At 44.0% G+C, this 144,179-nt stretch overlaps 1 protein-coding gene and 1 pseudogene across 1 annotated transcript; both read right to left on the reverse strand.

Annotated features, from left to right (window-relative positions):
* Positions 1-59,127: 59,127 nt before the first annotated feature.
* traf4a (tnf receptor-associated factor 4a) lies at positions 59,128-109,838 on the reverse strand. Its single transcript, XM_020508045.2, has 7 exons — positions 109,234-109,838; positions 69,488-69,539; positions 65,945-66,049; positions 65,550-65,711; positions 62,254-62,415; positions 61,206-61,361; positions 59,128-60,454 (listed from the first exon to the last, which is right to left on the reverse strand). The coding sequence occupies exons 1-7, from the start codon at positions 109,374-109,376 to the stop codon at positions 59,822-59,824; spliced, it is 1,413 nt and encodes a 470-aa protein (XP_020363634.1). The 5' UTR covers positions 109,377-109,838; the 3' UTR covers positions 59,128-59,821.
* A 7,550-nt stretch (positions 109,839-117,388) lies between these two features.
* On the reverse strand, positions 117,389-121,145 carry LOC109909429 (serine/threonine-protein kinase Nek8-like; annotated as a pseudogene).
* Between the last annotated feature and the right edge of the window lie 23,034 nt (positions 121,146-144,179).

Raw genomic sequence — 144,179 nt, forward strand, 5'->3', positions numbered from 1 at the left:
GAGGAGATGACAACCCTCACCAGTGTTTTATACCTGAGGAGATGACAACCCTCACCAGTGTTTTATACCTGAGGAGATGACAACCCTCACCAGTGTTTTATACCTGAGGAGATGACAACCCTCACCAGTGTTTTCTTCATGAGGAGATGACAACCCTCACCAGTGTTTTATACCTGAGGAGATGACAACCCTCACCAGTGTTTTATACCTGAGGAGATGACAACCCTCACCAGTGTTTTATACCTGAGGAGATGACAACCCTCACCAGTGTTTTATACCTGAGGAGATGACAACCCTCACCAGTGTTTTATACCTGAGGAGATGACAACCCTCACCAGTGTTTTATACCTGAGGAGATGACAACCCTCACCAGTGTTTTATACCTGAGGAGATGACAACCCTCACCAGTGTTTTATACCTGAGGAGATGACAACCCTCACCAGTGTTTTATACCTGAGGAGATGACAACCCTCACCAGTGTTTTATACCTGAGGAGATGACAACCCTCACCAGTGTTTTATACCTGAGGAGATGACAACCCTCACCAGTGTTTTATACCTGAGGAGATGACAACCCTCACCAGTGTTTTATACCTGAGGAGATGACAACCCTCACCAGTGTTTTATACCTGAGGAGATGACAACCCTCACCAGTGTTTTATACCTGAGGAGATGACAACCCTCACCAGTGTTTTATACCTGAGGAGATGACAACCCTCACCAGTGTTTTATACCTGAGGAGATGACAACCCTCACCAGTGTTTTATACCTGAGGAGATGACAACCCTCACCAGTGTTTTATACCTGAGGAGATGACAACCCTCACCAGTGTTTTATACCTGAGGAGATGACAACCCTCACCAGTGTTTTATTCATGAGGAGATGACAACCCTCACCAGTGTTTTATTCATGAGGAGATGACAACCCTCACCAGTGTTTTATTCATGAGGAGATGACAACCCTCACCAGTGTTTTATTCCTGAGGAGATGACAACCCTCACCAGTGTTTTATACCTGAGGAGATGACAACCCTCACCAGTGTTTTATACCTGAGGAGATGACAACCCTCACCAGTGTTTTATTCCTGAGGAGATGACAACCCTCACCAGTGTTTTATTCTGAGGAGATGACAACCCTCACCAGTGTTTTATACCTGAGGAGATGACAACCCTCACCAGTGTTTTATACCTGAGGAGATGACAACCCTCACCAGTGTTTTATACCTGAGGAGATGACAACCCTCACCAGTGTTTTATACCTGAGGAGATGACAACCCTCACCAGTGTTTTATACCTGAGGAGATGACAACCCTCACCAGTGTTTTATTCATGAGGAGATGACAACCCTCACCAGTGTTTTATTCATGAGGAGATGACAACCCTCACCAGTGTTTTATACCTGAGGAGATGACAACCCTCACCAGTGTTTTATACCTGAGGAGATGACAACCCTCACCAGTGTTTTATACCTGAGGAGATGACAACCCTCACCAGTGTTTTCTTCATGAGGAGATGACAACCCTCACCAGTGTTTTATACCTGAGGAGATGACAACCCTCACCAGTGTTTTATACCTGAGGAGATGACAACCCTCACCAGTGTTTTATACCTGAGGAGATGACAACCCTCACCAGTGTTTTCTTCATGAGGAGATGACAACCCTCACCAGTGTTTTATACCTGAGGAGATGACAACCCTCACCAGTGTTTTATACCTGAGGAGATGACAACCCTCACCAGTGTTTTATACCTGAGGAGATGACAACCCTCACCAGTGTTTTATACCTGAGGAGATGACAACCCTCACCAGTGTTTTATACCTGAGGAGATGACAACCCTCACCAGTGTTTTATACCTGAGGAGATGACAACCCTCACCAGTGTTTTATACCTGAGGAGATGACAACCCTCACCAGTGTTTTATACCTGAGGAGATGACAACCCTCACCAGTGTTTTATACCTGAGGAGATGACAACCCTCACCAGTGTTTTATACCTGAGGAGATGACAACCCTCACCAGTGTTTTATACCTGAGGAGATGACAACCCTCACCAGTGTTTTATTCATGAGGAGATGACAACCCTCACCAGTGTTTTATACCTGAGGAGATGACAACCCTCACCAGTGTTTTATACCTGAGGAGATGACAACCCTCACCAGTGTTTTCTTCCTGAGGAGATGACAACCCTCACCAGTGTTTTATACCTGAGGAGATGACAACCCTCACCAGTGTTTTATACCTGAGGAGATGACAACCCTCACCAGTGTTTTATACCTGAGGAGATGACAACCCTCACCAGTGTTTTATACCTGAGGAGATGACAACCCTCACCAGTGTTTTATACCTGAGGAGATGACAACCCTCACCAGTGTTTTATACCTGAGGAGATGACAACCCTCACCAGTGTTTTATACCTGAGGAGATGACAACCCTCACCAGTGTTTTATACCTGAGGAGATGACAACCCTCACCAGTGTTTTATACCTGAGGAGATGACAACCCTCACCAGTGTTTTATACCTGAGGAGATGACAACCCTCACCAGTGTTTTCTCTTGAGGAGATGACAACCCTCACCAGTGTTTTATACCTGAGGAGATGACAACCCTCACCAGTGTTTTATACCTGAGGAGATGACAACCCTCACCAGTGTTTTATACCTGAGGAGATGACAACCCTCACCAGTGTTTTATATTGATGAGGATGACAACCCTCACCAGTGTTTTATACCTGAGGAGATGACAACCCTCACCAGTGTTTTATACCTGAGGAGATGACAACCCTCACCAGTGTTTTCTTCATGAGGAGATGACAACCCTCACCAGTGTTTTATACCTGAGGAGATGACAACCCTCACCAGTGTTTTATACCTGAGGAGATGACAACCCTCACCAGTGTTTTATACCTGAGGAGATGACAACCCTCACCAGTGTTTTCTTCATGAGGAGATGACAACCCTCACCAGTGTTTTATACCTGAGGAGATGACAACCCTCACCAGTGTTTTATTCCTGAGGAGATGACAACCCTCACCAGTGTTTTATACCTGAGGAGATGACAACCCTCACCAGTGTTTTATACCTGAGGAGATGACAACCCTCACCAGTGTTTTATACCTGAGGAGATGACAACCCTCACCAGTGTTTTATACCTGAGGAGATGACAACCCTCACCAGTGTTTTATACCTGAGGAGATGACAACCCTCACCAGTGTTTTATTCCTGAGGAGATGACAACCCTCACCAGTGTTTTATACCTGAGGAGATGACAACCCTCACCAGTGTTTTATACCTGAGGAGATGACAACCCTCACCAGTGTTTTATACCTGAGGAGATGACAACCCTCACCAGTGTTTTATACCTGAGGAGATGACAACCCTCACCAGTGTTTTATACCTGAGGAGATGACAACCCTCACCAGTGTTTTATACCTGAGGAGATGACAACCCTCACCAGTGTTTTATACCTGAGGAGATGACAACCCTCACCAGTGTTTTTACCTGAGGAGATGACAACCCTCACCAGTGTTTTATACCTGAGGAGATGACAACCCTCACCAGTGTTTTATACCTGAGGAGATGACAACCCTCACCAGTGTTTTATATTGATGAGGAGATGACAACCCTCACCAGTGTTTTATACCTGAGGAGATGACAACCCTCACCAGTGTTTTATACCTGAGGAGATGACAACCCTCACCAGTGTTTTATACCTGAGGAGATGACAACCCTCACCAGTGTTTTATTCATGAGGAGATGACAACCCTCACCAGTGTTTTATTCATGAGGAGATGACAACCCTCACCAGTGTTTTATTCCTGAGGAGATGACAACCCTCACCAGTGTTTTATACCTGAGGAGATGACAACCCTCACCAGTGTTTTATACCTGAGGAGATGACAACCCTCACCAGTGTTTTATTCCTGAGGAGATGACAACCCTCACCAGTGTTTTATTCTGAGGAGATGACAACCCTCACCAGTGTTTTATACCTGAGGAGATGACAACCCTCACCAGTGTTTTATACCTGAGGAGATGACAACCCTCACCAGTGTTTTATTCTGAGGAGATGACAACCCTCACCAGTGTTTTATACCTGAGGAGATGACAACCCTCACCAGTGTTTTATACCTGAGGAGATGACAACCCTCACCAGTGTTTTATACCTGAGGAGATGACAACCCTCACCAGTGTTTTATTCATGAGGAGATGACAACCCTCACCAGTGTTTTATACCTGAGGAGATGACAACCCTCACCAGTGTTTTATACCTGAGGAGATGACAACCCTCACCAGTGTTTTATACCTGAGGAGATGACAACCCTCACCAGTGTTTTATTCCTGAGGAGATGACAACCCTCACCAGTGTTTTATACCTGAGGAGATGACAACCCTCACCAGTGTTTTATACCTGAGGAGATGACAACCCTCACCAGTGTTTTATACCTGAGGAGATGACAACCCTCACCAGTGTTTTATACCTGAGGAGATGACAACCCTCACCAGTGTTTTATACCTGAGGAGATGACAACCCTCACCAGTGTTTTATACCTGAGGAGATGACAACCCTCACCAGTGTTTTATTCATGAGGAGATGACAACCCTCACCAGTGTTTTATACCTGAGGAGATGACAACCCTCACCAGTGTTTTATACCTGAGGAGATGACAACCCTCACCAGTGTTTTTACCTGAGGAGATGACAACCCTCACCAGTGTTTTATTCATGAGGAGATGACAACCCTCACCAGTGTTTTATACCTGAGGAGATGACAACCCTCACCAGTGTTTTATACCTGAGGAGATGACAACCCTCACCAGTGTTTTATACCTGAGGAGATGACAACCCTCACCAGTGTTTTATACCTGAGGAGATGACAACCCTCACCAGTGTTTTATACCTGAGGAGATGACAACCCTCACCAGTGTTTTCTTCATGAGGAGATGACAACCCTCACCAGTGTTTTATACCTGAGGAGATGACAACCCTCACCAGTGTTTTATACCTGAGGAGATGACAACCCTCACCAGTGTTTTATACCTGAGGAGATGACAACCCTCACCAGTGTTTTCTCGTGAGGAGATGACAACCCTCACCAGTGTTTTATACCTGAGGAGATGACAACCCTCACCAGTGTTTTATCCTGAGGAGATGACAACCCTCACCAGTGTTTTATACCTGAGGAGATGACAACCCTCACCAGTGTTTTATACCTGAGGAGATGACAACCCTCACCAGTGTTTTATTCTGAGGAGATGACAACCCTCACCAGTGTTTTATACCTGAGGAGATGACAACCCTCACCAGTGTTTTATACCTGAGGAGATGACAACCCTCACCAGTGTTTTATACCTGAGGAGATGACAACCCTCACCAGTGTTTTATTATTGATGAGGAGATGACAACCCTCACCAGTGTTTTATACCTGAGGAGATGACAACCCTCACCAGTGTTTTATACCTGAGGAGATGACAACCCTCACCAGTGTTTTCTTCATGAGGAGATGACAACCCTCACCAGTGTTTTATACCTGAGGAGATGACAACCCTCACCAGTGTTTTATACCTGAGGAGATGACAACCCTCACCAGTGTTTTCTTCCTGAGGAGATGACAACCCTCACCAGTGTTTTATTCCTGAGGAGATGACAACCCTCACCAGTGTTTTATACCTGAGGAGATGAACAACCCTCACCAGTGTTTTATTCAGGAGGAGATGACAACCCTCACCAGTGTTTTTATACTGAGGAGATGACAACCCTCACCAGTGTTTTATACCGAGGAGATGACAACCCTCCACCAGTGTTTTATACCTGAGGAGATGACAAACCTCACCAGTGTTTTATACCTGGGGAGATGACAACCCTCCACCAGTGTTTTATACCTGAGGAGATGACAACCCTCACCAGTGTTTTCTTCATGAGGAGATGACAACCCTCACCAGTGTTTTATACCTGAGGAGATGACACCCTCACCAGTGTTTTATCACCTGAGGAGATGACCACCCTCACCAGATGTTTTACACCTGAGAGATGGCCACCCTCACCAGTGTTTTTTACTGAGGAGATGACAACCCTCACCAGTTGTTTTCTTCATGAGGAAGATGACAACCCTCACCAGTGTTTTATACCTGAGGAGATGACAACCCTCACCGTGTTTTATACCTGAGGAGATGACAACCCTCACCAGTGTTTTATACCTGAGGAGATGACAACCCTCACCAGTGTTTTATACCTGAGGAGATGACAAACCCTCACCAGTGTTTTATACCTGAGGAGATGACAACCCTCACCAGGTTTTCTTCATGAGGAGATGACAACCTCACCAGTGTTTTATTCATGAGGAGATGACAAACCCTCACCAGTGTTTATACCTGAGGAGATGAACAACCCTCACCAGTGTTTTATTCATGAGGAGATGACAACCCTCACCAGTGTTTTCTCGTGAGGAGATGACAACCTCACAGTGTTTATACCTGAGGAGATGACACCCCACCAGTGTTTCTTCATGAGGAGATGACAACCCTCACCAGTGTTTTACACCTGAGGAGATGACAACCCTCACCAGTGTTTTATACCTGATGAGATGACAACCCTCACCAGTGTTTTCTTCTTGAGGAGATGACAACCCTCACCAGTGTTTTATACCTGAGGAGATGACAACCCTCACTAGTGTTTATACCTGAGGAGATGACAACCCTCACCAGTGTTTATACCTGAGGAGATGACAACCCTCACCAGTGTTTTATTATTGATGAGGAGTTGACAACCCTCACCAGTGTTTTATACCTGAGGAGATGACAACCCTCACCAGTGGTTTATACCTGAGGAGATGACAACCCTCACCAGTGTTTTCTTCATGAGGAGATGACAACCCTCACCAGTGTTTTATACCTGAGGAGATGACAACCCTCACCAGTGTTTTATACCTGATGACATGACAACCCTCACCAGTGTTTTCTTCGTGAGGAGATGACAACCCTCTCCAGTGTTTTATTCAGGAGGAGATGACAACCTCACCAGTGTTTTATACCTGAGGAGATGACAACCCTCACCAGTGTTTTATACCTGAGGAGATGACAACCTTCACCAGTGTTTTCTTCATGAGGAGATGACAACCCTCACCAGTGTTTTATACCTGAGGAGATGACAACCCTCACCAGTGTTTTATACCTGAGGAGATGACAACCCTCACCAGTGTTTTATACCTGAGGAGATGACAACCCTCACCAGTGTTTCTTCATGAGGAGATGGACAACCCTCACCAGTGTTTTATACCTGAGGAGATGACAACCCTCACCAGTGTTTTATACCTGAGGAGATGACAACCCTCACCAGTGTTTTATACCTGATGACATGACAACCCTCACCAGTGTTTCTTCGTGAGGAGATGGACAACCCTCACCAGTGTTTTATTCAGGAGGAGATGACAACCCTCACCAGTGTTTTATACCTGAGGAGATGACAACCCTCACCAGTGTTTTATACCCGAGGAGATGACAACCCTCACCAGTGTTTTATACCTGAGGAGATGACAACCCTCACCAGTGTTTTATACCTGGGGAGATGACAACCCTCACCAGTGTTTTATACCTGAGGAGATGACAACCCTCACCAGTGTTTTCTTCATGAGGAGATGACAACCCTCACCAGTGTTTTATACCTGAGGAGATGACAACCCTCACCAGTGTTTTATACCTGAGGAGATGACCACCCTCACCAGTGTTTTATACCTGAGGAGATGACAACCCTCACCAGTGTTTTCTTCATGAGGAGATGACAACCCTCACCAGTGTTTTATACCTGAGGAGATGACAACCCTCACCAGTGTTTTATACCTGAGGAGATGACAACCCTCACCAGTGTTTTATACCTGAGGAGATGACAACCCTCACCAGTGTTTTATACCTGAGGAGATGACAACCCTCACCAGTGTTTTATACCTGAGGAGATGACAACCCTCACCAGTGTTTTCTTCATGAGGAGATGACAACCCTCACCAGTGTTTTATTCATGAGGAGATGACAACCCTCACCAGTGTTTTATACCTGAGGAGATGACAACCCTCACCAGTGTTTTATTCATGAGGAGATGACAACCCTCACCAGTGTTTTCTCGTGAGGAGATGACAACCCTCACCAGTGTTTTATACCTGAGGAGATGACAACCCTCACCAGTGTTTTCTTCATGAGGAGATGACAACCCTCACCAGTGTTTTACACCTGAGGAGATGACAACCCTCACCAGTGTTTTATACCTGATGAGATGACAACCCTCACCAGTGTTTTCTTCTTGAGGAGATGACAACCCTCACCAGTGTTTTATACCTGAGGAGATGACAACCCTCACTAGTGTTTTATACCTGAGGAGATGACAACCCTCACCAGTGTTTTATACCTGAGGAGATGACAACCCTCACCAGTGTTTTATTATTGATGAGGAGTTGACAACCCTCACCAGTGTTTTATACCTGAGGAGATGACAACCCTCACCAGTGGTTTATACCTGAGGAGATGACAACCTCACCAGTGTTTTCTTCATGACGAGATGACAACCTCACCAGTGTTTATACCTGAGGAGATGACAACCCTCAACAGTGTTTTATACCTGAGGAGATGACAACCCTCACCAGTGTTTTATACCTGATGAGATGACAACCCTCACCAGTGTTTTCTTCTTGAGGAGATGACAACCCTCACCAGTGTTTTATACCTGAGGAGATGACAACCCTCACTGGTGTTTTATACCTGAGGAGATGACAACCCTCACCAGTGTTTTATACCTGAGGAGATGACAACCCTCACCAGTGTTTTATTATTGATGAGGAGTTGACAAACCCTCACCAGTGTTTTATACCTGAGGAGATGACAACCCTCACCAGTGGTTTATACCTGAGGAGATGACAACCCTCACCAGTGTTTTCTTCATGAGGAGATGACAACCCTCACCAGTGTTTTATACCTGAGGAGATGACAACCCTCACCAGTGTTTTATACCTGAGGAGATGACAACCCTCACCAGTGTTTTATTCATGAGGAGATGACAACCCTCACCAGTGTTTTCTTCATGAGGAGATGACAACCCTCACCAGTGTTTTATACCTGAGGAGATGACAACCCTCACCAGTGTTTTATTCATGAGGAATGACAACCCTCACCAGTGTTTTACACCTGAGGAGATGACAACCCTCACCAGTGTTTTCTTCATGAGGAGATGACAACCCTCACCAGTGTTTTATACCTGAGGAGATGACAACCCTCAACAGTGTTTTATACCTGAGGAGATGACAACCCTCACCAGTGTTTTATACCTGATGAGATGACAACCCTCACCAGTGTTTTCTTCTTGAGGAGATGACAACCCTCACCAGTGTTTTATACCTGAGGAGATGACAACCCTCACTAGTGTTTTATACCTGAGGAGTTGACAACCCTCACCAGTGTTTTATACCCGAGGAGATGACAACCCTCACCAGTGTTTTATACCTGAGGAGATGACAACCCTCACCAGTGTTTTATTCAGGAGGAGATGACAACCCTCACCAGTGTTTTATACCTGAGGGGATGACAACCCTCACCAGTGTTTTATACCTGATGACATGACAACCCTCACCAGTGTTTTCTTCGTGAGGAGATTACAACCCTAACCAGTGTTTTATTCAGGAGGAGATGACAACCCTCACCAGTGTTTTATACCTGAGGAGATGACAACCCTCACCAGTGTTTTATTATTGATGAGGAGATGACAACCCTCACCAGTGTTTTATACCTGAGGAGATGACAACCCTCACCAGTGTTTTATACCCGAGGAGATGACAACCCTCACCAGTGTTTTATACCTGAGGAGATGACAACCCTCACCAGTGTTTTATTCATGAGGAGATGACAACCCTCACCAGTGTTTTATTCATGAGGAGATGACAACCCTCACCAGTGTTTTATTCAGGAGGAGATGACAACCCTCACCAGTGTTTTATACCTGAGGAGATGACAACCCTCACCAGTGTTTTATACCTGATGACATGACAACCCTCACCAGTGTTTTCTTCGTGAGGAGATGACAACCCTCTCCAGTGTTTTATTCAGGAGGAGATGACAACCCTCACCAGTGTTTTATACCTGAGGAGATGACAACCCTCACCAGTGTTTTATACCTGAGGAGATGACAACCTTCACCAGTGTTTTCTTCATGAGGAGATGACAACCCTCACCAGTGTTTTATACCTGAGGAGATGACAACCCTCACCAGTGTTTTATACCTGAGGAGATGACAACCCTCACCAGTGTTTTATACCTGAGGAGATGACAACCCTCACCAGTGTTTTCTTCATGAGGAGATGACAACCCTCACCAGTGTTTTATACCTGAGGAGATGACAACCCTCACCAGTGTTTTATACCTGAGGAGATGACAACCCTCACCAGTGTTTTATACCTGATGACATGACAACCCTCACCAGTGTTTTCTTCGTGAGGAGATGACAACCCTCACCAGTGTTTTATTCAGGAGGAGATGACAACCCTCACCAGTGTTTTATACCTGAGGAGATGACAACCCTCACCAGTGTTTTATACCCGAGGAGATGACAACCCTCACCAGTGTTTTATACCTGAGGAGATGACAACCCTCACCAGTGTTTTATACCTGGGGAGATGACAACCCTCACCAGTGTTTTATACCTGAGGAGATGACAACCCTCACCAGTGTTTTCTTCATGAGGAGATGACAACCCTCACCAGTGTTTTATACCTGAGGAGATGACAACCCTCACCAGTGTTTTATACCTGAGGAGATGACCACCCTCACCAGTGTTTTTTACCTGAGGAGATGACAACCCTCACCAGTGTTTTCTTCATGAGGAGATGACAACCCTCACCAGTGTTTTATACCTGAGGAGATGACAACCCTCACCAGTGTTTTATACCTGAGGAGATGACAACCCTCACCAGTGTTTTATACCTGAGGAGATGACAACCCTCACCAGTGTTTTATACCTGAGGAGATGACAACCCTCACCAGTGTTTATACCTGAGGAGATGACAACCCTCACCAGTGTTTTCTTCATGAGGAGATGACAACCCTCACCAGTGTTTTATTCATGAGGAGATGACAACCCTCACCAGTGTTTTATACCTGAGGAGATGACAACCCTCACCAGTGTTTTATTCATGAGGAGATGACAACCCTCACCAGTGTTTTCTCGTGAGGAGATGACAACCCTCACCAGTGTTTTATACCTGAGGAGATGACAACCCTCACCAGTGTTTTCTTCATGAGGAGATGACAACCCTCACCAGTGTTTTACACCTGAGGAGATGACAACCCTCACCAGTGTTTTATACCTGATGAGATGACAACCCTCACCAGTGTTTTCTTCTTGAGGAGATGACAACCCTCACCAGTGTTTTATACCTGAGGAGATGACAACCCTCACTAGTGTTTTATACCTGAGGAGATGACAACCCTCACCAGTGTTTTATACCTGAGGAGATGACAACCCTCACCAGTGTTTTATTATTGATGAGGAGTTGACAACCCTCACCAGTGTTTTATACCTGAGGAGATGACAACCCTCACCAGTGGTTTATACCTGAGGAGATGACAACCCTCACCAGTGTTTTCTTCATGACGAGATGACAACCCTCACCAGTGTTTTATACCTGAGGAGATGACAACCCTCAACAGTGTTTTATACCTGAGGAGATGACAACCCTCACCAGTGTTTTATACCTGATGAGATGACAACCCTCACCAGTGTTTTCTTCTTGAGGAGATGACAACCCTCACCAGTGTTTTATACCTGAGGAGATGACAACCCCTCACTGGTGTTTTATACCTGAGGAGATGACAACCCTCACCAGTGTTTTATACCTGAGGAGATGACAACCCTCACCAGTGTTTTATTATTGATGAGGAGTTGACAACCCTCACCAGTGTTTTATACCTGAGGAGATGACAACCCTCACCAGTGGTTTATACCTGAGGAGATGACAACCCTCACCAGTGTTTTCCTTCATGAGGAGATGACAACCCTCACCAGTGTTTTATACCTGAGGAGATGACAACCCTCACCAGTGTTTTATACCTGAGGAGATGACAACCCTCACCAGTGTTTTATTCATGAGGAGATGACAACCCTCAAACCAGTGTTTTCTTCATGAGGAGATGACAACCCCTCACCAGTGTTTTATACCTGAGGAGATGACAACCCTCACCAGTGTTTATTCATGAGGAGATGACAACCCTCACCAGTGTTTTTACACCTGAGGAGATGACAACCCTCACCAGTGTTTTCTTCATGAGGAGATGACAACCCTCAACCAGTGTTTTATACCTGAGGAGATGACAACCCTCACCAGTGTTTTCTTCCTTGAGGAGATGACAAACCCTCACCAGTGTTTTATACCTGAGGAGATGACAACCCTCACCAGTGTTTTTATACCTGAGGAGATGACCACCCTCACCAGTGTTTTATACCTGAGGAGATGACAACCCTCACCAGTGTTTTCTTCTTGAGGAGATGACAACCCTCACCAGTGTTTTACACCTGAGAGATGAACAACCCTCACCAGTGTTTTATCCTGATGAGATGACACCCTCACCAGTGTTTTCTTCTTGAGGAGATGACAACCCTCACCAGTGTTTTATACTTGATGAGATGACAACACCTCACTAGTGTTTTATACCTGAGGAGATGGACAACCCTCACCAGTGTTTATACCTGAGGAGATGACAACCCTCACCAGTGTTTTCTTCGGATGAGGGGTTGACAACCATCACCAGTGTTTATACCTGAGGAGATGACAAACCCTCCACCGTGTTTTTATACCTGAAGGAGATGACCAACCCTCACCAGTGTTTTATACCTGAGGAGATGACAAACCTACACAGTGTTTTATACCTGAGGAGATGAAACCCTCACCAGTGTTTTCTACATGAGGAGATGACAACCCTCACCAGGTTTTATACATGAGGAGATGACAACCCTCACAGTGTTTTTATACCTGAGGAAGATGACAACCCTCACCAGTGTTTTATAACCTGAGGAGATGACAACCCTCACCGTGTTTATACCTGGGACCACCCTCACCAGTGTCTTTATACCTGCAGGAAGATGACAACCCTCACCAGTGTTTTTCTACATGAGGAGATGACAAACCCTCACCAGTGTTTACACTGGAGGAGATGACAACCCTCACCAGTGTTTTATACCTGAGGAGATGACAACCCTCACCAGTGTTTTATTCATGAGGAGATGACAACCCTCACCAGTGTTTTATACCTGAGGAGATGACAACCCTCACCAGTGTTTTATACCTGAGGAGATGACAACCCTCACCAGTGTTTTATACCTGAGGAGATGACAACCCTCACCAGTGTTTTTATCCTGAGGAGATGACAACCCTCACCAGTGTTTTATACCTGAGGAGATGACAACCCTCACCAGTGTTTTATACCTGAGGAGATGACAACCCTCACCAGTGTTTTATACCTGAGGAGATGACAACCCTCACCAGTGTTTTATACCTGAGGAGATGACAACCCTCACCAGTGTTTTCTTCTTGAGGAGATGACAACCCTCACCAGTGTTTTATACCTGAGGAGATGACAACCCTCACCAGTGTTTTATACCTGAGGAGATGACAACCCTCACCAGTGTTTTATACCTGAGGAGATGACAACCCTCACCAGTGTTTTATATTGATGGAGATGACAACCCTCACCAGTGTTTTATACCTGAGGAGATGACAACCCTCACCAGTGGTTTATACCTGAGGAGATGACAACCCTCACCAGTGTTTTATTCATGAGGAGATGACAACCCTCACCAGTGTTTTATACCTGAGGAGATGACAACCCTCACCAGTGTTTTATACCTGAGGAGATGACAACCCTCACCAGTGTTTTATACCTGAGGAGATGACAACCCTCACCAGTGTTTTATACCTGAGGAGATGACAACCCTCACCAGTGTTTTATACCTGAGGAGATGACAACCCTCACCAGTGTTTTATTCATGAGGAGATGACAACCCTCACCAGTGTTTTATACCTGAGGAGATGACAACCCTCACCAGTGTTTTATTCATGAGGAGATGACAACCCTCACCAGTGTTTTATACCTGAGGAGATGACAACCCTCACCAGTGTTTTTCCTGAGGAGATGACAACCCTCACCAGTGTTTTATACCTGAGGAGATGACAACCCTCACCAGTGTTTTATTCCTGAGGAGATGACAACCCTCACCAGTGTTTTATACCTGAGGAGATGACAACCCTCACCAGTGTTTTATACCTGAGGAGATGACCACCCTCACCAGTGTTTTATACCTGAGGAGATGACAACCCTCACCAGTGTTTTCTTCATGAGGAGATGACAACCCTCACCAGTGTTTTATACCTGAGGAGATGACAACCCTCACCAGTGTTTTATACCTGAGGAGATGACAACCCTCACCAGTGTTTTATTCTTGAGGAGATGACAACCCTCACCAGTGTTTTATACCTGAGGAGATGACAACCCTCACCAGTGTTTTATACCTGAGGAGATGACAACCCTCACCAGTGTTTTATACCTGAGGAGATGACAACCCTCACCAGTGTTTTATTATTGATGAGGAGATGACAACCCTCACCAGTGTTTTATACCTGAGGAGATGACAACCCTCACCAGTGTTTATACCTGAGGAGATGACAACCCTCACCAGTGTTTTCTTCTGAGGAGATGACAACCCTCACCAGTGTTTTATACCTGAGGAGATGACAACCCTCACCAGTGTTTTATACCTGATGAGTGACAACCCTCACCAGTGTTTTCTCTTGAGGAGATGACAACCCTCACCAGTGTTTTATACCTGAGGAGATGGACAACCCTCACTGGTGTTTATACCTGAGGGAATGACAACCCTCACCAGTGTTTTATACCTGAGGAGATGAACAACCCTCACCAGTGTTTTATTATTGATGAGGAGTGACAACCCCTCACCAGTGTTTATACCTGAGGAGATGACAACCCTCACCAGTGGTTATACACTGAGGAGATGACAACCCTCACCAGTGTTTTCTTCATGAGGAGATGACAACCCTCACCAGTGTTTTATACCTGAGGAGATGACAACCCTCACCAGTGTTTTATACCTGAGGAGATGACAACCCTCACCCAGTGTTTTATTCATGAGGGAGATGACAACCCTCACCAGTGTTTTCTTCATGAGGAGATGACAACCCTCACCAGTGTTTATACCTGAGGAGATGGACAACCCTCACCAGTGTTTTATTCATGAGGAGATGACAACCCTCACCAGTGTTTTCTCGTGAGGAGATGACAACCCTCACCAGTGTTTTATACCTGAGGAGATGACAACCCTCACCAGTGTTTTACACCTGAGGAGATGACAACCCCACCAGTGTTTTATACCTGATGAGATGACAACCCTCACCAGTGTTTTCTCTTGAGGAGATGACAACCCTCACCAGTGTTTTATTACCTGAGGAGATGACAACCCTCACTAGTGTTTTATACCTGAGGAGATGACAACCCTCACAGTGTTTTATACCTGAGGAGATGACAACCCTCACCAGTGTTTTATTATTGATGAGGAGTTGACACCCTCACCAGTGTTTTTTATACTGAGGAGATGACAACCCTCACCAGTGGTTTATACCTGAGGAGATGACAACCCTCACCAGTGTTTTCTTCATGAGGAGATGACAACCCTCACCAGTGTTTTATACCTGAGGAGATGACAACCCTCAACAGTGTTTTATACCTGAGGAGATGACAACCCTCACCAGTGTTTTATACCTGATGAGATGACAACCCTCACCAGTGTTTTCTTCTTGAGGAGATGACAACCCTCACCAGTGTTTTATACCTGAGGAGATGACAACCCTCACTAGTGTTTTATACCTGAGGAGATGACAACCCTCACCAGTGTTTTATACCTGAGGAGATGACAACCCTCACCAGTGTTTTATTATTGATGAGGAGTTGACAACCCTCTCCAGTGTTTTATACCTGAGGAGATGACAACCCTCACCAGTGGTTTATACCTGAGGAGATGACAACCCTCACCAGTGTTTTCTTCATGAGGAGATGACAACCCTCACCAGTGTTTTATACCTGAGGAGATGACAACCCTCACCAGTGTTTTATACCTGAGGAGATGACAACCCCTCACAGTGTTTTATTCATGAGGAATGACAACCCTCACCAGTGTTTTATTATTGATGAGGAGATGACAACCCTCACCAGTGTTTATACCTGAGGAGATGACAACCCTCACCAGTGTTTTATACCCGAGGAGATGACAACCCTCACCAGTGTTTTATACCTGAGGAGATGACAACCCTCCCCAGTGTTTTTATACCTGAGGAGATGACAACCCTCACCAGTGTTTTATACCTGAGGAGATGACAACCCTCACCAGTGTTTTATACCTGATGACATGACAACCCTCACCAGTGTTTTATTCAGGAGGAGATGACAACCCTCACCAGTGTTTTATACCTGAGGAGATGACAACCCTCACCAGTGTTTTATACCTGAGGAGATGACAACCCTCACTAATGTTTTCTTCATGAGGAGATAGCAACCCTCACCAGTGTTTTATACCTGAGGAGATGACAACCCTCACTAGTGTTTTATACCTGAGGAGATGACAACCCTCACCAGTGTTTTATACCCGAGGAGATGACAACCCTCACCAGTGTTTATACCTGAGGAGATGACAACCCTCACTAGTGTTTTATACCCGAGGAGATGACAACCCTCACCAGTGTTTTATACCTGAGGAGATGACAACCCTCACCAGTGTTTTATTATTGATGAGGAGATGACAACCCTCACCAGTGTTTATACCTGAGGAGATGACAACCCTCACCAGTGTTTTCTTCATGAGGAGATGACAACCCTCACCAGTGTGTTATACCTGAGGAGATGACAACCCTCACCAGTGTTTTATACCTGAGGAGATGACAACCCTCACCCGTGTTTTATACCTGAGGAGATGACAACCCTCACCAGTGTTTTATTCAGGAGGAGATGACAACCCTCCACCAGTGTTTTATACCTGAGGAGATGACAACCCTCACCAGTGTTTATACCTGAGGAGATGACAACCCTCACAGTGTTTTATTCAGGAGGAGATGACAACCCTCACCAGTGTTTTTTATTCAGGAGGAGATGACAACCCCTCACAGTGTTTTATACCTGAGGAGATGACAACCCTCACCAGTGTTTTATTCATGAGGAGATGACAACCCTCACCCAGTGTTTTATACCTGAGGAGACGACAACCCTCACCAGTGTTTTATACCTGAGGAGATGACAACCCTCACTAGTGTTTTATTCATGAGGAGATGACAACCCTCACCAGTGTTTTATTCATGAGGAGATGACAACCCTCACCAGTGTTTTATTCAGGAGGAGATGACAACCCTCACCAGTGTTTTATACCTGAGGAGATGACAACCCTCACCAGTGTTTTATACCTGAGGAGATGACAACCCTCACCAGTGTTTTATACCCGAGGAGATGACAACCCTCACCAGTGTTTTATACCTGAGGAGATGACAACCCTCACTAGTGTTTTATACCTGAGGAGATGACAACCCTCACTAGTGTTTTATACCCGAGGAGATGACAACCCTCACCAGTGTTTTATACCTGAGGAGATGACAACCCTCACCAGTGTTTTATTATTGATGAGGAGATGACAACCCTCACCAGTGTTTATACCTGAGGAGATGACAACCCTCACCAGTGTTTTATACCTGAGGAGATGACAACCCTCACCAGTGTTTTCTTCATGAGGAGATGACAACCCTCACCAGTGTTTCTTCATGAGGAGATGACAACCCTCACCAGTGTTTTATACCTGAGGAGACGACAACCCTCACCAGTGTTTTATACCTGAGGAGATGACAACCCTCACTAGTGTTTTATTCATGAGGAGATGACAACCCTCACCAGTGTTTTATTCATGAGGAGATGACAACCCTCACCAGTGTTTATTCAGGAGGAGATGACAACCCTCACCAGTGTTTTATACCTGAGGAGATGACAACCCTCACCAGTGTTTTATACCTGAGGAGATGACAACCCTCACCAGTGTTTTATACCCGAGGAGATGACAACCCTCACCAGAGTTTTATACCTGAGGAGATGACAACCCCTCACTAGTGTTTTATACCTGAGGAGATGACAACCCTCACTAGTGTTTTATACCCGAGGAGATGACAACCCTCACCAGTGTTTTATACCTGAGGAGATGACAACCCTCACTAGTGTTTTATACCCGAGGAGATGACAACCCTCACCAGTGTTTTATACCTGAGGAGATGACAACCCTCACTAGTGTTTTATTATTGATGAGGAGATGACAACCCTCACCAGTGTTTTATACCTGAGGAGATGACAACCCTCACCAGTGTTTTCTTCATGAGGAGATGACAACCCTCACCAGTGTTTTATACCTGAGGAGATGACAACCCTCACCAGTGTTTTATACCTGAGGAGATGACAACCCTCACCAGTGTTTTATACCTGAGGAGATGACAACCCTCACCAGTGTTTTATTCATGAGGAGATGACAACCCTCACCAGTGTTTTATACCTGAGGAGACGACAACCCTCACCAGTGTTTTATACCTGAGGAGATGACAACCCTCACTAGTGTTTTATTCATGAGGAGATGACAACCCTCACCAGTGTTTTATTCATGAGGAGATGACAACCCCTCACCAGTGTTTTATTCAGGAGGAGATGACAACCCTCACCAGTGTTTTATACCTGAGGAGATGACAACCCTCACCAGTGTTTTATACCTGAGGAGATGACAACCCTCACCAGTGTTTTATACCCGAGGAGATGACAACCCTCACCAGTGTTTATACCTGAGGAGATGACAACCCTCACTAGTGTTTTATACCTGAGGAGATGACAACCCTCACTAGTGTTTTATACCCGAGGAGATGACAACCCTCACCAGTGTTTTATACCTGAGGAGATGACAACCCTCACCAGTGTTTTATTATTGATGAGGAGATGACAACCCTCACCAGTGTTTATACCTGAGGAGATGACAACCCTCACCAGTGTTTTATACCTGAGGAGATGACAACCCTCACCAGTGTTTTCTTCCATGAGGAGATGACAACCCTCACCAGTGTTTTCTTCATGAGGAGATGACAACCCTCACCAGTGTTTTATACCTGAGGAGATGACAACCCTCACCAGTGTTTTATACCTGAGGAGATGACAACCCTCACCAGTGTTTTATACCTGAGGAGATGACAACCCTCACCAGTGTTTTATTCAGGAGGAGATGACAACCCTCACCAGTGTTTTATACCTGAGGAGATGACAACCCTCACCAGTGTTTTATACCTGAGGAGATGACAACCCTCACTAGTGTTTTATTCAGGAGGAGATGACAACCCTCACCAGTGTTTTATTCAGGAGGAGATGACAACCCTCACCAGTGTTTTATACCTGAGGAGATGACAACCCTCACCAGTGTTTTATTCATGAGGAGATGACAAACCCTCACCAGTGTTTTATACCTGAGGAGACGACAACCCTCACCAGTGTTTTATACCTGAGGAGATGACAACCCTCACTAGTGTTTTATTCATGAGGAGATGACAACCCTCACCAGTGTTTTATACCTGAGGAGATGACAACCCTCACCAGTGTTTTATTCAGGAGGAGATGACAACCCTCACCAGTGTGTTATACCTGAGGAGATGACAACCCTCACCAGTGTTTTATTCATGAGGAGATGACAACCCTCACCAGTGTTTTATACCTGAGGAGATGACAGCCCTCACCAGTGTTTTATACCTGAGGAGATGACAACCCTCACCAGTGTTTTATACCTGCCTGCGTCTGTTGATCAGTTCAAATGGAAGCTGTCTCCTTCTTGTACAAAACATTCAGTTATAAACAAACACTGCTAGCTGATGACATTAGTATAGGAAAAAGCATTTTGGAGGATAAAATGCTGATGCCATGGCCTCCCATAGTTATGAGGCAGTTTGTTACGGATTGTAGCCTACTACTGTTGCATGATGGTTTGTAAAGCTTGCTTTAGGCCACTTAACTGTAAACTTTCTTTCATGTTTATGGCTGGTTTTATTCCATGAACTCAGCTCCACTTTGCCCAAGTGCATGTGAAGTGGTGCGCCATAGAGTGAGGCGGTCGATCAACCCAGAGTCCCCCTAATACACACAGAGAGATTATCAAAGTACTCTCTTCCAGGGCATAGTCAGTCCATGAATCACTGATCATTCATTTAGACTGTAAGTCATTAAAAGAGTGCTGTGGGACCTGTTAGACAATGACTCTGTGGGTCAGAATGGGGGCTTAAAGACCAAACACACTGTGTCAACGAACAGTTAAAAGCTGCTCGTAGCCATTCCTTCGCCTCTGACTAGAACATCGGCCATCATTTTCTGTTAATTTCCAGACGATTCTACATGTTGAATGGCCACTGGTCGTCGACACCCAGATCTCTAACACACCACAGCACGCTGTTTTTAGTAGTTTGTTGGCACGGTATGTTTTGTCCTTATTGGAAGCCTTATAGAAAAACCTGTTCAGTAGTTTTCCCATAATGCTTTGCATGTATGAGCCTGCTTCTGCACAGCAGAGCCTGGATTACCAAGATCCCAGTGCATTCATGACAGGTGGGGATTAGATTATGACTCACAGTGGCATTATCTGCATGCCCCATCCCATCCCATCCTCACAATGACAATGTTCAACATTAGACATCATCCACTGGGATTTATTCATCAGCATACTGGGGCCAGAGCGGGTCAACTCACCCCTGTGACCATGGCTGCATCCCAAATATATTCATGGATAATACAAATATATTCACGGATAATATACAGTTGGCTGGGTTTTCCATGCATTTTCTGTGCATCTGCCGGACAGAACAGCTACGTCTGGAAAGACGAGGGGTGGGGTTGTATGTCTATTTGTCAATAACAGCTAGTAAGCTATGTCTAATTTTATGGAAGTCTCGTGGTATTGCTCGCCTGAAGTAGAGTACCCCATGATAAACTGTAGACCACACTATCTAAAAAGTTTTCATCTATATTTTTCGTAGCCGTCTATTTACCACCAAAAATGCTGACACTAAGATTACACTCAACAAGCTGTATAAGTTCACAAGCAAACAAGAAAATGCTCATCCAGATGCGGCACTTCTAGTGGTCAGGGACTTTAATGCAGGCAAATTTAAATCAATTTTTACCTCATTTCTACCAGCATGTCACATGTGCAACCAGAAGAAAAAAACTAGACCACCTTTTCCATTTGGGACGCAAACTCATCGCTCTGCCATTACATAATTCTAATTCAACATCTGACAGATGTCATAGAATAATCAACAATGTGTCCAGCCAGGCAGGTTCTGTGGGCGGGCGGGGACAACTTGCGACGAGCTGACTGTACATTTTGAAGACCGATGGCCATTCTCCCGGTGTTCTTCATGTTGTCCAAACAGCAGTGCTGCAGCAGCAGGGGGAGGACGGGGGAGAGGGGGTCTGGGGCAGGAGAGCGTTCCCAGGATGGAGGCGTCCTGCTGGGGTGAAAGGTTAGGGCCCTCCCTGCCCGTCTGCCTGGTGGGAGGAGCATTCTGTCCATCTGCAGGCTGAAATCAATCTGCCAACAGGCTGCAGGGCTGTATAGGGAGCTCACGTTACAGATGAGGGCTGCATCCCAAATGGCACCCTTTTCCTTTTATAGTGCACTACCTTTTGACCAGGCCACATAGTGCACTATATAGGAAAAATTGTGTAATTTGAAACACAAATAAGTTCCTCCTGCTATCGTCTCATGTTTACTGTGCAAGCTTTGTGGGTGGTGAGAGAGAGGCCCTTTATACAGAGCTTCCACTCTGTCCCAGTTTGCTGTTTTCTGTTTTTGTCCAGTGGGGCTAAGACAGTACCTGTCTTATTGTATCTGTGTGGGGGGAGTAGTACCTGTCCTATTGTATATGTGTGTGTGTGTGGGGGGGGGGGGGGGGGGGGGGGGTATTACCTGTCCTATTGTATCTGTGTGGGGGGAGTAGTGCCTGTCCTATTGCATCTGTGTGGGGGGAGTAGTGCCTGTCCTATTGTATCTGTGTGGGGGGAGTAGTGCCTGTCCTATTGTATCTGTGTGGGGGGAGTAGTGCCTGTCCTATTGTATCTGTGTGGGGGGAGTAGTACCTGTCCTATTGTATCTGTGTGGGGGGAGTAGTGCCTGTCCTATTGTATCTGTGTGGGGGGAGTAGTTCCTGTCCTGTTGTATCTGTGTGGGGGGAGTAGTAGGGCCGCTGACAGAGGAGAGGAAGGATAGGGGGAGGGGCAGAGGACAGAGCCACCTCCTCTAGCCTTCATCAATCTTTATTCCAGTTGTCACCAGCAGGCTCATAAAGACAGGTCACAACCTCCGCACCCCAGCTCCTTCATCCTCAGCTGTCTGCAGAAAGCCTCGCTGCCTCAGATTTATACCCACTCAAGGCCATTACACCGTTATTGCCCAATCTCTCACTGCCTCTTGACATATTACTTATCGAGTCGATCATCCAGCAGTAACTGAGCACATGGGGGCACTTCTCTTGAGGTTCACTCTCTCTAACCTCGTTTGACCACACAAGTCTATTTCCTCAACCAGCCACTCTCTTTCTTTCTTTCTTTCTCTCGCTCTCTCTCTCTCACATACGTCAGAACTTTGTCTCATCATCACAGAACTGCTATAATCTGCAGCGCCCATGAGAGATTGGTGTATTATGATTACAGTGTGAACATAGATTATCTCTGTGTGAAAAGAGACCGAGCAGGAAGTTGACATGAGAGAGAGAGGGAGAGAAACACATGGAAGGTGGCAGTGACAGTTGAAAGGTCAAGGTATTGCGTTTCCTCCCAAAGTAATTGAAGCTTCCACAATAATAACGATCCTCCCTGACAATTTATCCAGCCTGTTTATGAATCTATAAAAATGCTAATTAATTCAGCTGTGGGTTTGGTAGTAGGCAAAGCTGTAGCTATATTGAAAAGGGCTCAGAGACTGCAGCTGTAGCAGAACATAACATGTTCTCATTCTCTCTCGCTCTACTTACTCCAACATTTTCTATTGAAATGCATAGAAATGTATTGTCTGTTGTATATTGATTGCTGAAATAGCACAGTTTCCAGACAATACTGCTTGTCAAGTTGGCATTGGGAATATAAATGTCTGAGTGAGGAATAAAATTAAACCGTGGGACCTTTAAAATATATACTATGGTGTATTCGAAAAAGCAGTAGTGCAGTAACATAATAGCTAGATTAATCCCCTTTGATTTATCTGTTATAACTTGTGTTCAACCAACCCAAGAAAAGCTATCAAATTTAACACCTGCCTCCCAAAAATATGCAGGGTGATTTAATTGGATGGTTCTGCCCTGCACTGACCCTCATGTCTCTCCACTATATAGTTATGGGGTGGTGGGCATTAACTCTCACTTTCAGGTCGTAAAAACCTGCTATGTTTTACGAGCTGTAAGATGATATCAACGTTATAGCACACCCTGGTATTACTAACTTTGAATTCAGTTCTAAGCAACTATTAATGGCCCATGAACAACACAATTGGTATGGTGGTATCATGCAAGCAACATGGGAGTTTGTTTCTGCCCAGGAAAAATACAGGAACTTTTTCAGCACTTGACAAAACAAACCTCATGATGTATGCAAGCAGCACTTCTTAATCATCAACCCAAGAAATGAAAAACAACTGCCCCCACATCTCACACAGCAAACAAAAGTCCCACACAGACTCATTGTTGCAGAAGAAAGTGTAAGAGAATGAGGGGAGGTAGAAAATAGGCTGACCTCAACCACTGCTTGTCATACTAAAGATAACATTGTCTGAGTCATTCATTACTAAGTCCTGATGTCCCACATCAACCGTATTAGCTCTCTCCGCATCCACACATACACCCTTTCACTGTGACATAGGAGGAGGCGTTGTTAGGAGAAGGGAAGACCTAAAAAGGCAGCCTTAACTTCTTGGCGCACCCATCCCGTTAGAGGGATCATTTTTGTCAACATCCGCTGAATTGCAGAGCACCAAATTCAAATTAAATGACAAAAAATATGAAATCACAAGTGCAATACAGCAAAACACAGTTTAGCTTGTTGTTAATGCACATGGCGTGTCAGATTTCAAAAAGCTTTATAGCGAAAGCAGACCAAGCATTTATGTGAGGACATCTCACTCAGCAGACAAAACATTACAAACAGCTAGCAGCAAAGTAGATTGGTCACGAAAGTCAGAAAAGCAATAAAAATGAATATTTTACCTATGATGATCTTCGGATGTTTGCACTCACGAGACTCCCAGTTACACAATAAATGTTCCTTTTGTTCGATAAAGATTATTTTTCTTTAAACTCACCAGTGTTTTATTCATGAGGAGATGACAACCCTCACCAGTGTTTTACACCTGAGGAGATGACAACCCTCACCAGTGTTTTCTTCATGAGGAGATGACAACCCTCACCAGTGTTTTATACCTGAGGAGATGACAACCCTCACCAGTGTTTTCTTCATGAGGAGATGACAACCCTCACCAGTGTTTTATACCTGAGGAGATGACAACCCTCACCAGTGTTTTATACCTGAGGAGATGACCACCCTCACCAGTGTTTTATACCTGAGGAGATGACAACCCTCACCAGTGTTTTCTTCATGAGGAGATGACAACCCTCACCAGTGTTTTACACCTGAGGAGATGACAACCCTCACCAGTGTTTTATACCTGATGAGATGACAACCCTCACCAGTGTTTTCTTCTTGAGGAGATGACAACCCTCACCAGTGTTTTATACCTGAGGAGATGACAACCCTCACTAGTGTTTTATACCTGAGGAGATGACAACCCTCACCAGTGTTTTATACCTGAGGAGATGACAACCCTCACCAGTGTTTTATTATTGATGAGGAGTTGACAACCCTCACCAGTGTTTTATACCTGAGGAGATGACAACCCTCACCAGTGGTTTATACCTGAGGAGATGACAACCCTCACCAGTGTTTTCTTCATGAGGAGATGACAACCCTCACCAGTGTTTTATACCTGAGGAGATGACAACCCTCACCAGTGTTTTATACCTGAGGAGATGACAACCCTCACCAGTGTTTTATACCTGAGGAGATGACAACCCTCACCAGTGTTTTATACCTGAGGAGATGACAACCCTCACCAGTGTTTTCTTCATGAGGAGATGACAACCCTCACCAGTGTTTTATTCATGAGGAGATGACAACCCTCACCAGTGTTTTATACCTGAGGAGATGACAACCCTCACCAGTGTTTTATACCTGAGGAGATGACAACCCTCACCAGTGTTTTATACCTGAGGAGATGACCACCCTCACCAGTGTTTTATACCTGAGGAGATGACAACCCTCACCAGTGTTTTCTTCATGAGGAGATGACAACCCTCACCAGTGTTTTACACCTGAGGAGATGACAACCCTCACCAGTGTTTTATACCTGATGAGATGACAACCCTCACCAGTGTTTTCTTCTTGAGGAGATGACAACCCTCACCAGTGTTTTATACCTGAGGAGATGACAACCCTCACTAGTGTTTTATACCTGAGGAGATGACAACCCTCACCAGTGTTTTATACCTGAGGAGATGACAACCCTCACCAGTGTTTTATTATTGATGAGGAGTTGACAACCCTCACCAGTGTTTTATACCTGAGGAGATGACAACCCTCACCAGTGGTTTATACCTGAGGAGATGACAACCCTCACCAGTGTTTTCTTCATGAGGAGATGACAACCCTCACCAGTGTTTTATACCTGAGGAGATGACAACCCTCAACAGTGTTTTATACCTGAGGAGATGACAACCCTCACCAGTGTTTTATACCTGATGAGATGACAACCCTCACCAGTGTTTTCTTCTTGAGGAGATGACAACCCTCACCAGTGTTTTATACCTGAGGAGATGACAACCCTCACTGGTGTTTTATACCTGAGGAGATGACAACCCTCACCAGTGTTTTATACCTGAGGAGATGACAACCCTCACCAGTGTTTTATTATTGATGAGGAGTTGACAACCCTCACCAGTGTTTTATACCTGAGGAGATGACAACCCTCACCAGTGGTTTATACCTGAGGAGATGACAACCCTCACCAGTGTTTTCTTCATGAGGAGATGACAACCCTCACCAGTGTTTTATACCTGAGGAGATGACAACCCTCACCAGTGTTTTATACCTGAGGAGATGACAACCCTCACCAGTGTTTTATTCATGAGGAGATGACAACCCTCACCAGTGTTTTCTTCATGAGGAGATGACAACCCTCACCAGTGTTTTATACCTGAGGAGATGACAACCCTCACCAGTGTTTTATTCATGAGGAGATGACAACCCTCACCAGTGTTTTCTCGTGAGGAGATGACAACCCTCACCAGTGTTTTATACCTGAGGAGATGACAACCCTCACCAGTGTTTTACACCTGAGGAGATGACAACCCTCACCAGTGTTTTATACCTGATGAGATGACAACCCTCACCAGTGTTTTCTTCTTGAGGAGATGACAACCCTCACCAGTGTTTTATACCTGAGGAGATGACAACCCTCACTAGTGTTTTATACCTGAGGAGATGACAACCCTCACCAGTGTTTTATACCTGAGGAGATGACAACCCTCACCAGTGTTTTATTATTGATGAGGAGTTGACAACCCTCACCAGTGTTTTATACCTGAGGAGATGACAACCCTCACCAGTGGTTTATACCTGAGGAGATGACAACCCTCACCAGTGTTTTCTTCATGAGGAGATGACAACCCTCACCAGTGTTTTATACCTGAGGAGATGACAACCCTCAACAGTGTTTTATACCTGAGGAGATGACAACCCTCACCAGTGTTTTATACCTGATGAGATGACAACCCTCACCAGTGTTTTCTTCTTGAGGAGATGACAACCCTCACCAGTGTTTTATACCTGAGGAGATGACAACCCTCACTAGTGTTTTATACCTGAGGAGATGACAACCCTCACCAGTGTTTTATACCTGAGGAGATGACAACCCTCACCAGTGTTTTATTATTGATGAGGAGTTGACAACCCTCTCCAGTGTTTTATACCTGAGGAGATGACAACCCTCACCAGTGGTTTATACCTGAGGAGATGACAACCCTCACCAGTGTTTTCTTCATGAGGAGATGACAACCCTCACCAGTGTTTTGTACCTGAGGAGATGACAACCCTCACCAGTGTTTTATACCTGAGGAGATGACAACCCTCACCAGTGTTTTATTCATGAGGAGATGACAACCCTCACCAGTGTTTTATTATTGATGAGGAGATGACAACCCTCACCAGTGTTTTATACCTGAGGAGATGACAACCCTCACCAGTGTTTTATACCCGAGGAGATGACAACCCTCACCAGTGTTTTATACCTGAGGAGATGACAACCCTCCCCAGTGTTTTATACCTGAGGAGATGACAACCCTCACCAGTGTTTTATACCTGAGGAGATGACAACCCTCACCAGTGTTTTATACCTGATGACATGACAACCCTCACCAGTGTTTTATTCAGGAGGAGATGACAACCCTCACCAGTGTTTTATACCTGAGGAGATGACAACCCTCACCAGTGTTTTATACCTGAGGAGATGACAACCCTCACTAATGTTTTCTTCATGAGGAGATAGCAACCCTCACCAGTGTTTTATACCTGAGGAGATGACAACCCTCACTAGTGTTTTATACCTGAGGAGATGACAACCCTCACCAGTGTTTTATACCCGAGGAGATGACAACCCTCACCAGTGTTTTATACCTGAGGAGATGACAACCCTCACTAGTGTTTTATACCCGAGGAGATGACAACCCTCACCAGTGTTTTATACCTGAGGAGATGACAACCCTCACCAGTGTTTTATTATTGATGAGGAGATGACAACCCTCACCAGTGTTTTATACCTGAGGAGATGACAACCCTCACCAGTGTTTTCTTCATGAGGAGATGACAACCCTCACCAGTGTTTTATACCTGAGGAGATGACAACCCTCACCAGTGTTTTATACCTGAGGAGATGACAACCCTCACCAGTGTTTTATACCTGAGGAGATGACAACCCTCACCAGTGTTTTATTCAGGAGGAGATGACAACCCTCACCAGTGTTTTATACCTGAGGAGATGACAACCCTCACCAGTGTTTTATACCTGAGGAGATGACAACCCTCACCAGTGTTTTATTCAGGAGGAGATGACAACCCTCACCAGTGTTTTATTCAGGAGGAGATGACAACCCTCACCAGTGTTTTATACCTGAGGAGATGACAACCCTCACCAGTGTTTTATTCATGAGGAGATGACAACCCTCACCAGTGTTTTATACCTGAGGAGACGACAACCCTCACCAGTGTTTTATACCTGAGGAGATGACAACCCTCACTAGTGTTTTATTCATGAGGAGATGACAACCCTCACCAGTGTTTTATTCATGAGGAGATGACAACCCTCACCAGTGTTTTATTCAGGAGGAGATGACAACCCTCACCAGTGTTTTATACCTGAGGAGATGACAACCCTCACCAGTGTTTTATACCTGAGGAGATGACAACCCTCACCAGTGTTTTATACCCGAGGAGATGACAACCCTCACCAGTGTTTTATACCTGAGGAGATGACAACCCTCACTAGTGTTTTATACCTGAGGAGATGACAACCCTCACTAGTGTTTTATACCCGAGGAGATGACAACCCTCACCAGTGTTTTATACCTGAGGAGATGACAACCCTCACCAGTGTTTTATTATTGATGAGGAGATGACAACCCTCACCAGTGTTTTATACCTGAGGAGATGACAACCCTCACCAGTGTTTTATACCTGAGGAGATGACAACCCTCACCAGTGTTTTCTTCATGAGGAGATGACAACCCTCACCAGTGTTTTCTTCATGAGGAGATGACAACCCTCACCAGTGTTTTATACCTGAGGAGACGACAACCCTCACCAGTGTTTTATACCTGAGGAGATGACAACCCTCACTAGTGTTTTATTCATGAGGAGATGACAACCCTCACCAGTGTTTTATTCATGAGGAGATGACAACCCTCACCAGTGTTTTATTCAGGAGGAGATGACAACCCTCACCAGTGTTTTATACCTGAGGAGATGACAACCCTCACCAGTGTTTTATACCTGAGGAGATGACAACCCTCACCAGTGTTTTATACCCGAGGAGATGACAACCCTCACCAGAGTTTTATACCTGAGGAGATGACAACCCTCACTAGTGTTTTATACCTGAGGAGATGACAACCCTCACTAGTGTTTTATACCCGAGGAGATGACAACCCTCACCAGTGTTTTATACCTGAGGAGATGACAACCCTCACTAGTGTTTTATACCCGAGGAGATGACAACCCTCACCAGTGTTTTATACCTGAGGAGATGACAACCCTCACTAGTGTTTTATTATTGATGAGGAGATGACAACCCTCACCAGTGTTTTATACCTGAGGAGATGACAACCCTCACCAGTGTTTTCTTCATGAGGAGATGACAACCCTCACCAGTGTTTTATACCTGAGGAGATGACAACCCTCACCAGTGTTTTATACCTGAGGAGATGACAACCCTCACCAGTGTTTTATACCTGAGGAGATGACAACCCTCACCAGTGTTTTATTCATGAGGAGATGACAACCCTCACCAGTGTTTTATACCTGAGGAGACGACAACCCTCACCAGTGTTTTATACCTGAGGAGATGACAACCCTCACTAGTGTTTTATTCATGAGGAGATGACAACCCTCACCAGTGTTTTATTCATGAGGAGATGACAACCCTCACCAGTGTTTTATTCAGGAGGAGATGACAACCCTCACCAGTGTTTTATACCTGAGGAGATGACAACCCTCACCAGTGTTTTATACCTGAGGAGATGACAACCCTCACCAGTGTTTTATACCCGAGGAGATGACAACCCTCACCAGTGTTTTATACCTGAGGAGATGACAACCCTCACTAGTGTTTTATACCTGAGGAGATGACAACCCTCACTAGTGTTTTATACCCGAGGAGATGACAACCCTCACCAGTGTTTTATACCTGAGGAGATGACAACCCTCACCAGTGTTTTATTATTGATGAGGAGATGACAACCCTCACCAGTGTTTTATACCTGAGGAGATGACAACCCTCACCAGTGTTTTATACCTGAGGAGATGACAACCCTCACCAGTGTTTTCTTCATGAGGAGATGACAACCCTCACCAGTGTTTTCTTCATGAGGAGATGACAACCCTCACCAGTGTTTTATACCTGAGGAGATGACAACCCTCACCAGTGTTTTATACCTGAGGAGATGACAACCCTCACCAGTGTTTTATACCTGAGGAGATGACAACCCTCACCAGTGTTTTATTCAGGAGGAGATGACAACCCTCACCAGTGTTTTATACCTGAGGAGATGACAACCCTCACCAGTGTTTTATACCTGAGGAGATGACAACCCTCACTAGTGTTTTATTCAGGAGGAGATGACAACCCTCACCAGTGTTTTATTCAGGAGGAGATGACAACCCTCACCAGTGTTTTATACCTGAGGAGATGACAACCCTCACCAGTGTTTTATTCATGAGGAGATGACAACCCTCACCAGTGTTTTATACCTGAGGAGACGACAACCCTCACCAGTGTTTTATACCTGAGGAGATGACAACCCTCACTAGTGTTTTATTCATGAGGAGATGACAACCCTCACCAGTGTTTTATACCTGAGGAGATGACAACCCTCACCAGTGTTTTATTCAGGAGGAGATGACAACCCTCACCAGTGTTTTATACCTGAGGAGATGACAACCCTCACCAGTGTTTTATTCATGAGGAGATGACAACCCTCACCAGTGTTTTATACCTGAGGAGATGACAGCCCTCACCAGTGTTTTATACCTGAGGAGATGACAACCCTCACCAGTGTTTTATACCTGCCTGCGTCTGTTGATCAGTTCAAATGGAAGCTGTCTCCTTCTTGTACAAAACATTCAGTTATAAACAAACACTGCTAGCTGATGACATTAGTATAGGAAAAAGCATTTTGGAGGATAAAATGCTGATGCCATGGCCTCCCATAGTTATGAGGCAGTTTGTTACGGATTGTAGCCTACTACTGTTGCATGATGGTTTGTAAAAGCTTGCTTTAGGCCACTTAACTGTAAACTTTCTTTCATGTTTATGGCTGGTTTTATTCCATGAACTCAGCTCCACTTTGCCCAAGTGCATGTGAAGTGGTGCGCCATAGAGTGAGGCGGTCGATCAACCCAGAGTCCCCCTAATACACACAGAGAGATTATCAAAGTACTCTCTTCCAGGGCATAGTCAGTCCATGAATCACTGATCATTCATTTAGACTGTAAGTCATTAAAAGAGTGCTGTGGGACCTGTTAGACAATGACTCTGTGGGTCAGAATGGGGGCTTAAAGACCAAACACACTGTGTCAACGAACAGTTAAAAGCTGCTCGTAGCCATTCCTTCGCCTCTGACTAGAACATCGGCCATCATTTTCTGTTAATTTCCAGACGATTCTACATGTTGAATGGCCACTGGTCGTCGACACCCAGATCTCTAACACACCACAGCACGCTGTTTTTAGTAGTTTGTTGGCACGGTATGTTTTGTCCTTATTGGAAGCCTTATAGAAAAACCTGTTCAGTAGTTTTCCCATAATGCTTTGCATGTATGAGCCTGCTTCTGCACAGCAGAGCCTGGATTACCAAGATCCCAGTGCATTCATGACAGGTGGGGATTAGATTATGACTCACAGTGGCATTATCTGCATGCCCCATCCCATCCCATCCTCACAATGACAATGTTCAACATTAGACATCATCCACTGGGATTTATTCATCAGCATACTGGGGCCAGAGCGGGTCAACTCACCCCTGTGACCATGGCTGCATCCCAAATATATTCATGGATAATACAAATATATTCACGGATAATATACAGTTGGCTGGGTTTTCCATGCATTTTCTGTGCATCTGCCGGACAGAACAGCTACGTCTGGAAAGACGAGGGGTGGGGTTGTATGTCTATTTGTCAATAACAGCTAGTAAGCTATGTCTAATTTTATGGAAGTCTCGTGGTATTGCTCGCCTGAAGTAGAGTACCCCATGATAAACTGTAGACCACACTATCTAAAAAGTTTTCATCTATATTTTTCGTAGCCGTCTATTTACCACCAAAAATGCTGACACTAAGATTACACTCAACAAGCTGTATAAGTTCACAAGCAAACAAGAAAATGCTCATCCAGATGCGGCACTTCTAGTGGTCAGGGACTTTAATGCAGGCAAATTTAAATCAATTTTTACCTCATTTCTACCAGCATGTCACATGTGCAACCAGAAGAAAAAAACTAGACCACCTTTTCCATTTGGGACGCAAACTCATCGCTCTGCCATTACATAATTCTAATTCAACATCTGACAGATGTCATAGAATAATCAACAATGTGTCCAGCCAGGCAGGTTCTGTGGGCGGGCGGGGACAACTTGCGACGAGCTGACTGTACATTTTGAAGACCGATGGCCATTCTCCCGGTGTTCTTCATGTTGTCCAAACAGCAGTGCTGCAGCAGCAGGGGGAGGACGGGGGAGAGGGGGTCTGGGGCAGGAGAGCGTTCCCAGGATGGAGGCGTCCTGCTGGGGTGAAAGGTTAGGGCCCTCCCTGCCCGTCTGCCTGGTGGGAGGAGCATTCTGTCCATCTGCAGGCTGAAATCAATCTGCCAACAGGCTGCAGGGCTGTATAGGGAGCTCACGTTACAGATGAGGGCTGCATCCCAAATGGCACCCTTTTCCTTTTATAGTGCACTACCTTTTGACCAGGCCACATAGTGCACTATATAGGAAAAATTGTGTAATTTGAAACACAAATAAGTTCCTCCTGCTATCGTCTCATGTTTACTGTGCAAGCTTTGTGGGTGGTGAGAGAGAGGCCCTTTATACAGAGCTTCCACTCTGTCCCAGTTTGCTGTTTTCTGTTTTTGTCCAGTGGGGCTAAGACAGTACCTGTCTTATTGTATCTGTGTGGGGGGAGTAGTACCTGTCCTATTGTATATGTGTGTGTGTGTGTGGGGGGGGGGGGGGGGGGGGGGGGGTATTACCTGTCCTATTGTATCTGTGTGGGGGGAGTAGTGCCTGTCCTATTGCATCTGTGTGGGGGGAGTAGTGCCTGTCCTATTGTATCTGTGTGGGGGGAGTAGTGCCTGTCCTATTGTATCTGTGTGGGGGGAGTAGTGCCTGTCCTATTGTATCTGTGTGGGGGGAGTAGTACCTGTCCTATTGTATCTGTGTGGGGGGAGTAGTGCCTGTCCTATTGTATCTGTGTGGGGGGAGTAGTTCCTGTCCTGTTGTATCTGTGTGGGGGGAGTAGTAGGGCCGCTGACAGAGGAGAGGAAGGATAGGGGGAGGGGCAGAGGACAGAGCCACCTCCTCTAGCCTTCATCAATCTTTATTCCAGTTGTCACCAGCAGGCTCATAAAGACAGGTCACAACCTCCGCACCCCAGCTCCTTCATCCTCAGCTGTCTGCAGAAAGCCTCGCTGCCTCAGATTTATACCCACTCAAGGCCATTACACCGTTATTGCCCAATCTCTCACTGCCTCTTGACATATTACTTATCGAGTCGATCATCCAGCAGTAACTGAGCACATGGGGGCACTTCTCTTGAGGTTCACTCTCTCTAACCTCGTTTGACCACACAAGTCTATTTCCTCAACCAGCCACTCTCTTTCTTTCTTTCTTTCTCTCGCTCTCTCTCTCTCACATACGTCAGAACTTTGTCTCATCATCACAGAACTGCTATAATCTGCAGCGCCCATGAGAGATTGGTGTATTATGATTACAGTGTGAACATAGATTATCTCTGTGTGAAAAGAGACCGAGCAGGAAGTTGACATGAGAGAGAGAGGGAGAGAAACACATGGAAGGTGGCAGTGACAGTTGAAAGGTCAAGGTATTGCGTTTCCTCCCAAAGTAATTGAAGCTTCCACAATAATAACGATCCTCCCTGACAATTTATCCAGCCTGTTTATGAATCTATAAAAATGCTAATTAATTCAGCTGTGGGTTTGGTAGTAGGCAAAGCTGTAGCTATATTGAAAAGGGCTCAGAGACTGCAGCTGTAGCAGAACATAACATGTTCTCATTCTCTCTCGCTCTACTTACTCCAACATTTTCTATTGAAATGCATAGAAATGTATTGTCTGTTGTATATTGATTGCTGAAATAGCACAGTTTCCAGACAATACTGCTTGTCAAGTTGGCATTGGGAATATAAATGTCTGAGTGAGGAATAAAATTAAACCGTGGGACCTTTAAAATATATACTATGGTGTATTCGAAAAAGCAGTAGTGCAGTAACATAATAGCTAGATTAATCCCCTTTGATTTATCTGTTATAACTTGTGTTCAACCAACCCAAGAAAAGCTATCAAATTTAACACCTGCCTCCCAAAAATATGCAGGGTGATTTAATTGGATGGTTCTGCCCTGCACTGACCCTCATGTCTCTCCACTATATAGTTATGGGGTGGTGGGCATTAACTCTCACTTTCAGGTCGTAAAAACCTGCTATGTTTTACGAGCTGTAAGATGATATCAACGTTATAGCACACCCTGGTATTACTAACTTTGAATTCAGTTCTAAGCAACTATTAATGGCCCATGAACAACACAATTGGTATGGTGGTATCATGCAAGCAACATGGGAGTTTGTTTCTGCCCAGGAAAAATACAGGAACTTTTTCAGCACTTGACAAAACAAACCTCATGATGTATGCAAGCAGCACTTCTTAATCATCAACCCAAGAAATGAAAAACAACTGCCCCCACATCTCACACAGCAAACAAAAGTCCCACACAGACTCATTGTTGCAGAAGAAAGTGTAAGAGAATGAGGGGAGGTAGAAAATAGGCTGACCTCAACCACTGCTTGTCATACTAAAGATAACATTGTCTGAGTCATTCATTACTAAGTCCTGATGTCCCACATCAACCGTATTAGCTCTCTCCGCATCCACACATACACCCTTTCACTGTGACATAGGAGGAGGCGTTGTTAGGAGAAGGGAAGACCTAAAAAGGCAGCCTTAACTTCTTGGCGCACCCATCCCGTTAGAGGGATCATTTTTGTCAACATCCGCTGAATTGCAGAGCACCAAATTCAAATTAAATGACAAAAAATATGAAATCACAAGTGCAATACAGCAAAACACAGTTTAGCTTGTTGTTAATGCACATGGCGTGTCAGATTTCAAAAAAGCTTTATAGCGAAAGCAGACCAAGCATTTATGTGAGGACATCTCACTCAGCAGACAAAACATTACAAACAGCTAGCAGCAAAGTAGATTGGTCACGAAAGTCAGAAAAGCAATAAAAATGAATATTTTACCTATGATGATCTTCGGATGTTTGCACTCACGAGACTCCCAGTTACACAATAAATGTTCCTTTTGTTCGATAAAGATTATTTTTCTTTTTATATCCAAAAACCTCAATTTAGTTGGCGCATTTTGTTTAGTAATCCACAGGCTTGTGCAGGTCACAACGGGCAGACGGGCAAAATTCCAAATAGTATCCATAAAGCTCGTAGAAACATGTCAAACGTTTTTTATAATCAATCCTCAGGTTGTTTTGACAATAAATAATCGATCATATTTAAATCGGACCGTAGCTAGGAGAGAGAGAGAAAATGTCTGCTCCAAGCTGTTGGCGCATGCAAAACTCAAATCAAAATCAAATCAAATTTTATTTGTCACATACACATGGTTAGCAGATGTTAATGCGAGTGTAGCGAAATGCTTGTGCTTCTAGTTCCGACAATGCAGTAATAACGAACAAGTAATCTAACTAACAATTCCAAAAAAACTACTGTCTTAAGGATGTACATAAGTACATAAGGATATATGAATGAGTGATGGTACAGAGCAGCATAGGCAAGATACAGTAGATGATATCGAGTACAGTATATACATATGAGATGAGTATGTAAACCAAGTGGCGTAGTTAAAGTGGCTAGTGATACATGTATTACATAAGGATGCAGTCGATGATATAGAGTACAGTATCTACGTATGCATATGAGATGAATAATGTAGGGTAAGTAACATTATATAAGGTAGCATTGTTTAAAGTGGCTAGTGATATATTTACATCATTTCCCATCAATTCCCATGATTAAAGTGGCTGGAGTAGAGTCAGTGTCATTGACAGTGTGTTGGCAGTAGCCACTCAATGTTAGTGGTGGCTGTTTAACAGTCTGATGGCCTTGAGATAGAAGCTGTTTTTCAGTCTCTCGGTCCCAGCTTTGATGCACCTGTACTGACCTCGCCTTCTGGATGACAGCGGGGTGAACAGGCAGTGGCTCGGGTGGTTGATGTCCTTGATGATCTTTATGGCCTTCCTGTAGCATCGGGTGGTGTAGGTGTCCTGGAGGGCAGGTAGTTTGCCCCCGGTGATGCGTTGTGCAGACCTCACTACCCTCTGGAGAGCCTTACGGTTGAGGGCGGTGCAGTTGCCATACCAGGCGGTGATACAGCCCGCCAGGATGCTCTCGATTGTGAAACTCTGGGGGCACCCAGCCATCCACTGACGCGATGTGATTGTTCTCGCTCATTTTTCAGAATAAAAGCCTGAAACTATGTCTAAAGACTGTTCACACCATGTGGAAGCCATAGGGAAAGGAATCTGGTTGATATCCCTTTAAATGGAGGGAAGGCATGCAATGGGACAGGGAGATTTCAAAATAAGAGGCACTTCCTGGTTGATTTTTTCTCAGGTTTTTGCCTGCAATATCAGTTCTGTTATACTCACAGAAAATATTTTGACCGTTTTGGAAACTTTAGAGTGTTTTCAATCATAATCTGACAATTATATGCATATTCTAGCTTCTGGACCTGAGATTTAGGCAGTTTCATTTGGGTACGTTTTTCATCCAAACATCAAAATACTGCCCCCTACACTCAACAGGTTAAGGAACAGAACATGTGCATGACTATAGCCAGTCATCCAGCGGTGGGCGAAACCAGTGGCAGCGTTCCTCTCCTCACCCACGTTCCCCGTAGGAACTGGCATCATCATGTACATTCTTGCTGAGGTGCCCATCACGACAGAGATTACACATCATTATCTATTTTGAGCGGGCTTTGCATAAGCCACCCTATGATTATGCATTTAGAGCAGCGATGCAGAGGAGAGGAGAGACAGGCATTCATGAGACGGAGAGAGAGACAGGGATCTAGGCGGGAGGAGGAAATGTTTCAGAGACACAGCTCTCCACTCTAGGGGCAGAATAGCAGAAGTCTGATCAGTTTGCCTCTCAGGTGAGATCAGATCACCACACTGTTTTCCTCTAATATGACAATGATTACAGCCAGATAGGCAGCTAAACAGCAACAGTCTGAGGCTGACATGTGCAGGATGATGATTTAATTGCAGTACTTAGTCACTTGCCGAGGTTTGGTCCCCATTCTTCCACTTCTGAATTTTGCCCTCGTTCTGATAATGACAGCATGGCTTCATGGTGCTTTTTACACATTACTGAAGTAAAACCCCTTACAGCATTCATAAGACCGCTTCCTCCCTCCGTTTAACTCCCAAAGCAAAGACGGGGTTGTGTTCAGCTGCACACTGTTTACAGCATGAAATTGTACACTTAGCGTTACACTGTAGGCTTTGGGTTGGAACACAATGGCCTCTCTCTCAAAGTCACATCCCTCCACCCCTCTCCTTCCTCAGTGCTGCAGACTAGGGGAACAGGTGTTACCCCTGTGTAAGCTGACCGAGCTCTCATATTCCTGTATCAACCTCTTCATAATGCACTGCTAAAGTGCTGCTTTTTCAGCTACAGGTACATTCTGAGTTCCAAATGCCACCATATTCCCAATATAGTACACTACTTTTGACCAGAGTCAAGAATAGTGAGGTACCTGGGGTTCATGCCAAGCATTTGAATACAGAGGGAGAGGGTCACTGGTGTAATGATGTGAGTTTATAGGTGTGCATCAAGGTCAGGGTAACTGACAAGAGCAGAACAGTCCATGATTTTCCCCTGTTAAGTTTAACATGGTTTAATGTTTAACTGTTCTCCTGCTGATGAAGTGTGAGTCTATGCAGATGGAATGTGATGGAATCAGATGGAATCAAGGGGAGAGTATACAACGAAGGACAGTGAAGTCATTAGCTAAAGAGGGAGAGTGTTGGGAGCAATCCAAGCTGATGGATGGAGACACCTTTGTACTTTTACCTCCACTAATAAAAGCCTAAATCAGTATATGAGTAATGGACACAAGTAACTGAGTAGTGGACCACATGTTACAGGGCTTTACTCTCCTCCCTTGAGTTACTGATTGTGGCGACGGCAGCTTATTCAGGAAGAGGGGGAGGACATTGGAGAGTTATTCAATTACATTAGAATCAAGGGATTTGTCCCAAATGTCACCCTATTTCCTATATAGTAGACGACTTTTCATCAGCGGGCCCTGGTGGAAAGTAGTGCACTATAAAGGGAATCGGGTGCCATTTGGGATGGAGCCAAGGAGAGGGAGTGGTGCCTCAGTGCCTGTTGATACTGTGAGAGGAACATGGCTGTTATGCGACAGGAATCAGATGGGATTTCACTGTTATGACATAAAACTGACAAGAGAATGCAACCAAGGGGTTTTGAGCTCTTCCTTTTTTGTCCACAGCTGTGGACAAACGTTTTGACGTTTGGTTAGCCAAATGAACTGACCTCTGAGTCAGAGTATTTGATGATAATATCCATCACTACTGTACTCAATTTGAAATGTTTACTCCAAATGAAACAATTTACCAACATTAATGAGTGTCTCCACATTCCAATAACATTCCTCAATTGATTTTTACCACACGGTTTGAGCGGTAGTAAACACTGCCCTGTCCTGCAACAACAAGTCTTGAATCTACTCTGTGTTTGTAGAGGGAACAGAGAGGGACATCCTCACACAGGGGGTTGTCAGACCAGGCACTGGGAGGCCCAGGCTCAGGGCGGGCAGGGTGTGTGTGTGTGTGTGTGTGTGTGTGTGTGTGTGTGTGTGTGTGTGTGTGTGTGTGTGTGTGTGTGTGTTTGTTTGTGTGTGTGGTGGACGCCCTGTTAGTGGCACACTGATAATGCACTCCATGTGCTTGAAACCTGACACACACAGACACGGCGGGAGGGAGTGCTGAGGCACAACAGGATGGGGAGCCATGTTAGTGATGGAGGGCTCCCTGGTGTCCCATCAGCCCTGAGAACTGCTGGCCGCTGCTTAACCACCAGGTCCCCGTCTCCATCCCCCCTCCCCCCTAGCCTGGTCTGATCCAGCCTCCAGCACCCGTTACACTACCCTGGACCCATACACACTGGGGCTTATTCCCAAATGACACCTATTCCCTATATAGTGCACTATATATATATATATATATAGTGAATATGGTGCCATTTGGGACGCAACTAGGGACTAGGTAGAGGGACCGCAGAGAGCCTGGATTCAGAGCCGTCTGTCTGGGCTGCACCACAGCCAAATTAACTGTAAAATGGGCTGTAAAAGACGAGGGCCTTGGCTGGGGGGATAGAGGGCTGTGTATTCTCCCTCCTTGTGTCTCCTCGATGTTCTTCCATTGACTGTCAGGGAGTGAGAGGGCTGGGAAACATGATTTGTGGTTCTGTAGAGGCTTTTGGGAGACAGAGACACAGAGACACCTCTCTGGCAGTTGTGTTGTTTCCTAGCACAGCATGCAATCTTCCCTCCTCTTTAGTTTCTAATGGCCTTACAAATTAATTGCTGACAAACAAAGGCATAGACTGACATGGACACTAATATTTCAACTGACAAATGTATTTAATTTCCAAACGGCATTGAGGATTACGGGAGGTGTCGGATTAAAAGTCTAGAGTGGCAAGTGCCATTAAAAAGCACTATGAACATACAATATATTCTCTTCAGAAGTGAAAATTCAGTCCATCTTTCCACAGGACTAATTATAGAGTTATCTTCACCATGTATTCATTCTGTATGGCAAATTAGCAGTAATCACAGCTCTGTGGAAAGGAGGGAGGATACAGTCAGTCAGTCCACAAAGACAATGGTGTTGGATCCCACAAGCCAAAGATTCTCCAACAACACATTCCCTATGGGCCCTGGTCGAATGTAGTGCACTATAGGGAATAGGGTGCCATTTGAGATGCAGATCCTGTATCTACAACACCAGAGACACATGGCTGCATCATAATCTAAAACAGACTGGATCTGATTTGATTTGATATAAAAGCTGTGAACAATTAACATGCATGTGGGTCTGACTGGCCTAAAAGATCTAGGAATAGTACTTCTCTTAATGTGTATATTGGCTTGTTGGCTTGTAAATGTTTTAATCAGAGAAGCTTTCAGGGGTACTTTCAGTGTATGTTTATGTGAAGCAAGTGAGTAAGTCTGTGCTTTATTGCCTTTTTAAGCAACATGAAAATGGGTCCTCCTTGTTTGACCAAAAATACAAGAAGTTCCAGACTTGCTGCTTTCATACATTATGAATAAAGTGTGAATATTAAAACCCAGAATCAATGGTTGTGTCCCAAAAGGGCACCCTAGTGCACTACATAAGGAATAGGGTGCCATTTGGGACGCAATAATGTTTTGAATGGTAACCCAACCAGTCAGTGACACCGCCATGTAGCATCAGTGACTTGTGGGTCGAGTGACTTGTGTGTGTGTGCATGTGGTGCTGGCTCCAAGCAGGGCTGAAAGGAGAAGGAGAAGAAGAAAAATGAGGGAGGAGGAAGAGAGAGAGGTAGAATTCTTATGGGGAATTCATGGAGAGTTGTGCCCTCTTACTCCCCATTGGTCCACTGTCTCTCTCTCTTCACCTAGTGTGACACATTAGTCAGACATGTGTGCCAGTCAAACCTGGGAAGTTTGGATTAGTTCACTAAATCATTCAAAATGGAGCTCATAAAATATTATTGCCCTTTGAACACGTGACGATGTATGTGACAATCAGATCAAGTTAAACACAGATGATAGCTGGAACTGGCTCAGCCTCACTCTCTCACACTAAACGCCAGTGAAAGGAAAGCTTGCCTCCCGAGTGGCGCAGTGGTCTAAGGCACTGAATTGCAGTGCTAGCTGTGCTGCTAGAGATCCTGGTTCAAGTCTAGGCTCAGTCGCAGCCGGCCACAACTGGGAGACCCATGGGGCGGCACACAATTGGTCCAACGTCGTCCGGGTTAGGGGAGGGTTTCGCGGGCAGCGATGTCCATGTCCCATCGCACTCTAGTGACTCCTGTGGCGGGCCGGACACATGCACGCTGACATGGTGGCCAGGTGTACAGGGTTTCTTCTGACACATTGGTGTGGCTGGCTTCCAGGTTAAGTGGTCATTGTGTCAAGAAGCAATGCAGCTTGGTTGGGTTGTGTTTTGGAGGACGCACGGCTCTCGAACTTCGCCTCTCCCGAGTCTGTACGGGAGTTGCAGCGATGAGACAAGACTGTAACTACCAATTGGATATCATGAAATTGGGGGGGAGGAAAAAAAGAAATGAAGGCTTGCCAGTCCTGCTTTACATGGATCAGAGTAGTCTGTCTATAGGGCATTCATTCTCCCTCCTTGTTAAGACCAAACATTACTGATTTACATATGCAATTAGCACAGCCTACCCACGGTTGTCATGGCCCAACAGAGTAATGCAATTAAAGCCCATTGTTTAAGTGTGCATGCTCAATTAAATTACTCATGCGCAGCTGACAATTACTGTCTGGCAATTTGAGATGCACAAATCAGGATGCACTGCCACCTCGTGTTAGATTAGGGTTGTTAGCCGATGTATTCATTAAAATAAAACTGCTCATTATCAGGAGGTCAATTACATGTAGAGAGAGATAGTGTAATGTACTTGGGTGTTGTTGTGTGTACTGAGGATTGTTATCAGAGAGATAGAGTTGGCTTTGATGCTCTCTCTGCTAATGTCAGCTTGCATCGTGCTGTAATGAGAATGGCTGAGTAATACAGAGCATTTGAACAGTGCTACAGCACAGCTACTGACGTTTGCACCCAGACGTAAGCTACGTACAATAAACTCTGGAGATTCTTACCACAAGAAGGAGATTGCGGTATTTTTGATTGCATCCTCTTTTTGGGTGAGCGAGCGAGACACTTGTAGAAGCAAAACTGAGAAATGCTGATGGATACCAAGCTCAGAGAGTAACGTGCTGACTCTATTGTTTTGATCTGCTTTGTACACGTCATAATGTCACAGTGTACTGCAATTGGATTCCCTCACTGACTAGATTAAGGGATTTAATCAATCTGCATCGCGTTAGAAATTTAAAGGTAATTTCCGATTGAGCCGGCATATGCAGCTTTTACCGTGAATGCAGTGTCCACTTAAGGGGGAACCTTGCCTTTAAATTTCAATCACGCTGTAACGCTGACCTTCTGCAATACGGATTGAATAGAGCCCTAAGAACAGTCCTGTGACTTCAAAAAGCAGGAAATCAAAGGGGGGGGGGGGGGTATTGTTATCTTCTGTTTTATACATGGAGAGAGATGGGGTCTGTCTGCAAAGGGGCTCTGATTCAATAAAAGATGTAAATAGAGCCAATCCAATGCTCCATTGGAGTCTTGTTCTGTTTGAGGTAGAAGGAGGTCCAGCTACATCCTTTTCACAAGCATCAGACTCTTGTTAAATTTGTAATAATATCCACAATCTCCTCCTTCTACTAACATTGGCTGCTGGCTGCTGGGAGGTTGTGAGTTGCGCCCAGTCCGGTGTTGCGCTCTTGGGGTGCCTCCCAAATGGCACAGATCAACAATGTTAAGAGTTAAAAGATGATGTTGGTTCTAAGAAGATGACACAGGTAACTGTGCAGTTTCTGTGGAGAAAAGGCTGTCTGCTTCTCACAGAGTTAACTAATGAGCAGAATGACCCGTGTTGTTTTTGAAGTGTCACACTGAAGGCCAGCCCTGTTGCCAATAAATGTCAGTTTTGCGTCGGGACTGCTTGGCACGGCAACAAAACATCAATTGTTTTCAATTGGCGGGATTTCTTTCCCTCAGTGGCAGCTCTGGCCTATCAGAGGCCATCTTTGTGAAAGAGATTATGCTCTCCCTGGCAACCACTCACTCCACTCTACCTTTTCCCAGCTGATGTGTTCTCTTCTCCCACAGTCAGTCAGCCCACTCCCTCTGTCAGATGGTCAAAATCAACACACACTGGCCAACCAAAACCTCATGAAGGCAGAGCTGGCAGGGAAAGGAGCAGAAGACTGATTCATGTAGCATTGCGACCCTGTAGGGCAGGTTATGTGGCAGAGTGTGGGGGGGGGGGGTAATAAAACACACTATTTACCATTGAATTAACCCATTTATGAAAACTGTAGCTACCCCGCCCCCTCCTCCCCCCTCCATCCGTGGAAATAAAAGCTTTTTTTATTTTCACATTGTATGACTGTATATTTAAAGTTAAGATGGATCTTTTGATATGTCATCCGTCAGAAAACTACATCATACATAATCCACACATATTATTTTTTGATAACTTTGTTTTTGGCTTCAGACTGATACTGTGGGATAATGTGAGATTTGAGGCAGATTTAACAGGGCTGGGTGAGTTCAGTGCCTGTAGCAGATGCTCGTGGGGGAAGATGTGACATTTGAGCTTCAGCACAGACGTAGGAAAACTGTTCAAGACAAGTATGGGTGGTTCTGCATGTTTCAATACATCTAAACATCAAATCATTATCTTCTGATGTAACTCCTCTCTTACCAAACACATGCGCATGCATGTACACACACACACACACACACACACGCACGCACGCACGCACGCACGCACGCACGCACGCACGCACGCACGCACGCACACACACACACACACACACACACACACACACACACACACACACACACACACACACACACACACACACACATACACATACACACACACACACAATGATCTAAGCATTTCCACGCATATGCCCACACATACATCCCACGCATGATTCCAAGCACACACACACTCACAGACGAACAAACATAACATGCACTGTGGCATCTCTTCATTGTTGGCCAATAGTGGAGTGGGCTGTTCCTCTATATCAACATAGTATTGCCTGTTCCTCTACTGATTACTCTAATCAGGGATGGGCCCTTGGAAAAAAACTCAGTCCGTGTCACAAGTTAGAAAAGTAGAATACACAAGGTGCAATTTAGAAATGTGGATGTGGGTACGTAGACCCGCGAGAAACTGTGGCCCTTCATGATGAGTTCAGCATATCCCTGCTCTGAATGACAGTATTCCCATTAGGGGCTCAGAGAGCCAGGCAGGCCATGTTCTGTGGATAATCTTCCTTTGAACATCTGCTCAAGATGTTCTATTTTCTCTGTATTTCTGGTTCCCTCCCTTTTTCCGAAACAAAAATAAAATGTTCCCTTTGTAATCACTGACAGCAATTTGAAACTATTTCAAGTGCCAGCGGGGATTAGATTGACCTCTTCTTCCTATCATTGCAGGAGAACAACTACAACATTTGGGACAAGTGAAATTGAAAGTGTAATTGAGGCAGGCAGGGTGGGAGAACAGGTTGGAGAGCTCTCATATCCTCTGGTGGCATACTGAACATGTCACACCACTGGCTGGCTTGATTCCCAGCTGTAGGAGAAGAGTCCCAGACGTACTGTATACTGTAATATCATATAATATTAGTGTTGTTAGTTACAGATACTGTAGCTCCTCTCTGATACGCCACACAGGAAGATGTGTGTGTGTGTAGTGGAGAGAGACGAGGAAATCTACTGTAGATGTTATGGTTATGATGAAAGTGGCTGTAATAGGATTAACCTCTGTGCAGCAGAAATGTAATAAACTTACTACAGCTCATCACTCACAGAGCATGAAAACACTGGTAATTAGCATAGAACAGGCAAAAAACTACATACCATGGATTGGCAGGTGTCTAGCTGTTGTCTTTGTGGTGTCAGTGAGTGTGTGTTTGTGTGCGTGCGTGCACACATACACAAATTTGAATAGCAAAAATACCTAAATAAAATTCCCCTGGAAAAACAGCCATTATTGCTGTTGGTTATAAGTGAAACTGGGTTATATTGAGGACTCAGACACCTGTGGAGCATTGACACTGCTCCTGTTTGTCTACTTGACCTGAATTGACTAATGAGATTAAAGTTTCTAATGTCTCCAGGAAAAGAGGCTCAGGGTTATATGAGAGAGAGAGAGAGAGAGAGAGGGAGAGAGCGAGAGAGAGAGAGAGCGAGAGAGAGAGCGAGAGAGAGAGAGAGAGAGAGAGAGAGAGAGAGAGAGAGAGAGAGAGAGAGAGAGAGAGAGAGAGAGGGAGAGGGAGAGGGAGATGTCCAATAAGAAACACTTGTTTTTGTTTTCCGTTGCAAAAAGGTTTTATTATTATTAAAGATGCAATATGTAACTTTTTGGGTGACCTGACCAAATTCACATAGAAATGTGAGTTATAGATCTGTCATTCTTATTGAATGCAAGTCTACGAAGTGGTAGATATGTTCTATGTGATCTTTTTCTATGCTTCCCATTCTTAAGTTTGATTTTTGCGTCTTTTACTTTGTTTTTTTTGTACACCAGCTTCAAACAGCTGAAAATACGATATATTTGGTTATTGAAATCTATTTCACAGCAGTATAGATGGTACAATGAGTCTTTACACTACACATTGCTTTTTTGTCAGATAAACTGAAATTAGGCGAACTATTCGAGTTTTAGCAAACAGGAAATGGCTGAGCAATTTATGCATATTGCACCTTTAACAAATAGGGCCTAAATAGTTAATCCTGTCATTCCAGACTTTTTGAAAGAGAAACAACGAGACAAAAGATAATCAGGAATGGAGACAGCTACAGTAGAGTCCTTAGAACATCTCATAGAATGCATTCCAAATGGCACCCTATTCCACATATAGCGGACTACTTTTGACCAGAGCACTATGGGCCCTAGTCAAAAGTAGTTCATTATGTAGGATATACTGTAGGGTGCCATTTGGGAAGTAGTCTTGTTTTGTCTGGAGTGAACACTATGCATCAATATTATGCTACTGCTGGCTGCTGTAAAACATCTGAGGTGTGTCTTTGTTCTGTGTGACCACATGCTGCTCTGTCTTCCCTGTAACGCCAGATTATGGGTTGTCAGAACAGGGCCGGTGTCAGGCATAAGTGTTCACTTAGGGCCCCCGGGCAGTTACAACCACAAAAAAATAATATATATGTATTTTTTAGGAACTCAGAAGGGTCTAAACGTATTATTGAGAGTATGAATAGTAGAATACACCAGGCACAATTTAGAAATTTGGTTGTGCATCATCAGTTTTTCTCTTGTTATTACAGTCACTAACAGTCACTGACAGTCACTCAATTAGCCCTGTCAGCTACATTTTGTTTAGATTGGTAGTTAGTCTAGCCAACTATCTAAACTTGTAGTAATCATGGCCGATTACCGACCAGGCACGAAGGGCACGTGCCCAGGGGCCCTGACCTCCAGAGGGCACCCATTGGTTTTGTTAGTCACTCTCACTCAGATATCATATTAACATGGCATAAGTCGTTACATAATGTGTAGAATTACAGGAAATTCACTTTAAAACTGCAAAAATGTCTCTCCATCCCATGGCAAAATGGGTAAAATTGTAGGAAATTAACTGTAAAACTGCACGTTTGTTCTCGCTGCCCCATCGCAAAATCATTGCATGAAATTTGTTATAAAATTGCAGTTTTCTCTCCACCCATGGCAAAATGTGTAGAATTGTAGAAAACTTGCTTTAAAATGTATATTTTTCTCTCCACTGTCAGGAGGAGTGCCACTAAAATGTTTTTCCGCGATGTGGGGGGCTCCCAAAAGGCTAGAGCCGGACCTGAGTCAGAACTACAGAGATGTCACTTAAACGCTAAAGCCCAGCGTTAAGTTTGACTGACAGTAGGACGACTGACTTCCACCCAAAAAGATTTATCCTACACAGCAGATTCTAGCGTGACAATGGTTAAACCTAAACACACAGATTACAGACACAAGAGCTAAAGCAGGGTGAGAAGCATTTCAAGGGCATCCCATGCAGTCATGCTGTAGCAGACCATATCTTTTTTACTGAGTTACAGTTCATATAAGGAAATCAGTCAATTGAAATAAATTAATTAGGCCCTAATCTATGGATAAGAAATTGTCCAAGACTCCAGCCACCCTAGTCATAGACTGTTCTCGCTGCTATCGCACGGCAAGCAGTACCGGAGCACTAAGTCTATGTCCAAAAGGCTTCTTAACAGCTTCTACCCCCAAGCCATAAGACTCCTAAACAGCAACAATTTGCATTCCCCCCCACCCCGACTCTTATTATGCTGCTGCTGCTCTTTGTTTATTATCTATGCATAGTCACTTTATCTCTACCTACAGTACATGTACATTTGACCTCAATTACCTGAACTAACCAGTGCCCCCGCACATAGACTCTGAACCTGTACCTCCTGTATATAGCCTCGCTACTTTATTTTACTGCTTCTCTTCAATTATTTGTTATTTCTATGTTTTACTTATCTATATATACTTAACGCATTCTTCTTAAAACGGCATTGTTGGTTAAGAGCCTGTAAGTAAGCATTTCACCGTAAGGTCTACCTGTTGTATTTGGCACATGTGACAAATAAAAACTGCCTCACGCTGTGGATTGATGTGTGCAGTCGAGTAGGGAATAAACACAACATTACTCAGTCATGCTTGTACTGTGTAACCATCATCCCCACCGTCCATTTTTTCTCCCATCTCCATGTCAAGCAATCATGTAGTGTGCTTCCTCATGGTACACAGCACTGAAGGTCATTTCCCCAATTTCACCTCGCTTGTGTCCCAAATGGTACTCTATTCCCTACATAGTGCACTACGTTTGACCTGGCCGCATGGCTCTGGTCAAAAGTAGTGTACTGTAGTGCCTTCAGAAAGTATTCCTACCCCTTGACTTGTTTTTCATTTTGTTGTGTTACAGCCTGAATTAAAAATGGATAACAAAAATATAATCTCACCCATAAATACACACAATACCTCATAATTAATTACACAGAATACCCCATAATTCCACACAATGCCCCATAATTCCACACAATACCTCATAATTCCACACAATACCTCATAACTACACACATTTCAAATTATTTACATAAGTATTCAGACCCCTGAGTCAATACATGTTAAAATCCCCTTTGACAGTTAGTCTTTATGGGTCTCTAAGAGCTTAGCACACCTGGATTGTACAATATTTGCACAGTATTATTTTTTACAATTCTTCAATCTCTGCAAGGTTGGTTGTTGATCATTGCTAGACAGACATTTCCAAGGCTTGCCAAAGATTTTCAAGCTGATTTAAGTCAAAACTTTAATTAGGCCACTTAGGAACGTTCAATGTCATCTTGGTAAGCAACTCCAGTGTATATTTTGTCTTGTGTTCAAGGTTATTGTTCTGCTGAAAGGTGAATTTGTCTCCCGGTGTCTGTTGGAAAGCAGATTGAATCAGGTTTTCCTCCAGGAATTTGCCTTTACTTAGCTCTATTCCATTTATTTTTATCCCCAAAAAACTCCCTAGTCCTTGCCGATGAAAAGCATATCCATAACATGATGCAGCCACCCCCATGCTTGAAAATATGAAGAGTGGTACTCGGTGATGCATTGTGTTGGATTTGCCCCAAACATAACACTTTGCACTCAGGACATTAAGTTCATTTCTTTGCCACATTTTTTTCAGTTTTACTTTAATGCCCGATTGCAAACAGGATGCATGTTTTGGAATATGATATACTGCACAGGTTTACTTCTTTTCACTCTGTCATTTAGGTTAGTATTGTGGAGTAACTACAATGTTGTTGATCCATCCTCAGTTTTCTCCAATCACAGCCATTAAACTCTGTAACTGTTTTAAAGTCGTCATTGGCCTCATGGTGAAATCCCTGAGCGGTTTCATCCTCTCCAGCAACTGAGTTAGGAAGGACACCTGCATCTTTGTAGAGATTGGGTGCATTGATATGCCATCCAAAGTGTAATTAATAACTTCACCATGTTCAAAGGGATATTCAATGTAAGCTTTTTTTGACCCATCTACCAATAGGTGCCCTTCTTTGTGAGTCATTGGAAAACCTCCCGGGTCTTTGTGGTTGAATCTGTGTTTGAAATTCATTGCACTACTGAGGCACCTTAAAGATAATTGTATGTGTGAGGTACAAAGAAGCATTTTGCATTTGGGATTTTGCATTTGTTTCTCTCCTTTCAGTAGCTTCAGGGCATAGCTTCATGGAGAACCTGGTACGGAGCTCCTGGTATGGAGCTCCTGGTATGGTGGTTCTGACAGTGAAGGTTCTTACTGTATGCACTCATGCAGCTGCCTAACTCTCAGGCTACAGTATATCCTCTGTGCCTGACACTAGTGCTGTTCTGTCTCTCTCTCAGGCTACAGTATATCCTCTGTGACTGACACTAGTGCTGTTCTGTCTCTCTCTCTTTCTAGTGAGATGAAGTTGTGCATGCCCCAAATGGCACCCTATTCCCTATATAGTGCATTACTTTAGACCAGGCCCTGGTCAAAAGTAGTGCACTATATAGGGAATAGGGTGCCATTTGTGGAACAACCCCTCTCTCTGCTGAGATGAAGTGTTCTCTCTATGGACTATAATGCAGTCAGTCCTCCCTGACTATGACAGCCCAGGCCTCTCCTCTGAATGGGACACATACTCCCTCTATAAGGATCTCTCAGAGCCTCCCTGTCATCTCAGCATACACACACACAGCAGCCCCTCTGAATCACAGCCTTATTGTCTTCACAGAGTGGTCCTTAATCACACCATTGTCAGTTTTGTGTCTTTACGGGGCTTTAGCTTTTGTATTAATTACTGTGAGATCGTCTTAATATATTTGGGATGTAGGGACTCTCTTGCATGTGCAGAGAATGTACTGCCTGTAACTATGTTCATTGTTTATGGTTTGTTTATGGTGTGAATAAAATATTATTCCCCAATAAACTAAACAGCATAAAATATGTACTGTTGAAATCGGAGGTTTACATACACCTTAGCCAAATACATTTAAACTCAGTTTTTCACAATTCCTGACATTGAATCCTAGTAAAAATCCCCTGTCTTATGTGAAATGTCAGAATAATAGTGTAGAGAATGATTTATTTCACTTTTTATTTCTTTCATCACATTCCCAGTGGGTCAGAAGTTTACATACACTCAATTAGTATTTGGTAGCATTGCCTTTAAATTGTTTAACTTTGTTTAAAAACGTGTTGGGTAGCCTTCCACCAGCTTCCCACAATAAGTTGGGTTCATTTTTATTTCTGATAATGGGCCTCTATACACCTATGTAGATATTCCCCCCAAAAATCTGCAATTTCCAGCTCTAATAGTCATTTCCACCATTAACAATGTCTACACTTTATTTCTGATCAATTTGAGGTTATTTTAATGGACAAAAAAAAAGCGCTTTTCTTTAAAAAACAAGGACATTTCGTGACCCCAAACTTTTGAACGGTGGTGTATATCTATCCACCCTGATCTCTCCAGTCCTGTCTGTCTCTAAACATGATGGGCTGTATGGCTTCTCTCCAGTCCTGTCTGTCTCTAAACATGAGGGGCTGTATGGCTTCTCTCCAGTCCTGTCTGTCTCTAAACATGATGGGCTGTATGGCTTCTCTCCAGTCCTGTCTGTCTCTAAACATGATGGGCTGTATGGCTTCTCTCCAGTCCTGTCTGTCTCTAAACATGATGGGCTGTATGGCTTCTCTCCAGTCCTGTCTGTCTCTAAACATGATGGGCTGTATGGCTTCTCTCCAGTCCTGTCTGTCTCTAAACATGATGGGCTGTATGGCTTCTCTCCAGTCCTGTCTGTCTCTAAACATGATAGGCTGTATGGCTTCTCTCCAGTCCTGTCTGTCTCTAAACATGAGGGGCTGTATGGCTTCTCTCCAGTCCTGTCTGTCTCTAAACATGAGGGGCTGTATGGCTTCTCTCCAGTCCTGTCTGTCTCTAAACATGATGGGCTGTATGGCTTCTCTCCAGTCCTGTCTGTCTCTAAACATGATGGGCTGTATGGCTTCTCTCCAGTCCTGTCTGTCTCTAAACATGAGGGGCTGTATGGCTTCTCTCCAGTCAGACACCTCACTGCTTGTTTGCATCTGAGCAGTTGGGGAATCCTCATATAGGTGTCAGATACTGGTTCTTCTGACCACCATACAGGAGACAGAGAGAGAGCGCCTCTCACAGCCTTCAGTCCACATAACTGTCAGTGAGGCCTGGGCTGCGCGTCGTGTATCCCTAGTGTTTGCCATTGACCACCCAGTACCCTGAGCAGACTAGGAGCAGGTGACAGGAGCAGGTTGGTCCTGACCTCTGTACGTATGCTCTGTCTTTGTACAGTGTTTGTACAGAGGGAAGTGAGGAGAGAAACTTTAGTAATCTGTGTTAGTGTTTCCAACTGGGGCGAGAAACAGTGGTAAGATTAAACATAACAGTTTTGTGTGAGGTATGTGAGATGCTTACACATGGACTACCACCCAGCCTTGCCCCCCACATCTTTCCCCTATGGCTGTTAATGCAGATATTTGCAATATACAAGGGGAATTAGAATGAGCACAAAAAAACATGTTCCACCCATGAATAAAGAGTATCATTCACCGCTTTATATACACATAAAACACAAACAAATTACAATGGTTTTTAAAAGCATAACCACACACTGTACCCACCGTGCATGTGTATTTTCACAAATCCCTCACCTAACCTATCACGCAGAACCAAACCTCAGAACAGGATTAGCAGTGTATTGATTGAGATCAGCAGGGAGTGTGAGGGAGGGAGTGGGAGACCTCAGAGCTCTCCCCTCCCTCTCACAGCCTCCTCTCCCAGCCCCATACCCCAATGGGTAAAGCAAGTCAGTCATTGATCCAGGCAGGCATTGCTGAGAGGAGAGGCTGTCAGTGAAACCCTTGGCTATGTCCCAAATAGCACCCTATTCTCTATTTAGTGCACTACTTTTGACATAAGTCCAAAGGTGAATAGGGTGCCATTTGGGACTCACTCTGTGGCCTCTGGTTCCAGGTCACTGCCTCTGGTCCTGCTCCGCTGGCTGTTGAGAGGTAGAAAACAGCAGGTCAACCACTCATTTGCTGGATGAATCACAGTCTGCATAGGGAGATCAATACATCAGAGGCTTCAGGCTTCCGTTCCGGTTCCCCACTCCTACGTTCAGACAGAGGGCTTTAAAAGATTTATCATCTACAGGCAGACTCCCATCTCTAGGCAACTACCCCCATTCCATTCAATGCACAGTACACACATTGCGTACGTGCACACACACACATGTCAGAGAAACACAGCTGGTAATGTCTGCTGGAGAATGGTTAGTTTCAAGTCTTAATGTCACGTGCACAAGTACAGTGAAATGCCTTTCTTGTGAGCTGTAAACGCAACAATGCAGTAATCAATAGCAATGTCCCACTAAAAATAACAGAAAAGAAAACAGAAAACACACAATAAATCTAAATATATATATATATACAGTGGGGCAAAAAAGTATTTAGTTAGCCACCAATTGTGCAAGTTCTCCCACGTAAAAAGATGAGAGAGGCCTGTAATTGTCATCATAGGTACACTTCAACTATGACAGACAAAATTAGGGAAAAAAATCCAGAAAATCACATTGTAGGATTTTCAATGAATTTATTTGCAAATTATGGTGGAAAATAAGTATTTGGTTACCTACAAACAAGCAAGATTTCTGGCTCTCACAGACCTGTAACTTCTTCTTTAAGAGGCTCATCTGTCCTCCACTCGTTACCTGTGTTAATGGCACCTGTTTGAACTTGTTATCAGTATAAAAGACACCTGTCCACAACCTCAAACAGTCACACTCCAAACTCCACTATGGCCAAGACCAAAGAGCTGTCAAAGGACACCAGAAACAAAATTGTAGACCTGCACCAGGCTGGGAAGACTGAATCTGCAATAGGTAAGCAGCTTGGTTTGAAGAAATCAACTGTGGGAGCAATTATTAGCAAATGGAAGATATACAAGACCACTGATAATCTCCCTCGATCTGGGGCTCCACGCAAGCTCTCACCCCGTGGGGTCAAAATGATCACAAGAACGGTGAGCAAAAATCCCAGAACCACACAGGGGGACCTAGTGAATGACCTGCAGAGAGCTGGGACCAAAGTAACAAAGCCTACAATCAGTAACACACTACGCCGCCAGGGACTCAAATCCTGCAGTGCTAGACGTGTCCCCCTGCTTAAGCCAGTACATGTCCAGGCCCATCTGAAGTTTGCTAGAGAGCATTTGGATGATCCAGAAGAAGATTGGGAGAATGTCATATGGTCAGATGAAACCAAAATATAACTTTTTGGTAAAAACTCAACTCGTCGTGTTTGGAGGACAAAGAATGCTGAGTTGCATCCAAAGAACACCATACCTACTGTGAAGCATGGGGGTGGAAACATCATGCTTTGGGGCTGTTTTTCTGCAAAGGGACCAGGACGACTGATCCGTGTAAAGGAAAGAATGAATGGGGCCATGTATCGTGAGATTTGGAGTGAAAACCTCCTTCCATCAGCAAGGGCATTGAAGATGAAACGTGGCTGGGTCTTTCAGCATGACAATGATCCCAAACAAGGTCCTAGAGTGGCCTAGCCAGTCTCCAGATCTCAACCCCATAGAAAATCTTTGGAGGGAGTTGAAAGTCTGTGTTGCCCAGCAACAGCCCCAAAACATCACTGCTCTAGAGGAGATCTGCATGGAGGAATGGGTCAAAATACCAGCAACAGTGTGTAAAGACTTACAGAAAACATTTGACCTCTGTCATTGCCAACAAAGGGTATATAACAAAGTATTGAGATAAACTTTTGTTATTGACCAAATACTTATTTTCCACCATAATTTGCAAATAAATTCATTAAAAATCCTACAATGTGATTTTCTGGATTTTTTCCCCTCATTTTGTCTGTCATAGTTGAAGTGTACCTATGATGAAAATTACAGGCCTCTCTCATCTTTTTAAGTGGGAGAACATGCACAATTGGTGTCTGACTAAATACTTTTTTGCCCCACTGTATATATATATATATATATTTTTTTTTTTTAATATAAATATAAATAAGAACAACAGTAAGTAAGCTATTTGCAGGGTCAGTCAGTTCTAGTTCCATATTTACAATGTGCAGGGATACTGGAGTGATAGCGATAGATATATATAGGGGTACGGTGACTAGGCATCAGGATAAAATCTAATCAAGTTTTATTGGTCACATACACATGTTTAGCAGATGTTATTGCGGGTGTAGCGAAATGCTTGTGTTTCTAGCTCCAACAGTGCAGTAATTTATAACAATTCATAATACACACAATACACACAAACCTAAAAGTAAAATAATGGAATTAAAGAATATATAAATATTAGGACGAGCAATATCAGAGTGGCATAGACTAAAATACAGTAGAATAGAATATATACATATGAGATGAGTAAAGCAAAAATATGTAAACATTAGTAAATTGACTAGTGTTCCATTATTAAAGTGGCCAGTGATTTCAAGTCTATGTATATAGGGGAACAGCCTCTAAGGTGCAGGATTACCTAACCGAGTGGAACCCGCCTAGTGATGGCTATTTTACAGTCTGATGGCCTTGAGTTAGAAGCTGTTTTTCAGGTTCTCGGTCCCAGCTTTGATGCACCTGTACTGACCTCGCCTTCTGGATGATAGCAGGGTGAACAGGCAGTGGCTCGGGTGGTTGTTGTCCTTGATGATCTCACGATAAACAGAGTAGCATCGTATATGATGCAGCATTTATGATGATTGTATTTGAGATTGTATGTGAGTGTGTGTGACTCCCCTGTCCTGTCCTCTTGCTGAATGGAGAATCTAGTTGGATACCCCATGTCGGGCATTTTGTCCAACAGCCGTGTTTCAGAAAAGCAGAGCATATTGCAATTACAAGAGTCCCGTTGTTAGCAAATCCGCGATCAGATATCCTCCATCTTATTATCAAGTGGCCAATAGAATGGAGGGATGTGGTGGCCGGTTTTCCCTTAGCCTCAATCTCACCAGTACTCCCCCTCCTCTTTTGCCTCTGTTATGCTGGCGTTTCCTCTTGAAAACATAAAAAATTGGGTCGGAATTGCAGAAAGCGGCCAGGTTAGATAAGTCGAAGTTGAAGTCGGAATTGGGATAAGTAACTGCTGATCTGATGTTCAAAAGATCTTGGGGCTCCTGAGTGGCGCAGCAGTCTAAGACACTGCATCTCAGTGAAGGAGGCATCACTACAGTACCTGGTTCAAATCCAGGCTACATCATATCTGGCTATGATTGGGCAGTGCACAATTGGCCAAGCGTCATCTGGGTTTGGCTGGGGTAGGCCGTCATTGTAAATAAGAATTTGTTCTTAACTGACTTTCCTAGTTAATGATAACGGATACATTTTGTGAAAGTAAAGTTAAATGCCAGAAGAATCAGAAAATAGCTAAGTTTAGTTGGAGCTCGAAAACGACGGCCATCCAGTACGGCGCCATCATGATTGTGGTTGTTATCAGTTTGGTCAGTGTGGCGCAGCCCTTTACCACGTCCATTATAGATAAAGATCATGTCGTCCGGTTTGTTTGGGATCAAGGGCAACCTTGAGTGAAAGGAGGCATCTGGATGGAATGACTCCCTGAATCAATGCAGTGTCTATCCCGAGGTCTCTGGCCTTGGGAGCGCTGCTTGGCTACAGTATGGAGTGAGAGGGCTGCTCTCTGTGCTCCTGGGGCAGTTATCTGATCTATCTGAAAGCTGCCACTGAAAAAGAGCCAGTGTGCTAATAAGGAGAGCCAGCCACAACACTGAACAGCACAACTTTTACATGTGGGACATAGGAAGAGAGAATCAACGTAGTTAAGTGGCATGATATCCACAATCAGATTATTTATAATTACCAGCACTTGACATTGTGGGTATAGTAAAGTACTGTACTAGTAAAGCTCTGTTCGATCAGCTGACTCTTCAACTATATTATCTGTAGCCAAGGTGCAAGGCATCTGTCAGCCAGAGTCCTGAGGAGACCACTGTTGCTCTGAGGACACAGCCAGGCCGAGCCACACACACCACTCCACTTACCCTCCCTCCCGCTCCACACCAGTCATGGTTTAACTTCAACATGAGACGACAGCATGGCACGCTACACAAACCCACACCACAACTCTTTGATGTGTTGTATGGCAGAGGAAATCCTTATGGGCTGGGTCCTCCCTCTTACTCAGCCTCTTTCACCCAACCTGCTTGGACACTCCACTCATGTATTCACGTTGACCAAAGTCTGGGTGTGCTAACCTATAGGGAACAACACTGTAGTGTGAGAGCTTGGGTGTAGGCTACCCGAGGACTCATTTACCGGGCGAACCATCACATGAGCAAAAAAGAAGGTCAGTACTGTATAGTACGTTGAGCATTGACTGCATGACACGTGACTACTCTGCTCCGCTACTCTCAGCATGGGAAACATGAAGCTAACATGCAATTAGCAATTTCTATTTTAATGCTGCTGTACAGCCCCAAAGCAGCACGAGCTAGGCTGTTGTTTGAACCCCCAGCACCAGGAAATGTTGAGGCTGTCAGTATGGCTTTTGGTTATTATGCTTAACTATATAGAAGGCAGCTCAGAATGAAGCCACTCTCTGTGGAAAGCCATTAGTCTGTGGACAGACAGAGAGGGGATTGTCCTACCCAGAGAACCCCTCCCTTCCACAGATGAATCATCCCACTGAATACATTACCCACAGCAGGGAAACATATTTTGTCAAGGGAACAATTTTCCCATAATGATAAATAAGTAGCCATTTAAAGAGAAGGACTATGACCAAATATCCTGGAGAATTGACAGGATAACTCAAATGTGTAACTCAAATGTTTTACTTTGGAGAAAAGAGTTCCCCAAACTATTCTAAACAAGTGAAAAAAGACAGTATCCTTCCTGAGGGACATTTGAGTAACGGAGGTAAAAGCTCATTTTCCCCTTCCCTAAACTCCACATTGAACATCATTCAAGCTGAGAGCTACAGTAAACTCCTGGCACCACATCAAAGCAGGGCAAGCGTCTGCCTTGCTTCCTCTCCCTCTGCCCCCTTTCCTCTGTTCCCTCCATCTCTGGAGGTGTCGGAACAGAGAGGGAGGAAGGGAGCGAGGGAGGGAGGGAGGGAGGCGACCAGGAGGGCTTTGTGTGTTGTAATCTGATGGGGCCTGCTCCTCAGACAGCTCTACTGTGAAAAGTCAATTCAGACTATGATGCATGGTGGGTGCTCAGCATGAGACTAAATAAAACAAGTGAAACACGGTGAGGCAAGACATTTCTCTCAGAAAAACATAAAGTGCTGAGAAAGGCAGGAATTTCAGACATAAATTGCACCTTTTCATCAAGGAAGCAAGAGTTAATGTAACATTTGCTGTAGTTTCAGACAAGTGAAGGTATCTGCCCACGAGACAGCTGAGCCAGGAACTGTATCTAGTTTGGTCTACTGTATGTGCTACAGGCCTAGCAGAATCATCAATGCGATCAGTAAAACATTTGGGGGGGGGGGGGGGATGTGGCCAAACGAGAGGCCAAACTGCCTTACAAAATGTGGATGAAAATGTGGATGAAAGCGGAGAGCTCAGTAGGTGATGCAAACACTCAGACATACAACTACATAAAGAGTATATATAGCAGCATTGTGAAGCAACAGGTAATAGATAGTATTTTATTTTAAAAGAGAAATTGAGAAGCACTCATCAATCAACATATTAAAACATTTTTGCCATCTAGTTAATCAAGCTTACGTGATGGCGCCTTAAAATAAATACTTTAAAAACGAAATACAGACACAATATATGTGAGATCCAAACGAAACAAACAAATCAATTATTCAGATTCAGAAGAGATTCAACTTTAAAAACTGTCCAGAAAATCCCCAAGCTCAACCCTAACTCTCCCAACAAAAAGTCGTATTAAACATTTAAATACTTTGCAAAATACACAATCTTACAAAATGTTTTTTTTAAACTTTAAAATCACTGTAAAATATTGGCTGGTATTATAACAAGAAACCAGGTATTTTCATGTAGAATAAAAAAACGACAGAATGTGCTTCTGCATTTTTTACATCAGTATTATTCACATATGTCATGAATGTTTGATCAAGTCCTCCACTGCGGGTGTTACTGGTCTGATGGAGCCTATGACAGTTGTATTGCACATGGCTGCTCCTCTTCAACCTCTCCTTATGGCAAGCTTACGTGCTGAAGTGAAGATGCACGCTGGTGGCCATGGTAACAAGCAGCGCCACACTATTAAGATGCAGTCCGAGGCACCCGCACGTCATTCTCAGGAGAGGATCAAGGCATAAAGCATCTTCCAAACAGCCCCTATGCCCACCTGGGCTGAGTAAAAACCATGAATGCACTTCAGTTCACAGCCCTCCGTTAAGCTAATTCACTCCAATGTATTTCTGTCTATGACACATTATTAACAAATGTTGCTCACATTTTTCAAATATAAAAAGAATTTGGTTCCGTTTAACAGTTCCTCCACTGCAAAAAAAGCCCTCAGTATCAAGGGAGAAGATTTCAAGAATACAGGTTACAGTACACAAATGTGGTCCACGTTGTATCGCATTGACAGATGCATGTTTTTCTGTTGATGTCTTGAGCTCATCTCTCCCCAACCTACATACCAAGACCTCATGGCTTTCCCTTCACACTTAAGTGCACATGTACCATATCACCCCTTGACAGGACTGAGTGGATTCAATTCTACCCATTCAAAGACCGTCATACTGTACATTAGCATCTTTGACCAGCAAAGCATAGGAACCCATCTACTGTATCTATCTTCTCGGGACCCCACAGGAGATGTATTTTAGAGGCTTATAAATCTGCCTGTGACAAATTGTTTTTTGTCTAAAGATCATGATCCTCTCCTTCTAAGCATTATAGAATGTGCCAAATTACGAATTGTAGACAGAGTGATAGAACAGTGACACACTTAATTCACAGCTGTAATATTGTTTGCTGACAAAGGGCTTAACAGCAATCTCAAATTTGCTAACCAAGAGCTTTGAATTTGTTAAAGGATCAGTGGGAGATACTATAAGAGCATGTAAACAAACGGCAGTTGGGCTTGAGAGTGTGATGAGCTTCTTCCACTAGCCTGAGCTTTGCCCTATTCTTTGGACCGCTCGTGATTAGATGGGATGGTTCAAACCAGAGCCAACCATGATTTCTAAGTGCAAAGGCTTAAGAACGCCTTCCAGCCCCAGAACATCTCTCAATCATTTCTTAATATTTACATCTGTGCTGTAGAAAAACAACAAAATATAACTTAAAATAAACTTTCGAGGCACTGTCGATTTCCAAGGCTTTTTGTTGCAGATTGAGAAGAAAAATGTTAGAAAATAAACATTTACAAATAAGAATCAGAGAGTGATGGTTTCTGCAGACCTAACACTTAGAATTCTCTACCATTTAAATATAGCGGGATCCTCCAGTCCAGTCCTCCAACACAAGCCAACAGACTAGCAGCTCCTACAGTGGAGTGGCTATATGGATATGGACAGTCAGTCAGTGTCTAAAGAATAAGTGTGGTGAAGTTCTCAAGATAAGTGTCATATCAGTCTCAAGCCTGTCTTTCACCCTCCCTTCCCTCCTGATAAACCAAAACCAGCTATCCCTCAGGCCATGATCTTCTGGGGGATCTCTATGGAAGCCTTGAGGAAGAGGGAGTTGTCCCGGACATAGTTCCTCTTCTTGATCTCGTCGTGGGAGATGAACTTGGGGTAGCCGAAGCCCAGGGTGCTCTCATCCAGCGAGTTACGGGTGCTGCACGGCTTCTGGAAGTTCTTCCAGTTGGGGTCAGGGTTGAAGGTCTCTGTGATGTGTTGGGGCTTGGACAGCGACGGGTCGCTCTGATCCATGATGGAGAAGGTCACCTTGTATGAGAAGGGCCACTCGAGCAGGTTGTCGTACTCCCCCGGCAGCACCCGGATGTAGATGGACAGGTGCGAGCCCTCCCCACTGCCGTTACCGTTGAGAAACGCAGACACCTGCAGCTTGTAGCCGTAGCGATGGGTGTAGAAGGGCGGACTGAAGAACTCATGGTTATTCCGAAGCTTGGCCTCCTGGAGTTTCCGGGAGTAATCGCTGAGCTTCCAGATGAGCACTCCATCGTTGCTGACTGACAGCTCCTCCATCTCCCTCCGCAGCTCAAGGATCTCCTGTCGCTGGCGCCCCACCAGGCTGCACATCATGGTCAGGTGGGACTTGGTCGTGTCCTCCAGGTGACGCCCGATCGCCAGTTTTGGGCACTGCAAGAAGAGAGGAGAGACTAGTTAGGGAGACGTCACTCACTGTATGTAGCAAGGAGGGTGAAACTCTGTATAGTACAAACGCTGTATAGAAATATGTTGGATTTAATAATGTGGCACAGCACACTAGATTGTTTTGTCTGTTTGAGTTTCACATTCAAGCCTGTGGCCGTCTGCTAATCAGCTGCTCTTTTGGGAGCCCTGCCATACACATTTGTGTTTGGTGTACTGAACATCTGCACGCTTGGTTGTACTCTCTATCCTGATGCATTTTGTCAGACCATCTGCATTGCTATGGACTGAGCTTTCCAAACGCCCATTTCAAACACAAAGCATGAAGCCTGTCTGCTCTGACTCTGGGAGCTCTCCACATTTTCTCAGATTGACGTCAGTTTCAAAAATAGACTAAAATGCGCTGTCATAGCAGAGAAAACGTGTGACTCTCATTAAAATAGAGCCTAGAGGCAGGACAGGCAGACGGCTCTGTATGTTGAAGATAATCATCCCCTTGGACATAAGTTACAGGGTTTCAACTCAACCGGAGCATGAAGCATAATAATCCAAATATAATTTTGGAAATATGCACAAAAAACTACCCGAGAGTGGAAAATTATTAAACGTGACATCAATAAAGCAGTGGGCAGTAATGAAAAATAAAACTATGCCTCTTGCAAAAAGCTAGAATCAAAGTTTTTCTCTTTGAGGGTCTGAAGTAATGAAAACCAGCTACAGAGCAGCAGGTCAGCCTTACCCTGTGTTTGCAGCCGGCATCTTTGAAGGGGCAGAGGATGAGGGCACTGCCACAGTTCTCCTTCACGTGATTGGCCAAGTCCTCCCGGGCTATGTTGGGGGTGCCACACTGGTTTGGACATGCGACTGGAAACCGAGGGCAGTGGTACTGATGGTTCTGGAGGGTAGAAAAAAGTTATTACATTTATTACATTCATTACATTCATTTGACATAGATAAAATGCACATCAATCAACATTTCTGGAAATGTACCAGATGTATACAGCCAGATAGATAAAAAATATATTGGGATACATTTTTTAAATCATGTATCATGCAAGCATCTTTGCCACCAATTAAGAGAAAGAGCATCGACAAGACAACATGAAGCCCTTTGCACAGCAAAATCACTGTATGAGTGATTAAGAAACGCAGTGTATCATATCATATCATAATGGCTGTCTATTAAAATGTATGAATGAGATAAACGAGTTGATTATGGAGCTGAACTCATAAAGCATGTGCTCTGAGAGGGAGACATGATGAATAAACTGTGGGTATGAGAGGAGAGGGCGAGTGGCCGGCCACTGGGCCTGAGGACAGGATGTGTGCAGAGAGGTGACAGGTGCTGCCCGAGGGTGGGCAATGCCAGCACAAACAGCAGCAGGCACAGCGGGCTGGCACAGAGTAGTGGGCACCATGAAAGCCAGTGTTCATGCAGCTGTGGGCCCAGGGCCATCCCCCTCTACAGAGACTGAGAACCCTCCTTCATCCAGGACAGACTGCACTGTTCCTTCATCACACACAGTGAAATAGGGGAAGGAATCATAACAAACCTCCGGAATAAACCTTCAAAACACTTCATTCTCACAGGTCTGAGTTTGGGCACTAATTTAGGTCTGGCCTTCCAAGCAGTAATACAAATACTACATTTATGGAAAATAAAATGTAGCCATTAATCAAGTGATGACAAATGTGATTGTAAAACAGGATATGCAAGAGAATGTAGGGAAGGAAGAAGTCCTAGAGCTTGTTCGGTCAGAGGAGTTGTGTTGATGTTGGTGACTAACCTGGATGGTGTCGAAGACAAACTCCTTGCCACAGTACTTGCAGGGCTGCGTGCGCTTGGGACACTCAGCCAGACTGTGCTGGGACAGGAGGCGGCGCATCATCCGCGCACCACACTTATTCTCACAGTACACACTCTCCTGGGGACAGATACCCTGATGGTTCTGGGAGAGAAGGCAGGACACACACACACACACAGGTCACAACACAAGCAGTGACATCATCACAACCAACTAAACTACCAGCAAAACTACTAGTAAAACTAACAAGCTTCCAGCGCAGTTCATAATTTTTGTGACCCGTTTCAAGAAGCTAGTCGTATGTCACACGTCACTACTTCACAGGCGAGGCATTTGAAAGTAAACTTTGTTTTAAAATCAAAATTATCATAATTGCTTTCTGGAACATGTGAACTTTCATGTGCCTTAATAACAAACGTGTACGCCATCTGTAAATACAAATGAAATTGTTAAATTACGAGCCTAGTTGGTTTAGCCATGGAAAAAGACCAGAACCGCTAGCCATGATTGGCTGAGATGGATGGGCTGGACATGCCAAAAGATAAGTTTGGATCGGTCTGCCATGTAGCGTGCTTCTGTGTATAACATGAGCAGCTTAGTATGTGTAGATAATCCTTGCTACTGCTGCTTTCATGAAAGATATCATGGAGAACTGCAAAAGTTCTGCTACTGCTCTCAACATTGCTGCCCTGAATTTAATAGGCGCTTTCGATAAAGATCAGTGGGAAAATTTGGGATTGACTACTTTCTTTTAAAATTATTTTTTGTATTCTTTTTACCCCCTTTTTCTCCCCAATTTCGTGGTATCCAATTATTAGTAGTTACTGTCTTGTCACATCGCTACAACTCCCGTACGGGCTCGGGAGAGACGAAGGTCGAGAGCCATGCGTCCTCCGAAACACAACCCAACCAAGCCTCACTGCTTCTTAACACAGCGCGCATCCGACCCGGAAGCCAGCCGCACCAATGTGTCGGAGGAAACACTGTACACAACCCAGCCAAGCCTCACTGCTTCTTAACACAGCGCGCATCCGACCCGGAAGCCAGCCGCACCAATGTGTCGGAGGAAACACTGTACACAACCCAGCCAAGCCTCACTGCTTCTTAACACAGCGCGCATCCAACCCGGAAGCCAGCCGCACCAATGTGTCGGAGGAAACACTGTACACAACCCAGCCAAGCCTCACTGCTTCTTAACACAGCGCGCATCCAACCCGGAAGCCAGCCGCACCAATGTGTCGGAGGAAACACCGTATACCTAGCGACGTGGTTAGCATGCATGCGCCCGGCCCGCCTCAGGACTCGCTAGTGCGCGATGAGACAAGGATATCCCTACTGGCCAAACCCTCCCTAACCCGGACGACGCTAGGCCAATTGTGCGTCGCCCCATGGACCTCCTGGTCGCGGCCGGCTGCGACAGAGCCTGGGCTCAAACCCAGAGTCTCTGGTAGCACAGCTAGCCGCAGTGCCTTAGACCACTGCGCCACTCGGGAGGCCTCCTGATGGACTACTTTCTGGAGAACGATCGTGCCATGCTGACTCTCTCAGACTCTGAAAATGAATCAGACGATGAGGAAATCCCTGATTTAGGTAAAAACCTTTTCATTGAACCAGACATTATAGAATCTTCTGATGAAAGTAATGGGGAAGAAATAGCGATCAGTGTTGTTGTCACGGAAGAAGTTGACTAAGTTTTGAAATCAGTGGAATGCCCAGTGGAAGCCGAAAAGAGAACACAGGCGGCTGTATACTGGTTCGAATCTAGCAACATTTTTAGCTATCTTTTGTTTTCTAATTTGGTCAGAAAGTAATTTTCGTTGCAAGTTATAGCAAACTGTTAGCTAGTTAGCTGGCTGGCTCACTATTTAACGTTAAGTGTATGATCTGTGTAGTAATATTATTTGTATCTCAGAAAGCCATTATCATTGCTAGTTATAGCCTAATGTTAGCTAGTTAGCTAACATTGAACTTAGTTGGTTAACTTTAGCTACCTGCAGATTCATGGATGGTGGCTAGCTATTACAATCAGTTTGCATCACTAGTAGTATTGGTTGGGATTATGTGAATCCTTAACGGGTGGGGCAAGTACCATGAATAACCGCTCACGTTGCATAATACATTTAGAAATCTATGTTATTCAATTATTGCACCCACATTGCTCGCACGCGTCAACGAGCGTCTGCGTTGCCAAGGGCTAAAATATGAGTAATTTCTATTTCTGACGCAGATCCCGCTGCAAGTCCTGCCTCTCCCATTTCCTAATGGAAATGGTTTATAGAAGCAGGTACTCACGTGCCATCTCCTCATTGGTTATACCCACGTGGGTGATTGAAAGACGAACTGTGTAGCTGGTCGTCGTGGTAATACTATGAAAGTTTAGATACCAATCACCATATAAGTTCAAAGACGAAAAAGCCTGGAAGTAGAAGAGATGACTAGAAACGATTCTGTTGGCCTTTTTATGTGTGGATTAATTGTCGGAGTAGAGGACCTTGTGCATTTCAGGTAAAATAACATCCCAATGTTTATATCCCAGGACAAATTAGCTAGCAAGTGCAAGCTAACTAGCTAACTGGCATAAATGGTTAATGCTTTTTGACCTGTCCCCAATTTAATGTAATTAGTTCAGAGTTTGTTTTGATATTTTAACCTGCATGTCGTGATTGCGTTTGGTATAGGTGGACAAAATGAATTTATGCACAATGGCGCACACACGCAGACGGTTTGGGTTCCGTGTAAGGCTTAAGAGGGTGTGAACGATGCTGAATGGGTGTAGTCAAAGAAGAGCTCTCCAGTAGGTGTACCAAAACATTCAAGGGCCAATTTTATGATCCCACTGCCACTGAAAATGAACAACTGACTTTCCTATAAAAAGCTGGAGACATATTAATGATTCTGTTATGGTGGAAAGGCCACATTGGGTCTGTATAAACAGAGGAGGGGCAGCCTGTAAACAGTAACAGAGGTGTTAGTGAAAGGGAGAGAGGCTAACTTTAACTCTGAGGCACCACTTCTCTGGACGGAGAGAAAAACACAGTATGAAAGGTGCACAGTTCTACATCTCTCTCCTCACGCCAACAAACGTGTTATTTCTAAATTCACTGCCACCATCAAAAGCTAGCGTAATTTACATACTTGGCTTCCTGGAGTAGACACTACAAAGACTACTATTCACTCAGTGAAAAATGTGGCCTTAACCAGGTTGTTTACTTGCTAGTGCTACTCTGTAAAATTAGAAAAAAGAAAAAGTAGGTCTCTGCTTGTTGTTGTTTATTTACCTCATAGGCCTCCCCGGTGAACTCGCTCCCGCAGAACTCGCACTTGACCTTGCGCTTGGGGCAGTCGTGCTGCAGGTGGTCGGGCAGGTCACGGCGCGTCAGCTTGATGGAGCAGCGGTTGGGGCAGGGAATCACATTGAAGGCGCAGGTGGAGAAGTGACCCTGAGGGAGACGGAGGGAGGGGGGAGAGGAATGTGTCAGCAGCAAGACACCAACACGCTCTCTCAGCCTGCATTTAGCCAGGCCTGCGCTAGCAGATAACCCAACACACTGGAGGCACGAGACACAGGGCTATGGTCATAAAAAAGGTATCTTAGACAGGATGAGAGAGGGAGAGGATGAGTGAGAGAGAGGTTAAAAAAAAGGGTAAGAAAGCCAGGCAGGCAGCTACTGACCTGGAGCTGCTTCATCTGTCCGGTCCAGCGACAGCCTTCCTCACTGTGGATGCAGCGGATGGGCAGAGCCAGGATCTGCTGCTCCAGCTCTGGGTCAGGGTAGATCTGTAGCCATGACACAACCATGAGGACATGATCAGCACTGGCTCACAGGTATAGATACGCCTTGTCCAGGTTGACGTACAAGTACACTGCCTGTACAGGAAGCTATCTCCTTAATACTGACTGGAAAACACAGGCATCGGGTCACACTGGGATAACTGCAGTATAAACCCTGGATGGTGTGGTTATTTTATGGGGACAGTGTGGGGGAATAGTGGCCGCACCCAGGGCAACACTCAAACTAATATAGTGTGTCACTGATTAAGACAAAGGGTGTTTCCAGCAGTTAGGAATGATTATCATGTTGATGCCTAACTAAGTGTGTTAATAATACACTGAAGCCTTGACAAAGAGGGTCTTAGCGACCAACAGCAAAACAGCAGAAGAGGAAATTCAAAGTACTAGTCCTGGACATGAATGACGAATGAATCAGGCCCAAAATTAGGAATAACAATTGAACTTCTGTGAACACAAGAACACATACTGCAATGTTTATGGAATTATAGTTCACGAAATGTAGAAAACATCAGAGAGAGAATTAAAGTGAGGAAGGAGGGAGAGAACACCCCATAGTCACTGATCAAGAAGGATGAGGTCCTTCTCTATCCAATCAAGCCAAATCTGCTCCCTAAAGAACAGTATCCTCTGGATTTACAGATTTAGGCCACACAAACACACACACACGCTCTCCGTGACAACCCTTGTGAGGCAGCACTGCATGAATCTCCGTCCATATGTTGCCCAGGCTGCCTCTGTCACACGAGGAGAAAAGGAACTTCCTCAAAATGTCAAAGCTGTCCCTAAAACAAATAACAGCTCAACTGTAGTCACACGCCTTCATAAGAGAGGCGGTCTCTTTCTCTATAGGCTATGAATCAAAACATTGAGATACTATGGTTTTACCATAGCCTAAATGTTTTCTTTAGACATAAATAAGTACACTGTAAATGTGTATGTTCTCGTCACCCTATTAGAACGGTAAAAGTCAAAATTATAAACGGTAAGTGTGCAGTGGAATTAGAAAGGGTCCAGTGAATAATACATTAGGGCCAAAAGTAGATCTGAGGTAAAACTTTTCACTCTCCTGACTTGGCAACATTTACTGGTCCATTAACTTACATGAACTGTTATGTCATCTCAAATAAAAGCTGTGTGCTACAGTAGTTTAACTAGTGAGGATGAATTATATATCACATTCACCATGCTGTAATGAAAACTGCCTTCAAGTCACCAAAATATAAAGTAGAGAAGAATCTTTCCATTTGAAAAGAGCTCAGCACTACGGCAGAGAATGTGTGTGTTGCTCCCAGTCTGTGATGTGTGTGTTGTGTGTCAGGTTGGGTACTATGACAGCAACAAATAAAGAATAGGTTATCTGTGCAAATGGACCAATAAAGCAAGTATTGTATTGTGCTACAGAACAGCACTGTCTCTTACAATGTACTGCAGCATGTACGCAGCATAATAATGCATGGTGAGTGATTGAAGCAGATAACTGCAATACTATTTCTACTGGAAATCACGTGCTGAGCCAAGATGACAAAGAAACCAAATCCTCTAAAGTAAACCTTAACACTCCCTTATTGTTCCAGCCTGGGAGTCTGCGGGGGACTGCAATAAAGACCTTTTAATAACATAGTCCCTGGAGGATCATGGAACTAAAGCTGTCTGTCTGTCTGTCTGTGTGTATGTGTGTCTGTGTGTCTGTGTGTGTGTGTGTGTCTGTGTGTGTGTGTGTGTGTTTTGGAATAGACAGTCAGCTGCGGTCTTTGAATGACTTGTTGCACTGCCTGGGTGAAATGAGAGCATTATTAGAATTGAGATGTGTTCAGGAGAGGGCAAGGACAGGGACATAGTGTAATGAGCTGTACCCAGGGAGCTGGACTGTGTCCCAAACGGCACCCTATTCCCTATATACTGCACTACTTTTGGCCAGGGCTCACAGGGTTCTGGTCAATAGAAGTGTACGATATAGGGAATAGGGTGCCATTTGGGACGCAACCCTAGTCACCAGCAGGGTGTATTTTACAGGTGACTGGGAGGCTGTGAAGGTATCAGTGAATACCAGTGTCTGACAGGTGTGCAATGAGCACGTCCTCCCTGTGGGGACCCGTGTACTGCTTCTCTGTCGTGACTACAGTCTCCTTAAGAGCTTCGCTAGCGCTCGCAGCTCTGCATAAGCAGCGCTACCCCACTGACCTCACCACCTCACTGGACTGCCTCTGAACTCCTAACACACTTTAGCATGCTAATGTTCTAGTATAGAGCATGGTGGGCCTACTGTATGGGCAATTCATTAATTCATGGGAAAACTAGCCAGTGAGACTGTACAGTAACTGAGATGATGAATTAGTGGTCATTGGTGTTTTAATTCCTTTGTTAAGCGTTAAGCTTGGGGTCCTCTCATGCACAGAGCAGAATTAAGTCCTTATCCTTTCGCTGCACTCTCTGGCACAGTGGGGAAATCAAGTTTGTGAGAGAGTCATTCTTTCATTACGAATAGACTGCCACCATACACCCCCCTGTACAATCTGATTAAATGCTTAAAATAAAAGACGGAGTAAGAAGCCAAAAGTTGAATTAAAGAGATTTAGATGTGGTATTCTTTCTCTGGACCGGGTTGAAGAGTTTTAGGAGAGCTACTGTTTTAGTGATTTTGCCTCTCTTTTCTGTCAGATCAACGCAATACCCTGCTTTTCTCCAGCAATGCAATACTTAAAAATATACCACAACCTTTGACTTTGGCTGTTAGGCTGGAGAGTGCTTTTACCACTCCCCAGCTACTCTCCGGTTGTGTAATCATGTCTGCCCATTTGTTTTTCATGGGTACTGTATAAAACTGTAAAACTTCCATGTTGACAGTAGTGTGCGAGAGTGAACTGTTTTGTGCACTGAGAAACGGACCGTCATCAACCCTGACATTCCAAGGGGAATGAGTAGCCTGTGGTCCTTCGTTAGCGCAATTAGTGGGCCTATAAGAGGATGGCTAGCTAGCTGCCTGAGCCCTCTGTCTGTTGGTCTATGGGTCTGGGGTAAGGGACAGGGTGACTCATGTGCCCTTGCGGTTTCCCAAATGGCACCCTATTCCCTATATAGTTCACTACTTTTGGTCAAAAGTGGCATTTAGGTCACACCACTTCAGATTCACAGTTAAAATAAGGCCTCATCTCAGCCTGACCAGGACGTGGTACAACACACAGATTTACATTCATAATACGTGTGTTGTATGGGGAAGTTACTGGGTAGCCCAGAGACATGATTTTGTAAGAAGGAGCACATCAGAAAGTGAGGGTGAATTCTGTTGATTGGGGCGTGTTTGTAGGCTTAACTATGGTTGTAGGCTTAAGTATTGGTTAACTGGCACACCGATCGTACTCAAACTTGAATGGGTGGGACTGTCAGGGACATGTGAGAAAGTGGATAAGTGAGTTTTAACCGTACCTTGGCATAGTCTAGGGGCAGCTGGTCCTCTGGGCACTTGAAGACCCCCTCACTGTAAGACATAAGAAGGAAAGGACACGTTAATAATCATTGACAATCCATTTTCATGACAGGGTACCACTGTCCTAAGAGGTCCACACATAGTGCCCTTGCCTCTCTTCCAGTTGCCTTCAAAAAGCACCCGCACACCCATTCTCTTCTCTCACACACCCATCCCAACCACACTGAACTGTACAATAAAGCTAGCTTAGTTTCTCTGAGCCACTAACTTTGATGAAGTTTCCCTTTCATGTTCCCTCCCTCCAGGGATGTATTTCCACAAATTCACAGTTGTATTACTGGAGAGTAAAAGAGAAGAAGTTGCAGCCTGATCTGTCTATCTATAATACATTAAGGGCTTCTCTCCCCCGCCCCTACCCCTCCCTTTCTCTCTCGCTGTCATGTCAAAGGTGTTCATTTTTACCCCTCTTTTTAAAGGCAGGGGGATGACATTCTGAGCGTGTGTGAAGAAGCTTCCTGCTTCCTATAAAGAGCAGGAGGCCGGCAACTTTGTACCCTCCCTTCTCTCTTTTCTCCAGCGACAATAAAACCCAAATTAAGATCTGAGATCTCTGGTTTTATCACACTGGCAACGCCAAAAATGAAACACTCCCTGCCTGCCTTGATTTAGCTGCCTTTTACCAAGAGCAGGAAGAGATGGGTGGCCTGCCATGAGATGGGTGGTGGTGGCCCTCTGGTAACAACTCAGCACGTCCCCAGTCCTGATGCCACCATGAAATATTCACTCTAGTAAATAATACAGATGATGTCAGTAGTGTAGGCAGGCAGTGGGGGGGGGGGGGGGGGGGCTCACCGTGTTGAGCCCATAGATGTACTATGCAGTAGATCTACAAAGAAGGCGCTGACAGAGCAACTTTGCAGTATTTTGTTTTTTGGGGGTTATTTCTTACAAGCATTTAGCTACACCTGAAATAACATCTGCTAAATATGTGTACGTGTCCAATGGCATTTTATTTGATTTACAGCGAAGCGAGTCAATAAGTGACACAAAGAGCAACTTTAAAGGGCCATCAGTGGCAGATCCCCTGAGATTTTGCCTTGCGAGAATACAGGGGAACCGAGTGCAAACTGATTTTACATGTACAATCGCGTGAAAATGTCAGCAGTCAGACATCAACCGCGCGCTAAATGAATGGTAGACAAGGGAAATCCACATTCGGTGCGATATGTGCACCCCTTAAAGAGACGTGTCTGTAGTGAAGTGGTGGGCTGCAGGCCCCCTGCTGAGCCATAGTGGTGGCTGGGACATGGATCAAGAGGGTCAGTCAATCAGTGACATGAGATGAGAATGTACTTCCCTTTCCTCGTGGCCCAGTGCACATATATGGGATCGTAATGTAATTTTCATAGGCCGCAGCCAGGCAAGAATTTTGCAACAATTGATAGAGGTACTGTAACACTCATGGTGAAATGCTCCCTTGCTTTGCATACCTTTTCATTGCCCACGGGTGTGAGAGGGGGACTAAAATAACCTCAGTGTTTTGGGTTGAAGCCACAAGGCCCTGAAGCTCCATCTGTCCTACTATCACCATGTACGAGGTAAACAACAGAAAAAAAAGCTGACCTCTCCATTCTCTAAAGTACATTAATAGATTAATAGGAAAACAAAGAGCCCGAAGGGGGCAGGGAGGGCAGTGGTCTCTGCTCCCAGGGTCCTACAATGGGTGCCTCCCATTATGGGGACTACTTTTGCACTATGTAGGGTATAAGTTGCCATTTGGGATGCATGCAACGTCCCTATTGACCAGGGTCCCCGTGGCCATTGTTACACCCTGGAATCTAGTTGGCCTCAATGTCAATTGACAGAGCTTGAGGCCCCCAGGGAGTGGACCAGAGACCCAGGGCCATGTGGTGGTGGAACACATGATCAGTGATCATCCTGCACTTTGCCCCGGCTGGGCTGCCTGGCCTGCCTCTCCAGCTGCTGTGGAATCAGCTGCATGCAGAACAACAGACCAGAGGGATGACAGGGGAAGGGGGAGGGAGGGAGAGAGAGAGAGGTGAGGGAGGGGGAGGTTAATGCATTACGAGACGACAGTAATTCCAGTCCATTAGGGTCACTCTGTCAGCAGGGAGCTGGAGAGCAATTAATAAACAATGCGTCTGTAAAAAAAAAAATCTGTCGATCACCAGGTGAAAGAGCCCAGTCAGCAGAACATCTCATATGTACTGTGAAATAATTTACTAATCTCCATCATTAGAGCCTCATCTATTTGATGTTGATTATGCGTTTTAGAGCCACAGGGCCGGACTGCATGACGCAGAGCTGTGGGCTACATCCCAAACAACACCCTACTCCCTATATAGTGCACTATTTTTTTTTACCAGGGCCCACAAAAGTAGTGCACTGTATAGGGAATAGGGGGCCATTTGGTACGTGGGGCTGTGTGGTGACTCTTCCCCCATAAAGAGAAAGGAAATAGGAACAGACAGAAAGGGGTTCCTTGCTGGACTAGACAGGGGAGATGTAAGCAGCGCAGGAAAGAAGGGTTTACAGGTAAAGGACCCACCCAGGCTGCTCCTCTGCTCTGTCTGACACAGAGAGGCAGACAGTCGAAAAAACATAGTCACAGCCTGTCAGGATTATTCCCTCCCTGCTTTGCAGAGAACGTCCTGCAGCCACGCATTCATCTGCTTGGCCCGCTGTTCATAATGCTCCCCGACTCTACAGCCCGCTTGTTTGTGGAGCTCACTGCCGCTTTGTGACAGCACATTAGCAGAGAGGAGGGGGCATTGGATTAATAATAGCTTCTATACAAGTCTTCCCCTTCTCTTGACAAACCATTTCTATGACTACTTGAAGACCTTCTTACAGTGGAGAGTAAGGTTGCACTAATGACTGTTCAATGCCCTTGACTACTTCAATGCCCACTTCCAATCACTCAGCACTGTGAGAGGATCAACAATATTGTTATTGTAACACTGAAAAAAGGGAAAATTACTTTGCATACATACAGTACAGCCTGGTCACCCGCAGGGACCTTGCACCCTGTCCACTCACAAACCAACGGCATTACTGATACCAACAGTTTCACTCCAACTAGGCTACAGTTTCACAGGAGACAAATATGTGCCTACTACGATACACAGGTCAGAGATAACAGTGCCTGACTTGAACACAGCTCTCACAAGCAAATTCAATGATTATACAGGGTGAGTGGCTGATAAACTACAAACTAACCAATCACTCATGTTGGGAAAGCACTGCAGACAGAACTGCTCGGTAACCACATAGCGTTTTTAGTATAATCACCACATTAAAATGTCAATGGGTTCCCATCCTTTCCCTGTCTCTAATACCGTGAGAGTAGCCTAGGCTCCACAGCTGTTGTGCTGCAGTGCAGGGAGGCCAAAATCCGATCCAGCAGGCCAGCGGACCAAAACAGCAGAAGGCTGGATGAGTATGCCCCACACCTAATTACATGTTCAAAATCACCCCCTTATCTGGTCAGACAACAGCCTTCTCCCCAGTTCTAATTAGGGTCATTTCCCCTCCATGGGTGAAAGTCCCCCCCCCCCCCCCCCAGCATTACCCTATTATTTCCCTGTACACCCCTGACCCATCCCCAGCCCCTAATTGCACCCTCTCTCTTGCCCTCAAATCCTCTTGTAGGCCCTGAGAGCAGATTAAACAGCCCTCCCTTGAGCCCAGTGATAAAGTGAGGACAGCAATCACAACACTGTACCGTCACCCTCCATATGCCTCGTGACAGGCAGACGGCCGCCGAGAAGAACAAGACAAATCCCCCAGGTTTGGTTGGCCTGCAGAAGACTGCAGACGGGCTGTCTAGGGACAGTACAGTACAGCCACCACACACAGAGAAAGCTGCCATGGAGACCCCAGACCCTAACCAGGTTTAAAGGGCATGGCTGTGTAGAGCTAAACAAACAACTCAGAGGAGTTTATGAGAGTTCTGGAGAGCAGGACGTCTGTGACCTGTTAACGTCCAAAAGGGAGTTCTGCTATTGCTGTGAGAGGTTGACTTGCGTCCCAAATAGTACCCTATTCCTTAAATAGTGCACTACTTTTGACCAAGGCCCATAGGCCATTTGGGACTCAGAGGAGGTATTTTCAAACTCAGAGATCTATCAAGACACTTGACTGGGTTGTCTGGCAAGTAGATGTATCAGGCCTGGCTTGCTTGTCTTCTCTGGAAGCTTACCCTGAGGTTTAATGTTCATCCTCATGCAAAATCATTTTATTTTGAAGTAAAGAAGTGGATTAACTCTTCTACACAAACAAGATCTTAAATGCCATCAGTTCCTTTTATTCAGGCTTCCTGGCTTTCAGTCTCCCAGCTGATCCCAAGTCCATGCTTCTGCTACCAGAATGTTGGGAGAAAACAGGAATCTTGTTTCATCTCAGCAGGAGATTCTTAATCCCCGAAATCCAACAGTTTTTTTGTGTGTATATGAATGTGTGTGTGTATGTGTTATAACTGACATCAAATGATCAGCCTCTTGTTTCCAACAGTAATGAGACTGTCATTATAACTGCCCTTTACAAGCCCGTTGACAGACTAGCCTCCTGTCCAGGAGGTGTACTTGTACTTGTACACCACAGAAACATGACCCTACGGGCCATTCTGGCTTGCACAATATAATATATGCACAATAAACCTATCCTATGCAATGCTGAAAGGGAGAAAACGTAAACCCGTTCCAGTTAAATTAAATGGCCTGTCGTAAAACTACATTTTCTGTTGTTTATACGATGCCTAGTAGTAACCAACAACATATTGGGAGATTTCTTGCTGATGTTAGTAGCAGTTGGAGCTAATGAAAGGACTCTAAATCACAGCTCTCCTTCAAAAGATAAAGAGCCTCCATCACATTTGACTAAATACACTACATGACCAAAAGTATGTGGACACCTGCTCATCGAACATCTCATTCCAAAATCATGGGCATTAATACGGAGTTGGTTCCCCCCTTTGCTGACATAACAGCATCCACTCTTCTTGGAAGGCTTTCAACTAGATGTTGGAACATTTCTGTGGGGACTTGCTTCAATTCACCCACAAGAGCATTAGTGAGATTGGCCACTGATGTTGGACGTTTAGGCCTGGCTCGCAGTCTGCATTGCAATTCGTCCAAAAGGTGTTAGAGGGATTTGAGGTCAGGGCTCTGTGCAGGCCAGTCAAGTTCTTCCACACCGATCTCGACAAACCATTTCTGTGCGGACCTTGCTTTGTGCATGGGGGCATTGTCATACTGAAACAGGGAAGGGCCTTCCCCAAACTGTTGGGGAAGGTCACAAAGTTGGAAGCACAGGATTGTCTAGAAAGTCATTGTATGCTGTAGCGTTAAGATGTCCTTCACTGGAACTAAGGGGCACAGCCGAACCATGAAAAACAGCCCCAGACCATTATTCCTCCTCCATCAAACTTTACAGTTGGCACTATGCATTGGGGAAGGTAGCTTTCACCTGGCATCTGCCAAACCCAGATTTGTCCGTTGGACTGCCAGATGGTGAAGCCTGATTCCTCCCTCCAGAGAACACGTTTCCACTGCTCCAGAGTCCAATGGCGGCAAGCTTTACACCACTCCAGCCGATGCTTGGCATTGCGCATGGTGATCTTAGGCTTGTGTGCGGCTGCTCGGCCATGGAAACCCATTTCATGAAGCTCTCGACAAACAGTTCTTGTGCAGACGTTGCTTCCAGATGTAGTTTGGAACTTGGTAGTGAGTATTGCAACTGAGAACAGACCATTTTTAAGCGCTTCAACTCTTGTTGGTCCCGTTCTGTGATCTTGTGTGGCCTATCACTTCACAGCTGAGCTGTTGTTGCTCCAAGACGTTTCCACTTCACAATAACAGCACTTACAGTTGACCGGGGAAGCTCTAGCAGGAAAGACATTTGACAAACTGACTTGTCGTTCTATGACGGTGCCACCTTGAAAGTTTACTGAGCTCTTCCGTAAGGACATTCTACTGCCCATGAGATTGCATGGCGGTGTGCTCAATTTTATACACCGGTCAGCAACGGGTGTGGCTGAAATAGACGAATCCACTCATTTGAAGGGGTGCCCACATACTTTATATATATTGTACCTTTTCATTCAGAGAAGAGACAAGAGAAGAGAAGATTAGAGAAGTGATCTGAAGTACACTCCATATCCACATGAGTGAAGAGGTCTGTAGAACAGTGGAGGGGGAGATGGAGAGAGTCATTGGGCAGTGACTGGGTGAATGAAGGGCCCCGAGCCAAAGAACAGACAGAATTTGCTTCGCAAATGGCACCCTATTCCCTATAGTGCACTATTTTTGTCTAGAGACCTTTAAACTAAACTAGAGGTCGACCGATTATGATTTTTCAACGCCGATACCGATTATTGGAGGACAAAAAAAAGCCGATACCGATTACTCGGCCGATTGTTTAAATGTATTTGTAATAATGACAATTACAACAATACTGAATGAACACTTATTTTAACTTAATATAATACATCAATAAAATCAATTTAGCCTCAAATAAATAATGAAACATGTTCAATTTGGTTTAAATAATGCAAAAACAAAGTGTTGAAGAAAGTAAAAGTGCCATGTAAGAAAGCTAATGTTTAAGTTTCTTGCTCAGAACATGAGAACATATGAAAGCTGGTGGTTCCTTTTAACATGAGTCTTCAATATTCCCAGGTAAGAAGTTTTAGGTTGTAGTTATTATAGGAATTATAGGACTATTTCTCTCTATAGCATTTGACTATTGGATGTTCTTATAGGCACTTTAGTATTGCCAGTGTAACAGTATAGCTTCCGTACCTCTCCTCGCTCCTACCTGGGCTCGAACCAGGAACACAATGACAACAGCCATCCTCGAAGCAGCGTTACCCATGCAGAGCCAGGGGAACAACTACTCCACGTCTCAGAGCGAGTGACGTTTGAAACGTTTGAAACGCTACTAGCTAGCCATTTCACATCACATCGTTACACCAGCCTAATCTCGGGAGTTTTTTTTTTTAACTAGGCAAGTCAGTTAAGAACAAATTCTTATTTTCAATGACGGCCTAGGAACAGTGGGTTAACTGCCTGTTCAGGGGCAGAACGACAGATTTTTACCTTGTCAGCTCGGGGATTTGAACTTGCAACCTTTCGGTTACTAGTCCAACACTCTAACCACTAGGCTACCCTGTCGTCCCAGTTGATAGGCTTGAAGTCAAACTGCAGAGCTGCTGGCAAAACGCACAAAAGTGCTGTTTGAATGAATGCTTATGAGCCTGCTGGTGCCAACCATCGCTCAGTCACACTGCTCTATCAAATCATAGACTTAATTATAACATAATAACACACAGAAATGCGAGCCTTGGGTCATTAATATGGTCGAATCTGGAAACTATCATCTCGAAAACAAGACGTTTATTCTTTCAGTGAAATACGGAACCGTTCCGTATTTTATCTAATGGGTGGCAACCATAAGTCTAAATATTCCTGCTACATTGCACAACCTTCAATGTTATGTCATAATTCTGGCAAATGAATTTGCAATGAGCCAGGCAGCCCAAACTGTTGCATATAACCTGACTCTGCGTGTAATGAACACAAGAGAAGTGACACAATTTCACCTGGTTAATATTGACTGCTAACCTGGATTTCTTTTAGCTAAATATGCAGGTTTAAAAATATATACTTCTGTGTATTGATTTTAAGAAAGGCATTGGTGTTTATGGTTAGGTACACGTTGGAGCAACGACAGTCCTTTTTCGCGAATGAGACTGCATCGATTATATGCAACGCAGGACACGCTAGATAAACTAGTAATATCATCAACCATGTGTAGTTATAACTAGTGATTAAGATTGATTGATTGTTTTTTATAAGATAAGTTTAATGCTAGCTAGCAACTTACCTTGGCTTCTACTGCATTCGCGTAACAGGCAGTCTCCTCGTGGAGTACAATGTAATCAGGTGGTTAGAGCGTTGGACTTGTTAACTGTAAGGTTGCAAGATTGAATCCCTGAGCTGACAAGGTAAAAATCTGTCGTTCTGCCCCTGAACAAGGCAGTTAACCCACCGTTCCTAGGCCGTCATTGAAAATAAGAATGTGTTCTTAACTGACTTGCCTAGTTAAATAAAGATTAAATAAAAGGTGTCAAAAAATAAATAATCCAAAATGACCGATTTCCGATTATTATGAAAACTTTAAAATCGGCCCTAATTAATCGGCCATTCCGATCAATCGGTCGACCTCTACTTTAAACCCTGGTCAAAATAAGTGCACTATATAGGGCATAGGGTGCCATTTGAGACACAACCAGAGGGATCCCCGGGATGAGGAAGGAGGTGGAGGACACAGGGTGAAGCAGGTGTTTCTACCTATGGAACCTGATACGATGGGAGGGTAGCATTCCCTGCTCCCGCTGAATGCAGACTCAGTTTACAGCCTGGACAAAGGCAGGGGCTGCAGCCCAAATATGCAGCCCCTATTCCCTACATAGTGCACTACTAGGATTCATAGGGCTCTATATCAGAATAGGGTTCCATTTGGGAAGCAGCGAGGCTCACCTCAGACTTCTTCTTTGTCCTTGGGAGGAGAAGGAACTACCTCCACTTTCTCTATGTTTAACACTTTTTGGGTTACTACATGATTCCATATGTGTTATTTCATAGTTTTGATGTCTTCACTATTATTCTATAATGTAGAAAATAGTAAAAATAAAGAAGAACCCTGGAATGAGTAGCTGTGTCCAATCTTTTGACTGGTACAGCACATCTTGTTTTGTTTTGCCTTTCTAAAATCATGGTTTGATTGACTGATGCATAGAGGACATGCTTGTACAGCAAATGTCATTTGTAAAATCATATCTGACTCACATCATTGGTGTTGGAATTGTCCATGTCCAGTCAGTGACAGCTTAATGTGAACTGACCATGTCTGACTATCTGAATGTCACGGACATCAACAAGAGTTGATTCAGCCTCAGGTAATTAGGCCTAGTTCCTCAAGATCCAGTTTGTTCAAGCCTGGACCCAGACAGTATGTATTCTGTATCTACTCTACTACAGACACTCTTAATACATTTTCATGAGTATTTCTACTGTTGTTCTCAGCTACAATAGCACAAATGATGCAAGTGGAGGAAAGCCAACTAGGCCTCATACTACAAGGACAAGTGTGTGGGTGGTTGTCTGGCAGCGTTTCCATGGCTCTCTCTCTCTCTTCCTGCTCTCCCGTCAACATACTGGATGCGTCCCAAATGGCACCCTATTTCCTTTATAGTGCACAGAGCTCTATGGGCCTTGTGCAGTATAAAGAGAATACGGTGCAATTTGGGACACAACCACTCTCCTCACTAGGATGAAAGATATTGACTAAGGTAGAAGAAACCCATGGGGAAAACTACTGTGTTTAAATAGCCTACAGACAGACATAGCATTCAGACAGTGAGCATTCCCATCCAAGAGATGAGCATCATGATCAACACAAAATATACACTTGTGGACAAAAATATTGGCACCCTTGCACTTTTTTCAAATAATACACAATTTCTAAAATGGCCTGGACAATATTATTGACACCTTCTATAAGTAGTTAAAAATCATTTGATTTCAAGCAGGTGTTTCTCCTTTACTTTGGAATTGAACTCACCTGTAGTGAGTTGCAGGTGCCTGCAATATAAAAAGCACACATTTAACCAGTTTGATCAGAGAAAAGGACACCTTCTCCTGTTCTGTGTCACTGTGTGTACCGCAATGAGCATGGAGAAAAGAAAGAAAACCAGAGAATTATCTGAAGAGGTCAGACACAAGATTGTAGCCAAGCATGGACAATCAATCTCAAGGCTAGAACTCCATCTCCAGAGACATTGATGTTCATATTTTCACCGTACGTAATATTATCAAGAAGTTTAAGTCCAAAGCCCACTGTAGCCTACCTCCCTGTACGTGTCTGCAAGAGAAAAGTTGATGGAAGATTGCAGCAAAGGATTATCTGAATGGTGGAGAAAGCACCTCGATCAACTGCCACACAGATTCAAGCTGACCTTCAGACACAAGGTACGACAGTTTCAACAAGCACCATGATACTCCTATCATATAACCCCCAGGAGGACCCCACTGCTGAGAGAGAGACATAAGAACGCCCATCTGCAATTTGGCAAAACACACCTGAACATGCCAAAATCCTTATTGGAGAATGTTCTGTGGAGAGATGAGACCAAATTTGAGCTTTTTGGTAAAGCACACCATCACTATGTTTAAAAAAAAAGTTTAATTTTAATTTTATTTTACCCCTTCTTCTCCCTAATTTTGTGGTATCCAATTAGTAGTAGTTACTGTCTTGTCTCATCGCTGCAACTCCCGTACGGACTAGGGAGAGGCGAAGGTCGAGAGCCATGCGTCCCTCGAAACACAACCCAACCAAGCCGCACTGACACAACGCACATCCAACCCGGAAACCAGCCGCACCAATGTGTCGGAGGAAACACCGTACACCTAGCGACCTGGTCAGCGTGCACTGTGCCCGGTCCGCCACAGGAGTCGCTAGTGTGCGATGAGACAAGGACATCCCTGCCGGCCAAACCCTCCCTAACCCCGGACGACGCTGGGCCAATTGTGCATCGCCCCCTGAGCCTCGCGGTCGCGGCCGGCTGCGGCAGAGCCTGGGCTCAAACCCAGAATCTCTGGTGGCACAGCTAGCACTGCAATACAGTGCCTTAGACCACTGGGTCCCCCGGGAGGCCCCTCACCATCTCTATGTTTACAGAAAAAAATTAAGCCTTCAACAAAAAAAGCAACTTCCCTACAGTCAAACATGGAGGAGATTCAGGGAAGCTGTGGGGTTGCTTTGCTGCCTCTGGCACTGGGTGCCTTGAACGGGTGCACAGTATCGTGAAATCAGGAGAATACCAAGGCATTTTGGAGTGCAATGTCAGACCCAGTGTCAGAAACCTGGGTCTCCTTCAAAGGTCATGGGTCTTCCATCAGGACAATGACCAAAACACACTTCAAAAAGCACCCAGGAATGTTTCAAGACAAAACGCTGGACTGTTTTGAAGTGGCCAGCAATGAGTCCAGATCTAAATCCCATTAAAAACTTCTGGAGAGATCTGAAAACAGCAGTTGGGAGAAGGCACCCTTCAAGTTTGGGAGAACTGGAACAGTTTGCACAAGAGGAGTGAGCCAAACTGCCACTAAAATGGTGCAGGAAGCTCATCGATGGCTATAGGAAGCGCTTGATTGCAGTTATTTTGACCAAAGGCTGTGCTACCAATTATTAAGTCTAGGCTATTTTAAATGGATATGTTAAGTTATGAATAAAAAACAAAGGTTCTGTAATATTAAGTGAAATAAAGAATTGTGGAGACCAAATACTTAATTTCAACTTAGTTACTTGAAAAAAGTGCAAGGGGGACAATATTTTTTGGCCACGACTGTAGGCCTATACCAAGGCCATCATATCAGTTCCTTATTCCACACAAGGAGGATGTGTCTCAGGAAGATTCATAAACAGTATTGGTAAGGATGCAATGTTGTGTTTAATGAGAGCTTCCCATAACTCAGGTGGGGATCAGGTGAACCATAAAGAGTCACTGGGTGCGTCCGAAATAACACCCTATTCCCTATATAGTGCACTACCACTGTGTCTCGGTGATGCCGATCATGCACAGAGAAAGTGAAGGAGGTTCCTTCTCCCAGGGGCAAAGAAGAGGGCTGGGGTGAGCCTGGTTGCATCCCAAATGGCACCCTATTCACATGTAGAGCCCTATGGGTCCTGGGCAAAAGTAGACCACTATATTGGGGAAATGGTGGCATTACGGACGCAGGTATTGATTATGGGACAGCTCTCTAGAAAAATGTACAAAGATGGAAGTTCTTCAGATGCAAGTGACGGCACTAGTTTGCACCGCTTACTTAACAAAATACATTTTTCTTTGCGTGTCTCCGAGTGAGCTGGCAATTGTGAGCACAAGCCATCTGTGAGCTAATTCACACAGTCCTACCACGTTCAAAGGTTAGCGAAATATCAATTTGTTTTCAAATGCCATCTTTGTTCAGCAGCACTAATGCAGGCAGTTGTTGAAGGGTAATAATGTGTTAACGTATATTTTCCAAGGGTTTTAGAATTGCATCATAATCAAGCTTTTGAATAATCATCATAATCATAATCAAGCTTACGAATTGCATGCATGGCAGCAGCCCCCCCCCCCCCCCCGAGTAGAGCGTAGGGGAACAAGCTAGCATGTCAAAACCTGACAACAAAAAAGGGCAAAGTTATGTTCCCTGACATCCTTGTAAGAAAAGGAACAGACGGATAGTTCTCTGACATTTATGATATCAGACGTATGTTCTGAGCCACAGGGAGTTCTCAGAGAATACATCATGGAATAGGTTCTGCACACTGTTCAGAGGGGGATCTGAGGTGGTTGATCGGTTGGAAACCAGGAGCGTCTGCTCTACACCGTTAGCCTACACTGTGACTCATAGTGGCACAGCTCTGATGCAAGTCGATTGTGTTCTGGCGCAACAGAAAACACGGACCCCCCAAAGGGTCCAGCCACCTGCCAGAGCACAGAGGAGAGAGGGAGGGATGCAGCCATCTGCAAATTGGGTTCAAGTCTCTGAGACGCCATAATCCATGTTTAAGTGTGTGAGAGGAGGGGAGACGGAGCTTACATTCCTTCACAATCCCTGTTGCCGTCTCCTTCCATCAATGTGACTGTGCTATAGACATGGAGTCTTCATCAGGGGAACCAGGGCCTCAGAATCTTCACGTGGCCTGCAAACTGCCAACCCAGCACAACCTTTCTTGTCGACTTTGTACTTTTGTAATAGTCAATCGGATGAAAATACTGTCAACTGAGTAATTTTATGGTTTCCTTGAACTCGCTTGAACTGGCACACCTTCATTGGTTATCTATAGCTCAGCTGGCAGAGTTAAGTGCTTCATTGGGTTGGCAATGAATCCTCTCCAATGGGATGGACTGGATATAAGGCTGGATTTAACTGTACTGTTTAGCCTACATGTACTTGGATGGTACTCAAATAGGATAAATAAATTAGCAAATGTAATGCGTTCCAGGGCTCTAAATTAACATTTTTCACTGGTAGCACTTGTGCATACATGAAATTTAGGAGCACCAGAAAATATCATTTTTTTTAAATTGATTTTAGGTACAGCCTATATCGGACCTGTATGAATTCTAGCAACTGTTGAAGCATGTTGTGCTCTAGAAACTAATATGTAACACTGCAAACACACTAGTTTATTATAAAAGCTAAAATGTTGATAAGAATACCTGTCATTGCAATTACAAAGTCATTTGTAGAATATTAGATTTCTACATTGTGTAGAAGCACTATTTTCCCATCGAGACGCATTAAATTGAAAATTGTACACCATCACTTTATAAACATCAGGTTCTTGATGATGAGATGAAAGAGAACTGTCAATCATTTATTGCTATGATCAAAGATCATGGACATACTGACAAGATTACATGTCTCTCCGTCGTAACAATGGGAGTTGTCCACAAAGCAGCTGTCCAGCTCCCACCTATCCTTTTTTTGGATTGGTGGATACATTTCATTTTTGTAATCCTTTTTTAAATATTCAATGAGGGTTGATGACGTTAACCACCTGTATTCAATGAAGAGAGATGCTATGCTACTAGCCTTATGCCATAAATATATGCAAAGCCATCTCGTAGTGTTGGTTATTGCTTTTTGAGGTTGGTTTGATTATTTTAAAAAGAATCACGTTAACAACACATAATTTAAAAAAGTCCCATGATTGTAGTGACTGCCCATTACTGCTTATCACTTATTAACCATAATTTATTCACATTCAAATATTTCATTTGCTGTATATATTACAATAGTTTTATTTGCTGACTTTATTATTTCATTCCAAGTCATAATCTCATCTCTTTAGAGCTGCTGCCTGTGCTGTCTGCCAAAATCCCTATTTTAGTAGTTCTTCAAAGTAAATAAAGCACACTTTTATGACTGCTGAAAATCAACTATCAATCACTTAGATCATGTATTTTCTGGTAGAGATACCTCACGAAGCAACAGCTGCTCTCTGTACCTTCTCACGATGGCATTGTTTGGTCTCTTCCGTAGCAGGCGTAAAAGAAACAGACCTGAACAGTAGATGCGCAATGGATTATGGTTATTTTAGTTCATTGCCATGTATAATATTGGCTTGTTGGAAACTACAACTCCCTACTGCATCACATAGTTCATGCTGTATCTGATTTTTCTCTACTGAAAAAAAAACGGACTAAATGGAATTCAAATAATTGAACCGACAAACAGATTAAGCAACATTTTGGTTAATCGCTCAGCATCTCGAGACAACTTTTTTCGAGCATTACGAAACTTCTATTCGAAAAAATAAACCTCACGTAGCAAATAAGCCATGAATTATTTTGTTGACCAAATTCGACACGCTCATTGACCTCCATACAAAAACTCCCTGCTTGTTGGGCGAAACAACGAGAAAAACGCCACTTGCTGGGGGGAGACAGATTTTCTGCCAAGTTGGGCCTCTCTCTTCCTCTTCTTCTCTGATCATAGAGCTCATCAGCTTGTAGTCCTAAAACCGTGAAATGAGTTACGTCTGGTTAGTTCAGCCATCCCTATGGGAAAAATGGATAGGGAAAGAATAGGGTTTGGGAATAAATGACGAAAATAAGGTCTGAGGTTAACACAGGTTTAGGAGATCTTATACGTTTAGTTCTATGAGATATCAGTCAGGTAATATGACCTTTATGTGCTTTGTGTTTTTTTATTACATCAATTCAAAATTCCCAAAAGTTAGCTGATGAAGATTCTCATAGAACAAAACGTATAAGATCTCCCAAGCCTGTGTTTACAACAGAGCTTATTTTCGGCGTCTATCCAAAAACCCTACAAAAAACACAGTCATTTTTCCCATAAGCTTTGTCCAACGAACCATGGTACAGTTAGTGCCTACAAAAAGATGCCATTACTATTTCTCTCTATTGATCTCCTGAAGAAGCTATCCCTTTTCCTTTCTTTCTGTGCCCCCAAATGTTTTGATATACTGGTACATTTACCTGGTTGTTAGCCAGCCAACCCGCTCCATTGTCGATGTTAATGGCTGAACAAAGTGACTGAACAAAGTAGTAACAAATGGTTAATAACACGCAAGTAGTTCTAGAACGGCCCACAACATGGTTTATGATTTATCCTTGCGATCCGCTATAGCAGAGTTTCCCAAACTCGGTCCTGGCCCCTCCCCCCATAACCAAGTCATCTGAATCAGCTGTGTAGTGCTAGGGCAAAAACCAAAACATGCACCCAGAGGGGGCCCCAGGACTGGTTTGGGAAACCCTGCGCTATAGAAAGATAAAAATGATCTTTTGACCTGGTTGGGTTAGAAGCAAGTCCCTTTCGCTATAGTAATGGTGCAACCATGATGCTAACGGATCTGCTCTCGCTTGTTTCTCTAGGGCACTCTGAAACAACGCTACAGCCAAGCCTTGTCATTACAACAATTATTATCTGGGAGATGTTTTTTTATAGTTGCAAAGTGCTCCCAAAATAAAATTCCTGGTCGCACAGCAAAATATTTTGTCAGATATGCGGCCAAATCGGTCACACTTTAGAGCCCTGAATGCATTGCCAGATCATTTTTCCACCCACATTTTTTTTAATGCTGCCTGCATGCAGGAGGTACAAGTGAATCAATTCAATTTTATTAACTCCTGCTGATCTGGGTCCAGGGTGGGGTTTGATATGGAGAGCGGTCCCATCAATTCTAATGGGAGCTAGCTGGGCTCTGGCTGCACACCACGCATGACTGCAGCCGCCCTCATACTCAACACATTCGCAGCACAGATAAAGTACAAACAGACAAGAAACCCCTTACAGCCACACACACTGTACACCCCCCCCCCCCCCCCCCCCCCCCCCCCCCCCCAAGCAGGACCAGCAGTATCACTGCTCTGAGCACTTCAGTTGAACCCATGACAACCCATCTAAGAATGGGGACTTGATGAGGGAATAAAAAGGAGAAGGTTGTCTTTGATCTTAAGTTTGAGCTGCATCCCAAATGGCACCCTATTCCCAATATAGTGCACTACATTTGACCAGAACCCTATGGGCCCTATAAAGGGAATAGGGTGCCATTTGAGATGCACCCAAGGTGTAGAGGTAGTGGAGTGGGGTTGATTGGGCTTCTCACAGGGCTTGGCTACCACCAGGAGCCAATGAAGGTTCTGGGTTTGACATGGCACACATGTGAGAAGGAGCCACTAGCCTCTGAAGAAGTGCTAAGAGCTCCTGTCAAAGTATTAGAGGTGTGAAACTCCCCACTCTGATCAGTACTGTCTGCTTCTACTCTCTTTACTTCTCACACCCACACAACTCTGGTAAACTGGGGCACTATAAAACAGAGCAGAAGCTTAATCTTCAGTTTACACATATTGGACTCAAATTAGCATACACACACACAGTAAATGCATTTCCTCACACATGCATTTCCTGACGTTTTAATGACAGATGGTAGATCTAATTCTAGCTTTGCTTTCAGGGGGCAGATGTCTGCTGTGGGGGTGATCCGCAACGAGCGACGTCTGCTGCCTTTGAAGGGCTGTGGTGCCGCCACAGTAATCCTGACGAATGCCAACCAACGCTGGGCAGAGGGGCTCAGAGACTGGCTTATGACTAGCCCAAGCACTGATTGGCTTATTAAAAGAGGCACTTTGTCTTATTATTAACACATAGCATAGGGCTAAGAGACTGTCCTGCCATCACCCCTCAAACACTGAGGATGTGTCACAATTGGCATACTATTTCTTATGTAGTGCACTACTTTTGACCAGGGCCCAACCTGAGTGAGCTAATGGAGCCAGAAAGTAAAGCATACATCAATACAGTAAATCTGAGACATAAAGGTGACATCCTGCCCCCTTCTCAAACTCACAGGAGGTATTCAGACTCCTCTTACAAACACCTCTGATATCGGGCAGAGGAGAAGAGTGCAGGTTTGGTCTTAATCCTGAGGGATGAGAGAAACAGAAGAGTACTATTCCATCCCTGCTTCTTAAAGCACCGCCTGTGATTAGTTAAGACACTGCTGGAGGTGTAAGCTCCTTAATGCAGAGGTGAGATGGTTCCTCATTGGGAAATTAAATCTATTTGAGACCTCATGGGACAGCCTACTTTAGGGATAAAGACTGCAGCATCCCTGAGAGAGCGTAAGTAAATCCTCTGCACATTCTAACAAAGGCAAAAAGCTGTAAGACTGCCAGAGATTAAAATTGCACTTTTTCACTACTTACCACAAAAGTTGCCTTGATACTTACGACCAAACTGAAGTATGATGTAATCAGCAGACACATATCATGCCGTAGACTAGAGGTTTCCCCCAGAAGGCATCCCACCACCAAAAAACACAGTCAGAGTACTGTGAGTAGAATGTCTATCATCCTCTAGACATGAGTAGGGCTGTGGCAGTCATGTACTGTAATTTCGTCAGCCGAATGTCAAGCAAATAACTGCCAGTCTCACAGTAGTCGACCGTTCTTTAACATAAACACAATTAGCATCTCCTGGCAAGCCTACAAGCCTCTGATGTAGACCTTTGGAACATCTACATTTTAAAAAGTCGAATAAATCCATGTAATATAGCCTACACCATTACAATAAATCCATTATTTATTTTAGACAGGTCTTAAGAAACATGATATGAAGAAAATGGAGTCTATTTCAGAAGAACAGAATATTCTGAGTTGTCCTTATGTTAGGTCCTGATCTGGCTATGCCATATGGCTGTGGGCTACACTAGGTCATTTAGCAGACAAGATTTTCTGAGCATTCCATGGTATTATTTTATAGTATGAAAAATACAATTGAACAAAGCTGAATAAAATAGAAAGGATATGTTCTCCAAATGATTTGAGGGAGTGTGGACATGCGGCTATTCTGTGTTGAGCGGTTAACAAAGAAATAGGTTCTCCTATATGCTTCATTTAAAGTTATGTAACTTTAGTTGTGATAGAAACGTTGGGCAATATGTTTAGATTTTTAATACATTGTAAGGCTGCATGATGCGACTCTAAAGATGATTTGAAATAAGTTGCTTGAAAGGCATGAGCTTTGCTTTGTTTTTTTGTACAGGCTGTACACACTCCTCTCATTCACAATTTGAAAATGATCTCCCCCAAACTTGAAACTCACGCACTGCGTATGTGTGCCAGTTAGGCTCTACAACCGTTGTAAAGGGGATTAATATGCTTCATTTTAAGAAGTTATTTGGCCACTTTATCAAAGCATACAGTATAGGCCTATGCGCTAGCCTACCTCATCCCCATACTGTTTTTATTTATTTACTTTTCTGCTCTTTTGCACACCAATATCTCTACCTGTACATGACCATCTGATCATTTATCACTCCAGTGTTAATCTGCAAAATTGTAATTATTCGCCTACCTCCTCATGCCTTTTGCACACATTGTATATAGACTCCCCCTTTGTTTTCTACTGTGTTATTGACTTGTTAATTGTTTACTCCATGTGTAACTCTTTGTTGTCTGCTCACACTGCTATGCTTTATCTTGGCCAGGTCGCAGTTGCAAATGAGAACTTGTTCTCAACTAGCCTACCTGGTTAAATAAAGGTAAAAAAAAAAAAAAAACATGAGGTGTGCAATTATGATTTGAAAAAGTTGCCAAAAACAGCATGCGTATTTTCTTGCCTTACTGCACACAAGATGGGCATCATTCACAAGCGATAATATATCATTCACAAGTGATAGGCTAATATTATCACCCATCACACTATTCTTCATTTAATCTTCTCTTTACATATACTAAATAATATATGTGTGAAATATGTTTTGATTTAGAATGGACCATTATTATGCACCTGTCTCGAAACAGGGGCAGGGGAAAAATACATGTCATCTATGCACTTAAATAGAGAACGGAGGACTCCTTTCTCGTGGTTCATTTTCATGCCAGCTATGTAGGCTATACTTCTGTTTTAAAGAGAAGCAATGTGCTTAATATTAGGAAAGTTGAGAAATAAATATAATAGACCTAGCCTATAGAAAGTTGATGGGATCCTCCTCTTTTTAATAGAGGCCATCACTCGGTTTTCCCACGCAATTGCATAGCCTATAGAAATGTTGCACAACATGAGCTCATGGGCTCTCATGAAGTGTTTGATTAGATTTTCGATGACATTTACATTGATGTCAGAGTGATTAGAGGGACAATAGAGTGCTGAGTACCAGGCAGTTAGCAAGTTGACCATACCAATGACCATCAGCGTCATCAGAGCTTGGAGAAGCCTAATTACCATGACTAAACGGTCACATCGAATTTGACTGCCATCATGACTCGTGACTGCCGGTGTGGCGGTAATACGGTCACCATAACAGCTCTAGACATGGGGAGTGTTTGGTGAAATACAATCTCGATAAAGCCTCGAGTCCATAGCTATAAACTAGGCCCAGTTATAATATACCAGGGACACAGAACTGAGAGTGATGAATACGCCCATGGCTTGTTCGTTTCCTCCATTAGCATGTATCCCCAAAGAGTAATCCTCCCCCTGAGTGCTTGTGAAGAGTTTTAAAACCACACTGAGATCTGTTACTCCCAAGACAAGAAGAAATATCCTCTCCATAAAGTATTACCGGCAGCTGTCCAACTACAAGTAATATATCTATCACAAGCCACTTAGCGGTTTAGTTTCTAAATTAGGCATCCTTGAAATGTTCTTAGTCCAAGGCTCTACACTACAGTCAGTGCCACTAGTGACCAGTGACGGTTCATCGACCCTCCAGCCCAGTTCACTGTGATTTACCTGCTCCCTGACATCACAGAGCACATTTTACAGTCATTTAGTCATTCTGTTGGTTGAGCACACTCCTTCCATTATTCTGTTCTCACTGAGGCATAAGGCGAGCCGGGCAGGCAGAGCCCCTTTGAATGCCTGGACAGCCAAGCCATCTGCTCCATGGCAGAGTTGAAATCAGTGCTTCGTCCATCACTGAAATAATGCACACAACAGTGACTGTTGTTCCTACTCCTCACACAGAGAAAGGAGTCAAACAAATGTTTACTTCATTGCACCTTTTTTTATTGTCTTTTCCTACTAGCACGGACTTTGCTGATAAATTCTTTATTGAGGAAAAATGTACTCACCACAACTACAATGACTAAAATGTAAATGTAATGAGGTTCTGCAGAAAGAGACCATACAGAGGAAAGCAGAAAACCCAATCTGAAGTGTCCTGACCCTCTAATCCTTCGTCAACTTCTTCCGTCACACTGGTCAATGGAGAAGTTTAGGTGATTACAAAAACTGACACAAATTAGGGAGAACAACAATGGCCTGCCAACAGGATCGCACGGTGGCAAGACCACATTAGCATTGTGCTGATCCAGGAAGCTGGTGGCTAAAGGCGGATTACCTCACCAACTCCATGCTGCTCCCCCCCAGCACATTGTCCCAGGGACAGCAGGTGGGCTGGACACATAATCCCTCCCTGCTACCAATAATGTCTTATGGACTACATATCTTCTGATTTTCCTGCATCTGGTCTCAAGCCTGCACAGAGACATGCAACATGTAGCAGCAGTATGCTATTGTTGGCTAAAGACTGCACTGGTAAGACTTATTTTAGTATAAGAACCTCTCATCACCACTCATTTCTTTTAAAACATTCACTGTGTGAGATGTCAGCAAAATGCAACAAATGGCTTTTGAGAAAAGGCAGTGAATTAATTAGCAACAAGCTATTTATACCTTGCTTCTATGGCACATCAATAGATGAGGAGTAAGTTAGGCAAATAAGATACGATTGAGGACTGTTGAAAGCAATATTTTTTCTGTGTCTAACCTATCTGACCTGTGATTCACCACCGTGCTCCCATTTCATACTCAATTCCCACAACAACCATAAAGCCTTTTGCTGGTTGTAAAGACCAGAGGGGTTCATTGCAGGCTGTATTTGTGTCTGGAGGGAACAATGGCAAAAAGGAATTACCTTCTTGTCACCTTTTAGGAGTTGCTGATACAAAAAGCCTGAATGGGTGCACTGAAAGGAGAACCTGTTGCCATTAAATGTCTAGTTATGTTAAAAGAGATAGCTCCAAGGTCAAGTTCCAATTTGCTCTCCTTTCTTCACCTTGATACGGTTTACATAGAATATAGGTGATCTACTGTGCTTAAGTGCTTCACCCATAGCTTAGTGCTTTACCCATAGCTTAATGCTTCACCCATAGCTTAATTCTTCACCCATAGCTTAGTGCTTCACCCATAGCTTAGTGCTTCACCCATAGCTTAGTGCTTCACCCATAGCTTAATGCTTTACCCATAGCTTAATGCTTCACCCATAGCTTAGTGTTTCACCCATAGCTTAGTGCTTCACCCATAGCTTAGTGCTTCACCCATAGCTTAGTTCTTCACCCATAGCTTAGTGCTTCATCCATAGCTTAGTGCTTTACCCATAGCTTAGTGCTTTACCCATAGCTTAATGCTGTACCCATAGCTTAATGCTTTACCCATAGAGATTGATATTATTTATGGATAAAACCAACAGTGAGGTCAGAGGGTTTGTTCTCTGTCCCTTGATCTCACTTCCTGACTGTACAGTAGGCCAATGTGTGTGAGTGAGATACCAGGTGTGTGTACACTACTTTCATTCATGTCATGTGGTGTCTGGGAGCTTAATTTATCCCAATGGAACATCTGTGGAAAAATTCTGCCAAGCCTTTAATGTTGTTGAACTCATTCATTAGCAGGTTGTGTAAGAGAAGGAGAGAGTTTTCAATCAGGAAAACACCACAAAGATTCCCCATGACAAATAAATAGGCAAAATGATAAACCCCAACTGCTGAAACTTATGTCCTAATGTGCCTTGAAGGTGTAGCTTGTAGATAACTGATAACATGCAGTTTACTTTTCTTCAACATCTCCACAGAAGTAAAGCTGTGAAGAACTTGTGTGAGGGCGTGGTGATCTGAGGAAGAGTGCACTGGGAGAAGTTAATGATCGTGGATTCTCCCTGTGCCTGCCTGGCAGTGTGACCTGACTCTGCATAAGTAACAGTAGTGCACTACTTTCGGGCAGAGCCCATAGACCCTATGGGACATTGTCAAAAGTAGTGGCCTATGAAGGGAATAAGGTGCCATTTGGGATGCACCCAGTCATCATTGCGGCGGATGGCACAGAATACAACCATCTTCCCTCATCCGCCATAAGTCACTCATCACAGGCTTCCTCCTCGCTCACAGCCACAAAACTGTCCAAACTTTCCTCATCGCCTTCTTCAAACGCCCTCGCTAAATGCTGCTTGCCTTCAAAAAGGTGATCAAAAGGATGCCTTATCCTGGCACTTTTCTACAGTGACACTTCAGAGTAAAAACAGCGTTACATAATAGTAATTTATATTTCTGCTCTACCTGCATTTCCATTGATCTGACATGAAGGAAAAAGCTATTTTTCTTATTTTTTCAGTAAACCAATTCATTTCAAGTGGGTGTGTTTGAGCTGTGCACCTCGCTGATGGTGACAGTTTGGGAGGGCCCTGTGCTGGCTGTGGCCATGGTAACAGTGAGGGAAGGAAGGCTTCTTGTGTGAAGTGTGCTCAGAAAGCCGACAGAGGGCTGCTGTCTGTGATCTAAACAGCGACGTAGACACACACACCGACTGCAAACACAAACACGATAAACCCAGTAGCTTGTCTCCAGACATGCTGTTGCTCCTGTTTCCCTTATCAGCCTGAATCTGAAGCCCATATACATTCAGACAGAGACAAAAACAACCTCCCAGAGAAATCCAATCCTCTCCTTCCCTCTGTCCCCTTCTCCTTGAGCCATACATGTTTGAAACCAGCATTCAGCTGCAGCTCAAGCTGCTGTCCACTCCTCATTTCGAGGATGCATTTTCTTTGTTTAGCCAGGCGAGGCAGTGACGTCAAAAATACTCCTTTGTCTCAAAACGAAAGCAGTGCTCCTGTTGCATGCATTCTTTAAAGCTGCTCCTGTTGCCAGGAGTGACACCATTGAGGTAAATGACAAAGCTTTTGGAATCAGAGGGACAGAGACAAGGGAGAACAGAGCGGACGATTAGCCATGTGGATTTTACTAAACAAAAACAAAGCACAATGGCCCAGTTTGGTGTGACACTATTCCTGTACATAAGTCAGTGAGTGAGTGTGAGAGAGAACACTTCGGCAGGTTTCTCTTGTTCAGCGGTATTGATTTACGGGTCCGGATGACGACTGAAAGGAACGACACGGAACCAAAGCTAAATTGAGAGGGGATGAAATTGGAAATTAATTAAGATATGAATGAGACGAGAGGCTACAACGAGGCAAATGCGCTCTCATCCCGAACAGAGCGGTAGTGAATGATGCATCTGGCCGCGCACGTGAGTCAGTCACTTCCTCCACTCGGCTCTTTCATAGGATCAATAGCCCGTCTGTGCAGGGGAAGGAGATGGGAGGACGGGAGGACGGGAGGAGGCTGAGCATTGTGCTGTGTTGACATATCTGAAATGAGCTGTGAGAGAGAAGGGACGAGACCACAAAGACAAGAGTGGTAGTGGTGGACTTGAGAAGGTCATTGAGCTTTTAGTTAGTTGACCAACACAATAAGTACAGCTAGCTGATGTTAAGGGCAGGAAGGAAGGGAGCCATCATCACAATGGCCCTTTCACTGGCCAGAGGGAGGGGGGCAGGACGGAATGGCTTAGGGTTGAATGGCAATGACCTTAACATTGAAGGGGCCTCTCCCAAATAAATACTATAATTCAGGATGTGTGTATGCTTTTAGTGAAGAGCTCAACTGCTCTGCAAACACCTGTTTTGCTCCATAGTGGAGCCTTTCACTGAGACAGGTGCCTCGCAGGACTGGGCCGCTGCATTCCCCATGTTCCTGTCCCCCTGTTCTCCTTTCAAAGCCCAGACACAAATTCCTCACATACCTGGGTATCCACTCGGTAACCAGACCCAGTGGTCAGTCAGTCAGCTGCATGCCTGCCTACTGCTAATGAGCCTCACAACATAAACAATCCATCACAGACATGTTTCTAATAGCTCTCCGGACTACTGGGTTTAATAGAACGTAGCCAGTAGCCTCTCTTGGGGGGAAAAAATTGTTAACTGAATTTTTATCCATTAATTAATGCATTATACTAGCTTAATATATGTGGGAGTCTGAGTATGTGTGCGTGCGTGTACAGAGGGGCTGTCAGCTTCACAGCCAGTGCAGTGACTACTCAGACAGATTGGGGGGAATCAATTAGCACAACAGGATGCAGTGCACAGATGTAGCCGAGTCTGCCGAGCAGTGGAATGGGTTTCGAACACCTAAGCACAAGCTGTGCCATGGCCGAGCAGACCCACCCATGTCCGCTGTGTAACCTTGGGTAATCTTCCTATCCATCCACCTCCTAACAGCCCTCATCGCTTCCCAGTTCCCACAATCCTTAACCCAGTCTCTCTCCGCTCTACATTGTCCATTAATCCTGATCTCAATTAAAATGGTACAAATCGTAAAAACTACTGGCCCAGAGAAGATGGCGCTCTCTGGATTTGCTGTTGTGTAGGCTAACACATCCTGGGTTGGGTCTGCTCGGTCTGGTCTGAAGAGGCTCCAGCAGATTACACTATGTTGTGTGGCAGACAGTGGCTATGGCGTAGTCTGAGGCGAGGGCTAGTATGTTTCACAATAAACACCTTACATGCATACCCATGCACATGTAGGCACTGGCCATGCTGGGGAGGGCTGCCAACTGGCCAGGCTCCAGCGACAAGGCTGGGACTCTGGCAGCTTGGCCCCAACATGCTCTCTGTTTGAGGGGCAAGGTGCTCTGCTGCATAACTGGAATGCCTATCGCCTTTGTTGGCCTGAAGAGCTGCCAGACTCTGAGTCCTTTGAATAAGACCTCCCATAGCCACAGACAAGTCTCAGCAAGTCCCAAACCTGCTCTAGGGATGCTTTGTGCACACTTTGTTTGTAAACTGTCCATTTGTATAAAACCAACAATGTTGATAAAAAGTTGACATACAGAGAACAATGGCATAGGGGCATTGAATCAGGAATGTGGTCAGCGCGTTTGGAGAGGAAGGACATTTCAATGGGGGAGAAAAATCCAGCAAAGAATTTTAAGTGCTTTCCCTCTTTGAGAGGTGTGAAATTTAGTCCCAGAATAAGTACATAGATTTGCTCACATTTGCCTAGCTTAGACCAGCAATTAGCACCACCAAGGCCTTATGCCATTCAACATTCAACCAAATGACCCCCAGTTCCCACTAAGGGAGTTTGACAATAACAACTGGGCTGCCCGGTCCATGTGGAGACAGTCTGTGTGAAGGAACTCTGCAACTTTGCAGCTGTGTGAAACAGTCCCGATAACTTTCTCTCAGCGATGTCATCATCACAGCTGGACCTCTAAAGCCCCTCAGCTTCCTCCCATGAGACCCCATTCAATGATATCATCTTGCAACGTCCTGGCTCACACCCATATAACTCCTCTCATGGTACAGTAGGTCTTATGGGAAAACTCTTAGAGAACAGTAAGGCTCATGTTCTGCCAAGGAGCTGAATGAGAAAAGCTGGTGCCTTTAAGTTAAATGGATGGGTGACTTCAGGTTCTAGCATACACAGTATATCACGCCACGTGAGTGACACAAATGTTCAGTGAGTATACAATACTCTCTCAAACACACACTCACACCCAGCCGCACACTCACACGTGAACACAAGCACACGTCACCCTAGCAAGTGTAGACAGTGTTTTACAGTTGCACCCACAACAGAAACCTCTTATCAGGGCAATAGAAATATCCTGGTGTTGTAAGTTCCATTCCAAGTATTGTATTCCATAGATGTTGACAAAATACAACCTTGTTGGCTTGTTGTTTTAGTGAGGTCATTCAAAACGAACAACAAACAAAGGGTTCACGCATTCCCCAGAATACCTGAGTAAGACGAATGTTGAATAACCTAACCTATAGAGACCAATAGTTGTTTTTATTGACCCATATACACTACCGTTAAAAACTTTGGGGTCACTTAGAAATGTCCTCGTTTTGGCATCACAGTGCTAACTGTGCCACCAGAGACTCTGGGTTCAAGCCCAGGCTCTGTCGCAGCTGGCCACAACCGGGAGGTCCATGGGGCGATGCACAATTGGCCTAGCGGTTAGGGAGGGTTTGGTCGGTAGGGATATCCTTGTCTCATCGCACACTGGCGACTCCTGTGGCGACTCCTGTGGCAGGCCGGGCGCAGTGCCCTCCAACCAGGTCGCCAGTGTTTCACAGTGTTTCCTCCGACGCATTGGTGCGGCTGGCTTCCTGGTTGGATGCGCGCTGTGTTAAGAAGCAGTGCGGCTTGGTTGGGTTGTGTTTCGGAGGACTTTTGACATTCGTCTCTCCTGAGCCCGTATGGGAGTTGTAGCGATTTGTAGCGATGAGACAAGATAGTAACTACTAACAATTGGATACCACGAAATTGGGGGTAAAAATAAAATAAAAAATAAATAAATACTAAAATTCCTCATTTTTGAAAGTAAAGCAAGTAAAGCAACAAATTTTGTCCATTAAAATAACATCAAATTGATCATTGTTAATGTTGTAAATGACTATTGTAGCTGGACTATTGTAGCTGGAAACAGCTGATATTTTATGGAATATCTGCATAGGCGTACAGAGGCCCATTATCAGCAATCATTACTCCTGTGTTCCAATGGCACGTTGTGTTAGCTAATCCAAGTTGATAATTTTAAAAGGCTAATTAATCATTAGAAAACCCTTTTGCAATTATGTTAGCAATTATGTTGTTCTGATTAAAGAAGCAATAAAACTGTCCTTCTTTAGTCTAGTAGAGTATCTGGAGCATCAGCATTTGTGGGTTGGATTACATGCTCAAAATGGCGGCAAAGAATTGCCAAGAAACTGAAGATCTCGTACAACGCTGTGTACTACCCCATCACAGAACAGCGCAAACGGTCTCTAACTAGAATAGAAAGAGGAGTGGGAGGCCCCGGTGCACAACAGAGAAAGAGGACAAGTACATTAGACTGTCTAGTTTGAGATACAGATGCCTCACAAGTCCTCAACTGGCAGCTTCCTTAAAAAGTACCCGCAAAACACCAGTCTCAACGTCAACAGTGAAGAGGCAATTTATGGATACTGGCCTTCTAGGCAGAGTTGCAAAGAAAAAGCCATATCTCAGACTGGCCAATAAAAAGAAAAGATGGGCAAAAGAACACAGACACTGGACAGAGGAACTCTGCCTAGAAGGCCAATCTCCCAGAGTCACCTCTTCACTGTTGACGTTGAGACTGGTGTTTTGTGCGTACTATTTAATGACGCAGCTAGTTGAGGACTTGTGAGGAGTCTGTTTCTGAAATTCGACAGTCATGTACTTGTCCTCTTGCTCAGTTGTGCACCGGGGCCTCCCACTCCTCTTTCTATTCTGGTTAGAGACAGTTTGCGCTGTTCTGTGAAGGGAGTAGTACACAGCGTTGTACGATATCTTCAGTTTCTTGGCAATTTCTCACATGGAATAGCCTTCACATGGAATAGACCGACGAGTTTCAGAAGAAAGTACTTTGTTTCTGGCCATTTTGAGCCTGTAATCGAACCCACAAATGCTGACGCTCCAGATACTCAACTAGTCTAAAGAAGGCCAGTTTTATTGCTTCTTTAATCAGAATAACAGTTTTCAGCTGTGTTAACATAATTGCAAAAGTGTTTTCTAATGATTAATTAGCCTTTTAAAATGATAAACTTGGATTAGCTAACACAACGTGCCATTGGAACACAGGAGTGTTTTTTGCTGATAATGGGTCTCTGTACGCCTATGTAGATATTCTTTTTTTTTTTTTTATCATTTGTTTCCAGCTAATGTAGTCATTTACAACAATAACAACGTCTACACTGCATTTCTGATCAATTTGATGTTATTTTAATGGACCAAAAATGTGGTTTTCTTTCAAAAACAAGGACATTTAAGTGACCCCAAACTTTTGAACGGTAGTGTATGTATAGAGTCCAAGGCCATCAAATCAGTGTGTCCATTCATGTACAGTAACGACTACTGTACCAGTTGATTTGGGTGAATGAGCACCATATAGGTCATTGAGTTATTCTGAAGGGCAGAGCTATAATTCATACTGTATGTTTGCAGAGCTCTATTTGTGATTCACCAGGTGCAGTACGCCTCTTAGCTCAGGTAGTGGGGAAGTGTAACTGACATGTTAAACTTTAAAAGATCAGTGGACTTTCACACAATGGATTACTTCAAAGTCCATGCATGTGTGAGGAAGTACTGGTTTAGTTTCTCTCAATAGTGACAGCCTACATTGATATACTTCCATGTCAGGGTGTGTCCACCCTGCCCCCCTTTTACTGTATGTTAGGAACTGCCTCTGTGTACTAGCTCTGGGTTGAAGTTTCCTCTAGGTACAGATCTAATAATCAGCTTCCTCTCCGTCAATCTTAACCGGAACCATTAGTGGGGGAAACTGAACCAAGATCACTGTCTAGGAGCAACTTCACCCTACTCCTTTGTATGGGCTACTACTGCCTCAGTGTTTCTAGAAGGATTCTAAACTTCATCATTCCCAGTTCATCAGCTGGCCTGAACAGCACTACTCAGCTTTGAGAGGTCATCACCACCCACCCAGAAAACAGAGATCAGAGTAGACCAGAGCAGAGGCCTGGGGGCTTTCACTCCGCTAACTAAACCCCCTTCAACGAAGCACAGTGAACTACGTTTTGCTCAGCAATAGACGAAGCAAAAGAAAAACATTCCTTCTGCATCCCTTTCTGTATCCCTGTGTGCCATACATACATGAATGTCTTTGGACACCTGTGAGGGTCTATGAAGGCCTATGTGAAGAGACTAGAGGATGGGTGTGGGGCTTGGAACTGGAGATCCTCATTCACTGAGCCATTCATTATTAGTCCGGCTGAACCCACACACACACACTTTTTCTATGGCCCAGCTGACAAAGCAGGACTGGCTTACACACAGAGAAAGGCACCAGTGCTCCCGGACCCCATTTAGTCCTTTAAAAGACACTAGCTAAATCCCTTGCCAAAAGTGCCTCTATTCTGCATTTCCCTATCAAACTGCACACACAATAGACAGAAGTCAATTCATCTGGCTTTAATGGAGACCAATGACACTCATCCAGACTCCCTTGGCTGACGAGAGCCTGACCTCTATCTCTCCACTGTCTCAGACCACATCAATCATCCCCCTTTTCTTCCCTCCAAACTCTTTCCTCATTCACAATAAGCTTTTTGTGCACTCACTTTCCCAGACGGCAGAAGGGATGGAAGGAAGAAGAGCGATGTGGGGAAGGAGAGAGGAAGTTGGAGGTTGCGGAGGCACTGAGAATGCTGGTGATGCTGTATCAAAATGGACTTCAGTGTTATTACATGTGTGGGAGACTGAGAAGCCATACAGACAAGTCAGGCAGCAGAGAGAATAGATGAGTAGGCCTATAGCCTGCATCAGTAAAACAGCAGAATCACCACATATCATGGACACTATGCTGCCAATGTTAAATTAATCATCTTCCCTCTCATAACACTCAAACTCATACTTCCTTGGCCGGTGGGGATGATTAATCACCACATGTATAAACTCCATGGCAATGATCCAAATGGCACCATGTTCCAAAATGGCATAACAATTAGACCATAAGCGCCTCGGGACAGTAGAGGAAGTCAGAAGTTATAGTAGGCTACCATAGTGTTGTGGAGGCCCATCCAGGAAGAAGTTACAGTAGGCTACCATAGTGTTGGGGAGGCTTACCTAGGAAGAAGTTACAGTAGGCTACCATAGTGTTGGGGAGGCTTATCCAGGAAGAAGTTACAGTAGGCTACCATAGTGTTGGGGAGGCCCATCCAGGTTAGAAGTTACAGTAGACTAGCATAGTGTTGTGGAGGCACATCCAGGAAGAAGTTACAGTAGGCTACCATAGTGTTGTGGAGGCCCATCCAGGAAGAAGTTACAGTAGACTACCATAGTGTTGTGGAGGCCCATCCAGGAAGAAGTTACAGTAGACTACCATAGTGTTGTGGAGGCCCATCCAGGAAGAAGTTACAGTAGGCTACCATAGTGTTGGGGAGGCTTACCTAGGAAGAAGTTACAGTAGGCTACCATAGTGTTGGGGAGGCTTATCCAGGAAGAAGTTACAGTAGGCTACCATAGTGTTGGGGAGGCTTATCCAGGAAGAAGTTACAGTAGGCTACCATAGTGTTGGGGAGGCCCATCCAGGTTAGAAGTTACAGTAGACTAGCATAGTGTTGTGGAGGCACATCCAGGAAGAAGTTACAGTAGGCTACCATAGTGTTGGGGAGGCCCATCCAGGAAGAAGCTACAGTAGGCTACCATAGTGTTGGGGAGGCCCATCCAGGAAGAAGTTACAGTAGGCTACCATAGTGTTGGGGAGGCCCATCCAGGTTAGAAGTTACAGTAGGCTACCATAGTGTTGTGGAGGCCCATCCAGGAAGAAGTTACAGTAGGCTATCATATTGTTGAGGAAACACATCCAGGAAGAATTTATGGGGCAGAATAAACCAATTACTGATCCAGTCAAGGCTAGGCCGGAGCACTGTAGTATTCCCACAGAGATGACACAGTTGTGCAAGTGTGACCCTGCCTTGGCTCACACACACACTAACCCAAGATACATGACTACATGTATCACACCATGTATGGGATGGGTTTGGCATGTAAGGCCGCTCTTACCCTATATCATGGGGAGAATGTTTTTATTCTCCTTTGCTAATGAGCATTGAGCTAATTGCCAAGGCCTATGATAAGGGGTTTGCCATTAGCAACCAGGGCTGAGTTCCAAATGACACCCTATTCCCTATACAGTACACTACTTTTGATCAGAGCCTTATGGCCCTGGTCAAAAGTAGGGAATAGGGTGCCATTTGGGACGCAGACCAAGATCAGCATACAGGCATGTGACTTACAGTTGATTGCAGAAGTGATAAGCCTCAGGGCTGTACTCGTTCTACTACCCCATGACTCTACATCAGGGCTGGGCCAGGGAGCCTCCAGGGCTTCTGCCTGTTGGCATGTTGTATTTAAACATTCCTCCACTCCCTCGCTCTCTCCATGGGCGGAGAAAACAGCCCATTAGCATCACATGCTAACACGCTGACAGACAAGCTAAGTCTTTTCATCACAAAGGGAAAGGGGGATACCTAGTCAGTTGTCCAACAATGTATTCAACTGAAATGTGTCTTCCGCATTTAACCCAGCCCCTCTGAATCAGTGAGGTGCGGGGGCTACCTTAATCGACATCCACATCGTCGGCGCCCGGAGAACAGTGGGTTAACTGCCTTGCTCAGGGGCAGAATGACAGATTTTGGCATAATTCAGCAAAAAATATATATTGTGTTAGTTCAAAAGTAGTGTGCCTGTCAGAGAAAAGGGAAAAGTTATTGTACGATAGCATATGAAAAGCGTTAAACCTGAAGCGAGGGTGTGGAGGCCACTTGTTTCAAGGGATATCGTGAGGAAAAGTTGAAGATGAGATTAAACTTGGATAGAGATGAAGGAGAGACCTGCTGAGATTTAATCATAGATCATTCATACTTATGAGTAAGTGGAAGTGTCAATTTGGTGATTTATGCTCTAAAGTAATAAACTATTTTTATGGCCTGTTGGGTCCCAGAGACGCTGGCAGAGCTATCAGTGTCAAAGTGAAAGCTGGCTGGCAAGACTGGACTGATTTTACATACTGAACACAAAAGCAGGGACTCACTGGGAGGGGATCCACTCTGTGTACAAAATGTATACAAATGACCTCAGGGAGCTTTGGTATAGGCTTACTTGTGCTTGCTTCAGAATGATCCCAACTGCCCTTTGTGCAATCCCTGCGTGCGCAACTGTCTCTGTCCTCAGTTTGCACAGTGTTCTAATTAAGCCAATGGAAAAATGGAAACACACTCGGTGAACTCTGCTACGTGTGGCTTTTTACTGTGTTAATCAATTGACTAGATTCATTTCTGTGTGAGATCGATGGAAGGGTGAAGTGGCTGTCAAATAGCCTAAACCCCTGTCAGCTGGACCAATAGGATCCCGACAGATGAATAGTAAAGTCGTTGTGGACAGACCTCTGAGGCACTGAAATGTTTTAGAAGACAAAATACCATTCAGAATAACAGTGTGATGTTTGCTAGGCTACCTGAGAAAACAATGTGTTATGAAAACAGAGCCCCCCCTCTCTCTTGGCTGCGCTACAGTTTAGCAAGCTTACCAAGTCAATAATGCCACTGACATTGTAAGTCACTGACATTGTGTGTGTCCAAAATGCCACCCTATTCCCTATATAGGCACAACTTTCGACCAGGGCCCATAGTGCTATGGTCAAAAGTTGTGCACTATGTAGGGAATAGAGTGCCATTTGGGAAGCATCCTAGGTCACCAACATTGAAATGGAAAGCAATAAAAACTTGAGCTGAACAAATAGTACAATCAATTCCCCATTAACTCTGAATATAACTGGTAGTAACATTAGTCACTCTACGCATCCACAAAATAGGTGCAGATGATTGCTCTCCCTGATAGTCTGGTTGTCCCCACTTCACAGTATACTGCAGCTGCAACTGACTGTTGAATCGTGCTCTCTTTGTCTGTTATGATCACGAGTCGTCACTACTTTACAAAAACACTGGCTTGGTCTTTTTTTGTCTTGAAAAAAAATCTATATTCTGTGCGTCTTTGTGTTTTAAAAAGAGTCATTGCGTGGGATGCAGGGAGTAAAGGATTTGTATTCTCTGAACACAGACAGGGAGGCCTCTGAGGTAGACACAAAGCCGCAGGCAAAAGGCATTGACCACCAATGATCTCTTACTCTTCAACTGTCTCTCTCTTTCTATATACGAGCTTGTCATCCTGATACAGTATATTTGGAGGGCTTTGCCTTCAGACATCTTATTAAGTTGGGCTCCCGAGTGGCCCAGCGGTCTAAGGCACTGCATCTCAGTGCTAGAGGCATCACTACAGACACCCTGGTTCGAATCCAGGCTGTATCACAACCAGCCGTGATTGGGAGACACATAGGGCGGCACACAATAGGCCCAGCGTCATCCGAGTTTGGCCGGTGTAGGCCGTCATTGTAAATAAGAATCTGTTCTTAACCGGCTCGCCTAGTTAAATAAAAAAATACAAAAATGGATTAAAATATGTTTATATACAGAGCCTTCAGAAAGTATTCATACCCCGTTCCTTATTCTACATTTTGTTGTGTAAAAGCCTGATTTCAAAATGCATTTCATTTTTTTTACCCATCTACACATAATATCCCATTTAGAAATGTTTGCAAATTTATTGAAAATGAAATTCGAAATATCTCATGTACATAATTATTCACACCCCTGAGACAATACTTTGTCTTGAAGAGCTTTCTACACCTAATTGTGAAACATTTGCCCATTCTTCTTTTCAAAATTCTTCAATCGCTGTCAAATTGGTTCTTGATCATTGCTAGTCAACCATTTTCAGGTATTGCCATAGATTTTTTAAGTAGATTTAAGTCTAACTGTAACTAGACCACTCAGTAACATTCACTGTCTTCTTGGTAAGAAACTACAGTGTAGATTTGGCCTTGGGTTTTAGGTTATTGTCCTGCTGAAAGGTAAATGAATCTCCCAGTATCTGGTGGCAAGCAGACTGAACCAGATTTTCATCTAGGATGTTGCCTGTGCTTAGCTTCATCCGTTTCTTTCTTAGCCTGAAAAACTCACCAGTCCTTAACGATGACAAGCATTCCCATAGCATGATATACAGCCGCCACCAATATCCTTGAAAATATGGAGAGGGGTAATGTGTTGTATTGGATTTGCCACAAACATAACACTTTGCATTCAGGACAAAAAGTGAATTGCTGGGCCACATTTTTTGCAGTATTACTTTAGTGCCTTGTTGCAAACAGAATGAATGTTTTGGTATATTTGTATTCTGTACAGGCTTCCTTCTTTCCACTCTGTTATTTAGGTTAGTATTGTTGACTAACTACAATGTTGTTGATCCATTCTCAGTTCTATCACAGCCATTAAACTCTGTAACTGTTTTGAAGTCAGCATTGGCCTTATGGTGAAATCCCTGAGCGGATTCCTTCCTCTCTGGCAACTGAGTTAGGAAGAACGCCTGTATCTTTGTAGTGACTGAGTGTATTGATACACCATCCAAAGTGTAACTAATAACTTCACCATGTTCAAAGAGATAAACATTGTCTGCTTAAATTTTTTTTTTACCCATCTACAAATTGGCACCCTTCTTTGCGAGGCATTGGAAAATCTCCCTGGTCTTTGTGGTTTAATTTGTGTTTAAAATTCACTGCTCGACTGAGGGACTATACAGATAATTTTATGAGTGGGGTACAGAGATGAGGCAGTCATACTTTTTTTCACAGCCTGTTTTGCTCATTTTATCAAGGGTGCCGATATTAGTGGAGGACACTGCATATGTTAAAATAATAGTGCCAGAAATGATCAAATAAAAAAGTGCAATAATGCCTTGATCTTTTTGTTGAATTTCCTTTTTGACAAGACATGGCTCAAGTCCTATGATAATATCTACAGCACCATGAATAAGCAGCATGGCATTGCTAGTGGTCAAACTAGCTGCAAACCTGTGCTTACGACTAGGAGTCTTATTTATTTGACTGACACAGAGCGTCAACATCAGCCGTGTTCACAGTGTGCAGCTGGGAGGGAGGAAGACAAGTCATTGCTGGTACGCATCCCAAATGGCACCCCATTCCCTACATAATGCACTACTTTCAACCAGGGCGCAAATGTCTCTTGTCAAAAGTATTCCACTATGTAGAGAACAGGGTGCTATTTAGGACGTAGCCCAAGATAGTCTAAATATGCGTAGAGAACTAGATAAGACCTATACGGTGAAAAAAACATCCCACTTCTGGTTGTCTCTGGCAATGAAGTGAAATGCAAAAACATAAAGGGGAACCATAACTGCCATAACTGAAATATGTCCAGCCATTGTCTACTCAAACAATAACACAGAAACTGTGTTCCAAGATGATGTAGCACAAAGTTCAGGTAGACCCACCTCTGCTTCCTGCATCCTGCAATAACCAACTACATGAGGGTTTAATTGAAATCCAATTAAATATACATAAAGTAGGACCCCCAAGTATTTCAGCCATCTTTCAATGGGGGCTGGGAGGGATGTGGTAGGGGTGAAGGGGTATGAGAACCTCAAGTGGCTCAAAACTAAATCTAAAATAGTTGCCAAAATTAAACACTGTATGTCTCCCAAATAGCACCCTACCCTACCTATCAGTGTTTCCCAACCCTTGTCCTTGGGTACCCCCAACAGTACACATTTTATTGTAACCCTGGACAAGCACACCTGTTTCAACGTGTCAACTAATCATCAGGTCCTCAATGAGCTGAATGAGGTGTGTTTGTCCAGGGCTACAATGAAAAGGTGTACTGTTATGCTCGAGGACCAGGGTTTGGATACACTGCCCATTACTTCTGACCAGAGCCATAAGGGGCCCTGGTCAAAAGTAGTGCACTATATAGGGGATAGGGTGCAATTTCTCTATTTTTCTCTCTGCATTGTTGGGAAGGGCCTGTAAGTAAGCATTTCACTGGTTGTTTATAAAGCAAGTGACAAATAAAATGATTACAAAGAGATTTGAATTTGATGACCTCCGAGTGAATGGTCCGCCAATCTCTCAGCACACTGATTCCCTGATTCCAATAAAGGAATCTGTCTAATCCCCCCTCATCCAAGGCAGCGCCACTGTTGACTGCCCCGGACCCAGCACCTCTACCACCCTGCACCCTCCCCTGACCCGAAACGCAGTCAGGCAGGCATACATCCTAAGGGCAAAAAGACAGACAAGAAGACAAGGAAGATAGGCCAGGATCCCCTCTGCCTGCCTGGGTGAAAACACACAGATATTAAATCAAATCAAATTTATTTGTCACATACACATGGTTAGCAGATGTTAATGCGAGTGTAGCGAAATGCTTGTGCTTCTAGTTCCGATATTAACAAGCATACACACGTGGACAAATACACACAGACATATTTCCATGCAGACTCACACACATAAACAGACAAAGTGCCTCTCCCCTCTCTCTGTCCCTGATCCTGAGGTCTTAACATTAAATAATGTGTCATGGTAGGGGACTACAGCTAGAACGGCAGCAAAGTCTGAAACATTTCTCCCTCATCACAGCACTGAATCTCTGACAGTTTATTATCTGAAACATATATGTATAATATTACAATTGCATTGGGCCAAATTATGATATAAGCAAGCAATTGTTTTCTCTTCTGTTTTGTGGCCTTTTGGAGCTTGAGTTCTCATTGGTGGCTCCCAGAATACTGCCAGTTGGGCCAATTTGAATTCAGTAATGGAAAATGTAAAAAACTGACTTCATGAGAGATTTGCATGTATAAAGAACACCCCCAACGGCTGGCTACATTTGGCTAATCTAAAGGAATAAAGTTGACATGGGTGAAACTTTCAAAAGAGTGAATGTTGAAATATGTTATAAACATTTTCAATACCATAGGCTGGGTAGGTGAAATACCTTAAGGTTAAAGGCAGTGGTATTCTTTCCCCATTTATACACCACTATTTTCCCGCAATAATTTATTGTGACCCCACCTCAAATATAATGACAACCTTAAAATATGTACATTTCGATTTTTACATGAACAAATAACCTTAAACTCATTACATTTGTATCTCTTATCAAAATTGGAAGGAACCAATAAATACATTTACTCAATAACACCTAAGTTTTTTAAATGCTTGTATATTTTCCCATAGAATAATCTGTCCTCTTAATTTTCTGTTCCAATATATATACTTATAAGACTAATCGAACCATCTAGTAGCTGGTTCCCTACGAAGTTTCCCTCAGAATAGCTGGCGCTCGAAGTCTATGTATATATATGGTAGTGTGTGTGTGTGTATATATATATATATATCTAAATATATAAAAAATACACAGACTGCCGTTCAAAAGTTTGGGGTCACTTAGAAATGTCCTTGTTTTTGAAAGAAAAGCACATTTTTGGTCCATTAAAATAACATCAAATTGATCAGAAATACAGTGTAGACATTGTTAATGTTGTAAATGACTATTGCAGCTGGAAACGGCTGATTTTTAATGGAATATCTACATAGGGGTACAGAGGCCCATTATCAGCAACCATCACTCTTGTGTTCCAATGGCACATTGTGTTAGCTAATCCACGTTTATAATTTTAAAAGGCTAATTGATCATTAGAAAACCCTTTTGCAATTATGTTAGCACAGCTGAAAACTGTTGTACTGATTAAAGAAGCAATAAAACCGTCTTTTAGACTCGTTGAGTATCTGGAGCATCAGCCTTTGTGGGTTCGATTACAGGCTCAAAATGGCCAGAAACAAAGTACTTTCTTCTGAAACTCGTCAGTCTATTCTTGTTCTGAAAAATGAAGGCTATTCCATGCGAGAAATTTCCAAGAAGCTGAAGATCTCATACAACGCTGTGTACTACTCCCTTCACAGAACAGCGCAAACTGGCCCTAACCAGAATAGAAAGAGGAGTGGGAGGCCCCGGTGCACAACTGTGCAAGAGGACAAGTACATTAGACTGTCTAGTTTGAGAAACAGACTCCTCACAAGTCCTCAACTGGCAGCTTCATTAAATAGTACAGGCGAAACACTAGTCTCAATGTCAACAGTGAAGAGGCGACTCCGAGATGCTGGCCTTCTAGGCAGAGTTGCAAAGAAAAAGCCATATCTCAGACTGGCCAATAAAAAGAAAAGATGGGCAAAAGAACACAGACACTGGACAGAGGAACTCTGCCTAGAAGGCTAATCTCCCAGAGTCACCTCTTCACTGTGGACGTTGAGACTGGTGTTTCGCGGGTATCTGAGCTGTTCTTACCATAATATGGACTTTGTCTTTTACCAAATAGGGCTATCTTCCTACCTTGAAACAACTCAACTGATTGGCTCAAACCCATTAAGGAAAGACATTCCAAAAATTAACTTTTAACAAGGCACACCTGTAAATTGAAATGCATTTCAGGTGACTACCTCACGAAGCTGGTTAAGAGAATGCCAAGAGTGTGCAAAGCTGTCATCAAGGCAAAGTGTGGCCACTGAATAATCTAAAATATATTATATATTTTGATTCGTTACAGCCTTATTCTAAAATGGAGTAAAACAATTATAATATATAAATTATAAGCAATCTACACACAATACCTCACAATGACAAAGTGAAAACAGGTTTAAAGAAAAACAGAAATACCTTATTTACATAAATATTCAGAACCTTTGCTATGAGACTCAAAATTTAACTCAGGTGTATCCTGTTTCCATCGATCATCCTTGAGATGTTTCTACAACTTTATTGGAGAAGGGTCTTGGTCAGTGAGGTGTCCAAGAACTCGATGGTCACTCTGACAGAGCTCCAGAGTTCCTCTGTAGAGATAGGAGAACCTTCCAAAAGGACAACCATCTCTGCTGCACTCCACCAATCAGGCCTTAATGGTAGAGTGGCCAGACAGAAGCCACTCCTCTGTAAAAGGCACATGACAGCCTGCTTGGAGTTTGCCAAAAGGAACCTAAAGGACTCAGACCATGAGAAACGAGATTCTCTGGTCAGATGAAACCAAGATTGAACTCTTTGGCCTGAATACCAAGCGTCACGTCGAGGAAACCTGGAACCATCAATACATGGAAGCATGGTGGTGGTAGCAGCATCATGCTGTGGGGATGTTTTTCAGGGACAACAACCATAAGCACACAGCCAAGACAACGCAGGAATGGCTTCGGAACAAGTCTCTAAATGTCCTTGAGTGGCCAGCCAGAGCCAGAACTTGAGCATCTCTGGAGAGACCTGAAAATAGCTGAGCAGCAACGCTCCCCATCCAAACTAACAGAGCTTGAGAGGATCTGCAGAGATGAATGGGAGAAACTCCCCAAATACAGGTGTACCAAGCTTGTAGCGTTTTACCCAAGAAGACTCTAGGCTGTAATCGCTGCCAAAGGTGCTTCAACAAAGTACTGAATAAAGGGTCTGAATACTTATGTAAATGTTATATTTCTGTTTTTTATTTTTAATACATTTGCCAAAATTTCTAAAAACCTGTTTTTGCATTGTCATTATAGGCTATTGTGTGTAGATTCATGTGGGGAAAAAAATTATTTGATCAATTTTAGAATAAGGCTGTAATGTAGCAAAATGTGAAAACAGTCAATGGGTTAGAATACTTTTCGAATGCACTGTATATATATATATATATATTTTTTTTTTTGACATAGACTTTCAAAACCACTGGTTTAAAGAACACTGAAAAAACTTGCTTTTAGACTTCTCTCTCTCTGTGTGTATAGGCTACATGTCTTGTCTCACACTCTAGGAACTAATCATTAATGTTCAGTTTCAATTGGAAAGTATATATGTAAACATATCCTGTAGGCGTGTCCTTCCTTTGTAAGGCCTTTGCACTCACAGGTGAAACAATATTATAGGTAAAAGGAAGTGGTGTTGACTTACCCTTAAGGCTTTGTGTATACAGAACACATTACAATGTAATATCATTATGACAATCCAATAGACTAATCGCTCTGAATCTGGAATATGACACACACACACATATACATTCACAGAGAGAGAGCGAGACAGACACACACAGAAAGACATACAGAAACACAGACACAGACCAACAGCTTACCTTAAAAATTCTTGTAGACAGGTGTCACAAAATCGGTGGCCACACGTAGAAACTTGAACAGGGTCTCGCATGGCTTTACTGCATAAGGGACATTGAAACCGTCTCTTCGGTTTCTCCAGAAACTTGTAATCAAACCCTGGCATTGCTGCAGGAGGAGTAGAAATACACTGCTGATTAATGTCTCTCCCTTCGCCCCTGTGTCCTGTCCACCTATGCGATTTGTGGTATGATGCCACCGATGTCTCTCTTCTGATGGCCGTCACCAGAGAGATTCTCAGATATTCATGTCCCCTTCGCCAGCCAGCGACAGATCGGTTTGCGAGACGAAATGATTGACCGATTCAGCTCCGCTGTCTCTCCAGCAACCGGGTGACCGAGTTGGAAACAAAGGGAATCCTCGAAGTATAAACGTTATTGCATCAGAACCTGGCGATGTCTTCTTCTGACAATATTCATCTGGGTCTATAAATGCAGGAAAATCGTCCGCATGTCTCCATGCAGAGGTAACAGAGACAGATTAAAGACAATGCTCTCATCCCATCTGTTTAGGTGCATACCCCCGCCTACTATTTTTCTTAGTGGGAGGAGCGGGAGGAGTCGAAAGTGAACTCAACATAGCCTATCTGCTTTTCTATGCTATGGGTCAATGATATCTCCTCCTTTGATTTGATTTATTTGTCAGCTATTTAATTAAACTCTCTTTTTTATTAAATGAATGATAATCTAAAATGAATGGAAATAATGTATGCTTTCACCTGCAAATTGTGACTTTAATTAAATAGCTTGAAAGGAGCATGTTCACTTAAAAAAGGGTACAGATACAGTATCTAATGTTCAATCACAAAGGGAAATGTTTTGACATCCTAAAGTCTGCACAGAAAACATGACATGTATTGATGAATTGACCCTAGGTAGACACATTAATAACTAATTAGGAAAAACTGCCCTCTGGTGGTGAAACTGAAAAAGAAGAGCCTGATATTCATGGAGTTGCAGATAAATATGATCATCAATATGAAACATTGACTTCGATAATTGTCGGAAGTGGTTTCGAATGACAGGACAATAACTTGTCTTTAAAACCTTTACAATTGTGTCCATTTACAAATATTCAATAGCCATAGGTTGTCATCACCAACCTTGTTGCTTCAGGATTACATCATCACACAGGCACATACTCTTTCTTCAAATAACTGGCGAAAATCTGCTACAGCATCGTAGTATTACTAAATCACAGACCCTGTCAACAATATAGTACCACAGTATGAATCATAATACCCATACAACCTAGCGGTCAAACAGGGAAATGGTTGCAATCGTTTTTCCAGCATTCATTTTTCCCATATGGGATTTTAGAAACACTTAAAATCAGGGCTGTGTTTTGTGTAGGTTTACCCTGGCGTGACGTTAATAACCATGTAAATCTCTCTATACTAGACAGTGACCCACCTTTTTTTGCACTACAGTTTACTCACCACCTCAGCCTGTTTGGAGGCTTTCCAACGTAAGATCAAGCCAGTGATCGCACCCTTTTCTCTATATAGTGCACTATTTTTGACCAGGGCCTATATGGCTCCGTTCATAAGTAGTGCACTATGTAGAGAATAGGGTGCCCTTCGGGATGAAACCAGTGTTATAATTAAGCACATCATACCAAACGGACTCATGCCTATGACACATACAGCTGAAGAGACAAGATTGACTCTTAATGTGTCTCTCATACCTGTGCCATGCTGTTAGTGACCCTTCCACATCAAAAATCTTAAACAATCTATGAACACTTGAGGATTGAAAGATCCATATGTCTTGAATGGCATTTACTTTAGCAGTGGCCTCCTTTAGTCAGCCTTAAAGAAACTTTCACTGTTCATGTGTTGTGTAAAAGTACCTTACTATGACACGAAACAAACCACTTGTTATTGTAAATGAAAACAAAAGTTACTAATCCAATTGATGAGGACTAATCCTAAAAGCACAATGAGAGCCACTGATAATGTGCTCAAGATTTAAAGTGTCGTACTTGTTTGCTTCATTTGACTGACGAGTCAGTTAGTAGGCTCACACTGTAGTGGCAGTCCTAAACATTGTTTTGTCTAACTAAATACTGGGTAAATAAAGCTACCAAACCAGTTAGACATCCTGGGACTGTGTATTGTATCATGCTAACCTCTAGTGAGAGAAGACAAAACCTTACTGCACGACAGCTCCCCAATGACCTCCTCCTGCTATCTCACTCCAATACTTTTGGTAGAGCATTATATTAGCTACACAAGCTTAGGAAGCTAAATAAACTCAGCAAAAAAAGAAATGTCCTCTCACTGTAAACTGCGTTTATTTTCAGCAAACTTAACATGTGTAAATATTTGTATGAACATAATAAGATTCAACAACTGAGACAAACTGAACAAGTTCCACAGACATGTGACTAACAGAAATTGAATAATGTGTCCCTGAAAAAAGGGGGGTGTCAAAATTAAAAGTAACAGTCAGTATCTGGTGTGGCCACCAGCTGCATTAAGTACTGCAGTGCAGTATCTCCTCCTCATGGACTGCACCAGATTTGCCAGTTCTTGCTGTGAGATGTTACCCCACTCTTCCACCAAGGCACCTGTCTGACATTTCTTGGGGGAATGGCCCTAGCCCTCACCCTCCGATCCAACAGATCCCAGACGTGCTCAATGGGATTGCGATCCGGGCCTTTCGCTGGCCATGGCAGAACACTGACATTCCTGTCTTGCAGAAAATCACTCACAGAACGAGCAGTATGGCTGATGGCATTGTCATGCTGGAGGGTCGATGACAACAAGCTCAGTCCGATGATGCTGTGACACACCGCACCAGACCATGACGGCTTCTCCACCTCCAAATCGATCCCTTGCTCCAGAGTACAGGCCTCGGTGTAACGCTCATTCAACGATAAATACGAATCCGACCATCACCCCTGGTGAGACAAAACCTTGACTCGACAGTGAAGAGCGCTTCTTGCCAGTCCTGTCTGGTCCAGTGACGGTGGGTTTGTGCCCATAGCCGACGTTGTTGCCGGTGATGGCTGGTGAGGACCTGCCTTACAACAGTCCTACAAGCCCTTAGTCGAGCCTCTCTCAGCCTATTGCAAACAGTCTGAGCACTGATGGAGGGATTGTGCGTGCCAGGAACGCACAATCCCTCCATCAGTGCTCAGACTGTCCGCAATAGGCCGAGAGAGGCTTGACTAAGGGCTTGTAGGACATTCCCCCAAGATGGAGGGATTGTGCATGTCCTACAAGCCCTTAGTCGAGCCTCTCTCAGCCTATTGCGGACAGTCTGAGCACTGATGGAGGGATTGTGCGTTCCTGGTGTAACTCGGGCAGTTGTTGCCATCCTGTACCTGTCCCGCAGGTTTCATGTTCGGATGTACCCATCCTGTGCAGGTGTTGTTACACGTGGTCTGCCACTGCAAGGACGGTCAACTGTCTGTCCTGTCTCCCTGTAGCACTGTCTTAGGCGTCTCACAGTACGGACATTGCCATTTATTTTCCTGGCCACATCTGCAGTCCTCATGCCTCCTTGCAGCATGCCTAAGCATCTTGGGCATCTTTCTTTTGGTGTTTTTTAGAGTCAGTAGAAAGGCCTCTTTACTGTCCTAAGTTTTCATAACTGTGACCTTAATTGCCTACCGTCTGTAAGCTGTTAGTGTCTTCATGACCGTTCCACAGGTGCATGTTCATTAATTGTTCATGGTTCACTGAACAAGCATGGGAAACAGTGTTAAAACCCTTTACAACGAAGATCTGTGAGGGGCTGGACGGTGGTGGAATGGTTTACAGAGCTGTATCATCTGGGGACGGGCTCCTCAAGCAAAGCTGAGAAAAATAAGAGTAAACAGAGAAGCCATCAACGTATCACTTATATTAGCACTAAAGACAGACAAGAATATACCATCTTACCCAATGCATGCATGTGTACAGTTACATGCAATAAGGGGTCTGAGTCTTGTAAAAGGTTTCAGGACAGGTATTGAATTATTTCCCTCTTGTATTTTAGATATAGATACACCCACATTTCTTCTTGGTTACTTCACAATGCAGTAGGTGTGGTGGCACAAGAATGTTTCTAATGCCCACACACTGCCATTGTCTACCATGGATTTAGTCATACTGTATCTGGACTAATGTACTACTCATATACTGATAAAATAACAAAAGCCATGGAAGTCAAATGTGGGTGAAATGACCTGTGTGAGGGCACTCTGGCTACTGTGTTGGCGTTTCAGGTCACTACCACATGGTAAGCAGCCAGGTCCGAGTTACACTGGAACAGGACTGGAACTTGGGTCTCTTCCAAAAATTAGAGACGTCTCTCTTACGTACTGATCAGATTTTATGTTCAATTTAATCTTTCCTAAATCTGTATATATTTTCAATGGGAGGGTTGCATTTTAATAGATATTGGGTGCGTCCCATTTGGCACCCTATTCCCTATATAGTGCAGTACTAGTGATTAGTGCACTACAAAGGGAATATTGTGCCATTTGCGAAACCATCATTGTTTTAAAGCAGAGGAATTGCTAGCTTGTTCGCTTTTCCTTATGAGAGGGACCGTTACTCACAGGTTGGATAATACATTCTCTTGTTAAGGTTGGGGAAATATTCACATTACATGAAGATCCATACAATGCATGCAAGCAAACTGAAATCAATAACTTTAACTGTGCACTATGTATGGTAAATAGTGAAATGTGAGTAAATGATTACTGGTGTAAATGGATACAGACATTCAACCTAACCAACCCTCTGCCTGGTTTTGTGGAGATAGCAGAGGATGCCTATTATCAGAGACACTGGTTTGTTACATTCAGGTTTATAAACAGAGCTAACCCCAGCTCATCTCCCCAATGCCTAACGAGCTAAGAATGACAGGGAGGCAGGCCCCTGTTGTTAATTTTATTGCTTGTGGAGAGCAAGGCACAACTGATTGCCTCATCCACGTTAATGAGCCTCTGTTACTACAGACCCTGAGGCGATGGAGACACAAAAAGCCAAACATGGGGCTTGGTGGTCACTTTTGAATTAACTGACTGTGAGAAAGCTACAGGAAAATCTGCATGGTGGGGTTAGCTAATTATCAAGCTATTAACAAATAGGCTCTTTCAGACCTTCTGTTCTACAAGGAAAAAAACATGGATCTCTGTCAGCTTCATCTAAGGGAGCTTGTCTCAAGTTTCACCTTTGCCTTCTGTTTGATTTCACCACAAACAGTATGTGCTACTGGCAATTTCACATACTTTTGTTTAACAAAAAGGTAATAGGAAAAATATTATGTTTCACTGCCAGCAGACTGTTTCCATGACAACAGGCCACCGTCACAGTGAACGGGTGGCTCTCGTCGAGCTGCACTGCTTTCGGAATCTCAGAATCCACCTCTTTTCTTCCGAGGCGGCCATGGGCCCCCTTTCTCCAGATATACTCCTCCCCTTCTACACCAAGATAGAGTGAAGAGAATAGTTACGTTCTTCAGCGCACACCCCAGGATTCATGAATCTGCACAATCCTTAACAAACAGCCCTCTCTTCTCCCTCGTCTTACCTGCCCTCTCTTCTCCTCCCTGCTCCTGCCATGCCAGCATAATGGCTCTATCCCTGGGAGAGCAGAGCTGAACAAAACCAGCCCTAAACAATGAGGTGACTGTGCCTGCAATCTCCCTATGGGAGGTCATGCTGATCATTGACACATTCTGACATGCATTCTCCACAACTTTCTACCCTTTGGAAAATGTCTAATACACATCTGTTAAAGCATTTGCTGAAAGCACACCTCCATAGACATTACAGAAACCGATTGGTACAGTGTTCAATTAGCTCTTCTAATAAAGTGCGTTATCTAACATCCAAAGTTTACTGAGGACATCACATTTCTCCAATACTTTATATAAATTGAAAATGTCCGCTTAAAGCATATTGTCACGCCCTGGCCTTAGTATTTTGTGTTTTATTTATTATTTTGGTCAGGCCAGGGTGTGACATGGGTATTTATGTGGTGTGTTTCGTCTAGGTTTTTTTTGTAGGTTATGGGATTGTGGTTAGTGAAGTAGTCTAGGTAAGTCTATGGTTGCCTAGAGTGGTTCTCAATCAGAGGCAGGTGTTTATCGTTGTCTCTGATTGGGAACCATATTTAGGCAGCCATTTTCTTTTGAGTATTTCGTGGGTGATTGTTCCTGTCTCTGTTGCACCAGATAGGGCTGTTTCGGTTTTCACGTTTTTGTATATTGTTCATTTTTCAGAAAACCGTAACATATATTCCCTGATTGCTAATGCCCTCTACACACCTGATCCAATGGCTAGAGTGAAGGCTTTCCCACAGGCTACCATGGTGATGCCCTGTAGGCCCAGGAAGGGCACACGACTGGTCCGACGGGAGCTACAGCCCAACTGACCATGCTGGTTACTACCAAATGTGAAACACTGACCCTCCTCTGGACACACGGAACAGGGGAATTAAATGTGTGAAGAAGATTGTTATTTTGTATTGTCAAAAGACACATAGAAGCACAAACATCCTATAGTAGATAATACTATATATTACAATACATCTAGATGTTTTACTATTTAGGCATGTCACGTCCTTGCAGCTTATAGGAACTTTGGGTTTCTAATTACAATGGGTTCAGGAACTGCATGGTGACATTTCCGGTGAAGACAAAATATAATTTAACCTCTGACAGCAACCGAGTGGGCTGTTCCAATATAAATGTAAACAACCTTGTCCACGTTCAGCGGTGCTGATTGGACAAGACTGAACGAGTGGACTACTTCAGTCTGGTCACAGGGGGCTGGCTCCTTTGCAGTGTTGATCTTATCCAACCGCAGGTTGTTGAACCTAACCAAGCACATTTAGAGGAGTCACAATTGTTTTCATGGCAACACATTTATAGGCTTAAATGTAAATGATAATGGGGAGACAAATTCTGATCTTTTGATCAATTATTGGCATGCAAAAGATCTGATCTGATTGGTCCAAACACAATTATTGGAAAACTAACAGAAGTGGACTGCCTGTGTAAACAGCCTTAGAAGAAAATATCAATCTACTATTCTGGTCAATTCATTAAAAATAATGTTTGAATCGTATCAAAAGGGAAACATTGATATCTTAAAAGTAAACTAGATCCAGTTGACCTTATCAGCTGAAATGGGTTTTCTACAATTTCACACTACAAAAGTGTAAGAAGGAAATGCTGTGTCATGTTCTGTAAGAATTCATTGAGGGGGAGTTCTGTGTTCAAGGCAGAGAAAATATTCCGTACGGAGTAGAGTGAGTAAGAGAGTTAGGGAGGGCAGGAAGTAGGTAAACCACAGGTATCTGGGCAGTGCTGTCTCCACTCAGCATCACACTATGCCCTGCTATAGCACTCAGGCCTGGATTAAAATACTATCTGAAATCTTTCAAATACTATGACTGTAAGCTTTAACCTGTCTGTAGTGACAGATAGGCAGGGGTTAGCAGTTTTGAGAATATTATAATTGGTCCATTAAACCACGCAAACTCAATTAAGCACAGATCAAGTATTTGAAATAATTTCAAATAGTATTTGAAATAATTTCAAATAGTATTTGAACCCAGATCAGATAGCACTGTGCTCATTCTCCTAAACCTCGCTCTAATAGAACCCTGCTTCCTGCCCATGAGGATTTCTGGTAGATGGGTTAACTATCAGAGAGAGAGTGTTTGTCACCGTAAGAGAATGCTGCCTCACTGGATATTGGCCCAGAAGAAAATATAAACCCATGCATTAGTTTAACACAAAAAAGCATGTCAATGAAGAGCTATGTCAGTGCTTAAGCAAGCAGGGTGTTGGTGCAGTGGAAATAAAGTTAGCATGTTTCACCTTTAACGTGAGCGCTGCTCTTTAGTGAGTTGTTAATGAAAAGGATTGATCGCATTAATAGTAACCTCTGTGGAATGCCAGTACAATTTCACAGCACTTTCATGCAATGACTGAATATGTTCATTATGTTGTTACTACATTCCAGGGGAATGTTTATCCTAATGAATGCACAATATTTAGGCTCGAAAACAAGCATCTGTTCAGAAGAGGAAATTGATTTTAAATGTGGACTAGTTTGTTACATGCATTGTAGCTCATATCTTGATCCTACTAGATGATTTTTGCTTACTGGTTAATTGGAACTCAAATATTCTACTAAGTAGCCTATAAGAGAAGGTAACTTTACCCGATGCTGCCACAGGCCAGAATGCTGTTATGGGTGCTGATAACCATGGAGCAATCCACTCCACACAGCACCCTGTGGGCCTCAAACTCCCCTGGCACACACACCTGCTGGGGAGAGTTGTGGGAGTCCTGGATGCCCAGCCCCAGGCGACCTGCCACAGAGAGGAACAGATAGGGAACATGAGAGTGCAGAAAGCAAAACATTATGTTAGAATGCCAAGCTCTCCCACAGCCACTGCTGACATAATTAAAGAAGACAGAGAGTGATTGACGACCCCCAAAATAAACTTGCTCATTTACCATTGTCACCTCTTCCCCAGAAGAATATTTCTCTGTCATTGGTCACAGCAAGCACATGGGAAGCATCACATGACACCTGGACCAGCTCGTATCTGAGTAAGGCCTCCACGATCTTGGGCTGGGCATAAATACATATAGATAAATAATATCAAGCTTTCCCCCAGAACGACTGACAACGTTTATAACAAACCTCAAAATCATAGACATTTACCTGTGTTACATCATTAAAATTCCCCATGTCCGAGACAGCCATTGCTTCCGCTTCCAAACGTCATCATAACACCTCGTTCTGCAAATTGAAAATAAATAGAGGAGATTATAGGTACGATGAGCTGATGGGTGTGGCTATAGCATAGTGTGTGTTTTAATCCCTAACAAGGGAATACTAATCTGCTCCACCACAGTGATAAATGGTGATAAGGGAGCAGGAAATTGAGCTGGGAGTTTAATCGTGTGTTATCTGCTTTTGGTATTGGACTAATGACAGCTCACTCAAGACTATGACTGTGACTAACGGTGTATCCCAGTTAGAGAAAGTATACCTATTAAACGCCAGGTCAGCAGTGTGGAGATTACATTCTGTAGGGGAGGACAAACACTGATGAATGTTCTGTAAAAGAGGTGATTACATCCACACTTCCAAGTGCAGCTTACATTCTAATGCTGCTCCAGTGCTTTATGATAGTGCTATATACTGCAGTGTGTGTGTGCGGTAGCAAAAACACACAGTGAATAAATATTGATTTCCTATAGTGAAGCTCCCCTACTGAGGCTGACCTGACACAGATGCTGTGCCCCCCAGCAGGAAACAATAAGCGATGGTGTACATCCCAAATGGCACCCTATTCCCTATATAGTGCACTACTTTGACCAGAGCCCTATGGGCCCTTAGTGCACTACTTTTGACCAGTGCCCTATTGACCCTGGTCAAAATTAGTGCACTATATAGGGAATAGGGTGCCAGTTGAGATGCTATTATGGCCTGTACCTGTCATACAGGTGGTGAAGAGATCCCCACAGGACACATACTTGATGGTGACTCCAGACTGTCCCTCCAGGAAGCGAGAGCTGAACTGCAGCTGCATCTGTTCTACTGCACCAGGCAGAGTGGGCTCACCAGATCCTACTGACATCGCCTGGCACCGTACCATTAGGATGTGGTTAGGAAATGTGTGAATACTGCTGATACTAAAGACTATCCAGATAACACTCTCATATCGTTAAAAACAAATCCTTCATCTTGTAACCATTCTAATGCATAATCTGAGGGTATTAAAGTGGCAGCTAGTAGCTTAGATGGTTGCGGGCAATATTTATCTATGAAACCTAACTGTGGTTGACAAGGCTAATTCAGACAGAGAAGGGAAATGTGGATCAAGAAATCCAATCTGACCTCCTAGGTGATGAGTCAGCCTGACTTGGTGACGCCCATCTTCTGTGTGCGTCCCAGGGCCACCTGCAGCACCTCTGTGTTGAGCATGGGCAGACGCAGGGATGCCACTGCCCCATGTGTACACTGATGACAGCGGGAGGGAGTGCAATTGTCCTGTTCCCATCTGTCCATCTAGTACAGGACAAAACATTATACTAAAGGGTGTTAATTATTACAGAACCGGTTCAATCATAGATGTGGCAGGAATGTCACTGACCTCTGAATGACCTTGTGCCGGTCATTCGCCCTCCCGGTTTACCATGACCTCCTGACTGCACGGTGGACAGTGGTTTCTCAATTATGGATCAGAAATCAAAATGTATTTGAATATTATATACATACACTTCCATCAATGGTAATGTATGTATACATGAGATAAATGGTTGTTTTCTTACGATGAGTCTGGTGACTAGAAGCTAGAGGCTTTGTCTGTGTCCAAAATGGCATCCTATTCCCTATATAGTGAACTGTATAGGGAATAGTGTGCCATTTGGGATAGACTTTTGTGGCATTCACTACCTGCACATTTTGACGTTGCCTATATCAGTGAAGTGGTTGAGCAGGGGTTTGATGCAAACAGGGTGGGCCATGATCTCATTGAGCTGTGGGCGTTTGGATGGGTCCAGGTTGAGCATGTTCATTATGAACTTCCTGAGTTCTGGACGGTACCGGTCTGAGATGGGGGCAAAGGTACCACTCATGATCTTCAACACTAGGGCAGGTAGGTTCTGTAAAAGAAGGAAGAGTGAGTAAGCCCAAGGAGAGGAATTAAATATTAAAACAATGCTAATGCCTTGATTTCTTTATGGGTTTACTTTTGGACCAGTAAGCTTTACGCATCATCCAACAAATTAAATACATTTTACATGGAGATGGAAAGATACGTGCTTCAAAAACTAATGTGAGATATGATTCACTTCAATGCTATTTTTGGATCTTTTGGATCCTGTGCAAGGACAGTTTATGAAATTGTAATGGCAATGTACGAAGTGCATTTGAAAGAAATGTGTACAGCAGTCTCAAAAGCTCTCGAGGCTGGCTAGCTCATATAGAACACAGCCCAGCACCCAGATATCACTCTTCTGATTATAGGGCTTTCCATCACACAGCTCCGGAGAGATGCAGCCTGCGGCCTCCACCACCTGAATGGAAATAAAACAAAGGATCAACTCTACTGCCAGTGTTGCCTATGACTATGCTTATCATCCACGGACGTATTTTGCTGTTACTATGTAGTCAGGTGACCAATGCTAGATCATGTCCACTCACAGTGTAGGCTTTGCTCTTGCTGACAAGGATTTTGGAGATTCCAAAGTTGCCTATTTTGACAATCATTTGATGCTTGTCAAGCAGAATGTTCTGGGTCTTCAGCTTGCGGTGTAGGATGGATTTGTTGTGCACATGGTACAGGGCCAGCAAGATCTGGACTAAGAACTACAGGATGATGTCCTCATCCAGCAAGGAGTTTACAGTGCTTCTGAATGTAGTCGGCTAGGGCTCCACCTACAGTAAGAATCCAGGGAAATAATAGTTACAGTAGAATAGATCATGCTCTCAGGCCACAGTTTTAGAACATAATGCAGTGCCCTATATCATATATCTCCTGAAGCTTTATAACAGGGACTGACATCTGATGAGACCTCATGGGGAACATCTGACAAGCAAAACATATGACACCCTATGTTACAGGATAGGTGTCAGACTTTCATGAGATCAGTGAGCTATGTACCTTATGGGGGGGGGGTAATGTGACAGTACCTGGTGCATATTCCATAGCGATCATCAGAGCCTTGTCCTCCAGGAAGTTCTCATAGTACTCTATGATGTTGGGGTGGTTGAGCAGCTTTAGCACCTGGCACTCGTCCTGGGCGTTGAGGCGTTCACTGAACATCTACTCTACTGGGATCTACTTCAGGATCACAAAGGCCCCGTCACTGCGCAGGCGACACAGGTGCACTATCCTGTCACACATGACATGGGAAGGTGGAGAATGAGTAGCGTGGTGAAGAGTTGGGAACGTGTGTTCTGGTGTAGGCTATCCCCTTACAGTGGGCCTACTTGCTTGTATGCTCTTGTACATTATTGCTACTGATATGGATGCTAAATCAAATCAAATTGTATTTGTCACATGTGTTTAGCAGATGTTATTGAAAATTGCTATGTAATGTGAAATCTGTGAATGTATTGTAAAGTTTTTATAAATGTATAAACTGCCTTACTTTTGCTCGACCCCAGGAAGATTGGGTAATAAATATGAATGCATTCATGCATGTGGGCATTAGAACTAGAATTTGACAATTTATATAATGGGCAAATAACATTACACATCACAGTTAGTTATGACTAAAAAGACAACACAGTAGCTTTGCACTCATCATGTACTAGTATTGTACAATATTGATTAGGGCAGCTATAGAAATACAATGAGCGAATAATTCGAATTCTATGAGCGCGGGACATTTAATTAAAGATGGGCGCGCCTGAACCAATGTACATGCTTTCCGTGATTTAAGTTTGACAGGAAGAGAAATTAAACATCACAAAGTATTGTAACGACCCTGGGTTTATACGCGCGGAAATGGACTCTAGCATGCTTTTGCGGCACAGTCGATAGCGCGCCGGACCTCGGGCTAGAAGGTCGAGGGTTTGTGACCTGCTCCCTGCCTGTTTCATTACACTGATGTCAGAAGTGATCGGACCTTGCATCCACGACAGTGCGTGTGCTTGGCCGGTGAGCGCGTTCCTGTAAGACGTAGAGTCGCAAACTAGCGCGAGGGCGCGCTCTTTGAAGGGAGTGAGTAGTGTAACGACCCTGGCTTTTTAAGCGCGGAAATCGACTGTGCCGCTCGAGCGTGCTTTTGCGGTACAGTCGATAGCGCACCCGACCTCGGGGTCGAGGGTTCGAGACCTGCTCCTTGCTGTTTCATTACAGTATGAATAAGAGTAATGTGCCTTAGCAATGTAGTTTCATCAAGAAGTTCAAAGTACATTCTTTCGGATTACCCAAAAGCTCCTCTTCCGACCACTTTGATTTTCTCATACTTCTCTATCTCTGTAAAGACGAGGCTGTAAAAAAACATCAAAATTCGTCTCCAGGTAACACTTCCTCTGCTCCTACAGAGATGAACTAGGGACAAAATGCACGCAAGTCTGAAAGCGAGCTTCTTCTGTTTTCCTTGAGCCTGAGTCTAGGGCTATTTGTGGTTACACAAAGGCTTTTTGTTGTAGGCTATTATTGAATGTTCCTTCATATTATTTTACTAAATTAGACATTGTCATCATAAATACTGTTGTGTGTGTGTGTGTGAGTGAGTGAGTGAGTGTTAATTCCCATATTATCTCTCTCCTAGGTAGGGCTGTAGATACAGTGCCTTGCTAAAGTATTCGGCCCCCTTGAACTTTGCGACCTTTTGCCACATTTCAGGCTTCAAACATAAAGATATAAAACTGTATTTTTTTGTGAAGAATCGAAAACAAGTGGGACACAATCATGAAGTGGAACGACATTTATTGGATATTTCAAACTTTTTTAACACTGAAAAATTGGGCGTGCAAAATTATTTAGCCCCTTTACTTTCAGTGCAGCAAACTCTCTCCAGAAGTTCAGTGAGGATCTCTGAATGATCTGATCCAATGTTGACCTAAATGACTAATGATGATAAATACAATCCACCTGTGTGTAATCAAGTCTCCGTATAAATGCACCTGCACTGTGATAGTCTCAGAGGTCCGTTAAAAGCGCAGAGAGCATCATGAAGAACAAGGAACACACCAGGCAGGTTCGAGATACTGTTGTGAAGAAGTTTAAAGCCGGATTTGGATACAAAAGATTTCCCAAGCTTTAAACATCCCAAGGAGCACTGTGCAAGCGATAATATTGAAATGGAAGGAGTATCAGACCACTGCAAATCTACCAAGACCTGGCCGTCCCTCTAAACTTTCAGCTCATACAAAGAGAAGACTGATCAGAGATGCAGCCAAGAGGCCCATGATCACTCTGGATGAACTGCAGAGATCTACAGCTGAGGTGGAGACTCTGTCCATAGGACAACAATCAGTCGTATATTGTACAAATCTGGCCTTTATGGAAGAGTGGCAAGAAGAAAGCCATTTCTTAAAGATATCCATAAAAAGTGTTGTTTAAAGTTTGCCACAAGCCACCTGGGAGACACACCAAACATGTGGAAGAAGGTGCTCTGGTCAGATGAAACAAAAATTGAACTTTTTGGCAACAATGCAAAACGTTATGTTTGACATAAAAGCAACACAGCTCATCACCCTGAATACACCATCCCCACTGTCAAACATGGTGGTGGCAGCATCATCGTTTGGGCCTGCTTTTCTTCAGCAGGGACAGGGAAGATGGTTAAAATTGATGGGAAGATGGATGGAGCCAAATACAGGACCATTCTGGAAGAAAACTTGATGGAGTCTGCAAAAGACCTGAGACTGGGACGGAGATTTGTCTTCCAACAAGACAATGATCCAAAACATAAAGCAAAATCTACAATGGAATGGTTCAAAAATAAACATATCCAGGTGTTAGAATGGCCAAGTCAAAGTCCAGACCTGAATCCAATCGAGAATCTGTGGAAAGAACTGAAAACTGCTGTTCACAAATGCTCTCCATCCAACCTCACTGAGCTCGAGCTGTTTTGCAAGGAGGAATGGGAAAAAAATTCAGTCTCTCGATGTGCAAAACTGATAGAGACATACCCCAAGCGACTTACAGCTGTAATCGCAGCAAAAGGTGGCGCTACAAAGTATTAACTTAAGGGGGCTGAATAATTTTGCACGCCCAATTTTTCCGCTTTTGATTTGTTAAAAAAGTTTGAAATATCCAATAAATGTCGTTCCACTTCATGATTGTGTCCCACTTGTTGTTGATTCTTCACAAAAAAATACAGTTTTATATCTTTATGTTTGAAGCCTGAAATGTGGCAAAAGGTCGCAAAGTTCAAGGGGGCCGAATACTTTCGCAAGGCACTGTAAGTGTCTAGACGGCATGTAATTATGGAGCGCCTTCCCTTTGGCTGAGATAAGCAGTCAGCTGGCAAGCTTTGCTCCTGTCCCTTCTGCTTCCGTCTCTGCTCTAATGCAGGCCATAACAAACATATTGTAGTCTCTCTGACGAGGCCTTGTCAGGTCTGTAATGCGCTGGTTACACATCACAGCCCTCATTTGAAGCAGCAAATTTTCTGCTTATTCTCAGGTACATCTTCCAACACCACATGCTGATCTGAAAATCATTGTAATCAATGTCTGTTTACACTGTTTGTTGACCTTGCTGAACTGAAATGTGCACTCTCTCTCATACTACCTGGACCTGCTGGGTGACATATTTGACCTGCTGGGTGACATATTTTGTTTTGAGTTGTGTGCTATCACTGGGGGTGTTTGTGTGTGGGTCACTGGATGGATGGATGTCAATGTCCAGGAATGCACTATCTGAAGGTGTAGTGTAGTGTGCACACCGAAACTACGGACGTTAAATCACGTAGTATGTACTTGAGTGGGAAGATAAGAACAACTGAAACTGCTTGTCTGGTTGTAAATCAATCTGTAGAGATCATCACATTTATGAGATCTCATGAGATGAGAGACACCTCATAAAAGTGCCAGGAATCAATGGGTGGAAGTCAGAATCACATCCAAAATATGTTTTTACCTAACATACACTTCCCACTGCAGATTGTTTACTAGATGTGGAAACTAGAGAGGGTAGTTACATTTCATTACTTCTGACCAGGGGCCATATCTCTGGTCAATTTAAATGTATTTAATTGAACCTTTATTTAACTAGGCAAGTCAGTTAAGAACAAACTCTTATTTACAATGACGCCCTACCCCAGCCAAACCTGGGCCCATTGTGCGCCGCACTATGGGACTCCCAATCACAGCCTGATGTGATACAGCCTGGATTTTAACCAGGGACTGTAGTGATAGCCTCTTTGCACTAAGATGCAGTGCCTTAGACCTCTGCGCCACTCTGGAGCCCAAAAGCAGTGCAGTATGTAGGGAAAAGGGTGCCATTTAGAACTCAGCCAGTGCCTGTCTCGTTAGTGGTTCAGGTCTATAATGAGGATGACTTGCTGACCCAGACAATGTGTGGTTTACCTACATCTTTGTCTATATGATAGAGGTGCAGTGTTCTTATCCGCTGTGTTCATGGTGGTATGACTCTATTCACAGCAGTGAAGTGAGGGCTCTATTGAGTTGGTTTAGCTCTTATGTGTGTGTTCATGGAGTGATGGGTTTCTGTTGATTTCAGTCAACAACATTGTTACAACCTAAACACCTTTCTTTGTCAGTCTGTTAACAAAAGAAACCATCATTCATTAACAGGCAGAGAAACATGTGTCACGTTTGTTTCCATCAGCTCACCCGTGACTTAAAGTACAAACATAACAACCCTTTGCTCATTGGAACTCCATTTGGGAAATCAATTGACGTTCACTGAGTACCTTTTATGTGGCATTCATTGATTTTAATGGTATCATTTAAATTTCTTCATTGATTTTTATACAGGCCTTCTTTCTGTACATCAAATGAAGAGAAATATGCACACACTACATTAGGCACAGACTACACATGTTTTCTGTGGTAAATCTGGCAGTGTGTAATCTAGTTTCCGCCAGCTGTGCATTCGGATGAATCTTCCCCATCCTCCACTGAAACAGGCTTATTTGTGTTTGTCTATTAAAATGCACTAACGACCCTCAGAAATAAATGAACCCTTCGATTTTTCACTTCATTGGCTGTTCAAAATCTCCATTGTACTTTTTCTCTGTGACACTAGGCTTGTGTCCCAAATTACACATTTTTTTCTATAATATTGCACTAATTTTGACCAGAACCCTATGGGTTCGTGCACTGTATAGGGAACAGGGTGCCATTTGGGACACACACTAGAATCAATACAGCCAAATGAGCACTGAACCAGGCACTAAGATTCCATTCGGCCGCACCACATGATATTGGGATTGGAATACCTACTTTGGACAGACACAAAGAGGTATTTCTTCCATTAGCCTCTACAAGAAAGCCAATCACAGCGCATTTCCACTGAGGATTTACCCCAGTGTTTTTTTACCCAAAGGGCTCAGACTTTTCTTTTTCCATCTATGCGGGCATGCTCTGACGTAGGCCCAAAGTCAGGCCACTGGTACTTTTCAGCTGGTATTTACAGAACAATGGCTAACTGAACTTAAACACCTCACAAAGCAACATTCTTGTGATGCAAAGGTTGTTGATTCTGCTTGCCAAGTCTTTAGTGTCACACTCCTAATGGAAACACATTTACACTATAGCTGACATTAACATAAAACACTGGTGACCCACTAGTGTGGGGGTAAGTCTACATGGAAAAGCACCAACATGAATTAGGGCCTTTTCTTTGCGAGTGTCAACAAAGGTAACCTATCTGCTTCTTTTAAGAATTCAGATTCATAAGATGGTATGCAAAATAGGTGTTATGTCACATCCCATGACAGAACCAGCCCTAGAGGAGGGTGATAGACCTATCATGGGTGATGGACAGACATGCTGCCTTTCGACTATAACACTAGTGTATACAACCGGATGTTATACTAGGGAAATTGTGTTTCCATACCTAGAGCTGACAGTGAGGACTTGTAAAGAGCAGAATCAAAAACCTATGCATAAGCAAAACAGCTGCTTTGTGAGAAGGTGTTAGAGTTGATTTTTTATTTTACCTTTATTTAACTAGGCAAGTCAGTTAAGAACAAATTCTTATTTACAATTTTTATTTGATTTTAATTTCACCATTTTTTAACCAGGTAGGCCAGTTGAGAACAAGTTCTCATTTACACCTGTGATCTGGCCAAGATAAAGCAAAGCAGTGTGACAAAAACAACAACACAGAGTTACACGTCAACAAACGTACAGTCAATAACACAATAGAAAGATCTATGTACTGTCATGCCTTGGTCATAGTATTTTGTGTTTTCGTTATATATTTGGTCAGGCCAGGGTGTGACATGGGTTTATTTTGTTGTGTTTCATATTGGGGTTTTGTAGGCATTGGGATTGCGGCTGAGTAGGGGTGTAGCATAGGCTTAGCTGCCTGAGGCGGTTCTCAATCAGAGTCAGGTGATTCTCGTTGTCTCTGATTGGGAACCATATTTAGGTAGCCTGGGTTTCACTGTGTGTTTGTGGGTGATTGTTCCTGTCTTTGTGTTAGTTAGCACCAGACAGGCTGTATAGGTTTTCACGTTTCGTTTGTTGTTTTTGTATTTAAGTTATTTCGTGTATCGCTATATCTTCGTTAAAAGACATGAGTAACCACCACGCTGCATTTCGGTCCGACTCTCCTTCAACAGACGAACGCCGTTACATGTACAGTGTGTGCAAATGTAGAAGAGTAGGGAGATAGGCAATAAATAGGCCATAGAGGCGAAATAATTACAATTAGCATTAACACTGGAGTGATAGATGTGCAGATGATGATGTGCAAGTAGAGATACTGGGGTGCAAAAGGGCAAGAGGGTAAGTAATAATATGGGGATGAGGTAGTTGGGTGTGCTATTTACAGATTTGCTGTACCTGTACACAGCAGTAAGCAGTAAGCTGCTCTGACAGCTGATGCTTAAAGTTAGAGAGGGAGATATAAGTCTCCAGCTTCAGTGATTTTTGCAATTCGTTCCAGTCATTGGCAGCAGAGACCTGGAAGGAAAGGCTGCCGAAGGAAGTGTTGGCTTTGGGGATGACCAGTGAAATATACCTGCTGGAGCGCATTCTACGGGTGGGTGTTGCTATGGTGATCAGTGACCTGAGATAAGGTGGGGCTTTACCTAGCAAAGACTTATAGATGACCTGGAGCCAGTGGGTTTGGTGGCGAATATGTCGTGAGGGCCAGTCAACGAGAGCATACAGGTCGCAGTGGTGGGTAGTATATGGGACTTTGGTGACAAAACAGATGGCACTGTGATAGACTGCATCCAATTTGTTGAGTAGAGTGTTGGAGGCTATTTTGTAAATGACATCAAAGCAAGGATCGGTAGGATAGTCAGTTTTACAAGGATATGTTTGACAGCATGAGTGAAGGAGGCTTTGTTACGAAATAGGAAGCCTATTCTATATTTAATTTTGTATTGGAGATGCTTGATGCGTGTCCGAAAGGAGAGTTTACAGTCTAACCAGACACCTGGGTATTTGTAGTTGTCCACATATTCTAGGTCAAAACCGTCCAGAGTAGTGATGCTAGTTGCGCGGGAGGGTGCGGGCAGCAATCACTTGAAGAGCATGCACTTAGTTTTACTAGCATTTAAAAGCAGTTGGAGGCCATGGAAGGAGTGTTGTATGGCGTTGTAGCTTGTTTGGAGGTTTGTTAACACAGTGTCCAAAGAAGGGCAAGATGTATACAGAATGGTGTCGTCTGCTTAGTGTTGGATCAGAGAATCACCAGCAGCAAGAGCAACATCATTGATATATACAGAGAAAAGAGTCAGCCTGAGAATTGAACCCTATGGCACCCCCATAGAGACTGCCAGGCCCTCTGATTTGACACACTGAACTCTATCTGAGAAGTAGTTGGTGAACCAGTCATTTGAGAAGCAAAGGCTATCGAGTCTGCCGATAAGAATGCGGTGATTGACAGAGTCGAAAACCTTGGCCAGGTCGATGAAGACGGCTGCACAGTACTGTCTTTTATCGATGGCGGTTATGATATCGTTTAGGACCTTGAGCGTGGCTGAGGTGCACTCATGACCAGCTCGGAAACCAGATTGCATAGTGGAGAAGGTACGGTGGGATTCGAAATGGTCGGGGATCTGTTTGTTAACTTGGCTTTCGAAGATTTTAGAAAGGCAGGGCGGGATGGATATAGGTCTATAGCAGTTTGGGTCTAGAGTGTCTCCTCCTTTGAAGAGGGGGATGACCGCGGCAGCTTTCCCATCTTCGGAGATCCCAGACGATACGAAACAGAGGTTGAATAGGCTAGTAGTTGCGACAATTTCGGCGGATAATTTTAGAAAGAGAGGGTCCAAATTGTCTAGCCCAGCTGATTTGTAGGGACCCAGACTTTACAGCTTGGGAATTTTGGGGGCTTGGGAATTTTGCTGCAGGGGGCGTGAGATGTTGGCCGGGGTAGTGGTAGCCAGGTGGAAAGCATGGCCAGCCGTAGAAAAAATGCTTATTGAAATTCTTGATTATCGTAGATTTATCGGTGGTGTCAGTGTTTCCTATCCTCATTGCAGTGGGCACCTGGGAGGTGGTGCTCTTATTCTCCATGGACTTTAGTGTCCCAAAACTTTTTGGAATTAGTACTACAGGAAATACATTTCTGTTTGAAAAAGCTAGCCTTATCTTTCCTAACTGACTGAGTATATCGGTTCCTGACTTCCCTGAAAAGTTGCATATCGCGGGGGCTATTCGATGCTAATGTAGAATGCCACTGGATGTTTTTGTGTTCGTCAAGGGCAGTCAAGTCTGGGGTGAACCAAGGGCTATATCTGTTCTTAGTTCTACATTTTTTTTTAAATGGGGCATGCTTATTTAAGATGGTGAGGAAAGCACTTTTGAAGAGCAACCAGGCATCCTCTACTGATGGGATTAGGTCAATATCCTTCCAGGATATGCGGGCCAGGTCGATTAGAAAGGCCTGCTCACTGAAGTGTTTTAGGGAGCGTGTGACAGTGATGAGGGGTGGTTGTTTGACCGTGGACCCATTACGTTATGCAGGCAATAAGCCAGTGACCGATGAGATCCTAGTTGAAGACGGCAGAGGTGTATTTAGAGGGCAAGTAGGTCAGGATGATATCTAAGAGGGTGCCCATGGTTACGGATGTAGGGTTGTACGTGGTAGGTTCCTTGATAATTTGTGTGAGATTGAGGGCATCTAGCTTAGATTGGAGGACGGCCGGGATGTTAAGCATGTCCCAGTTTAGGTCACCTAACAGTACGAACTCTGAATATAGATGGGGGGCGATCAATTCACATATGGTGTCCAGGGCACAGCTGGGGGTTGAGGGGGGTCTATAGCAAGAGGCAACAGTGAGAGACTCAATTCTGGAAAGGTGGATTTTTAAAAGTAGAAGCTTGAATTGTTTGGGCACAGACCTGGATAGCCTGCAGAGTTCTGTCATACTATCTCTGCAGTAGATTGCAACTCCGCCCCCTTTGGCAGTTCTATCTTGTTGGGAAATGTTATAGTTAGGGATGGACATTTCAAGATTATTGGTGGCCTTCCTAAACCAGGATTCAGACACTGCTAGGACATCCGGGTTGGCGGAGTATGTTAAAGCAGTGAATAAAACACATTTAGGGAGGAGGCTTCTAATGTTAACATGCATGAAACCAAGGCTTTTACAGTTACAGAAGTTAACAAATGAGAGCACCTGGGGAATGGGAGTGATGCTGGGGGCTGCAGGGCCTGGGTTAAACTCTACATCATCAGAGGAACAGAGGAGGAGTAGGATAAGGGTACGACTAAAGACTATAAGATCTGGTTGTCTAGTGCGTTCGGAACAGAGAGTAAAATTGCCCATATTTTTGGGCGTGGAAGAATAGATTCAAGGCACAGACAAGGGTACAGACAAGGGTATGGTAGGATGTGAGTACAGTGGAGGTAAACCTAGGCATTGAGTGACTGTGAGAGAGGTTTTGTCTCTAGAGGCACCATTTACGCCAGGTGAAGTCACTGCATGAGTGAGGGGTGGACAAAAAAGGGCTAGCTAAGGAATTTTGAGCAGGGCAGGAGGCTCTACAGTGAAATAAGACCATCACTAACCAAAACAGCAATAGACTAGGCATATTGACATTAGGGAGAGGCATGTGTAGCCGAGTGATCATAGGGTCCAGTGAGTAGCTAGGCGAGCTGGAGACATGGTGATTCAGACAGCTAGCAGGCCGGGGCTAGCAGGCTAACAGGCCTCAGGGTGACATCGCAACGGGAGAGCCTGTTGAAACCCCCTCGAATGGCTACGTCGGCAGACCAGTCGTGATGGATCGGCGGGGCTCCGTGTCGGCAGCAAAGGGTCCAGGCCAATTGACAAAAGAGGTATTGAAACCCAGGAATTGTCTGATGGATATTTTCGGCTAGCCGGGAGATGGGCCTAGCTCCAGGCTTAACTGGTGCTTGCTTAGGGACAGAGACGGTAGCCAGGAGTAGCCACTCGGATAGCAGCTAGCTAGCTGCGATGATCCGGTGTAAAGGTTCAAAGCTTGCGGTAGGAATCCAGAGATGAGGTAGAGAAAAAGCAGTCCAATATGCTCTGGGTTGATATCACGCTGTGCAGACTGGCAGGAATTGACCGGGCTGAGGTTGGCTGATGTCCTAGTTAACGGTGATGACCACTAGCAGTGGCTAACTGACTACTAGCTAGTAGCTGATTAGCTGCTGATTGGGGTTCCGGTTCTAAAGTATAAAAAAATAGCAGATCCATACCACATTGGGTGAGGCAGGTTGCAGGAGAGTATGTTGAGACTTTTAATATTTGTATATTAGATTTTTAATATATACGAAATATATATGAAGAAAACGATTATCCATGGGACGGGACAAGACAGCACAAAGACATCTGACTGCTACACCATCTTGGATGTTCAGTGACGGCCTACCCCGGCCAAACCCTAACCCGGACGAAGCTGAGCCAATTGTGCACCGCCCTATGGGACTCCCAATCACAGATGGTTGTGATACAGGCTAGAATCAAACCAGGGTCTGTAATGACACCTCTAGAACTGAGATGCAGTGCCTTAGACTGCTGCACCACTCAGGAGCCCCTGTTAAGTAAATGAAAGCTGAAAAGTAGCAGTGGTCTGGCTTTGGCTTCAAGTCAGAGCAGGTCTGCCAGGGCCATGGCCCAGTGAGACACGAGTGCTGGCCTGCGTAGATGGAAAAAGAAAAGTGTGAGCCTTTTGGGTTTCTTGTGTTCTTAATTCTATTTCTTTTATGTTTATGTTCTACTTTACTTCATAGCACTACTCTTATTGATTACTGCATTGCTGTAAAATAGCATGCAAGAAAGGCATTTCACTCTACATGTGCATGTGACATTAAAACTTTAAACATAAGCCGATTAAATAAAACATTTGAATAAAATGTTATTCATCACATACTTTGTGACTGACAGTGAAATGCTAACTTACAGCCCCTTCCCTTCCCAAAAATGCAGAGAGAAAGAAAATGGAGAAATAATAGAAAAGTACACAATAACAGGGTAAATCCTGTATGGAAATGCGCCAACAGACAGACAGACAGCCAGCCAGCACCGGTAGGTTTCGGTGATACTATCAGTGTGAGATCTGCCCTGAGCAATACTGCAGTTCTCTCTGTGTGAAGGCTGATGACAAAGGGAGTGTGCTGAAGCAGGAAACTGAAGCATCAGGTTACACGGCTGCTTACACTTGAAAAGACACCTTATTACTAAGACCTGCATTTTATTGTTTTAAGAACAAATTCTTATTTACAATGACGGCCTAGCCCAGCCAAACCCTGACGACACTGGGCCAATTGTGCACCACCCTATGGAACTCCAAATCACAGCTGGTTGTGATACAGCCTAGAGTTGAACCATGGTTCTTGCTTGTGACACCTCTAGCACTGAGATGCAGTGCCTTAGACCACTGCGCCACTCAGGAACCCAAGTATGGGGAACACAATCACTATAATGAAATATGTGGACCAATAGGCATTAAGGCATTACACTCAAAAATCACACCCACAGCATGTCATAGCCAACATAACATACACATAGGTTATGCTAATACATTGTATGCCTCAGGCCTATATACAGTATATACAGTGCCTTGCGAAAGTATTCGGCCCCCTTGAACTTTGCGACCTTTTGCCACATTTCAGGCTTCAAACATAAAGATATAAAACTGTATTTTTTTGTGAAGAATCAACAACAAGTGGGACACAATCATGAAGTGGAACGACATTTATTGGATATTTCAAACTTTATTAACAAATCAAAGACTGAAATATTGGGCGTGCAAAATTATTCAGCCCCTTTACTTTCAGTGCAGCAAACTCTCTCCAGAAGTTCAGTGAGGATCTCTGAATGATCCAATGTTGACCTAAATGACCATTTCAACAACTGCATTAGCATGAGAAGCAAGAACATATTTTACTTACTCATCTAAAAGTGTATATTTTCCTTCCAAAAACATTTCTTCCCCGCTGGAATCAAAACTGTGTTCACTCAGAGTCCTCATCCATTCATTCATGGGTCACTCTCCCATTATCTGCAATAATCTCATCCAAATTTGTATACTTGGACTTCGATTTAGCTTTTCCACTCTTAGTAGCCATGTTTTACTTTATCAGTTTTGAGAAAAGTTTGTAGAAGAGAAGGAACTACTGTGTAACGTAAACTACCGTGCTTCCTGTTTACTTTCACCTGAGAATGTACACTGTTGAGCACAGCTCTAGCATGATAGCTGTTTGTCGTACAAAGGGCGTTCACATACTGCTGGAAAGCCCAGCTCATTGGTTATCTAGCTAGCTATGTTTCAAAACGATAGGTGCTCATTGGACCAAGACACTGTCAATCAAGTGAACACCGCTCGTCTCAGTGGTGCGTAATGATGGCTGGCCTTCATGGGCTAATTGACGTGTTGCCAGTAGAATGATGAAACACGTTTGGTTGCCATCTAGAGTGTCTGAATTGCCCCCTAACCAACAATGTAGTTTAAAAAAATACAAATAAGAAATAAAAGTAACAAGTAATTAAAGAGCAGCAGTAAAATAACAATAGCAAGACTATATACAGAGGGGTACCAGTACAGAGTCAATGTGCGGGGGCACCGGTTAGTTGAGGTAATATGTACATGTAGGTAGAGTTACTAAAGTGACTATGCATAGATGATAACAACAGAGAGTAGCAGCGGTGTAAAGGGGGGTGGGGGCAATGCAAATAGTCTGGGTGGCCATTTGATTAGATGTTCAGGAGTCTTATGGCTTGGGGTTAGAAGTTGTTTAAAAGCCTCTTGGACCTAGACTTGTATCTCCGGTACCGCTTGCCGTGCGGTAGGAGAGAGAACAGTCTATGACTAGGGGGTGGCTGGAGTCTTTAACAATTTTTAGGGCCTTCCTCTAACACCGCCTGGTATAGAGGTCCTGAATGGCAGTAAGCTTGTCCCCAGTGGTGTACTGGGCCGTACGCACTACCCTCTGTAATGCCTTGCGGTCGGAGGCCGAGCAGTTGCCATACCAGACAGTGATGCAACCAGCAACCAGGATGCTCTCGATGGTGCAGCTGTAGAATCTTTTGAGGATCTGAGGACCCATGCCAAATCTTTTCATTCTCCTGAGGGGGAATAGGTTTTGTCCTGCCCTCTTCATGACTCTCTTGGTGTGCTTGGACCATGTTAGTTTGTTGGAGATGTGGACACCAAGGAACTTGAAACTCTCAACCTGCTCCACTACATCCCCGTCAATGAGAATGGGGGCGTGCTCGGTCCTCTCTTTCCTGTAGTCCACAATCATCTCCTTTGTCTTGATCACGTTGAGTGAGAGGTTGTTATCCTGGCATCACACGGCCAGGTATCTGACCTCCTCCCTATACGCTGTCTCGTCGTTGTTGGTGATCAGGTCTACCACTGTTGTGTCGTCCACTGTTGAGTCGTGCCTGGCCGTGCAGTCATGAGTGAACAGTAAGTACAGGAGGGGACTGAGCACGCACCCGAGGGGCCCCTGTGTTGAGGATCAGCGTGGCGGATGTGTTGTTACCTACCCTTACCACCTGGGGGCGGCCCGTCAGGAAGTCCAGGATCCAGTTGCAGAGGGAGGTGTTTCGTCCCAAGTTCCTTAGCTTATTGATGAGCTTTAATGGCACTATGGTGTTGAACGCTGCGCTGTAGTCAATGAATAACATTCTCACATATATACAGCCAGATAATCTGTAATACGTTTCCTGACTGCCATCTCACAGTCCTGCACTACGAATACTGACCCAGTACATTCTGTCCTTAGATCCTTTGAATCATCTTTGTAAATGGACACAAAATCCTGATACACAGTATTCAGGTGTCTATTAAACAAATCAGATGGATCAACACCCTCCCTATCTTTTTGTAGTCTTTACAACACTTCTAGATCAACTACTGGAGGTGGGAGTAGCCATGGTGGTTTTACAGGAATATCTACTGTTGAACTAAACTCCATTCCATACAGTCCCCTCGCCTGAGTATTACCCACCCACCCAAAGCTTGTGTTCTGTCCTCGCTCATGTTCCCAGCATGTCTGTAAAATCCTTTTCGCAGGAAGAGACACCGCATGTCACTGTAGATTGACCCAATAATTAATTGCCAGCTGATGTCTCCTAATCAGCAATGGCATATCCTCCATCTCCACCTGTAGTGCAGCCACTGGGGAGGTCTGAAACACCCCACTACATATTCTGAGTCCTAACCTCTGTATGACATCTAGCCTTTCCAATGAGGTCTGGGCTGCAGAACCATACGCTATACTGCCATAGTCTACCTAAGATCAGATCAATGCAACATACATGGTCTTCAATGAGGAACGCCCCCCTCTCCTTCCCCATCAGACATCACATTTAGCACCTTCTTACACCACTCTCTCGATGTGTTCTGCCCAGAACAGTCTAGTGTCAAAATATACCTCAAAGAACCTGAAGGTCCCCACCCTCTCCAAGTTTCTCCCATATAAACTCAAGCATACCTCACCTTTCTCCTGGTAAACCACACTGTCTGAGTTCTCTTGAGAACATGAAATCGCCACAACTCTACTTAATCAATTGCTTCCTGTACCTTCCTGACTATGAGCATGTTGTGGGCACCACATTAACTTACTTCTATCCTGGCCCTGCGCTACATTACTGGAGCCTGTATTAAGTATGGTGGGGGTCGATTAATCCCGTCCGGGTGCCCGTGTAGGCTTGTTATGCATTGTCTGAAAGTTCATTTGCATGCGATTTGGAACTGCCAAACCGGGCTGAGTCCTGGGTGTGAGCCAGATGCCCATTTCAAAACCCACGGGGAAGTCGTCTCAAAAAAAAGTGATGTAATTAAGCACTTGTAGAAATCACTATTGTTTTGTTCCCATGCAAAATGGATTGCTTTTGATAAAAACGCATTGACTTCTCAATTAAAACTTGCAAGAAAATTCGAACATTTATTTGGCCTTGTTGACAAAATTACAGAGAGGCGCAGATTAGACCTACTGTTCGATTGGAGAAGGGCACGCTTCCCTCCCCATTTTCGCCCGATAACTTGACGGGCCTATGCCCGGTGCCCGGTGCCACACGGCTCAGTATAATCGAATCCGTCCTGTCATTCAAAGTAAAGTTTCTGCATGAATGTGTGCAGTTAGTGAGTGTGTCCGATCCAATGGACACGTTGTGCAACAACCACAAAGCAGCCGCTCATCCATGAAGTTGACTGAGGACAGGTGTGGGGTTGCCTCATCAGACAGACACACAGTAGACCTTGATCAAGATGAACAAAAACAGAACTGCATTGTTGTATTACATGCCTTCTTTTTGATGTAAAAATGGATAACAACACTTAATTATACCTGTCAAAAGGATTCCTCTAAGCCTAAAAGCTCTAAAAGTGAGTTTAAAAAATATTTGTCCTGTAGACATAAGCATGAAGTGCCCCCAAGTGGTTCATTTCCGAATTTATCCATGTTCAGCGGCATCCTCTTCACAATGCAACAACTTCCCTTCAAACTTTGCGTCACTTGTGGGTTTGCTGTCACCTGGGCCCGTATAACGCTTATCAATGTAATGACCTAATACACTCGTTCAAATTGAACAATAAAGTATTAGTATCAATATTTACATTTTATGTTCCTTTCGTTTAAATTGAATAATATAAAATTGGTTTCAACTTCTCACTGGTTTTCAATTTTACGAGTGGATCAGTATGTCTATATATATATATATTTTTTTAACAAAACACACACAAACATCCACAACATCACCCGCACAGACCCACCTGCTCACACCCCCATCTCCAGCGCCTGCATCACTTTCCGCCACATGGCCCATGCCCTTTCAAAATGTAGACAATAAAGCATTTGACCTTTCCATTGTGTTAACGATGGAGGATTGGTTGAGTTCCAGATTTTAAGTATTCGTTTTTTCAAGATGACCGAAGAAAAAAGTATCCGCCCATAATTTTTTGATTTCATAGCATTCCCAGAAAGCATGGATTATTGAGTCATTGTTAGTTTGGCACTTAAGAAATGACTGCCGTTGTGCTGTAGAATTTGTAAGTTTTGTCTCTTGTGTAATAAATTCTATACATTAGTTTACACTGGATTAAGCGTACATGTATGTTAACTGTACTTTCTTTAGTCATGCTCCAACATTCCCTCCATTTTATGCCAATATCAGTTCTTTTTAAGTCTGGGTTCCAATAGTTTTTTTTTCTAAGAGATTGTCTGTTGGATAGGCTCTCTGAAAGGTTTTGTATATACAGTGTATCTGACCTATCATATGATTATCCTTATCTGACTCAAATAAGATAACCTCAGATTGTTCTGATGTCTTGATATGAAACTTTTTTAGGTTGCATGTATTTTGAAATATCTACATTGGTCAGTCCTAGTTAGATAAAATAAAGGTAAAATTAAAAAATGCTTTTTAATTCTGTCATGGAAATAAATGTATTTCATATTACCAAGTCATTTATGGTTTCTATGCCTTTAGTTTTCCATGCAGACCAATTTATCTGTGAATTCTGAAAAGCTATCCAAGGATTGTTCCATAGGGTTGTGTTTTTAGGGAGTGATATTGGTTCTTGTAGAATACATTTAATTTTTATCCATATTATTTACACTGTTCTTAACTATGAAGTTGTTAATGTTCTGAGCTTTATCCTTTGAAAATAGACACTTGAAAAGATTCTGGGGATGAGCATGAGCAACTTCAATATATACCCATTGCTCCTCTTTAGTGCATTTAACTAAATGTCGCAAATAAAAGCCTTGGGTAGGGAGTTGATACAATTCCATGTCTGGAAGGTTAAAAAAAAACTCAGACTTAGGAAGATGTACAACTTTCCTTTTTATTCTATGGGTTTTATTTTATTTGCCCTTATAAAATCTGTTATGAATGCACATCTGTTGCCCTGTAAGCAGCAGGTGTGTGCAATTGTAATTAAGGGTGGGGCCTCTAAGTAGGCCTACCTTGTGCACACTACCTTGGCCACACAATCTTGGCCACCCCTTGTGAAGGTTATTCTGTGAAAGGAGGATGAGAGTGGGGGCAGTGTAATTTAGTCCAAATTCTATGGATCAAGATTTGCTCATCCAGAAGCGGCACTCCTAGTGGCCGGGGACTTTAATGCAGGCAAAATAAATCAGTTTTACCTCATTTCTACCAGCATGCCACATGTGCAACCAAAGGAATAAATACTCTAGACCACCTTTACTCCACACACAGAGATGCATACAATGTTCTCCCCCGCCCTCCATTTGGCAAGTCGGACCATACTTCTATCCTCCTGATTCCTGCTTACAAGCAAAAACTAAAGCAGGATGTACCAGCGAATTGCTTGATACGGAAGTGGTCAGATGATGCGGATGCTACACTACAGGGCTGTTTTGCTAGCACAGACTGGAATATGTTCCGGGATTCATACAATGGCCATGAGGAGTATACCACCTCAGTCATCGGCTTCATCAATAAGTGCATCGACGTCGTCCCCACAGTGACCATATGTACATATCCCAACCAGAAGCCATGGATTACAGGCAACATCCGCATCGAGCTAAAGGCTAGAGCTGACACTTTCAAGGAGCGGGACACTAATCCAGACGCTTATAAGAAATCCTGCTATGCCCTCAAAAAAAACATCAAACAAGCAAAGCGTTAATAAAGGATTAAGATTGAATCCTACTACATCGGCTCTGACGCTGTCGGATGTGGCAGGGCTTGAAAACTATTACGGATTACAAAGGGAAAACCAGGCGCGAGCTGCCCAGTGACGCGAGCCTACCAGATGAGATACAGTGCCTTGCGAAAGTATTCGGCCCCCTTGAACTTTGCGACCTTTTGCCACATTTCAGGCTTCATACATAAAGATATAAAACTGTACTTTTTTGTGAAGAATCAACAACAAGTGGGACACAATCATGAAGTGGAACGACATTTATTGGATATTTCAATCTTTTTTAACAAATCAAAAACTGAAAAATTGGGTGTGCAAAATTATTCAGCCCCCTTAAGTTAATACTTTGTAGCGCCACCTTTTGCTGCGATTACAGCTGTAAGTGACTTGGGGTATGTCTCTATCAGTTTTGCACATCGAGAGACTGAAATTTGTTCCCATTCCTCCTTGCAAAACAGCTTGAGCTCAGTAAGGTTGGATGGAGAGCATTTGTGAACAGCAGTTTTCAGTTCTTTCCACAGATTCTCGATTGGATTCAGGTCTGGACTTTGACTTGGCCATTCTAACACCTGGATATGTTTATTTTTGAACCATTCCATTGTAGATTTTGCTTTATGTTTTGGATCATTGTCTTGTTGGAAGACAAATCTCCGTCCCAGTCTCAGGTCTTTTGCAGACTCCATCAGGTTTTCTTCCAGAAAGGTCCTGTATTTGGCTCCATCCATCTTCCCATCAATTTTAACCATCTTCCCTGTCCCTGCTGAAGAAAAGCAGGCCCAAACCATGATGCTGCCACCACCATGTTTGACAGTGGGGATGGTGTGTTCAGGGTGATTGAGCTGTGTTGCTTTTACGCCAAACATAACGTTTTGCATTGTTGCCAAAAAGTTCAATTTTGGTTTCATCTGACCAGAGCACCTTCTTCCACATGTTTGGTGTGTCTCCCAGGTGGCTTGTGGCAAACTTTAAACGACACTTTTTATGGATATCTTTAAGAAATGGCTTTCTTCTTGCCACTCTTCCATAAAGGCCAGATTTGTGCAATATACGACTGATTGTTGTCCTATGGACAGAGTCTCCCACCTCAGCTGTAGATCTCTGCAGTTCATCCAGAGTGATCATGGCCTCTTGGCTGCATCTCTGATCAGTCTTCTCCTTGTATGAGCTGAAAGTTTAGAGGGACGGCCAGGTCTTGGTAGATTTGCAGTGGTCTGATACTCCTTCCATTTCAATATTATCGCTTGCACAGTGCTCCTTGGGATGTTTAAAGCTTGGGAAATCTTTTTGTATCCAAATCCGGCTTTAAACTTCTTCACAGCAGTACCTCGGACCTGCCTGGTGTGTTCCTTGTTCTTCATGATGCTCTCTGCGCTTTTAACGGACCTCTGAGACTATCACAGTGCAGGTGCATTTATACGAAGACTTGATTACACACAGGTGGATTGTATTTATCATCATTAGTCATTTAGGTCAACATTGGATCATTCAGAGATCCTCACTGAACTTCTGGAGAGAGTTTGCTGCACTGAAAGTAAAGGGGCTGAATAATTTTGCACGCCCAATTTTTCAGTTTTTAATTTGTTAAAAAAGTTTGAAATATCCAATAAATGTCATTCCACTTCATGATTGTGTCCCACTTGTTGTTGATTCTTCACAAAAAAAATACAGTTTTATATCTTTATGTTTGAAGCCTGAAATGTGGCGAAAGGTCGCAAAGTTCAAGGGGGCCGAATACTTTCGCAAGGCACTGTAAATGACTTTTATGCTCACTTCGAGGCAAGCAACACTCCTTCACTGCAGCTGACGTGAGTAAAACATTTAAAGGTGTTAACCCTCGCAAGGCTGCAGGCCCAGACGGCATCCCCAGCTGCGACCTCAGATCATGTGCAGACCAGCTGGCTGGTGTGTTCACGGACATATTCAATCAATCCTTATCCCAGTCTGCTGTTCCCACATGCTTCAAGAGGGCCACCATGGTTCCTGTTCCCAAGAAAGCTAAGGTAACTGAGCTAAACGACTACCGCCCCGTAGCAATCACTTCCGTCATCATGAAGTGCTTTGAGAGACTAGTCAAGGAACATATCACCTCCACCCTACCTGACACCCTAGACCCACTCCAATTTGCTTACCGCCCCAATAGGCCCACAGACAAAGCAATCGCAACCACACTGCACACTGCCCTTACCCATCTGGACAAGAGGAATACCTATGTGAGAATGCTGTTCATTGACTACAGCTCAGCATTTAACACCATAGTACCCCCCCAAACTCGTCATCAAGCTTGAGACCCTGGGTCTCGACCCCGCCCTGTACAACTGGGTACTGGACTTCCTGACGGGCCGACCCCCAGGTGGAGAGGGTAGGTAACAACATCTCCACCTCGCTGATCCTCAACACTGGGGCCCCACAAGGGTGCGTTCTGAGCCCTCTCCTGTACTCCCTGTTCACCCACGACTGCGTGGCCATGCACGCCTCCAACTCAATCATCAAGTTCGCGGACGACACTACAGTGGTAGGCTTGATTACCAACAACGACGAGACGGCCTACAGGGAGGAGGTGAGGGCCCTCTGAGTGTGGTGTCAGGAAAATAACCTCACTATCAACGTCAACAAAACAAAGGAGATGATTGTGGACTTCAGGATACAGCAGAAGGAGCACCCCCCTATCCACATCGAAGGAACAGTAGTTGAAAGGGTAGTAAGTTTTAAGTTCCTCGGCGTACACATCACGAACAAACTGAATTGGTCCACCCACACAGACAGCATTGTGAAGAAGGCGTAGCAGCAGGAGGCTGAAGAAATTTGGCTTGTCAACAAAAGCACTCACAAACATCTACAGATGCACAATCGAGAGCGTCCTGTCGGGCTGTATCACCGCCTGATACGGCAACTGCTCCGCCCACAACCGTAAGGCTCTCCAGAGTGTAGTGAGGTCTGCACAACGGATCACCGGGGGCAAACTACCTGCCCTCCAGGACACCTACACCACCCAATGTCACAGGAAGGCCATAAAGATCATCAAGGACAACAACCTCCCGAGCCACTGCCTGTTCACCCCGCTATCGTCCAGAAGGCGAGGTCAGTACAGGTGCATCAAAGCAGGGACCGAGAGACAGCTTCTATCTCAAAGTTATCAGACTGTTAAACAGCCACCACTAACATTGAGTGGCTGCTGCCAACATACTGACTCAACTCCAGCCACTTTAATAATGGAAATGGATGGAAATTGATGTAAAAATGTATCACTAGCCACTTTAAGCAATGCCACTTAATATAATGTTTACATAACCTAAATTACTCATCTCATATGTATATGTATATACTGTACTCTATATCATCTACTGCATCTTGCCATCTTTATGTAATACATGTATCCCTAGCCACTTTAAACTATGCCACTTTTATGTTTACATACACTACATTATTCAACTCATATGTACAGTGGGGCAAAAAAGTATTTAGTCAGCCACCAATTGTGCAAGTTCTCCCACTTAAAAAGATGAGAGAGGCCTGTAATTTTCATCATAGGTACACTTCAACTATGACAGACAAAATGAGAAAAAAAATCCAGAAAATCACATTGTAGGATTTTTTATGAATTTATTTGCAAATTATGGTGGAAAATAAGTATTTGGTCACCTACAAACAAGCAAGATTTCTGGCTCTCACAGACCTGTAACTTCTTCTTTAAGGGGCTCCTCTGTCCTCCACTCGTTATCAGTATAACTTGTTATCAGTATAAAAGACGCCTGTCCACAACCTCAAACAGTCACACTCCAAACTCCACTATGGCCAAGACAAAAGAGCTGTCAAAGGACACCAGAAACAAAATTGTAGACCTGCACCAGGCTGGGAAGACTGAATCTGCAATAGGTAAGCAGCTTGATTTGAAGAAATCAACTGTGGGAGCAATTATTAGGAAATGGAAGACATACAAGACCACTGATAATCTCCCTCGATCTGGAGCACCCTAGACCCACCGATGTGAGCAAGGACTTTAAATAGTCCAACATTCACAAAGCCGCAGTGCCAGACGAATTACCAGGACGTGTACTCAAAGCATGCGCGGACCAACTGTCAGGTGTCTTCACTGATATTTTCAACTTCTCCCTGACTGAGTCTGTAATACCTACATGTTTCAAGCAGAACACCATAGTCCCTGAGCCCAAGGAAGCGAAGGCAACCTGCCTAAATGATTACCCCCCCGTAGCACTCACGTCGGTAGCAAGGAAGTGCTTTGAAAGGCTGGTCATGTCTCACATCAACAACATCCTCCCGGATACCTTAGACCCGCTACAATTCGCATACCGCCCTAACTGATCCACAGATGACGCAATCTCCACACTGCCCTTTCCCACCTGGACAAAAGGAACACCTATGTGAGAATGCTGTTCATTGACTACAGCTCAGCGTTCAACACCATAGTGCCCACGAAGGTCATTACTAAGCTAAGGACCCTGGGACTAAACCCTGCAACTGGTTCCTGGACATCCTGACGGGCCACCCCCAGGTGGTAAGGGTAGGCAACAACACGTCTATCACGCTGATCCTCAACACTGGGGTCCCTCAGGGGTGTGTAATTAGTCCCCTCCTGTACTCCCTGTTCATCCATGACTACGTGTCCAAACACGGCTCCAACACCATCATGAAGTTTGCTGATGCCACAACAGTGGTAGGCCTGATCACAGACAATGATGAGACCACCTATAGGGAGGAGGTCAGAGACCTGGCAGTGTGGTGCCGGGACAACAACCTCTCCCTCAATGTGAGCAAGACAAAGGAGCTGATCATGGACTACAGGAAAAGGTGGGCCTAACAGGCCTCCATTAACATCGACGGGGCTGTAGTGGATCGGGTCGAGAGTTTCAAGTTCCTTGGTGTCCACATCACCAATGAACAATCATGGTCCAAGAACACCAAGACAGTCGTGAAGAGAGCTCAAAAGGTTATACAGCTACACCACCGAGAGCATCCTGACCAGTTGCATCAAATCAAATCAAATCAAATGTATTTATATAGCCCTTCGTACATCAGCTGATATCTCAAAGTGCTGTACAGAAACCCAGCCTAAAACCCCAAACAGCAAGCAATGCAGGTGTAGAAGCACAGTGGCTAGGAAAAACTCCCTAGAAAGGCCAAAACCTAGGAAGAAACCTAGAGAGGAACCAGGCTATGT

The sequence above is a fragment of the Oncorhynchus kisutch genome, linkage group LG18 (genome assembly GCF_002021735.2).
Source record: "Oncorhynchus kisutch isolate 150728-3 linkage group LG18, Okis_V2, whole genome shotgun sequence".
NCBI lineage: Eukaryota > Metazoa > Chordata > Actinopteri > Salmoniformes > Salmonidae > Oncorhynchus > Oncorhynchus kisutch.

Coding starts and splice junctions, on each gene's coding strand:
- traf4a (XM_020508045.2), bottom strand. CDS start 109,376: ATGCCAGGGTTTGATTACAAGTTTCTGGAGAAACCGAAGAGACGGTTT. Junction 65,712..65,944: donor GACAGATGAAGCAGCTCCAG/GTCAGTAGCTGC, acceptor CGTCTCCCTCAG/GGTCACTTCTCCACCTGCGC. Junction 62,416..65,549: donor TCACCGGGGAGGCCTATGAG/GTAAATAAACAA, acceptor CTTCTCTCCCAG/AACCATCAGGGTATCTGTCC.